This window comes from Stegostoma tigrinum, chromosome 10 (assembly GCF_030684315.1).
Source record: "Stegostoma tigrinum isolate sSteTig4 chromosome 10, sSteTig4.hap1, whole genome shotgun sequence".
NCBI lineage: Eukaryota > Metazoa > Chordata > Chondrichthyes > Orectolobiformes > Stegostomatidae > Stegostoma > Stegostoma tigrinum.
The window spans coordinates 77991000-78135178 of NC_081363.1; the positions used below are offsets into that span (position 1 = coordinate 77991000).

The window sequence follows — 144179 nt, forward strand, 5'->3', positions numbered from 1 at the left end:
CTCCCTGGGTGACATGTACATCCTGGGCCTCCTCCAGTGTCACAATGACGCCACCTGGAAAGTGGAGGAACACCACCTCATTTTCCACCTTGGGAGCCGACAGCCCAATGGCCTAAACATGGAATTCACCAGTTTCAAAATCTCCCACCACCGGCCACAGCCCATGTCCAACCCTTCCTCTCATCCCCTCCTCGTTGACCTGACATATATTGTCCATCTTCTCTCCCTACCTATCCACCCCATCCTTCCCACTGATCAATCTCCGTTTCCCCCTGCCTGCTGTCACCTACCACCATCCCGTCTACTTTCCCCCACCCCCTATTTACTTCTGAGCTCCACCCACCCTCCCCAGTCCTGCTGAAGGGTGTCAACCCGAAATGTTGATTTTCCTGCTCCTTTGATGCTGCCTGGCCTGCTGAGTTCCTCCAGCTCCACACTCTGTTGACTGCTTTTCTGTGATATTGTCTTTGTCTTAAGGTTAAATACTGACCAAGATGGTGGGGAGAACACTCATGCACTACAGAGGTATCCTGACTTAACCTTTCATCTAGATGACCATCACTTCTCACTGTAGAACCCTCTTGCGGTGTAGTTTGGTCTCTGGTTAGCTTCTGATTAGATCCACTGACCTAACAGCATGTTCCTTTGAGTTATTTAAAGAACAGCTACAGTTAAAATAAGAAATGCCACAAAGATAAGGCCATCAATGCCAAGAAACCTGACTGAGTAAAGTAATGGTTGGAGAATGGCAAGTCACAGAATCCCTATAGTGTGAAAGCAGGCCAGTCAGCCCAACAAGAGCACACTGACCCTCTAAAGAGCATACCACTCAGATCTGCCTGCGTAACCCTGCATTTCCCAAGGCCAATCCACCTAACCTGCATACCCTAGGACTGTGGGAGGAAACTGGAGCAAACCCACACAGACACAGGGGAGAATGTCCACACAGACAGTTACCTAAGGGTGGAATCAGACCCTGGTCCCTGGTGCTGTGAAGCAGCAGTGCTAGCGATTGAGCCACCATACCACCTGGCAAGTGAAAAGAATTTTACAGAATACAGAAGCTTTATGGTAAGGAAGGAGGCTATACAGCCCATCATGCAGACACTAGCTCATTAAATTAACATCATTACCCAGTATCAATCTGCTTTATCCCCATTTCTTCACACATTATTTTTATCCAAATAATCACCCAATATCCTTTTGAATGCCTCAGTTAGAAGCAAGGATGAATGTTAAGAAGATATTGTGATACAGCCTTCTAAAGTGCAGCTTGTCTCTGTACACTGTACTCTTTCATTATCTGGGATGGAGTTAAATTGCTCTCTTAATCCATTTGGTTGCGAGCCATTTATTTCGACTTCATTTAATGTTTGTGTCCATCTGTTTGCATCAGAGGAGATTAAGTTCCATCCCATCTTACTTAGAAGCAGATTTTGAAAAGCACTTTAATGGAGAACAGAGGGGCAGAGAGGATAGAGCCCATAGGTAAATGTTGGCACAGCTGCCAAAGATGTAACATTGAAAATGTGTTGGAGGCCAGAGTCGGAGGAGCACAGAGACCGTGCGGAGTTGCATGCTGGGAGGTTGTGGCAATTGGCAAGGAGCTGGATAGGATTTAAAAACAAAATTGAGAATGTTAGAAATGAGGCATTGCTGAAACAGTGAGCAATGTACAGCAGTGAGCAACAGGGGCAAACAGTGAATGGAAACTTGTGCGAGTTAGAATCTGTACAGCTGAAACCTGGTAGAGCTCAGCACAGTAGAGATCGAGTATAGAGATAACAATGGCATGGAGGATATGTTCAGCAGCCATTAAGCTGACGCAGGAGTGGAGGTAGGCAATGATGCAGTATTTGGTCTTGATAGTCAAATGGATAATGGGATCGGAAGCAAATTGAACAAATTGCTTCAACCTCAAACAATGGCTGTTGAAAGGGAGAGCGTCAGGGGCTAGGGATCAGAGTATGTGAAGGAACCTTCACAAAGATTGGAAAGGTAGCTGTGAATTTTAATGTATATTAGGCTGAAAGGGTTAATGCTGAATATTGCCGTAAGCACCACCTCCCACGATGATATAGGAGCCTGTGGGCAGATCAGCTTTGAATCTTGAAGATATGAAATCTAAAACCCACATTCATAGAGCTGTAGAGATGTTCAACATGGAAATAGACCCTTCGGTCCAACTCATCCATGCCGAACAGATATCCTGAATTAATCTAGTCCCATTTGCCAGCATTTGGCCCATATACCCCGAAACCTCTCCTATTCATATACCTCTTAAGTGTTGTAATTGTACCAGCTTCTATCACCTCGTCCAGCAGTTCATTCCATACACACACACCACCCAAGGTGTGGAAAAGTTGCCCCATAGATCCCTTTTAAATCTTTTTCCTCTCACCTTAAACCTATGCTCTTTGGTTGATTGGAGCTCAACATGACTGCCTGGAAAACCTGGAGTTTGAATTTACTTTCAACGGAAGCCTGACACTGAAATCCAGCATCGCCCGACATTTCTGAATGCAATCTTTGGCCACCTGGGGAAGACATCAAAAGAATATGACATCAAAAGTGAAACCAAGCCCCTGGTCTACCATGTGACTAATTTCAGCACCACACTATGAAGGTCGCAACAGGCAATACATTCAGATAGCATCTCAATCCGTACGTACCATCCACACTGCCTTCGGAATATTCTGTAACATCTTATCATATTCATGTAACTGGTAACTTGTGACGAGCATGTAATAAACATGTTTTAGTTAGGCCACAAAGGGGTTTTCCTCTACCACATAAGACCAAGAAGGTCCTGTAGATGATGACGCGAAACATAGCTGATGGCGACGGGCAGAATCGGTTTTAGCTGTACATCCAACAAGCTGAGCAGTGGGAAGGAATCCATTTAGCAGCACTGGCAGCAATGGAGGTCCAAAGGTTTTTCACCGATTCTGTTCGCCTGCTCAAAGCAGCCAGTTAGCCCAGGCCAGAGCAGAACACTTCAGAACTTCACAGAAGAAACCCCTGTGATCACATTCCACAAGGAAGAATCTACAGTCAGTGGTTAAAAACATTTCAGACATGGTAAAGGATGTGCTGTGGCAGGGGAGTTAGGCGTTCCCTGGGGATGGAGAATTAGTTACTTGAAGCAGACTACAGACGGGCTGAGCAAGCAATATGGAATTGGGTTCAGCCTCAGCTTTTTTGGAGCGTCACAATGCTGCATATAATTATAATGTCTGGTCTCTCTCCCAGTCTCCAAACGCCTGGCCTTGGCCCTTTTGGCTTCAGACCTCCCAGCCTTGAAGCTCACTGCCTCCAGCTCGCAGCCTCGGAACTCTCAGCCTCAGAATTTCCTCCCTCAGCACACAACCGACGAGGCGTCCTCTCAGCATGTTATGACACTCTGCCAGCCCAGCACGGCTTTGGTGTGGACTTCTGTCTCAAGGTGATTCCAGAGCATTCTCTTAGCCTCGCGAGACCTGAGCTGAAGCCAGGTGTGGTCTGGAGCCAAGGCTGAGTGCAAACTGGAGGCTAAATGTCAGCATGAACTGGGTAGGAAGACCGTTGTTCTGAACTGTTTTCTCCATTTTATAATTTATCCCTATAATCTGCATTGCTGGACTTTGTTTTTTAATCTCTACTCTTCCAAAGAACTGTAACTGCAAAAGCTGTACTTTGGGACCTTCGTACCTAAGATGGTGCCGTAAGCGGCGATCTCAAGAGAGGCTGAACGACTGGTTAAGAGGAAGAAAGATGCTTATGTAAGGTTTTGGAAACAAGGAACAGAAAATGCTCTAGAGGGATACAAGTTATCCAGGAAGGAGCTGAAGAAAGGTCTTAGGAGAGTTATTAGGGGGCATGAGAAAACCTTGACATGTAGGATCAAAGAAAACTCCAAGGCTTTTTACACGTACGTGAGGAATAAGAGAATGACTAGAGAAAGGGTAGGGCCGATCTTGTAAAGGGAATTTGTGCATGGAACCTAAACAGTTAGGAGAGGTCCTTAATGAATTCTTTTCTTTGGTATTCACAACTGAGAGGAACCTAGTTGTAGAGGAGGATAGTGTGAAACAGACTGGTAGACTAGAGGAGGTCGATGTTAGTAAGGAAGATGTCCTAGGAATTTTGAGGAAGTTGAAGATAGATAAGTCCCCCAGGCCTGATGAGATTTATCCAAGGAAGTGAGGGAAGAAATTGCAGGGCCTTTGGCGATGATATTTTCATCCTCACTGTCCATGTGTATAGTGCTGGAAGATTCGAGAGAGGCAAACATCATTCCCTTGTTCAAAAAAGGGAACAGGGATAACCCTGGAAATTACAGACCAGTTAGTCTTACGCAGTGGTGGGCAAATTATTGGAAAGGACTCTGAGAGGCAGGATTTATGATCACTTGGAAAGGCACAGTTTGATTCGTGATAATCAGCATGGATTTGTGAAGGGTAGATTAAGCCTCACAAACCTTATTGAATTCTTTGAAGAGGTGAGCAAACATGTGGATGAAGGTGGAGCAACGGATGTGGTATACATGGATTTAAGTAAGGCGTTTGATAAGGTTCCCCATGGTAGGCTGATGCAGAAGGTAAGGAAGCATGGGATAGGGGGAAATGTGGCAGATTGGATTCAATATTGGCTGACCCTTAGAAGAATGATGTGGATGAAGGAGTGGAAGGGTGGATTAGCAAGTTCGCGGATGATATGAAGGTGGGTCGTGTTGTGGACAGTGCAGAAGGCTGTTCTAAGTTACAAAGGGACATTGATAGGATGCAGAGCTGGGCTAAGAAGTGGCAGATGGAATTTAACACTGAAAAGTGTGAGGTGATGAATTTTGGAAGGATAAACTTGAAAGCAGAATGCAGGGTTAACAGCAAGATTCTTGGCAATGTGGAGGAGCAGCGGGATCTACAGCAAGGAAAATTAAGGGCTACAAAATAAGTTAGAGGTCACTGACCAAGGGACAGCACAAAGTCAGGATTAGAACTACAAAGAAGAGATTTAGAAGTTTGACCAGGCATGATCCCCTGGAGAAGAAAGTTAGGAGAGTTTATTAAGGCCACAAAACAGCATAGATCCTTCTTTAAAACTCTACTAAATGTAGGAAGTATTTATTTAAAATGCAGGGAGCAGAAACGATTCAGGAATATATCATTAGAGGACTGGGGATCATTGTTAAAGCTGAAGACAATAAAGTTCATCTGGAAAAATGGCTAAAGTTGCAGGATCCATCTGGTAAAGGGGAGGTGAAAGCCTCGTGGTATTGTCGCTGGGCTATTAATCTAGAGAACCAGACAATTCCCTGGGGACCCAGGCGTGAGTCCTGTCACAGCAGATGGTGGAATTTGAATTCAATAAATACCTGCAGTTAGGGGTTTAATGATGACCATGAATCCATTTGTCAATTGTTGGAAAAATCCAGCTGGTTCTCTAATGTCCTTTAGGGAAGGAAACTGACATCCTCACCTAGTCTGGCCTGCATGTGACTCCAGACCCACAGCAATGTGGTTGACTCTTAACTGCTCTCTGGGCAATTAGGAATGGACAGTGAATACTGCCTGGTCAGCAACCCCTCATCCCATGAATGAATTTTTTTTTTAAATTGCAAGTTGTGGAGATCAATTAGTGAAATCATTACTAAAGTTGTTTTGAATTTTCAAGCCATTTGTTGTTTTTCTGCCAACGCCTTAACTCAAACCAGGCCTGTTCAGCAATCACAGACAGTAGGGACTGCAGATGCTGGAGAATCCGAGATAACAAGGCGTAGAGCTGGATGAACACAGCAGGCCAAGCAGCATCTCAGGAGCAGGAAAGCTGACGTTTCGGGCCTCGGCCCTTCATGAGAAAATTGTTCACTGGCTCAAATTGGCATTTGGTCAAGCAACATTTTGGTTTGAAAATTTTTCAAGCTTCCTCTCGAAATGGTCACCTCTCCTTGGCTCTGTTTTCCTCCAGCATCTCTGAGGGATCTGCACTTCTCTAAATCTTGTCTTTTGATGTTAATTACTGCTTCATTGTCTGTTAAACCTGCTCCCCTCTCTGTGCCTCACTGCCCGTCTAGTTCACTTTTCTTCTTACAACTCATGAACTTGACCAAGATTTTTACTCATCTGTCTGTTGCTGTGTCTCTGTGTGTCTAGAAGGGGTGGGGGTGGGGGCTGTGGTTTTAGCTCTGGAGCAGATTGGATCACTGGGGGTGGGGTGGGGTGGTAGTGGCAGTGGAGGAGTGGTGGATGTGAGGGGCAGGGGTTAATGCCAGGTCTGACAGTGGGCGAAGCAGGAGGTTGGACCAGGTGTTAGAGGTGTGGTTTCAGGTCTGGGAGTAGAGAGGACATGTCCCGTTGGGGATCTAGGGGAAGTGCAGCTGAAGGTGTGTGTGAGGTAAGGGAGGATTCAGCTGAATTGTTTCTCGGGAGTTAGACTAGACAATTAATGGTTTAACTTTTCCAAAGTAACTATTTACTTAACTGCAGCAGAACCCATTAGAATTCACTGATTTAAATAGATAGTTTATAGAATTTCTGAGTCAAATCTTCCTTTGGAGCCCTTTACAATGGAGATTCTACAGGATCCTTATGTACAATGCCCATCTATGCTTCAGAAATAATTATCTGACCATTGGAAAATCCGGGCCAATTTTTCACAAATACCAACATCAATACTTAAAATTCTAACTTCAGAATTCCAGGACAATGCCATCTAGATGTGGGCTTCTGAGAATGTAAGTAAGAGCCTATTATAATTGCCTATGAATGTTCATTGTAAGAAGCAATTCTATATTTCATCATAGGAGTGAACACTATTATGGAATGTGCAATGGTCAAAGTCATCCACACCATTTATTTACATACTGACTGCTCTAAGCAAAATAACCAGCCTGTGCTCGATTCTGTTAATACTGAATGGCAGCTATAACTGTTGAATGACAATTCTTTTCGAAAACACACACACACACACACACACACACACACAATCCAATCATAGTAGTCACCGATGTCCCACTCTCAGTAGAAAGACAACTGGTGGTGGATTAACCTAAAGGCCACAATATCTCAGGCAATAGGCAAGTTCAAGAAAGTGGGACCTTCACTTTGACCTCAGCTAGTAGTGAGAATGGAACTTGTCTTACGGGTAGCACTCTTCAGCACAAATCAACCACCCAGCCAAATGAGCAAAAAACTCTTCAAAATGTCTCTGTCTCAGCTTTCAGGGAGGGCTGAGGATTACTTGTGTCCTGAAGTGGTTTCCCTAAGTATCTCTGTATATGTCTGTGCATTGACTTTTGAAAAGCCTCAATTTTTGTCTCTATTGCTACATAGGAGGCTTTCCTTGTTAAGTATATATACACAAAAGCACTTGTGAAATAATTCTTACTATTTTGTTTAAAACTGTGTCTTTGTGACTGCTTGAGATTCACTAGATTTTTTTTGTCTTTTTTTTATAATCTTACAACTGGTTGGCTGCTTTCCAACAGGAAAGCTTCAAGGTTCTGAAAGGTCCTATGCTTTCGTATGTTTCTTTTTAATGAGTTTCCTGGTGCTTAAATAAATCACCTGGTGAACTTCATTTTCATTAATGAACACCACAATTTCTTCATTAAACTGGTCACTTGGGTTGAAGTATTTCTCCTCTGACCCACGTCACCCGTGTGTCCATACATTCTACTGCCTCGGACTCCATGTCTGTCTCCTTCTCTTATCTATCTGTGTGTGTTAACAAGGCTGATATTAATCTCCTGCAGAATTGCACCAGTGAAACAGATCAGGGGCTAGGACAATGTGTTCTATGGGCACGCCAGGTCACTCCACTGTTACAGCTGCCACTCACAATGAGAGTTGTGGTCATCATCCTTTTTTAAGTGTAGGAAACGACAGGGCCTGCTTGGCGTAATGTGGATTTAGAGGTGCCGGTGCTGGAACAGGATGAACAAAGTAAGAAGTCACACGACACCAGGTTATAGACCAATAGATTTACTTGAAATCACAACCTTTCAGACTGCTGCTCCTTTGTTAAGTGAAGTCCTGTCACATTCATGTAAATGGTAATTTGAAATCAAGTGATTTCAAATAAACCTGTTGGAATATAACCCGGTGTCATGAGACTTCGAACTTGGTCTAGTGTCGTAGAGGGAATCTACATCCTGCTGTAATTAGAAGAACAATTTTAAAGTTAACATGATAAGGTTTATTGCATTTTAGCAATCAGTAACAGTTTACTTTGACATGATAGACCTACTCACAAATGACTGGATAAAATAGCAGCAGAAGTAGACCTCTCTAATCCTGGAGCCTTTCCCACCATTCAATAAGACCATAGCTGATCTTTATGTTTCCAATTTCACATTCCCGCCTATCCTCAATAACTCTTCATTCCCTGTCTAACAATACACTATCCATCTCTTTCTTGAAAACACTCAAAGATGGCATGTCTATCACAATCTCAATCCTCCGTGAGAAAAAGAATTCTCTTCATTTTTGTCCTGAAAGAGCTACCCCTAACTTTAAACTCCCACCCTCAGTTCAGGACTGACCCACAAGAGGAAACATGCTTTCCATATCTGCCTTGTCCCAGATTGTTCAGAATCTTACAGCTTCGATCAAGTCACCTCTTACTCTTTTGAAAAAGCTAAAACAAACTTGTCCACACTATCCTCATAAGACAAGCCCCTCATTCCAGGTGTTAATCTTGTAAATCTGTTCCAAGCTGCCTCCAATACCTTTAAATCCTTCCTTAAGTATGGAGACCAAAATTGAACGTAGTATTCAAGACTGATTTAACATTTCAGCCACTTTCAACACTGCAACATTTCCTCAGAACCAAATTGTAGCTAGGATTTTGTAGTCAAGTGAGTACAATGTGATTACTTAGTTCCGCTCATCTCAGTGTATTGCAGGCAAAATTCCACCACCAACCCTGATCTATTGCAGTGAAGGAGCAAGGGAGGTTGGGTGGCATGGTGGCTCAGTGGTCTGTATTACTGTCTCACAACACCAGGGGCTTGGGTTCAATTCTAGCCTTGGGTGACTGTCTGTGTGGAATTTGCATGTTCTCCCTGTGACTGTGAATTTCCTCTGGATGCTCTGGTTTTCTCGCACAGTCCTAAGATGCTGCTTGGCCTGCTGTGTTTTTTCAGCTCTACACTTTGTTATCTCAGGTTAGATGTATTGGCCATGTTGAATACATCATAGTGTCCAGGTGAGGGGAAATGATGGGAATAAAATCAATCTGGGTAGGATGTTCATAGAAGGGGCAAGTTGTCTTGATGGGCCAAATGGCCTGCTTCTACACTGTAGGCATTCTATGTGGTCTCATTAATGCCTTATATAACAGCCTTCTTTTCATGTTGAAATCCTCTCATAACAGATGATAGCATCCCATTAGCCTTCACTTTTTGCCACAATATTTTGCATATGCCAGACTTTTGCTCGCTCAGTCAATCTCTTTATATTTTTCTTGCAACTTCCTTATGACTTCTCTTTCCTACGTATCTGGCTTTCATCTACTCATTTAGCTGCTAAGTCTTTACTCACTTCATCCAAGTCATCAATGTAAACTGTGATAAGCAAAGGTCCAAGCACAGACCCCTGCACAACTCTACTTGTTACATCTTGTCAATCAGATAAAGATCCAGTTATGCATACTCTCTGTTTATTGCCAAACCAGCCAGTTTTCTATTCATGTTAGCTCCCACACCATGAGCTTTTATTTTCCACCAATAATCTTTGATGCAGCTCCTTCTGGAAGTCCAAGATAGTACATCGACAGGGTCCCTTTTATCCACACTGCATGTTACTCCTTCAAAAGAAGTAAAATAAATTGGTTAAACCCAAATAAAGAAAGGTTTGGAGCGATAGGGGCCAAGTGCAGGCAGGTGGGACTAGTTTAGTCCAGGATTATGGTCAGCATGGACTGGCTGGACTGAAGGGTCTGTTATGGTTCCATAATTCTATGATTTCCTTTTGATAAAACCATGCCAACTCTTTCTAATTACCTTGAGCTTTCCTAATTGAGCAACCATAATCTCTTCAATGACTGATTCTAACATTTTCCACACAACAGACGTCAAGTTATCTGGCTGATAGTTTTGCGTTTTCTGCCTCCCTCCCTCCTTGAATAGATTATATTTGCTATTTTGTGGTGAAATGTAACCTTTCCTGAAACTTTACTTAACATAAACACATCTACCACCTCATTTAGCCAGCTTTTTATAAGACCCTAGGATGAAATCTATCGCGACCCAGAGACAACATCATCAGTCTGTTTGGTATCACCTCCATTGTGATTGTCATTTCATTGAGTTCCTCTTATTTCCACTTCCTGACTTACAGCTATTATTGGAATGTTTTTGTATCTTCTGTACTGAAGGCTGAAGTAAAATATTCGTGAATTTCATCTGCCATTTCCCAATTATTCACTATCACCTCCCCATAGCCAGCTTCCTCTCATACTCTATATAAAAAAAATCAAAAGAATTGTGGATGCTGTAAATCAGGAACAAAAATAGAAGTTGCTGGAAAAGCTCAGCAGGTCTTGCAGCATCTGTGAAGAAAAATATCAGAGTTAACATTTCTGTGTTCTGAAGAAGGGTCACTGGACCTGCTCTAACTCGTTGCTCCTGTTCTAACTCGCACTCTAACTCATTCCCCCGATTAACCTTCTAGTCATTCTCTACCATTGTTTATAGTCTCAGCAATCCATCTGAGCCTCTACACATTTTTACACCATTGTAAACTTTCTCCTTAAGTTTGATGTGTTCCCTAATTTCCTTAGTTAACCACAAATGACAGGTCTTCCCTTTAGAATTGTTTTTTATAATAGGATTGTTACAGTACTGTTTTGTTCATGGCAAGGACCAGATGTTTGGTCACAACTCCTACAAGATCCTAAGCTATTCTCTGCGGTAAGTCCATATGATATCCACATAGTGGGTGATGCTCGCAGACACAGCTCGGTATTAACCCTTTCAGTCCCATTCTCTGAAGATTCCTTCGAGCTTCCTCTCTCTTCTCTTCCATCAAGACCTGCAATGTATCCGAGAGTGATGATTTAGTGGCGCAAATTGGTGAAATACGTTTCCACATTAGTACAGTGCAAATGGTAACATCTCATATACTGGTGACACCAATTCAGCATGAGAGAGAGTCAAGAACTAAAACTGTAGAGTTTAGGCTGTATCCGACACTAGGTTTCTGGACTACACCCATTTCTCCATAGCTAATGGCCAGTACGAGTAACACCATGCCAACCTGATCAGCACCCATCCATTATTGCGCTTGGTGACATGGTCCTCCATGGTTCTCAGTCTTTCTTTAGGCTTGAGTTCTGTTCACCTGTGCTAAGAAATGGCAGAGAGTGAGAAAGGTCAGAAGTGACTTATTTTTTGAGACTGTCTGCGAGGAGAAGGGGAACAAAGGCGATAGTCTGACAATGAGTGCAGTTGTTGCCTGGTGAGGAAGAGATTTGGGGGAGGGGGCAGGAGAGAAAGTAATGTGTGTGACAGCAAGGTGAGGCCACCAGAGGACTGCTGTATAGGAGAAAGCTAGTGAGGTGCAAGAGTGATGACTTGTAGGACACTGAGCTTGACAGATCTTATTCGGCTATTACACCTTTCTCACTGCTGGGTTCCTGGGTACCACATGCCAGCTGCTCACCACCTCTCTAACTGGCAGTCACATCTACTTGGTAATGCTGACTGCTATCCTCCTCCAGCTCCCATCCTCAGGGAACAGGGCTTCTCTGTCCTCAAGGCATTCAATATGAGCTCTACAGATGCGTTTGTATGTAGTCTTTCCATGTACATCTTGTGTCAGTCCTGTACCTACTTCCTCCCCCTACCTATAAATTCAATGTCTCACTTACAGCAGCTATATTAAGTCCGACTGGGTTCCCTTTAAATAGAGATTCTTCGCTTATTGCTGGCACGCCATCCCACCCGCCTTACCTCATTGGTTAAACAACCCAGAGGCGAGATATTGATGCCGTAGTTCAGCGAAAGAGAGTGCAGACACGGTGAGCTGGATGACTTCCTGACACAGCAAATTCTTGGCGAAGCCCATCAAAACTGAACAGTCAAGTTCCTTACCTGAAACTGCTCCCAAGATTTCGGCAGTCGCTAAGTTGATAAAATTCTAATCACCTCTGTGTCTGTGTGTCTGCGTGTTTTCCTGTCTCCGTCAATATCTAGAGGTGTTAAGTGTTTGTGTGTGTGTTTGGCTCAGAGCATCTCTGTAAGTGTGGTATCTTTGTGCATATGTCTGTTTCAGCGTATGTCTGTATGTGTGTCCAGCTGTGTGTGTGTCCACCTATCAGTGTTGTGTTTATATGTGTTCATCTATGCATGCATCTATCTCAGTGCATGTCCGTCAATATTGTGTGTGTTTTTCTCTCTGTATGTGTGTGTGTGCTTTTCTATAAGTGTGTGTGTGTCTGTCTGTAAGTATTTGTGTTTTGCTAGAGACAGCAGGAACGGCTGATGCGGGAGTCAGAGGTAACACAGTGTGAAGCTGGAGGAATACAGCAGGCCAGGCAGCATCAGAGGAGCAGGAAAGTTGACGTTTTGGGTTGGGACCCTTCTTCAAAACTGGAGAGGGGGAAGGGTGCTCAGAAATAAATAGAGGGGAGGGGTGCGGCTGGGGAAGGTAGGTGAGATGGTGATAGGTGAGTGCAGATAGGGAGTGGTGGGGATTGGTCAGTGAGGTGTGAGGAGTGGATAGGTGGGAGAGAAGATGGACAGGTTGTGTCAGGTCAACAGGTGGGAATGAGAGGGAGGGTTTGTCTTGGAATGAGGCTGGGTGTGGGGAGATTTTAAAACTGGTAAAATCCACATTTAAGCCATTGGGCTGTTGGCACCCGAGGTCAAATATGAGGTGCTGCTCCTCCAGTTTACGGGTGGCATCACTGTGACACTGGAGGAGGCCCAGGATGGACGTGTCACCCAGGGAGTGGGAGTGGAAGGGGGAGCTGAAATGGTTCATGACTGGAACATGTTGTTATTTGTCGCGAACTAAGCGCAGGTGCTAAACAAAGCGGTCTCTGAGCCTCCGCTTGGTCTCGCCAATGAAGAGGAGGCCACATTGGGAGCAGCAAATGCAATAGATCACATTGGCGGGTGCACAGGTGAACCTCTGTCTAATGTGGCAGGTTTGTTTAGTGCCTTGAATGGGGTTGGGGGGGGTGATGTAGGGGCATGTGTAGCACTTCACACGGTTGCAGGGAACGGTGTCAGGGGTGGTGGGGCTAATGGGGAGTGCAGAGAGGACATGGGTGTCGCGGAGTGAGCAGCCCCTACAAACGGCAGATATGGGTATGGATGGAAATATCTCTTAGGTTGTGGGGTTAGGTGGTGGAAGTGGTGGAGAATGATATGTTGGATACGGAGGTTGGTGGGATGGTATGTGAGGACGGGGGATTCTGTCTTTATTTTTGTTTTGTGTCTTTCTATCTGTGTATGTGTACCTGTAAATGTAGTGCGTGTGCTTTTCTATCTGTATGTGTTTGTCAATGTTGTGCGTGTTTTTACATCTGCGAGTGTGTATCTGTAAATGTGTGTATGTTTTTCTATCTATCTGCGTCTGTCGGTCAATATTGTTTGTGTGTTTCCGTCTAATTGTGTGTGTCTCTGTAAATGTGTGTGTGTGTGTGTGTGTGTGTTTTTCTATCTGTGCCTGTGTATTTTTCTATCTAAGTGTGTGTGTGTGTGTGTGTGTGTGTGTGTGTGTGTTTCTATCTAAGTGTGTGTGTGCTTGTTGCTTCAGTGCATGTCTGTCGGTGCAGTACCTGAGTTTCTGTGTCTCTTTCTCTCTCTTTCTGTTGCAAAACAGCAGAGAGCCCAATCAGCGTTATAACCACATAGTGATGTGTGAACAGCCAGTTACCTGCTTGTACCTCTTTTCATATCCTTGTTTTCCAACCAAAGTTGACCTTGAAAATGAATATTCAATGTGTCATGTAACAAAAGATTCCGTTACAAAATGATTAATGCCCTTGGGGGAAAAACTGGACCAGAAAAAGAGATTTTCTCACAGCTGCCTGCTTAGTTCCGTGGACCAGAGCCATTGAATACAAAGTACAAGAAAAGGGTTCAATGTGAATTAAAGTGTATGCTGAGCACTGCTACCTTTTAGCTATTGAGCTGCGAGAGAAATCCTTCCGACAGGGCTGGTAAGTGCGCCCAAAGACTCAAATGGAAACTTATCCCTACCTTTGCAGCCATGCATTACTACCAGTCTTGCCAATTCAGAGCTGTCCTGGCCAGTCTCCAACCTGCCACCCTCCACAGTCGATCCAGTTTATCTAAAGAGCTGCCGCCTATATTCAAGATTATACATATTCGTGCATCATGACTGTTCTTAAACCAGATCCCAGTCAAGCAATATGTCACAGTGTCGACATTCTCATCCCAGTTTTCACAGATCTCTGCGCCCTCACCCTCTCTGCAATTTTATTCAGCCTCCCACATCTTTACACTCCTCCAGGTCTGCCCTCTAAAGAATCCCCACTTTTCTTCAGCTAGTCATTGCTGATTTGAGGGTTCAGCTGCCTTGGCGCTAGGCTCAAATTCTCTCCACCTCACTATCACTCACCTGTTCCATACAATCGATCTCTTTGACTCTGGTCACCAGATCTCCTGCATCCTTTCATCTACACTGACGAGAAGTGAAGCCGGGTTGGGGGTGGGGGGGAGGGTACTGCTTTCTCTGACGTGCCGTGTTTCGGAAAGCATGTAGACAAAGGTCCTGCTTGGCCTCAAGGGAGGATGTAAAATATCCTGAGGTATTCTTTCAAAGAAGAACACAGGAATTCTTTGATAGCTCCCATAGAAACTTAGCCCTCAACTAACATCAGCTTGTTTTTCAAAACTGATATCTACAGGAGATTGTTGTAGGCAGGTTGAGTGCTGTATTTTCAATATCATAACTGCGCCTCGGGAGGTGTTCATTGGCTGTGGAGAATTGGAACACTCAGCAAGGCGCTGTATAAATGATTCCTTCTTTACACAGATCAGCATCAGTTTCTTTTTGATACCCTCCAGGTGGTTGACTATGTCGGAGGGCTACACAAATGCAGGTAGGGTTGTTGTTGATTCTTGCAATCAGGCGGGCAATTTTGCTTGACATTGAGAGGGCAGCTTGACCTGTAGGATCCTGTACAGCTTATGTTTGGAAAATAATGCGGAAGGGGGTGCGCCTGAATTTCTGGTGCATTCTCTGGACCAGCAGAGTCAGTTCAGAAAGGTGAGCTCTGTAAGAAGAGCACCAGTAGATCCAGGATTGGTTTTGAAGACCCTGTATTTTAAAGATGAGGCAAAATCAGAGTTGCTGGAGAAACTCAGCAGGTCTGGCAGCACCTGGTGGGAAGAAAGTCCAGTGACTCCTCATCAGAACTGATAGCAGCTGGGAAAAGGTGGTATTTATGCTCAAGGCAAAGTGGGGATTTGGGAGGGAGTGCATATGTGTGTGTGCGTGCGTGCGTGCGTGCGTGCGTGCGTGTGTGTGTGTGTGTGTGTGTGTGTGCGTGCGTTGGCAGAGGTGGATGGGGAAGATGGATCTCAGAGAAAAAGAGATATGGAAGGAGTAGGTAAACAAGGAGATTCTGGATAGTTGGCTTTTAGAGAAAAAAAGCAGAATAAGTGAAAATAAGAGCTAAGAGTAGGAGAGAATGGGTGCTCTGTTACTGAATACGCATATAAAGTGATATTAGGCCTGGGGTACACAAGAAAGCATGATTGTGCTAAAAGCAACCTCATGTCATAAAAGGACCAGGTGTGGGCTGGCTAAAATTCATGGCAGGATGGAATCCAACTCTAAAGTTATTGAACTCAATGTTGAGTCCTAGGGACTGCCCAGTTCCCTTTGAGCTTGTGCTGAGGCTTACTGGAACAGTGCAGCCGGCCTGAGAGAGAGAGAGAGAGAGAGAGAGATGTTGGCCAGGGAACACAGTGGTGTGTTCTGCAAAGCAGTCACATAGTCTTGTGTTTTGCCTCCCCAATGTGGAGCAGACCACCTTGTGGACGAGATTGGATGAATTGCTGCTTCTCCTGGAAGTTGGGTCTGTGGCCTGAGGAGGGAAGAAGTAAACGGGCAGATGCTACACTTGCTGCTTTTACAGGGGGAGGTGCCGTGGAAGTGTGGGGCGGTGTAAGGAGTCGAGGAGGAGTGGACCAGGGTGTCCTGGTGAGAACAGTCACTGAGGATAGCTGACAAGAGGGAGGAAGCATGTGTCTGGTGGTGGCATCCCATTGGGTGTTGGATATGGAGGCTGACTCCCTATTGCTGTTGTGGGAAGGAAGGGAAGGGTTGAGGGCAGCCATGTAGGAGATGGGTTGAACATGGCTGAGGTCTGTGTCAACCACAGTGGAGATGAATCCTCAGTTGAGCAAAAAGGTAGACACTCCTGAGGCTACCCAGCTGAAGGTGGCATCATCAGATGGAGCAACTGGGAGAACGGGATGGAGTCTTTACAGGAAGCAGGGTATGAGGATGTATAGTCAAGATAATTATTGGAGTTGGCGGGTTTGTATTGGTGGCCAGCCTATCCCCAGAAATGGAAACAGAGGAAGGGAAGGAAGGAGTCATAGATGGGCCAGGTGAAGGAGAGAGCAGGTTGGAAATTGGAAGCAAAACTGACAAGTTTTTCAAGTTCAGACTGAGAAAGGGATGCAAGACCGTGATGTTACTGATGTACCAGAGAAAGAATTGTGAGGCGGGCCCATGCCCAGCTTTGTTTTATTCAAGATGAAGCCCCAGAACATGACTGGGAGGAAGGCAGAAAAGTATTAGCTACAGAAACAAAAATACGCTGTCTTGAGTGGAATTACATTGAATTTATTGCATATTTTAAAACATTTTAATAGTCCACATTAGCCTCCAACCATTCTCAACCAATCTGCATATTGTGTTTGACCAGTCAAGGTGGTTGAAACTAGGAAGTCATGTGATAGGTAAGAAAAATAGCAACTTGCATTTAAATAGCACCTTTGCTGCAGTAAACCTTCTGATGGAATTCCATAGGAATATAGAATTGTTATAAGCCAGCTGTAGGCCATTCACTCATTGCGTTGGTGCCAGCTCTTTGCTCTAAGAAAGTAAACAATTTGTGAGACCTTGGAGGTTTTGTTTTAATCGTGGGAAAATAGAAGCAGACTGAGAGTGGCCAGCTCTCACAGATCAGAATTTTGAGATTTGTTTTAGTCTTCAGGTTTAGTTTTAAGCAGAAGCCTTTGGGGTCTCAAAAGAGTTGGAAGCTTCAGTGAATGTCTTCTAGCTGCTACCTTCTCTGAATTTTCTCTTTATGTTTTTTGCCTCCTGGATTGGAGAACTACATGTGAGAATCTGTGTCTGAGTTTGCCTTGTCACCAAGGGTTTATGAGATGTTACTATAATGGAACAGTTAATTTGTAATAAGTACTGTATCTATTATTGTTAAGTTTTCCTATAGTTGTCATTGTAAATTTATCTTTCTTTTGTGTGTATTTAACTATAGCGTTTAAATAAATTGTGTTTTGTTTAAAGTTGAGTAGTTTGACCAGTCGCATTGTATCTAGAATGCAGCACTTCACATCTACCTTTAAAATGAGAAAAAACAGTCCATCTATCAGAAGATCCTCCTGGTTTACTGTCCAAGCAGTAGATACGTGCTGCCTGCAGGATTTCCCCAGCAGGGGGCAGATGGGGAGTACTTTGACCTTACCTTCTGGAGCAGGAAGCAATGTGAGCATTAAAAGGTAACATGTGTCAGCATCATCTTGATGATTCGAAGGGCCTGTTCCTGTGTTGTATTAGTTGATGGCATATAAGATATGCCCAGGAATGTAATAGAGCCTCAGTTATTTCCTAGACATCCTTTCTACAGAGAATGGCAATTTTCTGGTCATCCCTTCCTTCCCTCTCTTTCTTGAACACCTTGTATCTTGGAATATTCAGTACCCAGTGCTGCCTTTCCTTAAGATCAAACATCTATTGTGATCACAACATCACACTTTCCACTGATTCGCTGCCTTTTTGTCCCCACACTCCGTGCATTCATTTTTGATCATACTGAATAGGTGCAAGTTCACAGCAATCCTAATTCATATTTTATTCTATCCACTCTTACTCTGATCCTACCTGATACCTTCTTATTGCTTTTCTGTGCTTTCTGCCTCTGGCAACTTTTTCTGCACCTCAGTATTCTGCCTAGTATTACCTCTTGGTATCTACATCCCTGTCTAGTTAGGTTAAAGCCTCTCCCGTAGCACTAGACACAGTTCTGTTTAGGAGCAACCTGCCCAACCTGTGTTAGTCCTATCTATGCTCCGAACAGGTCCCAAAAAACTAAATTTTGACTCCTGTGTCATCTCACCAGTCATTCATTAATCTGCTACATCCTGCTATTTTTATACTCACTTGTGTGTATTGTCAAGAGTAATTTGGAGACACATGTTAATTGATGTTAATTTTAAAAAATTAGTAGAATAGAATTGTTAATTAAAACGTTCCTTCTGTTGCAATCACACACACACACACACACGCACACAGGTTAGACTTAACAGTTGCAACAATAAGGAAGAGACACCTAACTCTAGCATAGGCAGCAGCAGTAGAAAACCCAGAGGTAGGATAAAGATGTATGAGTAGACTAGAACCGCCAGGTTGGCTTACTTTAGTCAGTTATTGGTGATTTATAGTACTGCAGTGAATTGAACTAACCTTTCAACAGAATTAGTTAGCCTGATGTTCGAGAGGGAGGAGCTGTATGGACATTGTGTAGGTATTTTGTGCTGTTTTATTTCACAGAAAGTAAAGGATTGCAAAAAGTAAACATCTCAACAGGTTTCAAGCAGTTAATACTGATCCAAGTGCAAATAACTGTTCAGATCACAGTGACTGAGCAGATATGACACAGTGGAACAGGCCGTTTTGTGACCTGGTCCAATTTAATAGCTACTCTTTTTATTGCAGCAAAGGAGAAATCATAAGAATTGGTTCAATTGTGACATTAACTTCACTGTTTAAATTTGAAGATATTTAATTTTGCAGTTATGCAAGTACAACTAATTAGAACTGTAGGAGGCTAGAATTTTCTGGTGAGACCCTGGGGGTAGGGTGAGGTTCCACCAGCTCCTTGTGAACCTTGTTGCATCTAAAAAATGAAATATTAGAAGATCCTTTCAATGTTTTAGGCAGGAACTTCCACCATTCCTAGAGCAATTTGTGATACCACTTGAGAGAACGGGAGCAGCTGGAAGATTTTCACTGTCGGTGACTCAGAGCGTGGGGACAGTGTAGACAAGAAAGGAAGTTTGAAAATCCACATCAGTGTTTTTTTTTCCCCACATGAATACATTGTCAACAACCTCCATTCAAAGAAAAAGAATGGTGTTTGAGAAGAGGAACCTCAGCCTTTTGAAAGTTAGGGGATCTGACTTCACTAATGTGCAGCTTCAAGTGAAAGCTGAACCAGGAGAATAAACAAATAGACTTCATATCACTGATAATGGGAACTGCAGATGCTGGAGATTCCAAGCTCTCTGATGAAGGGTCTAGGCCCGAAACGTCAGCTTTTGTGCTCCTGAGATGCTGCTTGGCCTGCTGTGTTCATCCAGCCTCACATTTTATTATCTTGGAGACTTCATATCACTGTTGCTTTATATTCACGTACTTCTGCTTTGTGGGAAAAAGAGAATACCACCCCCCCCACCCCACCCCACCACCATATCATTGTGAACGGTTAACTCTGACATGTTTTTGATAGAATGTTTAGGACTTTTGTCATCAGCAAGACAGTCACAATATTTCATGGCAACAGTGATGGTTGAAAAACTGGCCGACTGCATCATCATCTGAGCAAGGGTCTTGAGAGGTGTCCACCATCAGTTGTATCTTGACAAGAAGTGCCATCTATTGGACAGATACCACGTTTTCCGATCTCCCATCAGCCAGGCCCCCAAACAAAGAAGGCAATGAAAGCAAAGTTGCAGTAACATTATTATTGAAAGCAAACAACATCTTTTCAGTCAGTACCTGACTCCCAACCTTACAACTTTCAGTGCGTCCACTGTGCCTCAAGTCCATCACAACAAGCACCTCCGCACAGGTCCATTGTCTGTTTACCAGTATGGTTCAACAAAAATAACAACCAAGACATCCAGCAGATTCATGCATAAAACTTTCCATCACTGGAAACTTCATCACGCCTCAGGAGCAGTTCCACAAGCGGCTGAAGGCAGGAGTACTGTTTAAAACGGGCAACGTAAGAACCAATGGCGGGTGTGGGGGGAAAACAAAACGAGAGGGATCCAACAACTCTCAGACACCAGTGACAAGTGTAGTTTCTTCAGGATTGTTGAGACAACTTATAGCCCAAAGAACTGAGGACAGCAAGCATGGAGGGGAGCTCAACATGGGTAGAAAGGCAGTCAGTGCTCACTGGGTGGAATATGTTGAACAAAGATTCTGTCTTTGATTTGAACTTCTACTCCATTCCACAATCCTTTATATTTCTCAATCCCAGCACTGGCCCAGTTTGATGGAAGTTGAGAAAAAAAATTCTGCAGCTGAAAACAAGGCCTCTGGAGCAAGTGAGACCCCGGTTAAAATTCTGAAACATGCCAAAGAAATACTCCTGGCATGGTTGTATAACCTCATATCCCACATCTGAGGAGTGCATGCCATTGGATCTCAGGGGCTCTGGAATTGAAATCATATTCAAAAAGGCACACGTGTCTGATTGCTGGAACTACACAACTGAGTCTCCTTGATCTTCATCACAGGGGAGATCATTGCAAAGACCATCATCCATTGTTCTGTCCCAGTGATTGAAGAGCTCCTTCTGGTATAATGGACTGTTTTTCATCCCTCAAGAGGCACTGTAGACATGGCCTACAATGCACAGCAAATTCAAGAAAAATACAAGGAATAGCATACCACGTTCCATAGCCTTCTTTGATTTCATGAAAACCTTGGACTCTGTCACCTGCGAAGGTTTATATGGCACCTTTCTCAAATGTGGCAGCCTTCAGAAATTTATCTCCATGCTGCGCCTACTCTTGTGTTGATATGCTAGCTAGGACCCTCAGCACACTGGCGTGAGAATAGGGGGTACTATCACCGGATGAGTGACACAGAGCCTCTGGCTAATGTTCTGGGGACAGGGGCTTGAATCCCGCCATAACAAATTGAATTCACAAAAGTCTGGAATTACAATCGAATCCGATGATGAGTACGCAATTGCTGATGACAGTGATAAAAGCACATCTGGTTCACTAATGTTCTGTAGCATGTGAAAAAACGAGTTTTTCACAAAACATCCAGAGGGCTGAAGTCGATAGAAGTAACCATTGCCTCCAGTGTGGGAGCCCGAGTTCCCTCTGGCGGAAATAAACTCAATGGGAAGGTCATGATTCACTAAGCAGCAGCAGCATACCCTGTGCTCCGACAGGGAACAACCTACAGTGGGTGCCTCAAAGCACAGGAGATGGGTGGCACTGTGGCTCAGTGGTTAACACTGCTGCCTCACAGCACCAGGGACCTGGGTTCGATTCCACCCTTGGGCTGTGTGGCGTCTGCACACTCTCCCCGTCTGCGTGGGTGTTCCCTGGTTTCCTCCGGCATCCTAATGCATATGTGCAGGTTAGGTGGCTTGGTCATTGTAAATTGTCCATAGCATCCAGTGACGTGCACGCTGGGTGGATTAGCCATGCTAACGTGGGGTTACAGGAATGGGGGTGGGTCTAGGTGAGATGCTCTTTGGAGGGTCATTGTGGATTTGGTGGGCCGAATGTTCTCTTTCAAAGGGAATTCGAAGAAGTACCACTAGCAATGCCTTGAAATTTGCTGACAAGAATGGCAATCCAACACACATCCTTCTCCCAAACCAAAATGCCCAGCACTGAGGCACCAATCACTCAACACAAGTGCTGCTGGGCAGCGCATGTTTTGTTGCACTCCAGAAGCAGTTCCTCTACTAGGACTTGGTCACCGTGGGAGACTCTGGCAGGATGGCAGACATGCTTTAAGAATATCCTTAATGAGGAAATCAAACATTGCTCCCTCTCATTATTACATTATCGACTGACTACTGTGGAGGACATACCGCTGTACAGATGAGACACAGCCCTTAGATAATGAGAAAGTTTATTGCACTGACAGCAATGAGTACAACTAAATTTGGTCAAGCGTTAATTAATTAGGGAACTAATACATATACATGTGCTCACCTCAGGGAGCTAAAGTAGAATTTCCAGTCTGCATTGTGTCACACCAGTAGAATGAGTGGAACCAAAGTAACATTAACATTAACATCTTCAGAACCTTAGACAACAGAGGCAAGTCAAACTCAATTCGAATCACTGCCACCATAGATACTGCCTTGGTTTAAGACTTCAGGATGAGTTGCTGAACTGTTGCTCACAAGTGTGTCCTCGAGCACCAACTTGCTGTCAATCGACTGACCGGACAAATCTCGGGTAACCTACTGAGAATGAAACGTTTGTTGGCCTGTATTCACGATCTTTCCAGACCCTCCCCCCCGCCACTGAGTCCCTGCCCTTTAGAAGAGTAGGTTTATTGATCTTATGCAAAACAGCGAGATACAACCGACCCCACGGAAATCTCAGTCTTCCCACAACCTGGGATAAATGGTGGGGCTCTCTTCTCCGTACAACTGCATAATAAACTCCACAATCCCCAGCCCATTATTTGCTGTCAATGCACGCACAAATAACGAAAAGAAGTGGGGCCTTTTTTTTAAATATCACAAACAACTTCTCTGTTCCATGTCAGCGTGCAAGGCTTCACACACGCCTGATATTTTTAACTCTCTCTCCGTGACCTCTGGGGCATCACTGGGTGGAAATGTGGGACTGTAGCTTAGTGCTGCCATTCATCTTACAAATGACTGCACAAGAGACGGCGTTCAGTGTTGGTGGAGAGAGCGGAGGCAGTGTGAGAGAGAGAGAAAGAGGAGGAATGGTTACATAGGCAAAACACTGATCTCAGGCAGTGCAGGGCAGTGTGGCAGTATTTCACACAAAAGCAAATTGGTGATAAATTATGCACATTGAACTGCACAGTGTCAGCTGCAAGCCTCGTTCAGCAGCAGGAACCCAGGGCTGGGCGCCGACAGGGAGAGTGTGGGAGACTTGATCCCAGGCAAGGGGTCACTGCGCCTGGGAAGACAGAACCAGTTTAGGATTCCTCAATATCACGACCCACTCGCTACCCGGGAGAGATCTATCGGAGGGGGCTCCTTCCTCCAGGCGAAGGGGAGCTTACAAACAGCTTCTCATCGCTCGTGCAGTGAGGAATTTGGAAGCTACGCCAGTCTACTGGGTCTCGGGGTAAGAGGAAGCGTGCAATTTTCCTTTCAATCGGTTTGACTTGAAGGGTTTGCATGGTTGCAGAAGCTGGTGCTGACATTCAAATGCCCACTTTGCACAAAAAAACCTAATGCATGTGTGGAACTAAAGTGACTAGCCCGGTTGCCTCTGAAATAACGCTGTCCCTTCAGTTGGCAGACTAGTGCTTAATGCAGTTAAAAAAAATCTAGCCTTTTGCAGAGATCCTTTAAGTATTGAAGGCTGCAGGAATGAATGAATGGAACCTCCCGGGTAATACGGGTAGGTGGGGGAGGGAGGGAACAGTCGCTAGATTTCGGGGACGTTTTGAACTTTGTGCTCCCGGGACAGGGACCCTGTAAAACCCTAGGCTTTCCCTTATGTTGCAGCATGTTCAAAGCAGACAGTGCAGTTTTTGTTATGATGGGGCGGGTTACCCTTAAGTTTAATTTATATATATTTGTGTGTGTGTGTGTGTGTGTATAAAGTCTAATCCAATGGAGATTTTAATAATTTAAAATCAGGTTTGAGGGTATACAGACACACAAATGATGGTGTGGATATGCACAGAAACCCGAGCAGGGAGTGCTTCTGGGGTTAATAGGGAAACTCTCCCAGCCACTTTTATCCCTAAATTGGGGGTGAGCTTGGAGGGGGAAGCGTGAAGTCGATATGAAAAAGTTTTTTTTTTCTTTTTTGCCATCTCTTGCCAGGAAGTGCCGCTTTATTCCAGACGCGCCTGTCCCTCTTCTGAGCGGCCGCCGACCTGGCTCACTCCCGGGGCGGAACGGCCTCCTGGGGGCATTGCCCCTTACCCCCACAGGGCGAGATTCGCATTGGATTCAATCGATAAAGAGGAAAGAAAACTGAGCGCTCCCGCTGCAGAATGTCACAGATCCAACTGAAATCTTTTAATTTTTAGAAAGAAAAAGTTGGGCTGGTTAACATGCACAGCAGGTGGCAGTAGTGAGTCGCTTTGTGCGGGTAGGGGGATAGAGAGAAATGTCGAAGTATTGCAGGTCAGAATAGTTTAAACCTCCCCAAAAATCCATTTAATGCAAATAAATTTGATGCAAAGAAGTTTAATTTAAAAAAATGAACTCCTGTGTAACAGCCGGTGAAAGAGAACAGTTATATGCCAGGAGCAGAGGGCTTGGGGATTGCTAACTGTGCACAGAAACGGTAGTCAGGAATGTGTTACACAGTACTCTGAGAGATGTTCCTGCTGCTTGCTTTTTAAATAGTCCATTACTGCTCACTCTGCAACACTGCCATACGCAGTGTGACTGAGATTTTCCTGTTCGGAGATGTTATTACACCTCTCTGGAGCAGCTACGACTTGAGCCCTTAAGTGCCCATTCCACTGCACAACGTCGGAGCAAGAGTTTAAAATAGCCTCTGCATCGTCAATAAATGCATGTATCATTCAGTTTGAAGAATGTGCAAGTAGTTGTGGGATTCAACATTCGGACAACAAAACACTACTAAACTACATCTACCGAATAAAATATCAACCTGTTTGCCTCTGGCTGGTTTCAAGGGGTGAAGATTTATTGGTGCTGAGCTTGACTGTGACGCACTTTGATCAGTACACAATCAGATCAATACTTCTTCCCATTCCTGAAAGCTAGATCTGATGGTGTATTGGGAGGGGTTAGTGATAGAGAGCAACATTAACACACGGGCGGGGGGAGCGTACTGAGCGACCTGTAAGATTGTGCCAGGTTATCGGTAGAAATTCAGTCCCTAAATCTGCCAGCATTTAGTCAATAATGTAATTTAAACAGTGTTCGATAGTTCGCCCCAGCGTGAAGTGTTTCTGAATCGTGGCAAAGGATTTTTTTTAGTATTAATCGGCCGTTTTCTAATAGCTATTTATTTTTCAGAAGTGGTATTGATGGTCAGACCCAGGATCCTCATGGTATAATTGCTTGTTTTTAGATGGTTGCTGAAAGTGAGTTCCCTTCCTCAAGGCTGGTAGTCATATACAGGCTTACACAGTAGCATGTTGGCTGATTGGCTGTGGATGAAGAAGGCTGTGTGTTGAGCTATCTTGTGGCGTGGTGGTAACGTCCGTACCCCTGGAGCAGAAGGTCCAGGTTCAAGTCGCAGTTGGTGTGGAGTTGCCATAACCTGCCCAAACAGGGGGATTACAAATTTGGATGCCCTCTCTTGAGAAGGCACTAACAGTACAATGTACCCTTCAAAATCCAACCCTCTATACCAAGCTCCTTACTGAAGCGTATTTTATATGCAGACAGCCTCTTGCCCTTTAGATGTACTATAGATTGCAACATGGTCGCAGTCTAGTAATATTGTATCCTCTCCTATGCTGCAGAAGAAGTCATGTCTGACGAAAGTAAAACTATTCCTGTTTTTCCTGTTCTGAGATTGCCTTCCTTTTTGGAATAGTACAATAACAAGGTCCTATCAAAGATCAACTTTGATCCCTGTGGCAAATGTGGGAAAGTAGGATTATTAGCTTTATATTGTTAGAAACATCCTTTTGCTGGGTGGCAAAAGACTAAGGTACATCTAGCTCACCCTGAAGAATCCTGGTAATCAGGTTCCTACACAAGACTTGGAATTGTTGATGTGTTATAGAATCAAATGCCATTGGTTAATCTGCCACAAAACCTGACATAACGTAATGAAAATCCCAGTGGTTGAAAATGCTGGAATTGATAGTTCCAAAGTCTTCTGCTCCTCTCAAGCATGTTAGGCCTTATAGTTCTACTTTTTTTTGCATCTTACCAGGATGTTACTGGGAATGGAGTTTTGAGTTATAAGGAGAGACTGGATAGGCTGGGATATACTTTTTTCACTGGAGTGTAGGAGGCTGAGGGGGTGACCTTATAGACGTGTATAAAATCATGATGGGTATAGTTAAGGTGAATGCTGGTGACTTTTCCCTAAGGTGGGGGGAACATTAAGACCAGTGGGCTTATTTTTAAGGTGACAGGAGAAAGATTTAACATAGGCATTGGGCAGTTTTACTTTACGCAGAATGGTTCGTGTGTGGAATGAGTGTCCAGAGAAACTGGTGGATGTGGGTACAGTTACAACGTTAAAAAGGCATTTAGATAAGTACATGCATAGGAAAGATTGGAGGGACATGGAGTGGGCAGATGGAACTAGTTTAATTTGGGATTATGGTCAGCATGGACTGGTTGGACTGAAGGCTCTGTTTCCGTGCTGCCTGATTCTATGACTCTACACATACCACATGTCTCAAATCACTTGGATGCTTCGTCGCAAAATACTGGCCTGGATTTTCCAATGGCCAGAAAGTTGTTACTCCATTATAGATAGGAGATGCTCATGGGGACTCTGGTGGATCCTGAAAAAGCTATAACTATAACTAAGTTGCCCAGGCAACTTCTCCCTTCATTTATAAAGACGAGGGGCTGGAGTGACTATCTGTGTGGGATTGCCACCCTTCGGAAAATTCATCCCACTTATTTTCTTGAAGAGGTGTAGGATTTATTTGGCTGAATCAATATTACCTGGCTCTGCTTTCTCCCAGGGAAGATCTCCCATAGATTTGCTACTCTCTTATTCAACTAATCTGTCCAGCATTGAACAACTCCTCCTTCAGAAAGGGGAAGTTGAGGCAGCTGTGACCTTTTTGAACAGCGCAGCAAGCTCTAAAAGCCAAATGTTCTGCAGCACCTCCGTATTTCTGATGTTGTTTCGTTCTGCTGTGCTGGGCAAACTGAAATAGCTTGTTATGGTTGACATTTTCTATCCTTTATTGAATTCCATAAACAGCAATGATATTGCCTCCTTTTGCAGTGACAATGTGCCCAATTTAAATAATCACTTAGCGTACTCCCATCGCTCAGTTGTCCTGGTTGCTCTCCTCTGCACCCTTTCTCCAGCATTGATATTTTTGTTTGTAGAGTGGCAGGCAGAACTGTGCAAAGAATTCCAAGTGCTGTCACACCAATAATAGCGACAGGATTACCAGGCTTTCTTCATTCAGTATTGATCTCTGAGCACATTCTGACATCTGACTTGCTTCACTCACTACTGCCGAGCATCGCTACGCAAAGTTCAATTTACAGCCGTCAGGATCCAATAGATTTTGTTCTGCTCCCATGTGAAGCTCTTTGCATTTCTCTGCAGGGAGGTTCATGTGTGTCCTCCTGTGCAGGTCACAAATATATTGAAATCTTCTCTTTGCCTACCCTGCTCAACTTTGACTGGTGCTACCTTCAAACCACAGAGTCGCAGATTTGTTAAGGCCCTCGTGTCTGCATGTGCTGTTTCAGCATTTTGACTTAGCGCCAAACTCCTACCTTTTCCCCCCCATAACCCAGGACATTGCTTCTATTTGAATAATCTTCTAATAACCTCTCGAGTGCCTCAATCAAACCTGTTCCCGTCGCGCTTCCAGGCAACGGATTGCAGATCCACATCTTCATTTGCTTAGCATCAATTCCATCAGTTTAAAAGCTGTTTGTTACTTCCAACACTGGAGGTGAAGATATTAAGTGAAAGGACACCCCAAAATAGACAGTTTCGTGGGAGGCCCTGGGCTCATGTTCTCCCATGCTGATGACAATCCCTTTGCAACCAACCCATCCCCTGAATTCTGTTGGTCAGTCAATTTCAGATCCATGTATTAGTCCTGCTGGCTCCCACCTTATTATTCGTATCAACGTCTCTTTGATACAAAGGTCTTATTGCACCCACTGACTTTCCTTTACTAATGTCTTTCTGTCACAGTTCCCAAGGAACTAGAGGGTATAGGTTTATGGTGAGAGGGGAAAGATTTAAAAGGGACCTAAGAGGCAACTTTCTCACTCAGAGGCTGGTACATGTATGCAATAACTGACAGACGAAATGGTGAGGCTGGTACAATTGCAACATTTAAAAGAAATCTGGATGGGTACATGAATAGGAAGGGTTTAGAGGAATATGGGCCAAATACTGGCAGATGAGACTAGATTCATTTAGGATATCTGTTTGGTATGGATGAGTTGGACTGAAGGGTCTGTGTCTGTGCTGCGCAACTCTATGACTCAAAAAGCAAAATGCTGCAGAAGCTGGGTATCAGAAATAAAAACAGGGACCATCTGAAATACTCAGCAGATTGGAGAGAAAGGGGAATGGAGTTAATGTTGCAGATTGATGCGTCTCATCGGAACTGAGAGAAGTTGGAGATGCAATCTGCTTGAAGCAAGTAAAAGTGGGAGGGTGAGAAAAAGTATGAAAATGAAGGTCTGTCATAGGATAGAAAGCAGGAGAGATGAGATAAAAGTTCAAGAAGAGTGGGAGCAGTGCATGTAAGAGACTCACAGGATGTGCTTCGGGGAGGTGTGAATGGTAGAATCAGCTGCCATCCAAAATCAAACAGGAAAGAAACAAACACAGTCCAAAGCAAAAGAGAAAACAAAATTGAAAGGTTTTGGGAAGGAATTGCCTTAAATTATTGTCTTAAATTAAATTATTGGTATTGAGTCCTGAAGGTGTTGGGCCATTTATTGAAAGTTGAGGTGCTATGCCTTGAAATGATGTTCAACTTCATTGCAATATTGCAGGAGGTTGTGAGCAGAGAGGTTAGAGCGCAGGCAAGGCGGACAATGAAAATGGCAGGAAACCAATATGTTTGATAACGTCAGTTTCATCACACTGCTCTCTTGGGTGAATGTAAATGAATTCACAGCAGTATTTTCACAGAGTTCTCTCTGGTGTTGTGGCCGATATTTATCTTTCAAGCGACAACATACACATAGGTTGTCTCATCATTACACATTGCTGTTTCTGGGATCTCACTTTGCGCAATTTGGCCGCTGCATATCCTACAACAACTACACGTCAAAGACAACTGCATTCGACGTTTTGAGATGCCTTCAGGATGTGCAAGTGTTCTATTAAAGCAGTTATTTTTTCTGACTGTGTTCAGGGGAACTCGACAATCTCAAACGGAATCTCTTGCCGACATGTCTAATGGCTCTTTGGGCTTTGGATATACCTACCTGGATATATCCACTTTGTTTCCTCATGCCCATTCCAAACTGTGGTTATCCTCTCGTAACTTATTCCGAGGGGTCACTGAGAGTGGATTCCACAGCCGTCTTTCTTCCCAGATCTTCCAGCACCTCGGTCCTGCTTTGGATCATTCACAGTCACTTAGCACTAGCCTGCTTGTGTGGCAGGCTTTAACAGAATAAGTGAGGGAGGAGTGTTGAAGATTAAGGGGGCAATCAGATTGACGTGTCTGACATGATAGAGTGGATAGGCGGACACAATTTCCGTCGTTGGTGTCCAGAACAAGGGAGCGGGAACGTAACCTTAAACTTCAAACCTGTTTGTTTCAGGAGAACACCTCTTCACACAGAGTATTGGAATCCTCTTCATTAAAAGGAGATGAATCGAACATAGTAAAACTGAGGTTATTGTTGTTCAAGATTCGTTAAGGATAGGGAGCCCAACAGGGTAAACTGGGATTGAGGTACAAATTAGCTGTATTCCAGTTGAAATGGTGGAACAGGTTTTAATGTTTGATTGTCAACTCCGGCTCCAGAGCAATAGGTGAACTGCAAATTTGTTTCCATTCCCTTGAACTGCTGGGTAATCCTTACGTTGTTCCTGTGGCCCAGTTCTCCTCTTGCACATCTCGTGCTGGCGGTGGTAAATGTGTGGGAAAAAAAAGCTCACCTCATTAGTTAAAAGTGACAGCGAGAAGGATTCTTGCTGCTGTTGTTTCCCTGTTTGTCCTGTTGTATCTGGCCGCAGAACAGCGGGCTGAACCTGACCGTTATTAAAATAACAGCAAAAAGGCCCTTGAGTAATTGAGAATGCCACCTTGAGAACTGGAGGATTGTTTGGGGTGAAGCCAGGTGCGGTGCATCATACAAAGCGTAGCTGAAACCTGGAATTCTCTCCTCTCCTTTTTAAAGGGCTGTTGAGATGGGGTCAACTGCAAGTGTCAAGCTAAGATTGATAGACTTTTGTTGAGTCTGGGTATTGTGTGTCACAGAACCAAGACAAGTAGCCGGTGTTAGGATTCAGATAAGCCATGACTAAGTTGGCTGAGTGTATGAATGACCTCCTCCTAAAAGAAGATTTAAACTTCACATAATTCACCCAGTGACTCACACCTTAGTGAATACAGTATCTGTTTATTTTTTGAACCCTTCCAGTATTATGCCATTCACTTCAATGCTGTTATTGCAAGCTGCTGCATCTACAAAATAAGTCACTTAAGTTGTTTTTCTAATGTTTACACTGACTTTCCCCCAGAGTAATGGTGGAAGAGACCAGCGCATTCATTGATCTAAAAATAAGTGTGCTGTTTGGAAGCCTGATGGGCAATGATGATTCACACCGGATATGTTGTTGAATCGGCTCAAGGACCAATTTTCAATGAGCCTCAGGTTCCTGTGTTTGACCTGACAAAGGGCTCAGCTTAATTCCTGATCTCATCTGAAATGATTGTAAAGCCATAATTGTATCAGAATTAAGAGCAGGAGTAGACCATTCAGCCCCTTGAGCCTGCTGTGCCATTTAATATGGTCGTGGCTGATCTCATCTCGGCCTCAACTCCACTCTCCTGCCTAGTACCCATGACCCTTCAATCCATTACTAATTAAAAATCTGTCTGTCTCCTCCTTCAATGTATTCAGTGCCCCAGCATCCACTGTACTCTGTGCAACAAATTCCACAGATTTATGACCTTTGAGAGATTCAATTCCTCCTCATCTTTGTTTTAAATCTGCCGCCTCTTTGGTCAAAACTATCATGCCTTGTTCTAAACTTCCAACAAGGAGAAACAACTTTTCCGTGTCAACTTTGTCAGTCCTGTTTAGCATCTTAAATGCTTCAAGTAGATCTCCTCTCATCCTTCTAAACTCTAGTGAACAAATACTTAAACTGCCCAGTCTCTCCACCTAAAACGATCCTTTAATCTCTGAGTTAATCCGGCAAACGTTCTCTGAAATATTTTAATCATTTCCTAATTCTTGGTTTAGGGAGTTTTTTTTTCAAAAACAGGCTAAGTTTCTTGACATTCCAAAAATATGGACTAATACTTGCCAAATTTGAACACTACATTTAACTGGAATGGCAGAAAGAACAAGCAAGGTGCTCTTTAACACAAGAATCAAATGCCTTTGATATAATCTAGAAACCTTCATAAATCCTGGACACTTACCATATCATAGCAATGTTGAATTTGTACTGAACCATATTTGGAGCACAGGACATACCTCTGACCTCCATGTTTTAGAATGGTGTTGTGTTAAAGGTGCAAAACATTAAAGAGGTGAAATCAGAACTGACTGGAAAGGTGCAGCGTGCTTATGGGTGCATTAACCACTTCAGTTAAATAGCCTGGCTCAGTGATGTAAATTTTTTGCAATATTTCTTGGATCAATGTCTGCCTAGCGTAGTATCACAGGTAGTAGGGAATACCAGGATGAACAAAAGTATTGCCCAAAGGAGCCAGGACCAATACACTTTGAAATCTCAAATGGAAGAAGCCACATTAGCTGAGTGTTTGCTGTGACAATGTCATAGTTCTGAGACCATGGAGACACTTAGATTCATACAGCGCTGAAAAGGCCCTTCACCCCATCGAGTCTGTACTGACATAACTATCACTAAAAATGCGCTAATTCCAACTCCCTGCACTTGTCCCATTTCCTTGAATTTTGTGATACTTTGAGTGCTCATCCAAATATCTTTTAAAGGTTGTAAAGTTTCTAGCCACCACTGCCCTCCCAGGCTGAGCATCCCAGCTTCCCACCACCCGCTGAGTGAAAGCATTTTTTTTCCAAAGGCCTCCTGAAACTCCTGCCCCTTATCCTAAAACTATGCCCTCTCGGGATTGACCCCTCAACCAAGGGGAACACCTGCTCTCTATTCGCCGTGCCCATACCCCTCAGAATATTACACACCTGGATCATGTTCCCCCCCTCCACAACCTCGGTCTTCTCAGCTCTAAAGAAAACAATCTAAGCCTATATAATAAAATGTGAGGCTGGATGAACACAGCAGGCCCAGCATCATCTCAGGAGCTTTTGTGCTCCTGAGATGCTGCTGGGCCTGCTGTGTTCATCCAGCCTCACATTTTATTATCTTGGATTCTCCAGCATCTGCAGTTCCCATTATCACTGATACAATCTAAGCCTATCTAGTCTCTCCTTATGGCTCAATTTCTGTGTTCCAGGCAATGTCCTGGGTGAAAACAACAAATGCTGGAGATCACAGCAGGTCAGACAGCATCCATGTAGAGAGAGCAAGCTGATGTTTTGAGTCTCGATGACTCTTCATTAGAGCTGAAGTGAAGTGTGGAGGAGGCCAGCATTTATGCTCACTATCCAAGCATTGAACAATCTGTCCAGGTGAAGCAGCATTTCACCTGTAGCCCCTCCACCTTGTGTATTCTCTGCACCCAGTGTGGCTCACTGTATATTGGAGAATGCAGACAGGATGACCGCTTTGCAGAACACCTCCTGTCTGTGCACAAGCATGACCTTAACCTTCCTGTAGCCAGTCAGTTTAACACAGAGCCCTGCTCACGTACCCACCAGTCTGTACTCAGTGTGCTTCCAGTGAATCACAGCACAAATTGGAGGAACAACATCTCATTTTCAAATTAGGCACTTTACAATCATCTGGACTTAATATTGAGTTCAACACCTTCAAATTGTGAATCCTTTCCTATTATTTCTTTAAGTTTTGCTTGTTATGTTCTCTGTCACCACATCCTCTCTCCTGACCCACACACCATTGTTCTGCCATTCTCACATTCCCATCACTTAACCTGAACTATCAACATCCTTTCTCCCCCAGCCAACCCCCACCAACGCTGCCCCTTCCACACTTCACTTCAGCTCTGATGAAGAGGCACCTCAACTCGAAGAGTTAGCTTGCTCTGTCTCCATGGATGCTGCCTGGCCTGCTGTGATGTCCAGCATTTTTTTGTTTTTAGTACAGATGCCAACATCTGCAGTAATTTTCTCCACTATCCTGGCCAACTTCCTCTGAAGCCCCTCTAGTGTAATCACATTCTTCCTGTAGTGAAGTAACCAGAAATGCACGCAGTACTCCAGCCGCGGCGTGACCAGTGCTCTGCAAACACTAACTTGCATCTTATACTCTATGCCACGACAGATGAAAGCAAGTGCCCCATATACCTTCTTAACTATCCTATTCCTTAACTATCCTCTGCCGAGTTCAGGGATCTGTGAATAATTACCCCAAGATCCCTGTGCTCCTCTAAGCTACTCAGTGTCCTGCTGTTCACTATGAACTCCCTCATCTTGTTTCTTCTTCCAAAGTGCATCCCTTGCATGGATGTTAACTGGATAAAGAGGTTAAAAGAGGTAGAGAGGGGCCAGACAGCTGAGATTAAGGGGACACAAGTGCTAAGATAAAACAGAATAATCGAACAGATTCGTAAACCCCATGGCTACCTTCTGACCTTAAATAAGTCGTGCTGTCTTGCCAACAGCACCACAATGTTTTGGGTAGCATTCCTGTTGGAGACCCTCCCAATTTCTTGTTGAAACCTCATTAGTGACACCCTCTGGCTCCTGTCAATTTTCAGCCAAAGTTACAACTCGAGAGCAGGAAAGGTTCTGTTGAAATTTCTGTCCAGTTATTCCCTTCCCTGCAAGGCGTTTTGTAACAAAATTCCGTTCTTGCATGAACTGTCAAGCGAACTTGGCAGAATGTCCACTTTAATATTTCAGTCCCATTGATTTAATAATAAAAATCAATACCTCTCTTACTTTATAAAGAGGGCACTGTTCTCACATTCGGCAATGTAATTTGTCATAAGATGTGCTTACAACAGCTGAACGTGAAGCAGAAACTGTGACAAAAATCTATTGAAGTCCCAGGCAGCAGAGTTCTTCTGTTGCTTAAAGTATACATTTAAAATAAAGGATTATGGGAAAGGTTAGACAACTAGAGGCCAGGATCCACTTAGTTGGCCTTCTATCGTTCTGGTAATTGGTTGATGCAAGGATGATGAAGTTGTTTTCCTAATAATGGTCAATCATTAATCTGTAAAAGACCCAGACATAAAGCAAGGAAAAAGCAAGCAAAGAGACCTGGAGCGCAGATTCATAGTTTCTTGAAAGCAGAGTTACAGTTAGATAGGGTAGGGAAGAAGGCGTTTGGTGTGTTTGCCTTTATTGGGTCGGTGCATTGAGTTGGGAGGACATGTTTGCGACTGTACAGGAGATTAGTCAGACCACTTTTGGAATACTGCATTCAATTCTGGTCGCCCTTGGAAAGGGTTCAGAAAAGAGAGGAAGGCAATGGTTTAATGGTATTATTGCTGGAAAGTTAATCCACAGACCACAATAATGTTCTGGGACCTGGGCTGAAATCCCACCACGGCAGATGGTGGAATTTGAATTCAACAGATATCTGGAATTAAGAGTCTAATGATGACCATGAGTCCATCGTCAATTGTGGGATACACCCACCTGGTTCACTAATGTCCTTTGGGGAAGGAAACTGCTATCCTTACCAGGTCTGGTGTACATGTGACTCCAGACCTGCAGCAATGTGGTTGACTCCGAACTGCCCTCTGGGCAATCAGGGACAGGCGATAAATGTTGCCCAGCCAGCGATGCCCTCAGCCCCTGAATGAAAAAGTAAAGATTTACAGGGATGTTGCGGGGGTTGGAGGGTTTGAGCTATAGGGAGGGGCTGAATAGACTGGGGCTATTTTCCTAGCAGTGTTGGAGGCTGATGAGGTTTTTAAAGTCATGAGGTGCATGGATAGGATGAATAGTCAAGGTCTTTTTCCCAGGGTAGGGGAATCCAAACCTGAAGGGCGTAGGTTTAAGGTGAGAGAGGAAAGATTTAAAAGGGACCTAAGGGGCAACTTTTTCACGCAGAGGATGGTTTATGTATGGAATGAGCTACCAGAGGAATTGGTGGAGGCTGGTACAATTACAACATATAAAAAGTATCTGGATGGGTGTATCAATAGGAAGGGTTTAGAGGGATATGGGCCAAGGACTGGCAAATGGGACTACATTAATTTAGGGTATCTGGTTAGTACGAACGAGTTGGACTGAAGGGTCGGTTTCCATGCTGTATATGTCTATGACTATATGATTTAGTTGGTCAGAGCTCATAGAATCATATGTCCAAAGACTTCAATTTGTACCAAGCATTAAGCTTTATAGTTATGGCCCAAGTGTAGTGTATTAATGGTCAATCTTAATGCCTTATTCAAGCAGGAGGGATGTGTTTTGAAGCAATTAAGAGGTTCAGTAGTCAAATGATAGATGTGCTCTTTTGCATACCACTAATGGATCCTAAGTTAAATCCCATCACTCAAAGCATATATCCCAAGTGAGGGTGGGATGAGCTGGGAGTTGTTAGTTTTGCATTATGGTGCAAGGGCAATTTTCCAATGAATTCAGGAAGTTGTGGATGTTCTGACAAAGATTTTTAAATTGATTACCTTCTAAACCTATTATGTCCTTTATCCAGAAAATGAACTACTTTGTCTGTTGGGGAAATGTGGGAAAAAAAGAGAGAATTCTCTTATAAACTTAGGAGTGAGATCAAAAAGCACCTATTCTTGCAGAAAGTTAAAGTTTTTGAGAAGATTTGTGGCTCGCATTGTGGACGAAATTGTAAACAGTCTCACCAAGGTGGTGTGAGTGATAATGGGAACTGCAGATGCTGGAGAATCCAAGATAACAAAGTGTGAAGCTGGATGAACACAGCAGGCCCAGCAGCATCTCAGGAGCTGAGATGCTGCTGGGCCTGCTGTGTTCATCCAGCTTCACACTTTATTATCACCAAGGTGGTGTGTTTGATTTGTGGATGCTTTGTTACCCTGTGAGGTAACATCGTCACAGCGCTTTCAGTGAAGCGTTAGTGTTCTGTTCCATTTGTTATTTATATGCCTCAGTTTGCTGGGGTGGTTGGCATTACTTCCGGTTCTGTTTTTCTGTGATTTGTATATCGGGTCCAGTTTGGTGTGCCTTTTGATGGAGTTCCGGTTGGAATGCTGGGTCTCCAGGAATTCCCTGGCATGTCTCTGTTTGGTTTGTGCTATTACGGATGCGTTGTCCCAGTTGAATTTGTGTCCCTCCCTGTCTGTGTGTACTAAGACCAATGAGAACTGGTATTGTCTCTTGGTGGCTAATTGGTGTTTGTGTATCCTCATTGTCAGCTTACTTCGACTTTGGCCTCTGTGATGCTTCTCGTAGTCCTTGCGTGGTATTTTGTATATTACGTTAGTTTTATTGGTTAGGGGAATGGGATCCTTTACATTCATCAGTAGCTGTCATAGGGTGGGTGTTGGTTAGTGGGCTACTCTAATACCTAGGGGTCTGAGTAGTCTTGTGGTCATCTCTGATGTGTCTGTGGTGTACGTTAGGGTGACTAGTGTGTCTGGCTGTGTTGTGTCATCTTGTGGGTCGTGCTTTTTGGGTACCCATTCCTTTTAAAAACTCCATATAGGTGCTCCTGTTCTGCTTTGTGCAGTTCTGGGTTACCACAGGGTGTTGTGGCTCATTTGAATAATGTCCTGATGCGGCTCCGTTTAGGGGTGTTGGGGTGGTTGCTGCTGTATTAATTATCTAGTCCTTGCGTGTGGTCTTTCTGTATACCCTAGCCTGGGGTTCCCTGTTTTTCTTATGTTCCACAATTATGTCTAGGGAGGGCAGTCAGTTATTGTTCTCCTTTTGTGAATTTTATTCCGGTGAGCATGTTGTTTATGCGTCGGCGAGTTTCTCCTAGTCTTGTGCCTTTGATAACCACGAAGATGCCATCTATGTAGCGGACCCGGAGTTTGGTTTGTGCGGTGGGGAGCACTGTACGTCCTAATCTCGGCACTACCGCTTCTGCTAAGCATTCTGATATCGGGGATCCCCCGGTGTTCCGTGGATTTGGTTGACTGTATGGTCGTTGAAGGTGAAGTGGGCACAGATCCAGCTGTTTCAGGGTGCAGCCCTTGTTGATGCTGTTGGTGTCGTGGGGTGCCTACCAGCAGTGTGGCAATTGTCTCTTTGGCTGGGTGATGTTTATGGATGTACAGTGCTGTTACGTCGAAGGATACCATTATCTCATCCACTTCTATTCTGGCGTCCTTGATGCTTTTGAGGAATTCTTACAGACCCCATACAGTCAGATACTTAATTGCTCCTGCAACCACCCTATGACAGCTACTGACAAATGTAAAGGATCCCATACCCAAACCAATAAAATTAACGTAATAAACAAAATACCACACAAGGACTGTGAGGAATGTCACATAGGCCAAAGTGGAAGAAAACTGACAATAAGGATAGTTGAACACCAATTAGCCACCAAGAGACATGACCAATTCTCATCGGTCTCAGTACACACGGAGAAAGAGGGAGACGAATTCAACTGGGATAACAGATCCATAACAGCACAAGCCAGAGACATGCCAGGGAATTCCTGGAGGCCTGATGTTCCAACCAGAATTCCATCAACAAACTCACTGAACTGGAAGTGATGCCAACCACTCCAGCAAACCGAGGCATATAAATAACAGGCAGGACAGAACACCAGCACTTCACCGGAAGTGCACTAAAGATGTTACCTAGCAAGGTGACGAAACATCTGCAGTCAAACACACCAGCTCAGCGAGCAAGTCACAACCTCTTGCGGAAAGCGGTAGAAAACTGGACACATCCCCCATAGTGATGCGGATGTTGGGGAAGCCCACAGTAGTGTTCATGACTGAAATCTGTAAGTTTTGGTTAGATTAGGGTAATGGGGCATGGCGAGCAAAGGCAGGAAAATGGAGATAGGGTGAAGATCAGCCATTATTTAACTGAACTGTGCAATGGGCAATCGCCAACTCTTTTACCTAATGAACAAACCTGAATGTGATTCTTCTTAAAAAAATCTCTGTGCAATCTTAAGCTACTGCTCAATGTGTAGTCCTGTAGAGGCAATGATTGATGCTTAGAAAATGTTCCTAGTTGGAAGTGACATACAGACACACTCTTGTTACTGGTCCCATAAGACAATAATGGTAAGATGTAGGAGCAGTAGGCCCTTCTGCCCATCAAATCTGTTCTGCCATTCAGTGAGATCATGGCCAATTTGATAATCCTCAACTTTTACCTACCTTTTCCCATAATCCTTGATTCCCTCATACTGATTTTAAAAACTGTTGTCCTGGGCCTTGAATATACTTAACAAACCAAACGCTACAGCCCTTGTTTGGTAAGAATTTCACGGATTCACTGTCACCTGAGAGAAAAAAAAATCCTCCTGATCTCTGTCTGAACTGGGTGTCTCTTCTTGTATGATCGTGCTTCCTAGTTTTAAACTATCTGATAGGGGCAGAGATAACTGTTCAGCATCTCCCAGTCAACGCCCCAAAGAACCTTGGATGTTTCAATAGGGTCTCTTGTTCAAAACTTTAATGAGTACAGGCCCTCAAACTGTCCTCATATATAAATCCCACCATACCCAGGTCAATCTAGTGAACATCTCCTGACTGCACCGAACATTGGTACACCTTTCCTTCGATAAGGTGACCAAAGTGACTCACATTATTCCAGCTGTTGTCTGACTCGTGCCTTATATATCTTTGGCAAGGCTTCCTTACTTTCCCTTTGAAATAAAAGCCAACGTACCATTTGATTTCCCCCTTACCCATTTAATTTCTGTTCCTGATTTCTGGGATACGAATCCCCATATCCCTTTTTGCTACAATTTTCTGCAATCTACATCCATTGAAATAACTTCCAGCTTCTCAATTCTTCTTGCATAACCTGGCATTTTCCCACAGTATATGTAATCTGCCAAGTTTTTGCACATACCCACTCACTTAACCTGTCCGTATTCCTCTTCAGATGCTTTGTTTCATCCTCACCACATGCCTTCCCACCTACTTTAGTGACATCTATCCAAGTCATGTAAGTGAGAGTGATGCCAACACCGACCCCTATGGCACTGCTTACTCTCTATCTTCTATTAGTTAGACAATCCCCCATCCATATTAATGTACTACCTTCAAAACCATGGACTCTTCCCTTATTAAGCAATCCAACCCTTATCAAACACCTTTTGGAAAACCAAATGCAAAACCGTCTACTACCTCCTCTTTATCTAACCCATTAGTTACCTCCTTAAACAATATGAATGAATTTGTCAGGTGCGATTTCCCTTTCATGAAGTTTGCTGGTTCTGCTTAATTATAATTTACTTTTCTACTGCTATGCTGTGATATTCTTTCTAATAGACTCTAACACTTTCCCAATAATAGACAATAAGCTAATTGGCCTCTGGTTTTCTGTGTTTTTTTAATATCTCCCTTCTTTTGTGAATAAGGGTGTTACATTGGCAGTTTTCCAGTTGCTTGGCACATTTCCAGATTTCTTGGAAGAATTCTTAGACGATTACTACCAGTATATCCTATTATCTCTGTAGCTACTTTCTTCAAAATCCTACAATGCATCCGATCAGGCCCAGGGGATTTATCGGTCTTTAGCTCCTTAGTTTCCCTAGTACTTTTGCTCTTATGAGAGTTATTATATTTATTTCTTCCACAACGTTTGTTCCTTAACTCTTTAGTATTTTTAGTAGGTGGTTGTGTTTAATGCCGTGAAAATTTTCACAAAGTATTATTCAGCTCCTGTGTCATTTCCTGCTTCCCCATTATTATTTCCCCTGCCTCATCATTTATGGGTCTATTTTCACTCTGGACTCTCTTCTCTTCTATTTTAAAGAAGCTTTTGCTGTCCTTCTTGATATTACTTGCAAGCACACCCTCAAAGTTTATTATTTCCTTTTTTATTTTCTTGGCCATCTTTTGTGTTTATTTCTTAAACTTTGCCAGTTCTCTGGCTCACCACTAATGCTTGCCACTTTTTGCTTTCTTTCAATTTGATTCTACACTTATCTTCCTGAGTTAGCCATAGTTCATTTTAACCTTCCTGGAATCCTTTTTCCTCACTAAGATGTATATTTGCTGAGAGTCACAAACTATTTTCTTAAACATCTGCCATATGCCTCAGCTGTCTTTTCTGCTGAGCTGTTGTCTCAGTCCAGTCCAGCCCACTCTTCCGTCATTGGGTTTTAATTACCCGTGTTTCAGTTTAGCACAATTGTTTTTGTACTCGCAAACTGAATACTAAATTCTACCCTGTTACGGCCACTGTTTTCAAAGGGATAATTTGCTGTGAGACTATTTACTAAATCTGCCTCCTGACACGCTATCAGATCCAAAATAGCTTTATGTCTGGCTCAGGGAAATTTCTGAGCATCGTTTCTGAATTCCTCCTCATGGCTACATCAGCCCATATGACTCTCTCAATCTGCATGAAGATTGAAGTCCCCCATAATTAACATACTGTCTTTACTGCATCCCTCATTATCCTGATTCATTCCATAGAGCTAGGGGATCTATAGAGTTCTACCAGTATTCTCATCCCCTTTTTATTTCTTTCCACCACCTTTATGGATTCTACATCTACTAACCCAAGATGGCTCACTCCGTCTGTCCCACACTGACAATGTTTCCCTTTCGTTTCTACCTGGCCTTTTGAAAAGTTGCACACCCCTGAATATTTAGTTCCTAGCTTTGAGCTCTTTGTATCTGTCTCTGTAATGGCTCTCGAATCATTAGCCTGTATCTGTGTCATGGATTCATTTATTTTGTTCTGAATACTGCACACTTTCAAGTAAATAATGCTGCTTTCCCACCATTTTTTCCCCCTTTGACCTTGTTTGCTATTGTTTATGTTTTGTATTCGCATTCGCTCTGCATTTCAGTCTTTCTGTGGTTATCGTTATCCAAATAGCTTCCCTCTAAATGCTGCCATATCCTTTTGTGTTGTAGTTCTAACTCTTCACAAATTCCACTTTCCCCCCACCCCACACTTCCTTGATATAACAAGATGTAGAGCTGGATGACCACAGCAGGCCAAGCAGCATCGGGGGTGCAGGAAGACTGACGTTTCTAAAAGCCGCATTCTACCCTCCCCACTAGTGCCAGTGCCCCACAAATTGAAACCGATTCCATCTACATCCATCTTTAAGCCATGCATTTAACCCTCTAACATTAATTACCTCCGGTTCAGGTAAAAATTCAAAAATTTTATACCTGATTTAGCTCCTAACTGTTCAGAATCTCTAAGCAAAACCTCCTTTCTAGTTGCTGGTGCTAATGTGGATAAACACTACTGGACCCCTCCTTTCACACTCTGTGCTCCTTTCTAACCCCAAGGAGATGGGGCTGCAGGGAGCAGTCTCTATTTCCCCTAATTTTATAGTCTTCTACCCAAATCTACATTCCTATTTCCTCCGTCCACTTGAATGGCTCCCAGTACCTCAGTAGTGTTTGTACAACTGAATGGCTTGCTGCACCATTTCAGAGGGCACTTGAGAGCCAACCACATTGCTGTGGGTCTGGAGTCATTTGTAGGCCAGACCAGGTAAAGATGGCAGATTTCCTTCCCTGAAGGACATCTTTGAACCAGATGGGGTTTTCCAACAATCAGCAATGGTTTCACGATCATCAGTAGATTCTTAATTCCAGATTTTTTTCTTGTTGAATTCAAATTCCACCATTGGACCTGGGTCCCCAGAGCATTAGCTGAGTTTTTGGATTAATAGTCTAGCAGTAATACTTCTAGGCCGTGGCTTCTCACAGTACTGTGGTCAGTTTGTTTGTTCTACCCGTAGTCCCACTCTCATCCACTTAGCTTGATGTTGGACATTGCAGGGGTTGATGCTACCTCCAGGTCCCCATAAATGCCTTAACGACAGCCACATTCTCTTGTCCCTGATCACAGGCTGAATTTTAATGGAGTAATCTGAGGGGTGTGCTTGCTCACTAGAGTAAAGTGTGCAGGTAACTTTTCCCCTTTCTTGATGTGGCACAACATCTGCAGCTGGGACTCTAGCTCCCCAATTGGGATCCAAAAAAGCCTCTAGAGCTGCAAATGCTTGCTATCGATGTTTTCTCCCTGAAGAAACTTGGCATCCAGCAGCTCCCACAATGCCGCAGCAGCAACACATCACCGCCCTTTCATTGCTACCATCTGTCAAAATTAATAATTAACTATTCCAATCTTCCTGCTTTTTACAGTTGAGTAATCTTTGATCTTTAGAATTTATTTTAATTAACTTTCTACACCAGAATCATCTTTACGCTTAAAAAGTTATTTTAATGAAAATGATATTTAAAAAAATGAAACGGGAGACCTGAACACACATTTTTACTTGAACCTTAAAGATTAGAAATACTTTTCAATGCTTTCAGTGCATTGACGTCCCATTGTGAACCCACTCTGCCACTGCTCTCACTGCGGGGTCAGCCTTTCAATCTGCAAATTTTATCCTCCCTTGCTCATCTCTTATTACGAGTATGAGCCTGAGGAATGGAATAAACCTTTACTATTGACCAGATAGTCAGCGGTTAACCAGCTTCTTTTGACATTAATACACACATACAGCTCTATTCCCTGTTGAAGGCTTATCATGTTGCAAGATCCCCAGATGAGGAAAAGACATTGAGAAGAAACATGAAGCACAGCCTATTGAGAATGTGGAGCTTGCTGCCGTGTGGTGTAGTTAATGAGAGTGATATGATGTATTTTATTGAGAAGCTAATTAAGTACAAGAGAGAAATGAATGTAAGGATCTGTTGAAAGGGTTAAATCAAATAGGGGTGGGAGGAGGCTGTTGTGGAGAATTAGAATTCGATTTTATTTTCATATGTACTCAAGTTCAGGGGCACAGTGAAAAGCGTACAGTGGCACATTCTAAGGCGTCATCTTAAAATACAAGATCAAAATTTTTAAAGCATGAGCAAGAGAAGAAATAAGAAAAACAGAGCCAAAAGGAAAAGAAAAAATCAAGATCGTAGAGTTCTTATCCAAAAGAAACAGAGAAAAGTCCGCATTTTAAACTCTTGTCTCTTTGGGCCTACCCTAGCCTGGAGGTTCAGTCAGCCTCCTCCTGGGGCATGCTCCACTGATTGGCTTTGCTGATGCCAGTGCCATTTCTGATCACCGGGGGCGCTGCCTGCATTACCATCTCTGCCACGCTTTCTGGGGAAACTGGGCCTGTTCTCGTCCTGCCGAGGATACTTGGAAAGACTTCGAAAGAGAGGAAAAATAGAAAAGAGCAAAGAAAAGATCCAAAGTGGTTAGCACTACTGCCTGAAAGCACGAGGGACCTAGGTTCAGTTTCAGCCTTGGGTGACTGTTTGGAGTTGGACATACTTCTTGTGTCTGTGTGGGGTTTCCTCTGGGTGCTCCATTTTCCTCCCACAATCCAAAGATGGGCAGCTTAGGTGGATTGGCCAGGGGAAATTATCCCATAGTGACCAGGGATGTGTACATTAGGTCTGTTAATGCAGGGTTACAAGAACAGGGTCAGTCTGGGTGGGATGCTGTTTGGAGGATCGGCGTGGACTTCTTGGGCTGAACGGCCTGATTCCACGCTGGAGGGATTCTACGGTACTATGATATAAAAAAAGAAATAAAGAAAGCAGATGCAACTGGATGAGCCCCAGGCCAGGAATCCAAACACAGTGCTGCTGCTCTGCCACCATTTTATACTAGTGCCCGTTGCAGAAATACTAGCGTGGTCAGTGCGGCTGAATGTTTCTCAATGTAAATTCTGTATAATTCTACTTAATGCAAAACTGAGAGTAAAAGGGAGTAAACACAATGGAGAAATGTAGTTTGAGAAAGTGCTCATGGTGAAGTTATTCCTTTTAAAATGCATGCTGAAGGTGAGCCTTTCATTAAGTGTTCAAATAGAGGAACATCGTAGAAGGAAAGAAAAACACGTGTTGATGGTGAGGATAATTCCCCTTCAATTTGGTGCTGGTTACAGACCTCTGAGGTTAAATTGTTGGCTTGAAAAGTCGCTGTTTGGCAGGTATGCTTGTTCTTACAGTTTAGCATCGCAAGAGGCAAAATCCTTTCCTAACGTTAATTTCAGAGCTTCCTCTTTTTCATTGCTACTGTGAAGGGTAGTAGCAGCAGTTTTGTTCTTTAGACTGATCTGCCTGCCCCATTCCTCTGAGACAGACCACATCTATCATTACTTAATTATATAATAGGGCCATTGAATTCAACAAGGTGCTGAATTTAATTACTATTTCGCTTCTGAATTTTTTTTGGCAGCAGGTGTTTCTTTTTCCTTTTCTTTCTGTTTCGCCTTTATTTTTTGTTTCTCCTTTAATTTTTTCATTAAATACACCTACACTGTTGCCACACAGAACTAGTGCTTATATTTCCCAGCATCGGTGTTAAGTGTGTGTAGGTGCAGGATTAGATGTTTCTTCCTAGTGAATTGTAACTTTAAAATGGATTCTCAGGACAATCTCAAGACTCTCATTACCACAATGCATTGACCCCTCTGGACCAGGAAAATCCAAGATAAAGTTCAGATTCTAAATACCTGCTTCAGACTCTTGGACGTCTTCAGAGTCAAAACTTACGCTGTGTACACCAATGAACAAATTAATATTCATTTTGATTTGTACTTTTGTATAGTGCACTTAGCTGCAAATACCTCAGTTTTCAGAATGGATACTGAAGCCTAACTACAGGGCACTGGATGCCAGGAGGCCTTGTAACAAAACTGGATATGTCCCTTCCAGTCCTGTTCAGGCTTAAGAAGGTGCATTCTCAGTGCAGCCCAATAGGTTGAATATCAGTGTGTTAGTCCTTCCAACATACAACAATGGTAGACAGGTTTGAGGGAGATTCCTGGTCAACCATGAGGCAGAAAGAAACAGTCACTGTCTGTAGCTCCGAGCATGTAAAAGTCTTTGTTGCCACAGCAGCTCAGACTCCTCATGGTGCCCAGTTGGCTTAATTGCTTGGTGCCATCAGCGTTGGGGTCGACCCCGTTTTCACCTGGCATGGACTCAGGTAAAAGCAAAAAGCTGCAGATGCTAGAAACCTGAAGCAAACACAGAGAATGCTGGAGAAACTCGGCAGGTCTGACAACATCAGGGGAGAGAGAAAGAGTTAATGTTTTGAATCTGGCATGACCCTTCCTCAGAACTGGGACTCAGGATCTTACCGAATGGCAAAGCAGCCTCTTAGGAGCAAATGGCCTATTTGAGTGCCTTGTATTTGTATTGCTCTTGTGTAGAAGGTAAACATTTTGGATCACAGTACAATGCTCACTCAAAATGACCTTTACTCCTTTACAGTGGTAGCGTCATGGTTTGCAGCCAAGGTCCATTAACACAGTGAACTACCAGACTCTCAGAAGCAATCAGGGATTGTTGTGTAAGTTGTTAGGAGCAATAAGGGTTAATGCTGAGGATGGCATTAAGCACTACCCAGCATAATGATGGTCTTCTGGGAAAACCACTCTGTATCCTGAAGGAGATTGATCTATCTTACTAACAATATTTATTAGACCATTGTAACTTGTACCTACTTGCTGTCCTGCAATAACCAACATCTTGTTTAGGCAAGCAGCCTCTTTTGTTAAACTGCCAAACCACTAAAATGCTTTAGTATAACAGTGGTTTGCAGACGCTTGGCTGAGGTATGGCTTCAGCTAGGAGAGACAGGATTGAGAGAGTTTACAAGGCAATGAACCAGAAATGCATGGGCCAGAAGCTGCAGACAAGTACAGGACCAATGTGAATTCCTACAGCTTCTACCTGCCTGTACTGTAGCATTCTTACATACATTTCAGTGCTCTCCTGGTCTGTATCCTATCTTGCATAAATGTGTCCTCCACCTCCCTTCCCTGTGTAAAACCCAACTCGTTGGCCAAAGACCTTGTCAACCCTTTTAATTCCATTTCTTCTTCCATTTCACATTCATTGTCAGCAGTTTACATGTTGATGAAATACACTACGTACTTCTGCCACCCTAAAAGCACAAAATAAAATCATCTTATTATTGTAAAGAGTAAAGGGATAAAAACAAGCTTAGAGTGGAAGGGGAGTAAAATAAATGCATGAGAAATTTCCGTGGGAATTCAATTGACTGGGAGGATCTTGACTTCCAAACTGTGTGGGATTTTGATAATGTTAATTGAGTCACAAATTGGATTTCAGTTTCATTCACAGGTTATGGGATATCTTCCGCGTGGCTGTCAAGAACGGTGTTTATTGTCCTTCCCCAGTTGCCTTTAAAAAAGGTGATGGTGAGCTGCTTTCTGGCAACTGACTTGAATTCACGAAAGGCTGCTTGGCATCCCACTGTGTGAAATATGGCCTTGATGTCAAGGGCTGCTCGCAAGGCAGTTGCAGCATTTTGACAGAGTGACATTGTAGGAGCAATCACACAGTTCCACATCAAGAAAGTGTCTCTCCTTGAGGCGGTGGTATTCCAATGCATCAGCAGCCCTTGAACTTTTCAGTGAGCAAGACGATGGATTTGGAAAGTGCAGCCAAATGAGACTTCAGGGAGTTACTGCCAGGTATGTTGTTCTGCATTTGGCAGCCCTTTTGGAGTGAGAGCGATGCTTGGACCAGAGGAAAACCTGCTAGTGGAGTCTTCTTTCAAATGTGGGGATGTTGTTACGCTGCAGTAACCACATGGTTCTTGCTGACCAGAAAAAAAGCCTGACTCTTACCGTGTATCGTAGGTGTGTAGGAAAGATGTGCAGATTCAAAATGATACATCTTGTTAAAGATACAAACTGCAGCCATCTGTGCCAGTGGTGGAAGGATTAAATAATAAAATGGTAAATTGGGTGTCCATCTCTTATGGATGAGACCAAACCTGTTCAAAATGTATGCAGAAGATAGCCTCGACCCTAATTTTTTCTTATTTTAAGGGCAAGTGTCGGACATTGTATTCTGGATGCAATTCAGTTGGTCAAACTACCAGATTTGAAGCAAAATACACTTTATTCATACACTATAGATAAAATGCAACAAAAGAAAGATGAAATTGGAATAACAACTCAATTGGAAGACTTAATGGAATAACATTGTTTAACTACTAAACAGTAACTGTTCCGATATAGTAACGTTCCATAAACACGCCCCTGGCAAAAGCACATTCATTAAAATAGATTGTCTCACATGTAATTCTGGCAGCAGGAAAAAAAACCCCAGCTTTTAGCTGTAATAAAAAGAGGAGAAACAGTTTCTACATCCAGCTTCAAGGCCCCAGCAGCAACTGCTACTAAAAAAACTAAAACGAAAAATCCTGGTTCTGTGGGAGCTTGACATTGAACCCATCCATTCAGACTACTTCTACTCTTCCAAATTGTTGAAAAAAAAACCTCACAAACAGTTTACTGTGTTGGACTCAAATAGACAGCTTGATACCTCTGTCTTAAGACCTCTCTTCATAATTAAAACAGGATACTGTATACCACTTAAAGCCATAGTCATTGTCACAGATCAAGCAGACTGCTTTTTCTCGGATGGTTTCAGGTTTCTTGAGTGTTTTTGGAACTAGACTCATTCAGGCCAGTGCAAAGCATTCCATCACACTCCTGACATGTGGACAGTCCTTGGGGAGTCAGGAGCTGAGTTACTCGCTGCAGAATTCCCAGCTTTAGACTATCTCTTGCAGCCACAGTATTTATGGAGCCGGCCCGTTCAGCGTTGGGTCACTGGAAACCCCCAGGATGTTGACGGTGGGAAATTCAGTGTTGGCAAAGCCACTGAATTGCAAGGGAAGGCAGCGTTATGTCAGATCTGTTAAAGATGGTCATTCCCCACACTTGTATGAGTCGATTTTTACTTGCTACTTATTAAACTAAACCTGCGTTCTGTCCAAGTATTGCTGCGAGTGAGCGAGGCCTGTTTAATGAATAGAACACTATGCAATCATCAGCAAGCATTCCACTGCTGAACTTCTATTGGAGGGAAAGTAGCTGTACACATAGTTGGGCTGAGGGCACTGGCCTGAGGAGCAATGGTGTGAGGCAGGATGGTTAGCCTCAAGGAGTTGATTGCGAACATAGGAGGTATGGTTGGTAAGTTTGCAAATGACACCAAAATTGGAGATGCAGTGGACAACGAAGAAGGTTACCAGAGCACAATGAGACGTTGATCAGATTGGCCAATGGGCTGAGGAGTGGCAGATGGAGTTTAGTTCAAATAAATGCATATCGGGCAGGTCGGGGCAGGACTTATACACTTAATGGTAAGGTCCTGGGTAACATTGCTGAATAAGGAGACCTTGTTGTGCAGCTTCATGGTTCCTTGAAAGTGGAGTCGCAGCTATATAGATAGTGAAAAAGGCGTTTGGGATGTTTGCTCTATTGGTCAGTGCATTGAGTACAGGAGTTGGTTGGACAAGTTGCAACTGTACAGGACATAGGTTAGGCCACAGTTGGAATACTGCATACAGTTCTGACCTCCCTACCACGGGAAAGGTGTTGTGAAACTTGAAAGGATTCATAAAAGATTTAAAAGGATGTTGCCAGGGTTGGAAGGTTTGAGATATTGGGAGAGGCTGGATAGGCTGGGGCTGTTTTTCCTGGAGTGTCGGAGGCTGAGCGGTGACCTTTGCAGAAGTTTATAAAATCACAAGGGGCATGGATAGGATAAATAGACAAGGTCTTTTCCTTGGGGTAAGGGAGTTCAAAACTAGAGGGGCATAGGTTTAAGGTGAGAGGGGAAAGACTTTAAATGGACCTAAGGGGCAACTTTTTCCACAAAGCGGGTGGTGCGTGTATGGAATGAGCTGCCAGAGGCTGGTACAGTTACAGCATTTAAAAGGCTTGTAGCTGGGTATATGAATAGAAAAGGTTTAGAGGGATATGGGCAAAATGCTGGAAAATGGGACTAGATTAATTTTAACATATATTGCTTCTTGATATGAGTGGCAGGAGTGATGAGAGTGCAAGCCGGGAAGTGAACTACTATACTTGGGCATTGTCTAAACCCGAAATACTACATGTCTAGTGTCTCCCACCCATCCATGTGGAGGGTCAGTAAGGTAGAGGTTTTGCTTTTGGTAATCTAGAGTAGAGGGAATTTTTTTTCCCTTTTTTGTTGCTCTTTTTATCGATGGTGAGCTGTTGGAGGGAGGAAAGTATCAACAAATTTAATTAACTCATTATAATAAATTATGTAAATGAATAAATTAAATAGCTAAGTAGAAATGGTTGGACAGGTGATGTGTTGTAGCTGTAGGATGTGGGAGCCAGCGGATCCCATTGCGAACTGCAGTGATCACATCTGCAGTAAGTGTTGGTTGCTCGAAGAACTTTGGCTCAGAGCTGATGAGCTGGACTAGGAGCTTCGAGCATTGCAGCACATCCAGGGTGGGGAGAAATACCTGGATGCTGTGTTTCAGGAGGCAGCCACATCTGGTAGATTAAGTAATTCAAATTTGGTCAGTGGCCAGGGACAGCAGGGTGTGACTGTACGCAAGGCAGGTAGAGGGATTCCTGCAGTCAGGAGCAGAGGAGCCTCAGCTCTTGACCTTGTCCAGCAGGTACGAGGTCCCTGCTCCCTGTGTGGATGAGGAAAAGGGCTGCAGGGAGGATGAGCCAACTGACTCCTGCACCATGGTACGGGAGGCCATTCAAGAGGGGGGAGCAAAAAGTCAGATGGTAGTTGTAGAGTATTCTATAATCAGGGGCTTCGATGGTATCTTTTGTAAGCAGGATCGAGAGCCCCGCATGGTGTGTTACCTGCCTGGTGCCAGGGTAAGGGATATCTCTGACTGACTTGGAAGGATATTAGAGCAGGAGGGGGAGGATCCAGTTGTTGTGGTCCAAGCCAGAACAAACAACATAGGCAAGACGAGGAAAGATGTCCTGTTCAGGGATTATCAGGAGCTAGGAACCAAATTAAAGAACAGGTCCCCAAGGGTTATAGCCTCCGAATTACTGCCCCTACCTTACTGACCCTCCACACTGTCTTTTTTTGGTTAAAGGAGGAGGATGGGTGGGAGACACTAGACATGTAGTATTTCGGGTTTAGACAATGCCCAAATATAGTAGTTCACTTCCTGGCTTGCACTCTCATCACCCCTGCCACTCATATCAAGAAGCAACATATTAAAATTAATCTAGTCCCATTTTCCAGCATTTTGCCCATATCCCAGCTAATTGGCATAGTAAACATGTGGCTAAAAGTGTGGTGCGGGAACTCATGGGGCACTGGCATCAGTATTTGAGCAGGAGGGATCTGTACCAAAGGGATGGTCTCCACCTGAATCAAGGTAGTACCAATGTTGTAGCGAAAAGAGTAAATAGGCTGGTCAACAGGACTTTAAACTGGAAAGTTGGTGGGTGAAGGGAATGGTGAAACTTGCCCTGGAGGGAAAGAAAGCAGCAGGTTAACAACTAAGTGTAAAAAAGAAATGTCAGGGAACGAAAACACAGGCGAGGTTATTAAAGTCTCTCGCACAGACACAAATAGGGGAGGTGTTTGGAAAGGGCTGACAATCAAACACTGGAAAACCAAATGAAAATGAGAAGAGGGAGGCTTAATACAGGACTGAATGTGTTATATCCGAATGCATGCAGGTTAGGGAATAAGGTAAATGAGCTTGTGGCGCAGATGGAAACTGACAGGTATGATGTGGTGGGCATCATGGAGATGTGGCCGCAAGGGGATCAGGATTGGGAACTGAATATCCAAGGATATATGTCCTGTCAAAAAGATAGGCAGTTGGGCCGAGGGGTTGGGATTGCCTTGTTAGTGAGAAATGAAATTAAATCAGTAGGAAGAAATGAAGTAGGGTCAGATGGTGTAGAATCTGTGTGGGTAGAATTGAGGAACTGCAACATTAAAAAAAAACCATAGTTGGGGATGTGTACAGGCCTCCAAACAGTATTCGGGAGCTGGAGTGCAAGGTACACCAGGAGATAGAAAAGGTATGTAAGAATGGCAAAGTCACAGTGATCATAGGGGATTTCAATATGCAGGTTGCCTGGGAAAATCGTGTTGGTAGTGGATTGCAAGAAAAGGAGTTTATGGAATGCCTGCGAGATGGCTTTTTGGAGCAACTCATGGTGGAGCCCACAAGGGAACAGGCAATACTGGATTTAGTGTTGTGCAACGAGGCAGGCTTGATAAGGGAGCTTAAAGTAAAGGAACCCTTAGGAGGCAGTGATCATAAGATGATAGAATTTACTCTGCAATTTGAGAGGGAGAAGAGAGAATCAGAGGTAACAGTATTACAGCTGAATAAAGGCGACTATGGAGGTATGAAGGAGGAGCTGGGCGGAATTGACTGGAAGAGGAGTCTAGCAGGAGCAATAATGGAACAGCAATGGCAGGAGTTTCTGGGAGTAATTCAGGAGATGCAGCAAAAATTCATCCCTAGGAAAAATAAACATGGTACCAGGAGGATGAGGCGACCATGGCTGACTAAGGAAGTCAGGGATAGCATAGAAGCAAAAGAGAAAGCATATGATGTGACAAAGGGCAGTGGGAAACCAGAAGACTGGGAAGCTTACAAAATCCAACAGAGGGCAACAAAAAAAGAAGAAATAAGGAGGGAGAAGATTAAATATGAGGGTAAGCTAGCTAGTAATATAAATGAGGACTGTAAGAGTATCTTTAGGTATATAAAGGGCAAAAGAGAGGCAAAAGTGGACATTGGACCACAAGAAAGTGACAGGTTGGAGTGAAGGGCCTGTTTCCAAGCTGTATATTTCTATGACTGTAGCTACAGTCCTCTTCCTTTCTGCTAGGTCTGACTCCAGTCAGTGCAGAATTTGTTCCTGCATTCCACTGACCTCAGTTTTATTGAGACTCCTTCAGCCAAATTACATTTGTTCACATGCAGCCTTGATGTCAAGGACGGTGACACTCTCCTCAGCTTTGGAATAATCAATGGTTTATTTTAAAAGGAACATCTAGATTGAATTGGTCCAAAATGAAACCTTATCAAATAAAATCTTCTGCTCCAAAGCATTTTCTCATTGCAGATTGGCATTTGAGTCAGATAACAGGGAGAATTGAATCAGGTAGACGCAAATGCCTAAACTCTGCCTCGACTTGATTTAATGTTTTGTGTGATGCATAGACAATGACAGCTGTTCCATTACAGGTAACTCCAATGCTGTTGAATTCTAATCAGTGTCTTGTTATTTTCCCACCAGTGTAAATAAGTTGAGTTTAGTATGCTGAAGACTTCAAATTTACCTCATCAGGGAAGCTGCTGCTGACGAACAATCTCATCTCCAGCACTGTAAGCTATTTATAAACCATTTATGAACAGAATTTGTGAGTTAGAACGTCATGGCTCTGAGTCCGATTCCAGGAATCTGAGCCCTGATTACATGCTACCTGCCTGGTCCAGTAGTTGGGAGAGTGCTATGCTGTCAAAGGTTCTACATTTTGGATCAGACATCAAACCGAGGTGCTGCCTGATTCTTGTCATTGTGAAAGATCCCATGGCACTGTTTGAAGTGCGGAGAAGTTAGCCCCTTTACCACCAGAACTGGTAATTTAGCCCGGTGCTCTAGTTGTCTCCTAGACCCTAAAGACGTGCGGGTTACATGGATTGGGAACTTGACTATTGCATTAGATAAATTGCAACAGCGATTACTCTTCTTAAAAGTTCAAAATATTAGCATCAAAGCATGATGAGTTGTCCTGTGGTCATGAAAGGTACTATTCAAATGCAGGTCTCTCTACTTCCTTTGAGAAACAGCAAATATAAACTGTACTCTGCCTCTGAGGCACAGGTTTTCATTCAGGGATTGGGAACTAGAGAGTAGGAGCTTGTTGCAAATCCCAACACGCTGCTGGCATTAGGGAACACGTTGAGGAAGTGGAGAGATGGAGAATAGAAAATACTAGAAGTACTCAGCAGGCCATGCAGGGAGAAACAGAGCGAACATTTCAGATTTGCTTACCTTCCATCAAAGTTTAGAGTTTGTGTACGACTCAATAAGTGGTGAGTTTTGGAAGATGTGAGGTAGAGTGTGGCAGCACTCCCCACACAGGTAGTTCTAGCACTGGTTGACTCAGTGGCCCAGTGCAAATCTGGATATCAGTCAATGACGGTATACTGGCTGCTTGAAGAAGTGAAGTGAACCTGGCTAGGGGTTGGGAAATCCTGGCTTGAGTGTGACTTGGACCCATCAAAGTGAATGCAAGTGCACTAAATCGTAGTGCCGCAATATCCCCATCGTGGAAAAGTTTGAGTTGGTAGTGAGTAGGATTGGATTGGTGCCTAGTGGGTTGGTGGGTGTTATACTCAGTGGCCTCCAGGGAGTGGCAGCAAACCTGTCACCACTCAATTGGCGGTGACCCGTCACTCACTTTGTTGAATTGGACGGTGGTGCAGGTGTGTGTGTGTGTGTGTGTGTGTGTGTGTGTGTGTGTGTGTGGATATAAACATGATTTATTTTTCCACTGTTGTTTCCCTTTGTTTCCTAATATCCTTCTAGTTTTTCAGCTTCGTTGTTCAGTCCAGTGGAGCAACACTGTCCTATGCCATTTTTGCAGCTTCTGGTTGTATACGGCTCCTACCTGTGGCCCTGGTTCTATGTTGGACATCCACACATCAGCACTACTCACTGGGGATTGCTGTAGAATCACCACAGGGTCTTCCTCACAGCGCCAGGGATCTGGGTTCAATTCCATTCTTGGGCGACTGTCTGTATCAAACACACGCAGACGTTCTCGCCATGGGAAATACAGGGTTACAAATATGGCATAAGTCTGTGTGGGATGCTCTTTGGAAGGTCAGTGTGGATTCTTTGGGCTGAATGGTCTGCTGGAGGATTGGAACATATCTCAGTAAATGCACCAAGCCTTGCCTTGCAGTCTGCATCCCAGCACTACTCGGCCTTTGATCAGTTTAAGCAGAATGCTGAGATAATTTGCAGTCACTTCAGTGATCTGCTTGTCCAGAGCACAATCAATCTTATTTCAGCAAAAAGGACGAGAGAAACCAATTCTTTACAACAGGCACAATCGGGGCAGACTTGTTCAAAACTAAAAAACATTTTGATAAAGGAGGTGGGCAGAAACTGGTCTCACTGATATAAGCATTGGGAAGAAAGACAAACATAAAGATAGTGAGTGGCCAAAAGGAATAGTGAGTGGGTGAATTGAAATTCTGTGGAGTTCTGGAGTACATTGCGTAAATGGTGGAAGCAGATTTCAAAAGCTTCGGAGAGTTACCTGAAAAGGTGTCAGAAATAGCTGAAAAGGAGATATTTGTGTGACAAGTGGAATGGATCCAATTAAAACAAGTACAGTAGAGGTATGGCAGGTTGAATTGAGCTGTAATTTAATTAACACTGGCTGGAATGCACTGCAGAACTGAGAGTTTTGTAAAGTGACAGCATGGCAGGGGGCTGGGAACTGACACTGTTATCTGATGCTGGGCAGAATTCAGATCTCTGAGAACCACAGTGAACAACATCCACGTGTGTAAAAGCCAATGATGTACCCATACACATGACCTGAAATCACAAGCACAGTGTTGGCCTGAGATAACAAGGTGTAGAGCTGGATGAACACAGCAGGCCAAGCAGCAGGAAGGCTGATGTTTCGGGGGTCTAGGCCCGAAACATCAGACCCCGGAAATGTCAGCCTTCCTGCTCCTCTGATGCTGCTTCAAAATCCCAGTATGTCTCCCTGATTTATCATCAGCAATCTCTTTATTTTCCTATCCATTTTATCCTCTCTATGTGTGTGTCTCTCAGCACTGTCCCCTATTCTCAACCCAACCTTACTCCCTCCATCAGCATTAATACCACGCTTTACCAGCTATTTCCAATTCTGATGAAGAATCACTAGACTTAAAGCAATAACTCTTTTTTTCCTCTCCCTACAGATGCTGCCAGAGCTGCTGAGTTTTTCCAGCACTTTGCTTTAATTCCTAAGTTAGAGTCATAGAGATGTACAGAACGGAAACAGATCCTTCTGTCCAACTTGTCCATGCCGACCAGATATTCAACATTTTATATAGTCATATTTGCCAGCATTTGGCCCATGTCCCCCTTTATCCTTCCCCTTCATATCCCCATCTAGATGCCTTTTAAATGTTGTAATTGTACCAGCCTCCACCACTTCCTCTGGCAGCTCATTCCATACATGTGCCACCCTCTGCATGAAGAAGCCCCTTCCTTAGGTCCCTTTTAAATCTTTGCCCTCTCACCTTAAACCTGTGCCGTCTAGTTTTGGACTCTCTCACCCTGGGGAAAAGACCTCGGCTTGTCACCCTATCCATGCCCCCCGTGATTTCATTGTTCTAATTTCTAAACAGTTGGATATCACCATTACTCATTGATAAATTCTGGAGGCAGCCACACCATTGGGAAACCTCCGAACAACAGCAAATTGAGCCTCACTCCTGAATGTTGATTGTAAAATGCCCTTCCAGTGTGGTTATCCAGAAGAAGATTTGGCTATGTCTGCTTCCTGAGCTGGATCGAACATCCCACCCTGCATTTATATAGCGCCGTTAAAGCACCATCAGATTTCCAAGACATTCTGACAATACAACAAAATGTGACTGCCGGCCAGATATTAGGGCAGCTAGTCAAAAGCTTAAAGAGCTACATTTTAAGAAGTATCTTTAAGGAGAAAGGGGGGTCACCGGACCGGAAGCGTTAACTCTGTTTTCCCCATCACTGATGCTGCCAGACCTGCTGAGCTTTTCCAGCGATTTCTGTTTTTGTTCCTGATTTACAGCATCCGCAGTTCTTTCGGATTTTATGAGAGGGATGCCTTTTGACCTACTTGTGCACTGCAATTCAATTGGCCCACGACTGCCATGCACCTCAGACCCCACCAGAAATTACCCTCTGTGCAGAAAGTTGTACAGATGTTACCCGGTGGTGATCAGGAGCAAAGGGAGAGTGATCGGTTTGTCATTTTCTTTTGCCTTATGCGGGCATTGAACGTGCCTGAAATCAGCTGATCTGACTGTATGCCTCGATTCTGCATCAGCCATCAAATCGAAAGCAGGCTAGTGAGCTGCAGTGCCACACTCTTAAATGTTGAGGGGCACACGGGGCGCCAGATAAGATTTATTGCTGGTTGTCAGAAGGCTGTAACAGAGGTTTGATGTTAGTCATTGGAATTCAAATAACACACTGACACCCGTGTTTATTGAGTTATTCTCAGGGGAGCCTTTCCCTGTCGCTTGGGCTCGCTCAGATGGGAAAGGCAAGCATTGGAGCTGCAGGCTGTGTTTACTAATTCATTGTCTGGTGAATTGTGTATTCCGAGGACTGTATCAAGGACTCCCAAGGCATGTTTGATAACACAGTTTCACTTTCTCCTTCTCAGACAACAAGCAAGATTTTTAACTCCTCCAAAATTGTGTGGAGTTAAAATGGGGCATGTTGCGTCTCACCCCTCTGCCAGCTGGTGTAGCATTTTCCTTCTTTATTCATGGAGTGGTGACAATTATTTACATCTATTTGTCTGAGCGGGTAGAGGGGATTCAGCTTCAAGTGTCAGCGCAGAGGAATTTAAGCACGTAATCCAAGCTGAATCTACCAGAGCAGCACTGAAAGAGCTATTGAGTCATAGAGATATATGGCACAGGAAACAGACCCTTTGGTCCAACTCATCCATGCCAACCTGATATTCTAAATTAATCTAGTCCCGTTTGCCAGTATTTGGCCCATATCCATGTAAGTCCTTCCTATTCACAGACCCATCCAGGTGCCTTTTAAATGGTGTAATTGTACCAGCCTCCACCACTTCCTCTGGCAGCTCATCCCATCCCCGCACCACCCTCTGCGTGAGAAAGTTACCCCTTAGGTCCTTTTTAAATCTTTCCCCTCTCACCTTAAACGTATGCCCTCTGGTTTTGGACTCCCCTGCCGCAGGGAAAACAGGGCTATTCTCCCTATCCATACCCTTCATGATTTTATAGATCTCTATAAGGTCACTCCTCAGTCTCCAACATGCCAGGGAAAACAGTACCAGTCTATTCGGCCTCTCCCTGTAGCTCAAACCCTCCCACCCTGGCAATATCCTTGTAAATCTTTTCTGAACCCTTTCGAGTTCAACAACATTCTTCCTATAGCAGGAGACCAGAACTGAATGCAGTATTCCAAAAATGGCCTAACCTATGTCCTGTACAGCTGCAACATGACCTCCCAACTCCTGTACTCAATGCACTGACCAATAAAGGCAAGCATACCAAATGCGTTCTTCGCTATCCTGTCTACTTTTGAGTCCACTTTCAAGGAGCTATGAACCAGTCCTTTTCTGACAAAACATCAAACCAAAGCCTGACCGATCTCAGGTGGAAGATCCCACTTTAGTGTTTTCAAGAAGAACATCTTTGACAGCACAGTATCTCCTCAGTTCCCCATTGGTATATTAGTTTTTAGTGTGTGCTGAAGGCTCGGGAGTGGGGCTCGAAACTTCCCCTGAGTTATCTGACCGTGATATGATGTTTACCACTGAAAGTCAGCTAGCATGAAGAATGAAAAACTATTGACTCCCACGGAGGTGGCTGATGTGAAGATTTGGTGCTCAGGAACTGTGTATCTTTGCAAAACAGAAACAGTTGGACAAATGGCTGTAAACACTAGGACATGTCTATTAGCTAGCTCAACATTGATCACTTATTCCAGTTTGAATTATGCAAGTAGTATGATGTGGTAAATGTTGGAGACTTACAAGATGCTTCATGTGATTAGAACTACACCTCAATGATGAACAGATTAAGAGATGGCACTCAGGTTATGGATAATGACATTAAGTCCTGGCTTTCAAAGATATAGTGGGTGGAAGGATAGAGGAGACAGCAGATACCAGAAATGTCAGAGAAAGCAAGATTTAGCGAGAGGCAAGAAATGAGGGAGATCAATATTAGTAGAGAAATGGTGCTGGGAAAATTGATGGGACTGAAGGTGGATAAATCCCCAGGGCCTGATAATTTACATCCCAGAGTTGTTAAGGAAGTGGCTCAGAAATAGTGGATGCATTGGTGATTATCTTCCAGGAATCTGTAGACTCTGGAACAGTTCATGCAGATTGAGGGGTAGCTAATGTCACTCCAATATTCAAAAAGGGAGGTAGAGAGAAAACAGGGAATTATAGACCAGTAAGCCCAACATCGGTAGTGAGGAAAATTCTTGAATCTGTTACCAAGGACTTTATAGCAGAGCATTTAGAAAACAATGGCAGGATCAGACAGAGTCATCATGAATTTATGAAGAGGAAATCATGCCTTGACAAATCTGTTGGAATTCTATGAAGGTGCAACCAGAAGAGTTGACAAGGGGGAGTTAGCCGATCTGGTATATTTGGACTTTAAGAAAGCATTTGACAGAGTCTTGCATTAGAGATTGTTGTGCAAGGTTAAAATACATGAGATTTAGGAAAGTGTATTGAGATAGATAGGAAACTGGTCAGCAGAGAGGAAACAAATTGACAGTAACTAGTGGGGTACCACGGGAATTGGTGCTGGTACCCCAAGTATTCAAAATGTATATTAATGATTTGGATGAGGGAGCAAAATATAACATCTCCAAGTTTGCAAATGATACCAAGTTGGGTGGAGGGCGAACTGTGATGAGGATGCAGAGATCCTTCAGCATGATCTCAACAAGGTTGGGTGAGTGGGCAAATCAAAGGCAGATAAGGTATAAGTTGGATAACTGTGAGGTTAATCGCTTCAGAAGCAAAAGCAAGAAGGCAGATTACTACCTGAATGGCTGTACATTGGGAGAGAGGAATGTGCAGCGGGACCTGGATGTCCTTGTACACTAGTTGCTGAAGGTAAGCATGCAGGTGCAGCAGGCGGTAAAGAAGGCAAATGGCCTTCATGGCGAGAGGTTTTGAGTAGAAGCAGAGATGAGTTGTTGCAGCTGTACAGGGCCTTGGTGAGGTCTCATCTAGAATATTGTGTGCAGTTTTGGTCTCCTTTTCTGAGGAAGGATTCTGTTGCTCTCGAGGGAGTGCAGCGAAGGTTTACCAGGCTGATTCCGGGGATGGCAGGTCTGATGTCTGAGGAGAGATTTGACTAATTTGGGGTTGTTTTCACTCGAGTTCAGATGAATGTGTGGGGATCTCACAGAGACTAACAGGATTGGACAGGGTAGATACAGGGAGGATGTTCCTGATGGTGGGTGTGTCCAGAACCAGTGGTCGCGGTATAAAGATTCGGGATAGACCATTTAGACCGGAGATGAAGAGACATTTCTTCACTCAAAGAGTGATGAGCCTGTGGAATTCATCACTGCAGGGAGTAGTTGATTCCAAAACATTCAATGAGGTTCTAAATAAATGGGTCCATGCTCTCCGGTGAGGTATGGAACAGCAACACATAAAATAATTGTGTAGTGGGAGCACATACTCATCTCTCGGGTATTATTGACGCTGTACTACTATAAAAATATAGCTTGCATTTATATCATCCATTTTACAAATTCACTGTGCCCCACTATGCTGTCAAAGCAAATTAGCTATGTATTTTGTATGTAGTCACTGTTATAATGCAGAAAATAGGCAGCCAATTTACACACAGCAAGTTCCCACAAATATCAATGATAAATGCTATGTCATCTGTTAATTATTGGATGTTACTTGAAAAATAAATATTGCCGAGGACATTGAGGATCGTTCTCTACTTATCTTGAAAACAGCCCACTGGAATCTTCTACATTCATCCAAGAGGTCAGACAGGGCTTTAGTTCAATGTTTTGTCCAAAAGGTTGTCCGTCCCATTGAGCAGCACTACCCATTTCAGCAACTCTCGGTCCCCACTATCACCTATCTTTTCTTTTACAATCCCTTTATCTGCCTAGCTTTCTCTCTCTGAACTCTGTCTCACCTATCCTTTCACTTCTTTTCCTCCACACCGCATTTTATGAAGATAAATACCATGTTTTCCTAGATGCTGTTAGTTCTGAACAACTCATTGGACTCAATGTTAACTTTTGCTTTCTCTCCATGGATGGTGGCAGACCTGCTTAGTTTCGCCAGCAATTTCAGTTTTCGTTTCGCACAACTCTGCAGTGTTACAGTGGGAGTGTCAGCCTGGATTATATGTGTTGTGTAAGAATCAGAGGTAAAAGTACGATACCTTTGCTTTAAGAGGGGTATTTTGACCTTCTCTTTTGAAGAGAGCTCTTAAGACAGAGGTACTGAACTGTCTATTTGAACCAATAAAGTAAACTGCTTGTGAGGCCTTGGGTTTTTTTTTGATGTTGGAACAATAGAAACAGCCTGAATGGTTGAGGCAAGCTCCCACAGATTTGCTGCGTCTTGAAGCTGTGTTTGGATGCTGCACTACATCTATTCTTCTGAGTTTTCTCTAGATGTATTTTCACCTGAACTGGAGAACTTCCTGTGAGACAATTTATTTTATGGAGTTTGCCTTCGCCAACGAGTTTTTGTGGGATGTTAATATATTGGAGCTGTTACTGTTTAGTAGTGTAATAATAATCTATTATTCTGCTAAAGTTATTCCAATTTCTTCTTTCCCTTGTTGTATTTTAATTATAGTGTATGAATAAAGTGTGTTTTGCTTCAAGACTGGTAGTTTGACCAATGGAATTGCATCCTGAACAACAACTCCTGGCAGTCAGCTTTGAAGTATGAAAACCTTAGGGTCGAGGTTATCTTCTTAATGTATTTTGAGGGAGTTTAGTCTGGTTCATAACAAGATGTCCAGATATCATTTTAACTAATCTACTACAGAAATATTATCCACCTCTGGAGCAAGTGAGACTTGAACGTGGGTCTCCTGACTCAGAGGCAGCGATACTACCACTGTACCACAAGAGCTGCTTTAAGCAAGAGGTCTGCTCCCATCCTAAATGTATGGGTCTGATTTGTTATTGACAACAGACGGATTGAGGTGTGAAGTGTGAAGGTTCCTATCCCTGCAGTTATTTATTGATGAGCTGATGCTTTGAAGTTGAAAAGTACTCCAAGTGAATTTGCTGTTTGTAGTTGTTACAAAGGACCTCTGTTCCTCCCAGGGGAATTTGTGCTTTCAATTATTTATCTTCAGATAAGCCCGAAACTCTGGCAGACGCAGCCTAAAGTGCATTAAGTTCCATATAGTCACTATGCTTGCTGGCTACATTGACCCCTAATTTGGCAATACCGCAGCTTGAAATCCTGATCCTACTTCTTAGTCTCCTCCGTGGCCTTCCCCACTCCATCTCCCTAGTTTCTGCCAGTTTTACAAGATCCCTGTGCTTCTCCAATTCTTCAACTTCACGCAGTTTTTTTTTCTAATTTATTACTGTGATTTTGTACATTTGAAGGTCTGTAATGCTATGCAAGAAGCTGTATCTAGTTACCTTTGTACCTAATTTATTCATTCGTTGATTCATTCATTCACCCTGAAGTTAAACTGCTCCGTTATTGGTGTGTGTGCTGTTGGTCAGGCACGCCCTAGGTCTGGAATTCCTACAGTAAACCTCTCCAGTTTTTCACATCGAAAGTCATTATTAAATTCATGAATGTTGAAACTCAAATAAAGGAATACATTTAGAGGGCAGACACATAGATGTTAATACCAGTCTCCCCCTCACTTCTCTTTTTTAAAGGAGGGAGAACGCATAGAAAGTTGATCTAAGAAAGACAATACTGGAAGGAGATCATAGCAAGGGTGGACACCATCCCTGATGTGGTAACAGCAACAGGCTTCACAGAAAACAGAAAGGAAGAAAACAAAGCAATTGAAAGAGCTAGCCAGCAGGTGATTTAGGAAACAATATTCTAAATCAACAGAAGGATAAAACTTCGATAGAATTAGAAGAGTACAGGGTATAAAGCTCTAAAGTGAGATGGAAGCTCTTAAAAAGCAAACATTAAGCCTGAAAAAGACTTGAAACGCTCAAAACAGTTCGAGAAATAAGATACATCAATGGCTGATCTGGAACAAGACTTGGATATTATCCCTCAGTATAACTTAGATCTGGAACAGTAATTGCATTCCTTGATAGAGAAAAAAAAACAACCTGACAGCACCTCCAGACAAAATCCCCCTCCTGAGATCTGGCTGTATCAGCAAATTGCAGACAATATGAAGACTCAAACCTTCATTTGTTATTATAAATACTGGTATTTTCTGTTGGAAGGGTGAGGTATGTTGTATGAGGTACAATGCCTTTAAAAGAATTCACTTTTAAGGACTGGCAAGGGCACAAAATTTACTCTGGTAGCGGATTTGAATGTCCATCACAAAGAGTGCTTCAGCAAATGCACTACTGACTGAATTTTATTAATTCGTTCATGGGATGAGGGCATCGCTGGCCAGACCGGCATTTATTGCCCATCCCTAATTGTTCAGAGGGCAGTTAAGAGTCATCCACATTGCTATGTGCCTGCAGTCACATGTAGGCCAGACCAGATAAGGACAGTAGTTTCCTTCCCTAAAGGACATTAGTGAACCTGAAATGTTTTCAACATTGGATTCATGGTCACTATTAGACTCTGAATTCAGTTTTAAAATTTTGGAATTAAAATTCCCCATCTGCCATGGCAGGATTTAGACTCCTAGAGCCATAGAGATATACAGCATGTGAACAGACCCTTCAGTCTGACTTGTCCAGGCTGACCAGATACCCTAAATTAATCTAGTCCCATTTGCCAGTATTTGGCCCAGATCCCTCCAAACCTTTCCTGTTCATATACCCATCCAGATGCCTTTTAAATGTTGTAATTATACCAGCCTCCACCAATTCCTCTGGCAGTTCATTCTACGCATGCACCACCCTCTGCGTGAAAAAGTTGCCCCTTCCCCTTTTATACCTTTCCCCTCTCATCTTAAACCTATGCCGTATAGTTTTGGACTCCCCCACCGCAGGGTAAAGACTTTATCCATTTACCCCCTCCATGCACCTCATGATTTTATAAACCTCTATAATGCCACCCCTCAGCCTCCGATGCTCCACGAAAAATAGACCCAGGCTCTTCAGCATCTCCCTATAGCTCAAATCTTTCAACACTGGCAACATCTTAGTAAATCCTTTCTGAACTCTTTCAAATTTCCCAATGTCCTTTCTTATAACAGGTGGGCCAGAATTAAATACAGTATTCCAAAAGTGGCCTAACCATTGTCCTATACAGTGTAACATGACCTCCCAACTCCTATATTCAATGCAGTGACTGATAAAGGCAAGCATACCAAATGCCTTATTTGCTAACCTTTCTACCTGTGGCTCTACTTTCAAGGAACCATGAATCTGCACTCCAAGATCTCTTTGTTCAACAACACTCCCCACGAATTTACCATTAAGTGTATAAGCCCTTCCCTGGTTTGTCTTTCCAAAATGTAGCACCTCCCATTTATTTAAATTGAGCTCCATTGAAACTGAGTCTCTGGATAATACCAGCAATAATACCACAAGGCTGTCGCCTCCCGAGTGTTCAGTTTGTCTTGTCCTAAAGGACATAGCTGCAAGACACGAGGTGGTAACATCCAGGCTTGAGCTGAAAAGTGATAAGTAACATTCACATCACACAAATGCTGACCATTTCCAATAAGTGAGAATCCAACCAGTGCCCCTTGACATTTAATGTCATCACATTCAATCAATTCCCACCTATCGAAACCTTGGGGGTTACCATTGACCAGAACGGGAGCTGGATAAGCCATACAAATAAAGTGGCTACTAGAAGCAGGTCAGGGGCTATGAATGCTGCAGCAAGTAACTCCTCTCCTGACTCTCCGAAGCCTGCCCATCATCTACAAGGCACAAGTCTAGAGTGTGATGGAATACTCCCCCGTTCCATGGACGAATGCAGCTCCAACAACACTCAAGAATATCATCAAGGACAAACCACCTTATGCACAAACATACACTGCACTCAGTTTCTGCGGTGTGTATGATCCACAAGATGCACTGCAGAAATTCACCGATGATCCGTGGACAGCGCTTCCATTTAGAAAAAGGGCAGCAGATACATCAGAACACCACCACGTGCAAGCCTGCATCCAAACCACTTACCATCCTGACCAGAAAATATGTCGCCCCCTTCCTTCAGTCAAAATCCTGGCGTCCCTCCCTATTAACAGCATTGTGGTTCAGCATGCAGCACATGGACTGAAGTGGTTCAAGAAGGCAGTTCACCGCCACCTTCTGAAGGGCAACTAAGAATAGGCAATAAATGTAGACAAGTAGGCAGTTAGGAAATGGCAATAAATGGCTGCCCAGCCAGCAATGCTCATACCAAATGAATGACTAAATAATCCAATTCTGCCTGTTAGCCTGCTGTGAGTTTACAAGCTGTGCGTGCAGAACTCAGCTAGCTGTGGTGATGCCTGCTTCATAATTTATGTTTTTATTTCTTAATGAATTAATCCATTAACTTATTTAATCCCTGTTGAGCGATAGTTTATTAGACTATTAACATCAACACCGGGGGGAGAGGAACAGAAGTAGGTATTTTTAATCCCTCCCACCAATTAGGTCATAACTGCCTTGTTTCTGTAACACCTAATACCCCCTTGTTAGAAATATATGGCAGTCGCTGTTTTAAAGTTTTCAATTGATCTTCAACATCCACAGATTTTGGGGGAAAGGGTGAACAGATTTTCACTCCTCTTTTGAGTGAAGAATTGCTTCTAGACAACACTCCTGAAATGCTCTAAGTTTTAAGTTTTATTCCACTGTTATTCCGGACACCCCAACCAAAAGAAATTGCTTCTCTTTATTAAACTAATCAGCTCTGTTGTCAATTACAGCTCACCTTCATTTTGAGCATACTTAGAGTCATGAGTTTATACTGTGGGTCTTCAGGTAACTGAACAGACTTATGCTTAAACCTATTCTTCAGTATTCCAAAGCATATCACTTCATCTCAAAGAAATGCAAGCTTAGTCAATGTCCTCATAATTTAACCATGTATCATTCTGATGAATGTTCACTGCAACCCCTCCCAGGCCAATATATCCTTTCTGAGATGCAGGACTCAAAAGCAACCAGAGTACTCCAGATGGGGTTCTAACCAGAGCTCCGTACAGTTTTAACATAACCCTATGTATCGCCGCCTTTGAGATGAAGGACAGCTTTTCATTAGCCCTTTCATTTATATTTGTGCACCATCTGATCAGCTTTTAGTAATCTCTGTACTTGGACACTCGATACTTTCTGTTCTCACCTAACCCCTAGTTTGTTGCCATTTAGAAAGTATTCTGATTTATCTGTTCTTAGATCCTAAGTGGATAACCACCAATGTTTACCACATTGAACTCCATCTACCACATCATTAGCTGCTCACTTAATCTATCAATGTCTCTTTGCAACTTTCTACTCTTGCCTACACTTTCACGAACACTTAATATCCTCTACTGATAAACATACAGATCTCTATTCCTTTATCCAAGTCACTTATAAATGTACAGTTAGGTCCCTTTTGGAGGGGAGAGGCTTTGATCTACTTTAATTTCTAAATAAATTTAACTTTTGATGAGTAACTGTCAAACTGCAAGTTGACAGATGGCAGAAAGGTAAATTTAACTTTCAGCAAATTGCTTATTTTAAGCATTTGCTCTCCTAAAGACACAGCAAGAACTTCACGTTAATGTAGATTTCTGCAAACAACAACTTTTCATTGCAGGGCAAAATATTTGTACGCTCATCACTGTTAGATCATTCAGCATTTATTGCAATTCGTGGTCGTATAACAGGACGAGACCATACAGATCCGAAAGTCTCTTCCACCATGCATTCATATTTAGCCAGGGGCAATGAGAGGGCCGCAGAAATCTCTACCCTGAGCAACACCATGCACTGCTGCTGTTCTTCTTTCTGGTCCAGTTTCTGATAGTTCTATAATCCTTAACCTGGTATGCTTTCTTTCCTGATAGTTACCTTCTTTAGTTGCCCCTGAGGAAGAGTTATCAGACTGGAAACGTTAACTCTGTTTTTGCCTTCACAGATGCTGCCAAACCTGCTCAGCTTTTCTAGCAACTGTTTTTGTACCTGATTCTCAAACCGTTTTTCCATCATTCTACTCCTAGTTTCTGTTTTTTTTTCAGTTCAGCTAAAAGCCCATAAGATGTTGAGATGTTTTTCATTTGTCCATGAAAAGTTTCTTGCTTTCTTGCTCGATCCAGCTGATTCTAAGCACCCTTCTCTGGAGTTTCTCTGAAGCTGTTCTGATCAACCTTATTGGCGGCGGGTGGGGGGGGCAGCTCTTAAACTTGTTCGGTACAGCGTTTCATATCAAGGGTTTTTCAAGTAAAAGCAATGTTAGAGGCACTCCACACTTCAATCAGCTGATGAGTTGTCGGGTAGTCCTGATTTCGGTGTGGCTATCCTATTTACGATAACCTTCAATCCCAGAAATTTATGCGTTCCTAATGTTTGATGACTGAAATGTTGCACCGCTCTCACTATGAATGGTCATTGAGTGCATCTTGTTGTTGACACTCGATGGGCAACACAGTGGCTCAGTGGTTAGCACTGCTGCTTCACAGCACCGGGAACCCCTGTTGAACTCCACCTTCGCGCGACTGTCTGTGTGGAGTTTGCACTTTGTCCCCATGTCTGTGTGGGCTTCCTCCGGGTGCTCTGGTTTCCTCCCACAGTCCAAAGATGTGCGGGTTAGGTGGATTAGCCGTGCTAAATTGTCCATGGTGTTCAGGGATGTGTAGGTTATCCATGAGAAATGCAGGTTTACAGGGATAGGCTAGGGGTTGGGTCTGGGTGGGATGCTCTTCAGAGGGTCAATGTGGACTCAACGGGCTGAAAGGCCTGCTTCCACACTGTCGGGATTCGATTCTATGAAAGATGATTTGCAAAGTTGTTAAACTTCAGACTTAATGTTCTTAGCTGTTGACTGAATCTAAGGACTTTGCATACTAAGGACCTTCCACTCATACCAAAATTCTTTTTCATCTCGTGTTTGGATGTACTTCTCAGTTTTGCAGTGAAATGATATCTGATTCTCTTAATACTTTAAAGATTTGGCTATGGTGTAACCAACTCTCCCTCTGCCTTTTTTTTGTGGCCTGAATACACACAAGAGCCTTACTCTAATCATTTCTAGAAACACTTTTGAGGCTTGGCCTGTGCAATTAATCGTTCTGTGCATTAAAACAGTTTCAAGCTTTTGGCAATGTCACCAAATTAAAATTGGCCAAACATCTGGCCAAATTCCAAATCCAGTCAATGATTTCTGTTCATTAATTTTGGATGGCATTGCTTTTGTAAACCTTTAAAGATTAACATAACAAGAATACATCAGTCTCAGATTTTAAATTAACAGTTGATCTAGCATCACTCGCTGTTTGCAGAACAGCATTCAAAACTTTGACTTCCCTCTGTGAGTAGGAGTATTTGATAATTTCACTCTTGATAGGTCTGACTGTAATTTTTAGACACCGCTCCGCTCATCCTCGACTCCTCAATCTAAGAATCTTCCCTTTGTCTGTTTCCCTTAATACCTTAAAAATTTGGATCAAATCACCCCTTAACCTTCTATACCCAAAAATTACAAACCTAGTTTGTGTAATCTCTTATAATGTAACCCTTGGAATCCAAGGATCACTGTAAAGCAGTACCGAGTTTCTCCCAGGTTGGTACATGTTTCTGAAGCAGTGGTGGTAGGAACTGCACACAGTACTCCCAATGTGGTCTACCCAGGATATTTGTACAGCTGAAATATGATTTCTATACCCATTAGCTCAAGATGGCTAAGTACAATGGATTTCATATTCCATTACTCATTTCATTTGATTTCTGTAGTTAATAATATCATTTTAATAGTTTATGGACCTGGACAGCCAACACTATTTGGACATTTACAAGGTTTAGCTTTTCAACATGTGCAAAGTATCCTGCTGTAATTTTTTTTAACATCTAAAGTGGATGAACTCATATTTTCCAACATTGAGGTCAGTTTTCCAGCTTTGCCAGTTTACTTAATCTGCGCGGTAATTCTGGGTGTTGCCATCTACACTACTTACAATGCTCTTGTTTTTGTGCCTAGAGACACAAGTGGATGTGTGCTTTCTATCCTGTCATCTAAGGTGTGACTAAATACCATGAATAGTTGAGAACCTGGCATAGATTCTTGCAGGTCATTGCTAACCACCTTCTGCCAGTTGGAATGCTGGGCTAACATCCAGACTTCCTGTACCTTGGCAATTCAGTACTTTCCTCACCAGATCAATCATGTGTCCCAAGTTTATAGCCAAAAGTCTCTTCAGAGATACATGATCAAATGCCATCTGGAAATCCACGTAAATAACACCAAAGATATTCTTTAGCCTTAATAACATTGGTTACCTTTATAAACACCTCCAGAATTGAACCTATTCTAATTCATAAATCTGCCCACACTGCCTGCTCACCAATTTTAAGCCCTGTCTTATAACTGAATTGGTCCCATTATCTCAGACTACTTCCTCTGCTGCATTTTCCCTATTTTTCTTGTAGATCTTTGAAGAAATATGTTTACTTCCCAGTTCTTCCTATCTTACGGCTACGTCTCATCAACGGATAACATAACACACATGCTTCCACGTTGAATTTCTACCTACAGTTTAGTCAGTTTATTCTGTTTATCCTAACTCACACTTCAGTTTGAACATATTCTCAAAAGATTTCTTATTTCCCTCTCTTGGCAGAATTACTTTGCATCTTTTCATCCAAAGTAATAACAATTTCTCTAACTCTTACTCCCTTCCGTTTTATGTTTGCCTTTGAACAGTGAATTCATGCTGGCTTTTTCATCAAGGGCTCCCCTCCCGATTCACTAGTTAAAGACCTCATGACCAACCTGTTTTTATCCTTCCCACCGAAACCCTGGACCCATTCAGTTCACTTGGAGCCCATCCCAATGGCATAGATTCTCCTTAAACCAGAACTGATTTTGAGGTTCCAAGGGAAGAGAGCCCCACTTTCCTGCAACACTGCTCCAGCTGTGCATTCAACTCTCAAATCTGCATATATCCATCCAATTTGCATTTAGCTGAAGTAATGGTTGAGATCCCGTTCTTCAATTTAATTTAGCTCTTGTTTCCGCTGTTTCCTAAATACATTATTTGTTTAGTCCTATGGTGTTGGTTCCAGCACGGACCTCAATGACCAGATACTCCCTCTCCATCTCTAAGAACTTTTCAAGCCATTTGAGGTATCTTAAAACTTGGCGCCAGGTAAATTGTATACGTGTTGCTGACAAAAGGTGTTGTCTTAGCTCCTGGTTGTTGAACTCCCTGCAATGATCACGTTATACCTTCCTACCTTCCTTCCCATTCTGGAGGGCCTCCTGCTCCAAAGTACAATGCTCTGCATTCTGGCAGGAGCTTTCATAGGCTTTATCCTTGTCAACAAGAGAAGTGAATAAATTGTGCCTGCCAAATGGAATCAGTTTCTGTGGATGCTAACTGTCCATTTCATCTGGATTCCACTTGACCTGTGCACTACAGGTGCTAAAACCCTACAGTATGGAGGCAGGCCGTTCGGCCCATCGAGTGCATGCTGACCCTCCAAACAGCACGCCGCTCAGACAGCTCCCCGCCCCATCCCTATAACACTGCATTTCCAAATCAATCTAACATACACATCTTTAGACGGTGGGAGGAAACCAAAGGAAATCCATTACAGACTTGGGGAGAGTGGGAAAATGGCACACAGACAGTTGCCCGAGAGTGGAATCGAACGCAGGCTCCTGATGCTTTGAGGCAGCTGTGCTATCCACTGAATCGCCATGCCACCTGTCATTGCCAGCCTTGTTCTGATCCTGCTCCTCCACAATTTCTGGACCACATTGTCCGGATAAAACTCCAATCTCTTATGCACCAGGATGTCTCCATAGGCCCAACCCTGACTGAGCGAGAGAGTTTCAAAATGGAGAAATTGACTTCAGCTTTGCCCACTTGGAGCAGTCTCACTATCCACAGACATAATCTATCCTGCCATCTCATCGTCTAGACTATTTATATGCACTTTTTTTGGCTTATTATACACTTTTAGTTTTATTTTCACGTACAATATTATGCATCCGGCCTTAAAATGTTGGACAGAAATATTCAACATGCTTACATGAAGCATTAACCTCAAGGACGGGGATCATTCCCTTTCCACTCTGCGCCAAATTTCCACTCTTCCCAAAATCTCAACTTTTTTACTGTCCTTGATGAATTCTGTTTCTGAACACATTTCCAGATTTAGAGATAGCAGTGCTGGAGTCAGAGATAACACAGTGTGGAGCTGGAGGATCACAGCAGGCCAGGCAGCGTCAGAGGGGCAGAAAAGCTGATGTTTCAGGTCGGGACCCTTCTTCAGAAATGGGTCCCGACCTGAAACATCATCTTTTCTGCCCCTCTGAGGCTGCCTGGCCTGCTGTGTTCCTCCAGCTCTGCGCTGCATTATCACATTTTCCTGATTTCTGTCCTTACAGCAATTAGTTCTTTGAACCACTGATTAAGTAAATCCTCTTAAGGTACTTTGCATGCAAGAAAATATTCCAAGTTTTGACATCGAGGCAGATATGAAACAGACATGTTAAGGGAAAGGAGACAGAGAACCAGAGAGAGTAACAAAAGGGATTTCAGACCCCAAGTCACTGTTGAAGGTAAGTTTACAAATGATGAGGTGAGGGAAGTGGGGAAGCACAAGGATCAGAATTAGTGGAGCAGGGAGCTCATGGGATCAAAGGAGGTTATTGAAAATATGAGGCTGCAGAGGGATTGAATTAGAATTTATAATGGAGGCACAGAGCCTCTGTTGTAATCAAAAACAAGGTAAATGGAATTTGTGGTGTGAAATAAATCTGGGTTAAAAATAACAATTTAGCAGAAAAATAATTCAGAACTCAACGATCTGTGAATGTTTACCCTTGATGTATGCCAACTGAATGGAATAGTCAGCAGACCCTGAAGCTAAAATCGGCCTTTGACGATGAAAGTGTGTTGGAGTGATTTAGAGCTGGAAGAATGCAGCATTCTCAGAGAGCCAAAGGTTCTACCTGGCTTAGTAAATCTCAACAGCATGATAGTGCACCAATAGCGGTTGTTTCCTGCGTTGCCTTGCTTACAGAAATATTAATAGATTCAGTGGCTGATAATCTAGGGTCAGAGAGCCTTCCCTTTACAGTGGGAGCAGAAAATTGCATGCAAGTGAAATGAGATGAGGTGAGAAGACATTTCTTCACTCAAAGGGTAGTGAATCTTTGCAATTCTTCGGTCCCAGAGGATTATGGAGTCTCCAGCATTGAATACGATCAAGATTAGTGTAGTGATTGGAACGAGGTCAGCCTGGTTGGACCTCTTAGAGTATGAGTTCCCAGATTGAGACTGTGAATCTGGCACAGTCATGGGGTCCTGGCTGACAAACATAAATGGGAGTATCAGGGGTTCTCCTCAATGTAGGAGCTCGCTGTGAGCTAACGGGATCTATGTTTAGGGGTGGGACGGTGGCTCAATGGTTAGCTCTGCAGCCTCACAGTGCCAGGGACCCAGGTTTGATTCCAGCCTCGGGTGATGTCTGTGTGGAGTTTGCACATTCTCCCTGTGTCTGCGTGGGTTTCCTCCAGGTGCTCCGATTTCCTCCCACAGTCCAAAGATGTGCAGGCTAGGTGGATCGGCCATGCTAAATTGTCCGTAGTGTTCAGGGGTGTTTGGGTTATAGGGGAATGGGTCTGGGCGGGATGCTCCAAGGAGCAAAGTGGCCTTGTTGGGCCAAAGGGTCTGTTTCCACACTGCAGGGAATCTCGTCTAATCATGTACAAGGCATATATAAATAAAGGGCGACTTGGTGATGGGATACCGCCTTTCGGGGAGTTGATTCAGCTGGGATGGAGAGTGTTTTAATCCCTCAGGGAATCAAGGGGCATGGAGTAGGGAGTTGATGCCCCAGGTCAGCCATGATGAAGTGAAATGGCAGAGACTCGATGGGCCGAATGGCTTACTCCTCCTGATTTCCTGTGTTTTTGTGATAAAGGAATGAAACATTTTACACAGAGAGGGGGGACAAATGCTGTTCATGCCAGTAGTTCTAAAGTTAGCTTGGCTTATTAATAATGAGGTACTTGGAAAACTGAGCATTTGGCATGACTAGGAAGTAGAGAAGCCATCCCATATCACAAGTGGTATCTTTTGGCTGTGTTGTCATTTAACTGGGCTTAGTCCCTTGAATGTGTAAACCAGAATTGAGCAGTGGTTGGTAGAGTGGGTCAGCCTGGTTTTTACCTCAGGTTTCCCACTGATGCCCAAAGGAATTGAAGCCTCCTTTCTTCAGTGAGGTTTGATCTCCTAATCTCTGGTGGGCAAGGAGGGAGGGGATGTAAGAGGAGTATTTATCAGTGCCTTTGGCTTGGGAAGGATGTGGGGGGGTGTGTCTGACCTGGGGGCTCTCGCTGGAGGGAGGGGGGGTAGGGAGTTCGCCAGTACATTGCTCACTGCTACTTATATAGGCAGGATAGCTGTGTTAATGGGTGATTCAGCTCAAAATACTGTGACAGTCCTCATTGTTGAGAAACCACCCCTGTAGATTGTGCAGCAGGTTAATGTCAATGCGAGGCTGCACCCGTGGAAAACTATCATACAGAGCGTTCAAAGCTCTTTGTTTATGTAATGGCTGAGTTTTTACCTCAGTAGTTGCTCAGGAAAAATAGGATCAGGAATAGACCATTTAGCCACGCAAACCAGTTCCACTAGACTATTTAAGAGAACAAAGTGTGGAGCTGGATGAATGCAGCAGGCCAAGCAGCATCTCAGGAGCACAAAAGCTGATGTTTCGGGCCTAGACCCTTCATCAGAGAGCTGATGAAGGGTTTAGGCCCGAAACATCAGCTTTTGTGCTCCTGAGATGCTGCTTGGCCTGCTGTCTTCATCCAGTTCCACACTTTGTTATCTTAGATTCTCCAGCATTTGCAGTTCCCATTATCACGGTCTCAGTCTTCTCTTCAGTTGAGATCCAGCATCCATAACATTTAGGATACTTAGTGGGATTTCAGTTCTGAATCAACTAGCACTAATTCAACCCTGTGCTCCTCGGTTCTCGATTCCTGCAGCAGAGGTTTTTCAGCTATTACCCTGCAGGATCCTTGCAGCATTTGCAACACCTCAATCAGATTACATCTCAAACATCAGGAAACTGGCGAGGCCCTCATTACAGGAGGGCACAAGCTAGGAGAAGGGGGAACAGCAACATTTCAGAATCGAGTTAGAACGAGATCAGTTTTCCCTGTTGCTGTTCTTTGCTGTTGTGTCATATGTTAACTACTTGTGTTTTTTATTTAAATATCAATGTCACGAAGCATTTATCTTTCACGCTGCATCTCAGTTAATGGCTGGGGAGAGTGACACCACAAATCTTAGCCACAAAAGAGGATGATTCAGCCATTGATGTGAGCAACAATAGTTTTGCCAACTTGTACATAGTGTGGTTCTACAAGTCAATCAGTTAAGCAGAAAATCTGTCTTTGGATGTTGACTGATTCATTGGTATTGTTGGAAGCAAAAAAAATCAAATTCCAGTAAATCAAATATCCTGGGCAAAAGTTGTCATGTTCGTTCATGGGCCTCCTGGAGGCTGCCCGTGAATTTTTTTACTGAAGCCGGCTTTGTGCTCCCCAATTTGGTGAGGAGCTCTGCAATCCCTTCCTGGGCAGAGCATCAACAGTAGCAGCTCTTTCTTGTCCTGCTGTTTGAGACGAAGGCCTGCCCCTGCTGGAAATCTGAAACCGAAAACGCTGCAGAAACTCAGCAGGCCTGGCTGCAGCACTCTGTGCAGAGAGAAACATGGTTAACACTTCAAGCCCAACGACGACTCCTCAGTTCCATTTGGTTTGTCGTACTTCGTCCAAACACTGCGTCCCCATTTGCCAAGTCTGAGGGCAACTTCGGGTAAATCTTCACCACTGTCCAAAATTGCCTTTCAGTTTTGATTTGTGTTGCTGGTAGATTGGTCAAGTCGCTCTCCATTGACATGTCTGTTTCTTTGTTGCACTTCGAAAGATTTAAATCATATTCTGTGGCGACTGCATATTTGTGGTGTTAGCTGATTGATGGATATAGGCTTTTATATTTTAAAAAAAATTAAGGAAACGTAGGAACATGGTAGGTCACTCAGTCACTGGAGTCCGATCAGTTCAGTAATGGCTGACCCATATTTCAACTCCATTTAACTGCCTATGCTCTCTCCTCCTTGAAGTGCTTACTTCACAAAAATGTATTTACAAACTCCAGTAGACTTTAAGCCCTTTGAGGAACCAAGTTCCAGAGTTATGCAAGCCTTTTAGTGAAAAATGGGTCAAAAAATGGTCAGAAAGATTTGTTTCAAAGTGAATGTGTATTACAGAAAGTGACCGGCTGAGAAAGAAATTCTCCAGAACTAAAACAGACAGTTCTTCTTACACTCCCTGTACACATATGCTGCTTCAGCTTTCCTACAGAAGTCACAACCAGTGAGGAATCTTGTAAAATATTTATGTAAATTCACCGCCGGCCTGGAGTGAGAGCTTTGAGGACCCGCGCCTCAAAATCTTTAGGATATAAAAAGAAACGAGAAGACATCAAAATGAGAAGGAACCATCAGATTCTGCTAACGCCCAGATTCCTTTCTGGAAATCCTGCCAAGCCTGAGTCCTTCAAATGAAACCTTTTTTTTAATGTAAGTACCAAAAGACGCAGGATGAAATGGATGCAACTAATTGTGTTAGTTTGAGGTGCAACCATTCTTAAACGTACTTATTTTGAAAATTGATAACTGTTATTTAGAGGAAAAACAGCAATTCAAATGAAAACTGACCAATCTGCTCGCCAATGCTGGGTGCACCAAGAAACTGCATAGTCACTAGCTCTTGCGTGAATGGCAAAACCCTAACGAAAATATAACGGGATCAAGGTAACCCATGTTAAAATAGAAAGATGGATAGACATTATGGAGAGAGACTTTTTACAACAACAGCTTCCATTTATACTCACAAATCTAGCGTATTCCAAAGTGCTTCACAACTAATGAAGTACTTTAGATGTATAGTCACTGATGACAAGTTTTGCGATGGCCTGGGGGCATTACTACTGGACAGTCAATCCAGAGACCCAGGTAATGTCCTTGGGACCTGGGTTTGAATCCCACCCCTGCAGATGGCGGAATTTGAATTTGTTTAAGAATTTGGAATTAAGAAACGAATGATGACCACAGCTCCATTGTCAGAAAAGCCCATCTGGTTCACTAATGTTCTTGAGGGTCTGGCCTACATGTGACTCCAGAAACACAATGATGTGGTTGACTCAAATGCCCTGTGAGCAATTAGGAATGGTTAATAAATGCTGGCCTAGCCAGCGACGCCCTCATCCCATGAACGACTATAAAAGTGCTGCAAGCATCTGCTTTGGCATGTCAAGTTCCCATCAACGGGAATGAAATCACGACCAGATTATCGTTTTCTCGGCAATGTTGTTGGAAGGATACATATTTTCCAGGATACTGTTTTGCAAGCCCTCTGTTTGTTCTGCATGTTGCTGTGGAAATTTGTGTGCCCACTTGAGAGGGCAGATGGAGCCTCCAACTAACATCTCCTGAAGAGAAAGAACACTAGCGTAAACATTGGAGGTAATGCATTCTGTTTTGTAAGTAATATGGTGATGTACATGCTTCTTGTCTTTATTAGCACAGCTCGAGCTGTGTTTAACTGACTGTACTGCTCACTCCTTAATGAGGTTCTCTGCAAGAGAAAAGTCACTGCAGGTTTATCGTTTGGCCTTTTCGCGTCTGATTTCTCAAAATCTGTGCCCCAGCAGTTTTTCCTAAACCAGCATTCCTTTGGAATTTCATTTTGGAGTGGAAGGTCAGGATGGAAAATTCTGTCGTCGCTGATCTCATTAGTTTTCAGATTGGCAGAGCCTGGATTTAAAAATTTGCAAGCCTTGATATACACCATTATTTTCCTTCATGTATTTCCTATACTGTGACCTCATATATCCTGTGTATGCTACTGTTTCCAGTACTGTGTACACTGTATATACAGGCATGTATCTATATACCGGCTGTTTTAATATGTGTTGCGCGTGACCCGCCATTGCAAGACAATGCAGTAAACAATGCCGGTAATATTTGATAATATTTCTGAAATCTCCCCATAGCCCGATGGCACCTTCCCCTGTAGCTGGTGAAGGTACAATACCTGCCCATTTACCTCCTCCCTCCCCAGAATCCAAGGGCCCAAACATACCTTCTAGGTGAAGCAACACATCACCTGCCCTTCCCAGAATCTAGTCTGCTGCATTCAATGCTCACAACGTGGTCTCCTGTACATTGGGGAAACAAAGCGTAGACTTGGCGACCGCTTTGCAGAACATCTATGTTCTGCTCGCCATAAAGACCCTGAACTACCTGTTGCCTGCTACTTTAACACACCACCCTGCTCCCTGGCCAACGTCTCTGCCTCCGGCTTGCTGCAGTGTTCCACTGAAACCCAACGCAAGCTGAAGGAACAACACCTCATTTTCCACTTGGGGACCCTACAAAGCCCTCTGGACTCATTACTGAGTTCAATCATTTTAGGGCCTAAACTCTCCCATGTCCCAGCCCCCTACCCCACACACCAGGCCTTGTTACCACATAGCCTGCCATTACACATGCCCTGTTGTTAGTCACTAACAGTCCCCATTAACAACTATTTATCCTCCCAGCCTGATCATTAGCAACTGCTTTGTCTGTCCAACTGTCTTTCACTCTCTTTGAGCTCTATCCTATCATTTACTCCCTACACCACCCACCTCCCTATTTTCTGCATATAAACTGACGTTTTTCCAACCACCATCAGTTCCAAGGAAGGGTCACCGGACCTGAAACGTTAACTCTGTTTTCGCCTTCACAGATGCTGTCAGACCTGCTGAGCTTTTCCAGCAACTTTGTTTTTGTTCCTGAAAAATTGTCTGGGGACACTTTACTAGGTTAAAGCTATTATGTATACACTTGTGGGAAAATGCAAGTTATGTATATACCTGAACATTGATGAATAAAGAAGCCTCACATGCAGGATCAAGGGTCGGGAGGGGCGGTTGGTCTTTAAGGATTAGAAAAACCTAGCGAATTTAGGAAGGAAATTCAGATGCTCAGGCCCAAAACATTGCTGCTGTGAACTATATTGACTTAACGTTGATGGGTTTAAAAGGCCAAAGTAATTACTTCTATCCATTGTCTCCCAGTATATATTCCCTTCTGTAAATCCTATCTTTAGATTAGATTCCCTATAGTGTGGAAACAGGCCCTTTGGCCCAACGTATCCACGCTGACCGTCAGGGCATGCCACTCAGACACATCCCACGAAACCCCACCTTAACTTGCACATCCCTGGACACTCATTGCAATTTGGCATGGCCAATCCACCTCACTCCACATCTTTAGACTGAGGGAGGAAACCGGAGCACCCAGAGGAATCCTACGCAGACACAGGAAGGATGTGCAAACTCCACACAGCCAGTTGCCCAAGGCTGGAATAGACCCCAGTTCCCTGCTGCTGTGAGGTAGCAATGCTAACTATTGAGCCACCATGCCACCCTGATACGCCCCGACCTGATATGATTGCTTGATTCCTCTGTATACTCCAGTCTAAGCTGATATATAGTGTCCATATGATTCATTAATTCACAGTGTTTTATGTAAACAGCTAAAGTGCTTTCTTGCATTACATTCACCAAATCTAAAATGTGCAGCTGTCACTCTTATTTGAGCTATATATTGATGTTCTCCAGTGTACATGCTCCATAGCTTCCAAAGCTCCCCAGGGCCTATTATCTGCTTTCTCAGTGTACTCGCTGTATTCATCAGTTCCTGATTGGATGCATAAATGTTTCCAAAGCCTCAGTATTTGCAATTTAGCACATCAGGCCTCTGCACTCCATCTCCTCAATCTCACCTTTGAATATCGGTAATCGGAGTCTGGATGGAAATGTCTGATATCAATGCAGAGGCATCAAGTTGCAATATGTATAAATCTTTAACTCTGAAATGATTCAGCTTTGCAGTGCCCACCTCTGTGTGCTAGGAACCATTCCAGCAATAGATTAGTCATTTACTAGAAGTAAATGACTGTCTCAAACTCTAAACCTGGATCCAAGTTGAGGGTGATGTAACGGTACACAACGCGCAGCACCTTGAACATGGTAAAGCGTCCCTGGATGTTTCACTAGGGAAGACACAAGCAATCTCCCAGATGCAGTAGTGGCTGAAGGACCGAGGGTAATGGACGAACTGAAGGGAATTTATATTAGGCAGGAAATGGTGTTGGATAGACTGTTGGGTTTGAAGGCTGATAAGTCCCTGGGACCTGATGGTCTACATCCCACAGTACTTAAGGAGGTGGCTCCAGAAACCGTGGACGCATTGGTAATTATTTTCTAATGTTCTATAGATTCAGGATCAGTTCCTGCGGATTGCTAAAGTTGTCCCACTTTTCAAGAAAGGAGGGAGAGAGAAAACAGGAAATTGTAGATCAGTTAGCCTAACGTCAGTGGTGGGAAAGATGCTGGAGTCAATTATAAAAGATGAAATTACGACTCATTTGGATAGCAGTAACAGGATAGGTCAGAGTCAGCATAGATTTACGAAGGGGAAATCGTGCTTGACTAATCTTCTGGAATTTTTTGAGGATGTATCTATGAAGATGGACAAGGGAGTACCAGTGGATGTAGTGTACCTGGATTTTAAGAAAGCCTTTGATAAAGTCCCGCTTAGGAGATTTGGTGAGCAAAATTAGGGCACATGGTATCGGGGGCAAAATACTGACTTGGATTGAAAATTGGCTGGCTGACAAGAAGCAAAGAGTAGTGATAAACGGGTCCCTTTCGGAATGGCAGGCAGTGACCAGTGGGGTACCATAAGGTTCGGTGCTGGGACCACGGATGTTTACAATATACATTAATGATATAGATGAAAGCATTAGAAGTAATATTAGCAAATTTGCTGATGACACAAAGCTGGGTGGCAGGGTGAAATGTGAAGAAGATGTTATGAGAATACAGGGTGACTTGGACAGGCTAGGTGAGTGGACGGATGCATGGCAGATGCAGTTTAATGTGGATAAATGTGAGGTTATCCACTTTGGTGGCAAGAACAGGAAGGTAAATTACTATCTCAATGGAGTCAAGTTAGGTAAAGGGGAAGTACAAGGAGATCTGGGTGTTCTTGTACATCAGTCAATGAAAGCAAGCATGCAGGTACAGCAGGCAGTGAAGAAAGCTAATAGCATGCTGGCCTTCATAACAAGCGGAATTGAGTATAGGAGCAAAGAGGTCCTTCTGCAGCTGTACAGGGCCCTGGTGAGACCGCACCTGGAGTATTGTGTGCAGTTTTGGTCTCCCAGTTTGAGGAAGGACATTCTTGCTATTGAGGGAGTGCAGCGTAGGTTCACGAGGTCAGTTCCCGGAGTGGCGGGACTATCATATGCTGAAAGACTGGAGCGACTGGGCTTGTATACGCTTGAGTTCAGAAGGATGAGAGGGGATCTGATTGAGACCTATAAGATTGTTAAGGGATTGGACACTCTGGAGACAGGAAGTATGATGAGTGAGTCCAGAACCAGAGGACACCGTTTCAAAATAAGGGGTAGGCCATTTAGAACAGAGTTGAGGAGAATCTTCCTCACCCAGAGAGTGGTGGATATATGGAATGCTCTGCCCCAGAAGGCAGTGGAGGCCAAGTCTCTGGATACTTTCAAGAAAGAGATGGATAGAACTCTTAAAGATAGTGGAATCAAGGGTTAAGGAGATAAGGCAGGAACAGGATACTGATTGTGGATGATCAGCCATGATCATAATGAATGGTGGTGCTGGCTCAAAGAACCGAATGGCCTACTCCAGCACCTATTGTCTATTGATGCAGTCATGGGTCGTTGTGAAAGTATACAAGGGATGAAAAGAGTTTGGAGAAGAATCGCCTAAGCTCAGGGTCTAGAGGGATGAAGAGACAAGCGCCACATTTTTACTGCACCGAACGACATCTACACCATGGGGCTTTATTTTTATTATTGAACAGAAATGAGACCAGCTTTTAACAGCACGTTTTCTCATTCTCAGAGTAACAGTGGGAAAAAGCAACATAATTAAGGAGCAACATAAAAACATCACCCTGTGTGTAACCTAGCTCTGAATCCATGATTTGAATCATAGAGAGCAATGAATCTGTTCAGTGCTAGCACCTCATATTTACTGCTGTTTATAAATCCTCACTGCAAGCTCACCAAGGCTGCCTCATTGATACTGATTAAATTTCTTTAAAAAAATGAACCAAATAGATAATAAATACACGAGGACAGGAGTTGAAAGTAATGAGGATGTAATAAACAGAAGGAACGCGAGTCAAAAATCACATTCTGAGAACACCCATATATTCCCAACAAAATGTCAACTTTGGTTTGCTGGCTGTCAGACCAGCCAATTTCCTCGCAGCAAAATCCCTACATCAGCAAATGCAAAAACGACTACTTAATCTGTATTTGAAGCTGTGTGTTGAATGGCAAATATTGGCGAGGGTGCTGGGAGAATTCCTTGTTCTTAGCGAGACTCCACGGATGGTGCACTAGAATGATACCACATAAAGACATGGTGATTCCTTGCATAGTGAGGACAACTTAATTTGTTCACTGGGATTGCAACCTCATGTAATTCTGCACAGATTTCACAGGGAAAGGCAGACGTATGCCATGTTTCATGCCAACTCCTTTTGGCCATGACGTTTGTTGGATTGTCATTCAGGCAAAAAGGTGCCAATAGATTTGCCAGCCACAGTTCAATAGGAAGCCCTCTCACCTCTGAGTCTGATGGCTGAGTTCGAGTCTCACTCCAGAGCCCTCAGTTCAGAAGCGAGGTGGCCATTCCAGTTTGCATGTGCTGAGAGAGCAGTGCACACTCAGAGTAGCAGACTTTCGGAATGAAATGTTGAATTTCAGTCCTGTGGGCTCTCCCAGGTAACAGAAAGAATCCAGGAGCTGTACTCTGAAGAAGAGAAGGGAGGTTCTTCCTCGTGACAGTATTCACTCTAGAAAACGACAATGTTGTCGAGGAGAATACTGAGATACAGGCTACTAGACTAGGTGGGATTGAGGTTCACATGGAAGAGGTATTAGAAATCCTTCAGAAGGTGAAGATAGATAAGTCCCCTGGGCCGGATGGGATTTATCCTCGGATCCTCTGGGAAGCCAGGGAGGAGATTGCCAAGCCTTTGGCATTGATCTTTAACTCGTCATTGTCTACAGGAATAGTGCCAGATGACTGGAGGATAGCAAATGTGGTTCCCCTGTTCAAGAACGGGAGTAGAGACAACCCTGGTCATTATAGACCAGTGAGCCTCACCTCAGTTGTTGGTAAGGTGTTGGAAAAGGTTAAAAGGGATAGGATTTATAATCATCTAGAAAAGAATAAATTGATTAGGGATAGTCAGCACGGTTTTGTGAAGGGAAGGTCATGCCTCACAAAGCTTATTGAGTTCTTTAAGAAGGTGACCAAACAGGTAGATGAGAGTAAACCGGTTGATGTGGTGTATATGGATTTCAGCAAGGCGTTCGATAAGGTTCCCCACAGTAGGCTATTGTACAAAATGCGGAGGAATGGAATTGTGGGTGGTATAGCAGTTTGGATTGGAAATTGGCTTGCTGAAAGAAGACAGAGGGTGGTAGTTGATGGGAAATGTTCATCCTGGAGACCAGTTACTAGTGGTGTACCGCAAGGGTCGGTGTTGGGTCCACTGCTGTTTGTCATTTTTATAAATGACCTGGATGAGGGCGTAGAAGGATGGGTTAGTAAATTTGCAGACGACACTAAGGTCGGTGAAGTTGTGGATAGTGACGAAGGATGCTGTAGGTTGCAGAGAGACATAGGTAAGCTGCAGAGCTGGGCTGAGAGGTGGCAAATGGAGGTTAATGTGGACAAGTGTGAGGTGATGCACTTTGGTAGGAGTAACCGGAAGGCAAAGTACAGGGCTAATGGTAAAATTCTTAGCAGTGTAGATGAGCACAGAGATCTCGGTGTCCATGTACACAGATCCTTGAAAGTTGCCACCCAGGTTGACAGGGCTGTTAAGAAGACATACAGTGTTTTAGCTTTTATTAATAGAGGGATCGAGTTCCGGAACCAAGAGGTTATGGTGAAACTGTACAAAACTCTGGTGCGGCTGCACTTGGAGTATTGTGTACAGTTCTGGTCACCGCATTATAAGAAGGATGTGGAAGCTTTGGAAAGGGTGCAGAGGAGATTTACTAGGATGCTGCCTGGTATGGAGGGAAGGTCTTACGAGGAAAGGCTGAGGGACTTGAGGCTGTTTTCATTAGAGAGAAGAAGGTTGAAAGGTGACTTAATTGAAACATATAAAATAATCAGAGGGTTAGATAGGGTGGATAGGGAGAGCCTTTTTCCTAGGATGGTGACGGCGAGCACGAGGGGGCATAGCTTTAAATTGAGGAGTGAAAGATATAGGACAGATGTCAGAGGTAGTTTCTTTACTCAGAGAGTAGTAAGGGAATGGAACGCTTTGCCTGCAACGGTAGTAGATTCGCCAACTTTAGGTACATTTAAGTCGTCATTGGACAAGCATACGGATGTACATGGAATAGTGTAGGTTAGATGGGCTTGAGATCGGTATGACAGGTCGGCACAACATTGAGGGCCAAAGGGCCTGTACTGTGCTGTAATGTTCTATGTATGTTCTATGTGACTCAGCCAATATTTATCCTTCAATGAGCTTCACCAAAACAAAACCTGATCGGGCTGTAATCAGTTTGACATTATGGGATCTTGCTGTGTGCAAATTGCCGTTCGCATGCTCTGGACACTTTTGGGTTGGAACAGCTAGTTTGTGATGCAGAGTGATGCCAACAGCTTGGGTTCAATCTCTGCACCAGCTGAGATTAACATGAAAGATCCTCCTCCGCAATCTCTCACCTTGCCTAAGGCAGAATGACCCTCACATTAAACTACCACCGGCTATTCCTGTCTAATGAGAGAGCAGCTCTATGATCGGTCAAACTGCAGTGAATTGACCTTTGTTGCATCAATGATTGCATTTCAAAAGTATTCATTAACTGAGGAGTACATGGGATACCCTGAAGCCTTGAGAGATGTTCTGTAAATCCAATCCTTTTCATTATGTAGCACGCACGATGAAAAATAATGCTTTCTAGCAGTCTGTGCTCTAACTGTGTTTTCTTTCCCCTTTATTTTCTCGTGGGATGTAGGTGTCATAGGCAATGCTAGCAATTGTTGTCCCACCCAACCCTGAAATGAGTAGCTTCTTACATCATTTCAGAGGGCAGTTAAGAACCAACCACATAGAGTCATACAGCATGGAAACAGACCCTTCAGTCCATCTCATCCATGCCGACCCAAGTTTCCCAAACCAGTCCCATTTGTCTGTATTTGGCCCATATCACTTGAAACCTTTCTACTCATATACCCTTGACCATGTCTCCCGCATTTTCCGCAACTCATCCCTCACACCCCATCCCCGCAATAACAACCAAAGAGAATCCCCCTCCTCCTCACATACTACCCCATCAACTTCCAGATCCAACGTATCATCCTCCGACACTTCTGTCATCTGCAATCCGACCCCACCACCAAAGACATTTTTCCCTCCCCACCCTTGTCTGCTTTCTGGAAGGACCACTCTCTCTGGGACTGCCTTGTCTGCTCCACACTCCCCTCCAGCCCCACCACACCCGACACTTATCCCTGCAACCGCAGGAATTGCTACACTTGCCCCCACACCTCCTCGCTCACCCCCATCCCAGGCCCCAAGAAGACATTCCACATCAAGCAGATGTTCACCTGCACATCTGCCAGTGTGGTATACTGTTCCCGTTGTGGCCTCTTCTACATTGGGGAAACCAAGCGGAGGTTTGGGGACCGCTTTGCAGAACACCTACGCTCGGTTCACAATAAGCAACTGTACTTCCCAGTCGCAAACCATTTCAACTCCCCCTCCCGTTCCTTAGATGATATGTCCATCCTGGGCCTCAGTGGTGCCACAATGACGCCACCCGAAGGTTGTAGGAACAGCAACTCATATTCCACTTGGGAACACTGCAGCCCAATGGCATCAATGTGGATTTCACAAGCTTCAAAATCTCCCCTCCCCCCCACCGCATCCCAAAACTAGCCTAGCTCGTCCCTGCCTTCCTAACCTGTTCTTCCTCTCACCTATCCCCTCCTCCCACCTCAAGCTGCACCCCCATTTCCTACCTACTAACCTCATCCCGCCCCCTTGACCTGTCCATGCTCCCTGGACTGACTTATCTCCTTCCTAACCCCCCCAACTACACTCACCTTTACTGGCTCCATCCCCGCCTCTTTAACTTGTCTGTCTCCTCTCCACCTGTCTTCTCCTCTATCCACCTTCAATCCACCAACCCCTCTCTCCCTATTTATTTCAGAACCCTCTTCCCCTCCCCCATATCTGATGAAGGGTCTAGGGCCGAAACGTCAGCTTTTGTGCTCCTGAGATGCTGCTTGGCCTGCTGTGTTCATCCAGCTCCACACTTTGTTATCTCAGATTCTCCAGCATCTGCAGTTCCTATTGTCTCTCATACCCGTCCAAATGTCTTATAAACATTGTAATTGTATCTGCATCTACTACTTCCTCTGGCAGCTCATTCCACAGATGAACCGCCCTCTGTGTCAAAGCTGCCCCCCCAGGTCCCTTTCAAATCTTCCTCCTCTGAAAAGAAAGACGTCAGGGAATCTCTCTCCCACTGCAACCCACTGGTCATTCTTTGGCCCTGGAACTGCTCGACCATATACTGAAGCAAACCAGGTACTACAGCCCTGCCTGGCCTGCTGTGTTCCTCCGGCTCCGTACTGTGTTATCTCTGACTCCAATGTCAGCAGTTCTTATTATTTGAGCACCTTGCATGGAACGGATCCAGTTCGCTGAGGATTGGCATGTATTGCTGGGGACCACAGGAAGAGGCCAAGATGGATCATCTGCTGAGCACTTTGGGCTGAAAATTGCTGAGAATGCTTCAGCCTTATATTTCGCAGTGAAGTGTTGGTCTCTCCCATCGTTGAAAATGGGGATATTTGTGGGGCCTCCTTCTCTAACTCATTGTTTAATTGTCCATCATCAGTCAGGGTAACATTGCAGTGGGTTTGGACTGACATGTCAGCCAGACCAGGTAAGGATGATAGATTTCCTTCCCTGACAACACTGACAGTGAACCGCACGGGCTTTATAATCCCACAAGAATAAACAGTGATCATTTTATGGTCACAGTAACTGAGACTAGTTTTCAATTCCAGTTTTTATAAACTGGATTTAAACTCCACAAGCTATCGTGGTGATTTGAAACCAAGCGTGTACAGCATTAGTCTGAGTCTCTAGATTACTAACCCAGTGATGTTAACACTGCCACAATCTCCTGCTGCATAAATCCTTCCTCTAGAATGTGCTGTTGCAATTACTGTTAGATAGTGAGTATGCATGTGTTATGAACTATTGAATTTCTGCTGACTGCAAACTGCTTCCCCAAGTCACCCCCATCCCTTCACTCTGTTAGGTTTTCAAAGAATTAGCTTTAACATTTAAATGTAGTACAGTGTATACATATTAATATCAATTGGTGCTTCTTACAAGGTGCAATGTCCACGAAGGGCTAATTTCCTGCCAGCAAACCTCGCTTATCAGGAAACAGGGAGCTCAGCAATTGTTGTTATTGATGTCTACTGCAAGCTGTGTGTGAACCCTTAATGTACTCATCACATTGAGTGCCACGCAGTGGGCAGTTAGTCTCCAGCAGCTGCCATTTAGTGCAGATGGTTGCTGTCCACTTCTAGCTAAATTCCCAATCGTGAGCTGTTAAACAGACATGTTCCCACACAAAACACCCGGATTATCTGTGAGCATCCACTTTTGCTGAAGGTATGGAGAGGCGCTGTGGAACTGTCTGGCACAAAGCAGTGCCCAAGGGTGATAACAAGGTGTAGAGCTGGATGAACACAGCAGGCCAAGCAGCATCTTAGGAGCAGGAAAGCTGATGTTTCGGGCCTAGACCCCCGAAATGTCAGCTTTCCTGCTCCTAAGATGCTGCTTGGCCTGCTGTGTACATCCAGCTCTACACCTTGTTATCTCGGATTCTCCAGCATCTGCAGAACTTATTATCTCAAGTGCCCAAAGGTGGCCCACTGGCTTGAAAGATGGACAAGTTCTCTGGTACACAATGTAAGAAATCCTGTTTAAAAAAATCTGGAGGAATCTTTTATGTATACTAAAGGCTGAGATAGATCCTTGATCAGTATTGGAATCCAGGATTCCAGGGAAAGGATGTGAGGAATATCAAATCAGCTATGATCCTATTGAATGAATGAGCAGGCTTGAATCATAGAATCCTTACAATGTGGAGTGAGGCCGTTTGGCCCATTGCATCCACAGTGACCCTCCAAAGGGCATCCACCCAGACCCACCACCCCTTACCCTATCCCTGCATTTCCCATGGCCAGACCACCTAACCTGCACATCTTTGGACTGTGGGTGGAAACCAGAGCACCCACAGGAAACTCACGCAGACATGGGGAGAATGTCTGTATGGGGTTTGTACAGTTGCCTGAAGGTGGAATCGAACCTGGGTCCCAGGCAGCAGTGCTAACCACAGGGCCACATTACTGCATGCCCCATATGCCCCTGCCAAGGCCCAAGGGGCCACATAGCCTCCTTCCGTTCCTATTTCTTATTTTTTCTAAGCCTCAGGATGTGGGCATCTCTGGCTAGGCCAGTAGTTATTGCTGGTGTTACCACAGAAGGTAGATAGGGTGGCAACTTTGCTCAATGCCTCCATTTACCCGATTGCCTGTCAGTTTAATTCCTGAGCTAATGGGAACTGCAGATGCTGGGGAATCCGAGATAACAAGGTGTGGAGATGGATGAACACAGCAGGCCAAACAGCATCTTCAAAATCTCCCCAACCCCTTGCACATCCCAAAACCAGACCAACTCATCCCCGCCTCCCTAACCTATTCTTCGTCTCCCCTGTCCCCTCCTCCCACCTCAAGCCGCACCTCCATTTCCTACCTAACCTCATCCCGACCCCTTGACCTGTCCATCCTCCTTGGACTGACCTATCCCCTCCCTACCTCCCCACCTATACTCACCTCTACAAGCTCTCTTTAACTTGTCTGTCTCCTCTCCACCTATCTTCTCCTCTATCCATCTTCGATCCACCTCCCCCTCTCTCCCTATTTATTTCAGAACCCTCTTCCCCTCCCCCATTTCTGACGAAGGCCCGAAATGTCAGCTTTCCTGCTCCGAATGTGCTGCTTGGCCTGGTGTGTTCATCCTGCTCCACGCTTAGTTTAGTTCCTGACCTTGCTGATTTCTCTTCCTTTGACACCCTGCTGAGTTTCAACAAAGCTCAAGCAACGACACCTCAAATTTTGATTTGCAACTTCAAACCTTTCGATCTCGGTATTGGGTTGAACAGTCACAGTTGGTAATCTTCACCTCCATTTTGCTTCTGTCTATTACTTTGCAGGCCTTCTTTGGTATTTCTCGCGCTTTTGCTTCCAGAAGTAGTTATTTGCCATTCACACCACCTCGATCACCACTTGAATTTTTCCCATTACCATTCAGCTGGCCCTGTATGAGCACCATGTTTGCCATCGTACTTCTCCCACCTTCCATCCGATCACAAACTTTTTCTAATGTTCCTTTCCACAGCACCACTCATTCGAATCCTAACACACCTCTAAGTTCTGATGAAAGGTCACCAGTCTGATTCTCCCTTTGCAGACGCAGCCTGATCCACAAAATTTCTGCTCTTACCTCAGATTTCCAGCATCTGTAGTATTTTGCCCTTGTAGAGAGGGTTGGTGTTGACCAGGGGAATACATTGGGCACGGAGAGGATAGATTTCTGTCATGTGCCCGGCAGGTCAGGGGAGGTGTTAATATGCCGGCTTGCTGGAAAACTAGGTATGACGTGGTTCAAACTGGCCAAGGTAAGTACCATGTTCAATTCCCCGTGAGGCTGGGAAGAAACCCCGCCTAATCACTGACCCCTACCCCCTGTCCTTGTCACAGTTCCTTCGCATGGCGCTGGTTTTTGGTAAGGACTTTCACCAACGTTTACAGATGCACCATAGAAAGCATTCTATCCAGATGCATCACGGCTTGGAATGGCAACTGCTGTGCCCAGGACCGTAAGAAATCAGAGAGTTGTGACGCAGCGCAGTCCATTACACAAGCCAACCTTCCATCCATGGACTCCATCCACACTTCTCGCTGCCTCAGAAAGGCAGACAACATCATCACAGAGCCCTCCCACCATGGCTATAATCTCTTCTGTCAGTCAGAAGATACAAATTCTTAAACACACATACCAACATGTTCATGACAGCTTCTTGCCTGCTGTGACTAATGTCAAACCTAATGTTGATCTTCACTCTTGTGCACCGTTCTTTGCAGCCGTAACTTTATATTAAAGTTTTTTTTTCCGTCACCCTGTGATCTTTGTATGTTATGATCAGCCTGTAATGCACGCAAAACAAACTACTTCACTGTACCTAGGTGCATGTGACAGTAATAAATCAAATCAAACCAGGTGTTAGAATGAAGCCAACCCATTCAACATTACGAGCATTGCAGTCTTTCTGACTTGCCGGAGCAACGTGCCCTCTCAACTCTCCTCTGTGTGCCCACCGTGCCAGCCCAGGAACAAGTTCAAATTGACCTGCCGTGTCAGCGTCAACTATTTTCAAGTCAGGAACGATACAGGTCAAGTGATTCAACCCTCCAGTGCTGCCCTGCCATTCAGTTAGCTCATGGCTATTGTAGACCTCGTCACTGTTCACTCACCTTAACTCCGTATTCCATAATAATCTTATCCAACAAAAATGGACTACTTTCAGACTTGACTTATTCAGTTGACATTGCTGCCCCTTCTCTGGCACCTGCTTGTTGCATTCCTTCGTTGCAACATGCCAAATGAACAGTTTGCTAGAACAAAACTCACTCCAGGCAAACAGAATAAGCAATGACAATAATTCCTGACAGCTGGAACTGCAGACTCTGGAGAATCTGAGATAACAAGGTGTAGAGCTGGATGAACACAGCAGGCCAAGCAGCATCAGAGGAGCAGGAAGGCTGATGTTTCGGGCCCAGACCTTTCTTCAGAAAATCCGAAATCATTTCTGAAGAAGGGTCTAAGCTCAAAACGTCAGCCGAACTGCTCCTCTGATGCTGCTTGGCCTGCTGTGTTCATCCAACTGTACACCTTGTTATTCCTGCATCTGAACCTGGCTACTCTGCTCCTGGGAGTCGATGCATATTACAGTTAATTAAACAGAATGCCGTGAAGGGAAACTGTCCTTTCATTGCAGCTTTAGGCAGAACTTCCCGGCCGCTGAAATTTCTTACTGTTATCTATTCATGAATTGCGGATGTGATTGGCTATTTCCTGCCTGCCTCAAGTAGAGCTGAGGGCATTTAACAGTCAATCACATTGCCGTGGGTCTGAAGTCGCATGGGGGCCAGACCCAGGGATGGAATGCAGATTTCCTTCCCTAAGCACACAAACTGGATGGGTCGTCATGATGAACGATGATGATTAACAATTTTTTATAAATTTGATTCAAACGTTACCAGCTGCCATGGTGGCCCGAAGATTTCATTCTGGATTACTAGCCCAATGGAACTGCTACAGTGCCACCGCCTTCTCCCAATTTGCAGGTGCCTTTTGATTCGGAGCTTTTGAAATGTGTGGGCCTAGATGGAAAAGAACTGTTCTGGAACCCACGGATTCGCAAAGGTTGCCATATGTTTCAAAAGTAAGGAATTTGATGCCTGTTGCGAATGCTTTTTTATTTGTGTAGCTGTTTAGCTCCAACAGTGTGCAGCCAAAATGGAGCCAAGGGGCTGTTAACAACGAGAGCTGTGTGCCAGGGACCAATTAATAATGACAAAGGTACTCTGCCTGCTAGCAACCATGTGTGTGGTTGTTAGATAGGTAACCAACTCAGGCTGCGGAAGAAAAAGACCGAGTGAAGTTTTGACAGCTCAGAAGAGAAACCAGCAGTTCTGCAGCAGCAACAAACACACACGCGCTCTCTTTCTACCTCTCTGTTCTCTGCAGTAAGCTACTTGAAGGATTTTTGACTGATTTCCGGCCCACTGCTACAATGAATTTTGACAACGGGCTCCTGACAATGCATAAAGCCTCACCCTAAAGCAGTCAGAGTTGGGAACTCATTGGCAAAGTGGTCCACACATTCCTTCAGATATCTGCAGCTCCTGCCTCTTTAACCCAAGCCCAAGAGGCTGGAGAAGAGCCCCGTTCCCCCCAGTAATAAGTAGGCCTGCTGAGGCTTTCCCATCAAGCCTGCTATCTCACACAGTCAGATTACGGCCAATTTATATCTTAACACTGTCTTAGCCCCTGGGTTCCATTGCCCTTAATTTATTTCGTTATTAACAATCTACTTGAACTCAGATTGGAAATTTTCAATTGATGCTTGGCCTCAAAAGTTTTCTTAAAGGTAGGTTTTCCAGATTTTCACTAAGTGAACATCACTGCAGAGTGGCATATCTCCACGTTGTACTCTCTTTTCTGCAATCTGCCATCAGAGATGAGAGTTTCTATCTATCTATGCTACCTACTCCTTTACCGTAGCGTCATAGAATCATACAGCATGGAAACAGACCCTTCAGTCCAACCAGCCCATGCTGGCCATAATCTCAAACAGAACTTGTGCCACCTTCCTGTCCTTGACCAATATCCCTCCAGACCTTTCTTATCCATATATTTATCCACTTGTCTTTTAAACATTGTAACTATCTACATCCACCATTTCCCCTGGAAGTTCATTCTGCGCACAAATCACTCTCTCTGTTAAAAATAAAAGTTGCCCCAATTTTGTTTTTTAAATATTTCTCCCCTCACCTTTAAAATATTCTTTGACAGGATGTGCACATTACTGGATAGTAACCCATTGCAGATAGTAGACCCATTGCTGTGGGTCTACAGTTACATATTGGCTAGAACCAGGTGAGGATGGCAATTTACTTCCCTAAGGGACATTAGTGAACCAGATGGATTTTTCATGACAGTTGTCATCATTAAACACTTAATTCCCAATTTTTATTCATTTCAAGTTCTGCTATCCACTATGGTGGGATTTGAACCTGAATCCTCAGAACATTACCTGGGTCTCTGGATTAACGGTCCAGCGATAATACCACTGGGCCATTGCCTCCTCATTGTTGAAATATGCCTCAAAAAAACCCCACTGCTTGAGCTGCAGGCCATTGGGGGACTGATTAGACCAAATCTTGGAAGAGGGGGTTTGCAAAAATACAGCACAAAGATATCCCTGCCTTATTTTCAAACTTCCTGTGCCACAATTTTCCCAGCAGCAAGTTACTGTGTCTCATCAGGGACTTTAACAGGGGATGCTCATTTGCCAGCTGAAAAAATACATCAAACAGGCAACAACGTGAAAAGCAGGCAGCTTTACTTCCTACACAAGGAAATATGGCATCTTGGTCCAAATATCCGCAGATCTTACTCAGCTGTCTTTGTACTAATGTGTTCTTTTGTCTTGAGAAACAATTCTGGTTCAATAGCTTAACTGAATTAAGCTGCTATCAGAAAAGGACCACGGGAATAGCGGTATTAGGCAATCATTAATCATCAGTTAGAGTTGATTGTAGCTCCTACAGGTCGCAGATCTTTAAGATTCTGTCACTAATGAGGCCTACGTGAAGACATTGCAGGACCGAGGCTACCTTTCTGTGTATCTCTGTAACTACACAGAGCGTCTTCCTTTGAAAACAGAATTGGGAAGTTGGGACTGTTCTGTTCAGAGTGAGAGGGTTCAGTAGGGATTGAGTGGAGATGTTCAGAATTATGAGGCTTTGATAGAGTAGACGGGGAGGAACTAGTTCTTCTGACAGCAGACTAGATAAGCCGGAGAACACACAAGTCTGTGATAATTGGCCAAAGAGGCAGAGAGGAAATTGGGGCATTTTTTATAAAAAATGCAATGGTTTGTTAAAATCGGGAATGTGCTGCCTGAAAGGGCAATGGATGAGTAACTTTCAAAAGGGAATTGAGTAAATAAGCAAGAAGGAAAGTATAGCAAAGAAATCGGCATGTCTTGAGGTTGTGATAGATGCCATACAAATGCAAGAAATGTATTTTCCAGGAAAATACAGAAAGAAAGGTTGTTTTGTTGAGTACCCTCACCCCCCCCGCCACCGCCATGAGGTAGGTCTAATCTGTCTTCTGTCTCCAGCTGGGGGGAGAATCCCAAGTCTTCAAATTGGAAACTGTTGACAGAAAAACAGTGAAACCAAGCATTCAACCTTTTTTGGATTGACTCCTGAAGGTTTCAACGCATGCAAACAACTCTGCTGTCATACGTCACCGCTGGCCAATCAGACATGCCCATCTGCCAAAACCATGCCTTCTTATGTGCATCAGAGAGTGCCCAAACTTTTTGTTACCCAATTGATTGGAGCCCAAACAATCCAATTCCCAGCCACCATCAGTTCTGAGGAAGGGTCACCGACCCGAAACGTTAACTCTGTTTTCTCCTCCACAGATGCTGCCAGACCTGCTGAGCTTTTCCAGCAACTTTGTTCTTGTTCCTGATTTACAGCATCTGCAGTTCTTTTGGTTTTTAATCCAGATTTCCGGTATTTGGATAACTGAGGATGTGCATCTTTTTTTAAAGTCAGGTATGAGAAACGTTACTGTAAACAGTGTGGATGGTGGGGTGAGGGAGTGCAGTTTTCACTCGCAGATCTAGCACGACAGCATCTCCAGTTCATGGACGTTCGTTTCGGGGTCAGGCAAGAAGGTTTCCTGGCTTCAGGAATCTGAGTCTTCAAAACGTCATTGGATTTACAGGCTGGATTAGAATTTGTTGTGGGAGGACCCTGGCACAATTAAAGAGACAGCCAGATGCAGAGGTATCTGGGGTGTGGCAGTGTGTCCGTAGCTGAAAAAATACAATGTGGATTTTTCTCTCCAGCCCCTCACTCTCCGTATGTAGTCCTATATCACAGCTTCATCAGAGTGACATCTCAAATTTTATCTATTCCTTGTGCTGGCTCCTAGTATGTGATCCTGCACCCTTCATTGAACCAGAGTTGATCACCCTGTTAACGGTATTGGTATTTGTAGGGGTCGCTGATTTTGGTTGAATATTATTCTGCTGCTGTTGATGGCCCACAGCATCTTACAGATGTTTGGTTCTGAGGGGCTAAATTTGTTTGAAAGGTCTCTCATTTAACATGGTGGCCGTATTACACAACACAGTGAAGGGTATCTTCAGACCGAAGGCATGACTTTGTCTCCACAAGGACTGTGCAGTGGTTGCTACTACCCATACTGTCATGGATTGACAGCTAGGTTAGTATGGATGAGGGTAAATGGGTTTTTCTGTCTTGGCTCTCTCTCACATTTATCACTGACCCAGTCTAGCCATTACATCCTCTGGGACTTGGCCAGATCATCAGTAATGGTGTGACTGAGCCATTCTTGGTGATTGACACTGAAGTCCCCCACCCAGAGTACCCTCTTTACACCCTCTTTACATTGTCGCCCTCGGTCCTTTATTGGTGGTCAACATGGAGGAATACTGATTCATTCACTGAGGAGGGGTCGTACGTGGCAATCAGCAGGAAGGTTCCTTGTCCATGTTTGACTTCATGCCATGGAATGTCATGGAGTCCAGAGTCAATATTGAGGGCTGCCAGGACAATTCGCTCACAATTGCATCCCTCTGTGCCTCTACCTCCGCGGGCACTGTCTTGCTGGTGAGACAGAACATACCAAGAATGGTGATGATGTCTGAAACATTTTAAGGTATGGTTCCATGAGAAGCACTGTATCAGGCTTGACTAGGCAATGGGCCAGCTCTCATAATTTTGGCAGGGAGGATATTGTAACAATCGGCAGGGCAGGCTTGGCTGCTGTTGCTTCCAATGTTTAGGTCAATGCCATGTGATCCATCCAGTTTCATTCCTCTCAGGCATTATAGCAGTTTGGTCCAACTCGGTTACATGCTATGCTACATGGGTATCTAGCTAGTCCCTCCTGTTGGTCCAGATGAGAAATGGGAGGAGGACATAAGGTCAGATAGAGCAGCACCAGCTGTTGCAGTAGAGGGGCACAGAAGAACACAGGGACATTCTTCCTCTTTATTCCAAATACAGACTACAGGGCATCCATTTAATAAGATCATAGGAGGAGGCGAGGGGTTAGTGGTAATTCTGATGGACAGTAATGTTCTGGGAACCCGGGTTTGAATCCTGCCACAGCCAATGATGAAATTTGAATTCAATTCAAAAAAATCTGGAATTAAGAGTCTAATGATGACCATTGTCGATTGTTGGAAAAACCCATCTGGCTCACTAATGCCCTTTAGGGAAGGAAACTGCCATCCTCACCTGATCGGCCTGTATGTGAGCCCAGACCCACAGTAATGTTGTTGACTCTTAACTGCTGTCTGGGCAGTTAGGGATGGGTAATAAATGCTGGCCTAGCCAGCGATGCTCACACCCTGTGAATGAATAAACAGTAAGCAGAGTGAAGGGAAAAGAACAGGTGCTGCATCTTCTGCATTCTTGCAGAAATGTACCGTGGGAAGGGATTTCTGGGAATAGTTGAGGAGTGTACCTGGTTGTGATGAGAGTGGTCCCTTCTAGAAGAGAAGAGGGCATGGTTGAAGGTGCCCCTGACATTACCTGTTCAAATTCTGTCCATGTCTGGAACTGCAGTGGTTGGGGACCTCAGCTGATTTTGTCTCTCCCCTGCCAAAGGTGCTGAGACTAATTATTACACCCTACCTTCACCTCCTCCTTACAGTCGTAGCATTTGTTACCCATCCCTAAGGAGGCAGTTAAGAGTCAACAACATTACTGTGGGTCTGGGCTGACATACAGGCCGATCAGGTGAGGATGGCAGATTCCTTCCCTAAAGGACATTAGTGCGCCAGATGGGTTTTTCCAACAATTGACAAATGAAGGTAAACACATACTAGGCACAGACATTGTTCACCGTTGTTAGAAATAACGAATGCCATGAGGGTCAATTTGGAATGAAAGAAACCTTAAAAGTGATACCAGGGATTGGGATTCTGTGATTCAGTACTGATGATGTCTGTCTATTCTATTCTGGTTAATTGGATTTTTTTGTGCTCAGCACATGGAGTCGTCTCCAGTAGAAAGCTGTGGAGCTAACCAGCCTAATCATTAGGTAAACAGATGACACCTTGGAGGATATATAGGGCCTTTTGGTATGGATGAAGTAAGCTGGACAAATGTCATCTCGTGACCTGTTTTCAGTGGAGGATCACGAATGGGATGTTTATTTAACTGCACTTATTTGTTCCTGGACCTCAGACAATTTGTTGTGAGATAAATGCAACCATTTCTATCCTGCTTTCTTGGCTCCTGATCTCTAACAACCTGTTTATCTTGTTCAGGTTTGTTTTGCAGTGTCTGTTTCAGTCTGTAAGGAGCTGCACTAGAGTTCCTCAGGCAAAAATGTATGTAGTTTGTCAGTGGCTTTAGAATTATAAAGATACATGCACAAGTGATCAAATACAGTATGATTCAGCAGCCGTGCTAATAGCAGCAGGATAATGTACTGGTCTGAAACCTCATCATATTGGGAAACTTAATGGTTAAGGGAAATGGTATTCCATTTAGCAATTAAAGATTTATAAAGGATAACGTTTGGAAACTTTGAAGGGTGTGAGCCTGGTGTGCTGAATGCTGTGTATGTTCTTTGATACCAGGCTGGTGAGGAAAATGCTCACAGGGCATGCCGTCATAACAGTGTCCATTCATCATGATCCACTGACATTGCCCAGCACTGCATGACCAAACTATCCACAGCCCTGTAAATAGATGACACCTTGGAGGATGTATAGGGTCTTTTGGGATAGATGAAGTGACACAGCCTAACACTGGATCAAGAACCAGTAGTCGAAGTGATACCCTACCCATCCTCCTATTTTCAGCCCAGGTTCATATAGGGCAGTTTCCGAGTCCTTTCCAGCCTTTGCCTGTGACTCTGTTGCATCAAGAGGTTAATAATGTTACCAGTCTTTGTGTCCCAACTGAATGTGAGTGTGCCATCAATCTCTTATTCTTCCCGATTGTAAATTTGATTGGTCACTTTTGAAGTGTTTAAGCAACAGTTGAGGGAATGAATGATACCCTTGTCCTTCTGAATTGTGCATAATTCTACATTTCCCACCACTTCACATTAGTGGATCCTAGCACTGCCACATCAGATGTAGAACTGCCTTGGCCATCCTGTATGTAAGACTCTAAAAGCTCCTCTTAAATCTTACCGGCTCCACGTTCCACAGGCTGCATGACAGAAGATTAGATGTCACCTCAAGGGCCAGGGACATCTAAATCTGTGTTTTATTTGTAAAGGCTGTACCTAGCCATTTTGTGGTTCTCTGCTGAACTAGCAGTAGATGAGTCTACCATCATGAGCACGAGCTAATACAATCTTTTGACACTGACTCGTCTCTCTCTCTCTCTCTCCTTTCTCTCTCCACCCCAACCCTATTTCTCTTAGAGCTCATCGATGGTATCAGATCAGTGCAGAGATGGCTTTGAAGAGGAAAGGAGGATCGAGATTTCAGGGAGGAGGTCTTCGGTCCAGTGGTGAATGGTGATTGGCACAAAGGCACAATGGCCAGACAGCAGAGTGGAAGGCCCAAACGCTGCACACCCAGCCTACAAATTGATGATCGATCAACGCAGAATGCATCTCAGGCTGCTTCCACTCGCACAGCACTGAACGGGCACGCCATCTCCCGGATTAAACATTCCAGGTTGCTGATCTTAGCTTGTGTCCACAGGTCGGATGTATAATGCTTTCACGGGTACTCGGTTGCCCTGGTGATATGTTTACCTCTTCCCTCTCAACTTGTGCACTGCTTTGCCTTTGAAGTGTGCAGCACCTCAATGAAGAAGCAGACACTGCACACAGGAGGATTGCGGATAAGTAGAAGTTGCTCCTTAATGTGGCTGAATCTTTGAAGGACCAGAAATACTCGCGTCCCCCCCCCCACCCCTTTCGGAGCACGGAATCAGAAGCTATTGGCTTCATGCAAGCCATCCCAGCGTGTAGGAGCCGCAGTGCCTTGGCTGAGCTGTCTAGTTGATTAGTTTGCCGGGACCCTAGTGGGGCGGCGTGAGCTCCTTGACAGACCGACATGGTGCTGCCAGCACCAGACAGGCGCCATGTGTGCCTCTCCACCATCGTCATCATGAGCAGCATGGCCTTCATGGATGCCTACCTGGTGGAGCAGAACCAGGGGCCCCGGAAGATTGGCGTCTGCATCATCGTCCTGGTCGGAGACGTCTGCTTCCTGATCGTGTTGCGGTACGTAGCCGTCTGGGTTGGAGCTGAGGTGAAGACCGCCAAGCGTGGCTACGCCATGATCCTCTGGTTCCTGTACATATTTGTCCTCGAGATTAAGCTCTATTTTATATTTCAGAACTATAAGGCAGAAAAGAAGAACACAGACACTGTTGCGCGCAAGGCATTGACATTACTCCTCTCCATCTGCGTGCCTGGCCTGTACCTCATCTTAATCGCCCTGGACAGCATGGACTATGTTAGGACTTTCAGGAAGAAGGAAGACCTGCGAGGACGCCTCTTCTGGGTAGCCTTAGACTTGCTGGATATTTTGGACATCCAAGCCAATCTATGGGAGCCCCATAAGTCTGGCCTTCCGATGTGGGCAGAAGGCCTCATGTTTTTCTACTGCTATATCCTCTTGCTCATTCTGCCATGTGTTTCTCTCAGCGAGATCAGCATGCAAGGTGAGTATATAGCCCCTCAAAAGATGATGCTGTACCCTGTTTTAAGTCTGGTAACCATCAACGTCGTCACAATATTCATCCGGGCAATTAACATGGTCTTGTTTCGAGACAGCCGGGTTTCCACTATATTTATTGGTAAGAACATCATTGCGATCGCGACCAAGACCTGCACTTTTGTAGAGTACCAGAAGCAGGTCAAGAATTTCCCAGAGAACGCGATAGCCCTTGAGCTGCAGCAGAACTCCATTCCCCACAGTCAGACAATCCACGAAACGCAGGCCATTCCTCAGCACCAAACGCCAACAAGGGAAAGCGTGGACACATGACAGCAATGTGGCAAAGCAGCACATATAGCAACACAGGTACTTTCCAACAGTGGCCTGGGCACAGGAGCTGGTGAGCCAACTGGAAGGACACATTGCCTGCCCAATTGGATTGCGTGGATGGGCAACCAGTGATCATCCTGTCTCTCGCTTCCCCCTCCTTCTTTTGGTCTCCAATCACCAGCCTCTTACTACATCTCAGGTACAATGTGGAAAAACAAGAGTGTGAACGGAATTGTGGGGATGCTACCATCAAGTTATAAGCCAAGATCTCGACGAGACCTCCAGCTCGAACCCACCAAGAGAGGCTGCGACGCAAGGCATTTTTTTTTCCTCCCCACAGCACGTTGGTTTGTCGTTCTGAAGACGCGAGACTTCTCACATATCTAATGTACAAATTAACATGTTTGAGTGACTGTTTTACAGACATATTTTGAGGTCTAACTGTATTTTCAGAGCAGAATATTTAAATTATTTCATAAGCCACGTTTGTCAAATTTTAAAGGCAGAAAGAAGGTGGAAAAGGCAAATAACGAAACGTGTTTTGTGCGTGACAGATCACTCTTGGATCGTCATTTCTTTCTGTTGCGGTTGGTAATGCTTCATGTGGTGTCCTTCACTACCTTTGCATTTGCAACTCATGATTGTAATTAAATCTAGACTGCTGCAATTCTAGTGAAAATCTCTTAGTACTTCTGGAACGTTGATTTAGGTCATTCTTGATGGAAGCTGCTGTCCCATCCTCTTGTCCCTTTACATTTCCAAAACATTGAAGTTAGGCTCCAGCTTACGTCATGAGTAAACAATGAATTGTAAATCTTGAAAGCAGTGGGTCACTTTTTTAAAAAATGATAAACAGAGGGAGTTCTCAGTCAATGTGAAGGAAGCTGCTTTGAGCCCGACATGACCTCTTTTTTTCTTTCATGAAGGTCTGGCACATCCTTGCTTATCAAGGATCCCGAGCACAGAAATCTGAACTACCAAGGGCTGCTGGTCAGTGATACCCCATTCATGTCCCAGTATAGATCCCAGACTGGAATTGTGGCAGGCAGGGAGTTGCAAAGATCTTTATATTGGGATAATTGGGAACAAACTCAGCAGCAAGGGCAGAAGGTGATTCCCCAGCCACTGCTCTCCCTCCCCCCAGTACTGGGAACCTTGATCGACCCCTTTGAAAAAATAAATCAGCTCACCCCACCACCAAACCTAACCCTCTCCCACAGACCAGAGCTGGAACACAGTGAAACAGTTTTGAGTTACTTGTCTGGAGAAAGATGGATTGACATTGGAGGCAATCCGCAGAAGCTTGATCCTGGGTACGGATGGACTGTACTCATTGAAATTCAGACGAATGTGAGGCACCCTCATTGAAACATGGAAAATTCTTGGGGAACTTAGACAGGGAAGATATGGGGAGATTGTTTTCCCTTGTGGGAGAGTTTAGAGGAGGGTAAAAGTCCAAGGAAAATGAGTCACCCAGTTAGGATAGAGAGGAAGATTTTGTTTTTCCCCTTCTGAGGCTAGCAAATCTGAGGAATTCTAAACTGCAAAGGGCTGTAGAAGCTGGGTCATTATATTCAAGGCTGAGGTAGGCAGAATTGTAAAATCAGGAAGGGAATCAAGGGTTATGGTGAAAAGGCAGGAAAGTGGAGTTGAGGATCATCAGATCAACCATGAAATCACTGAATGGCAGAATTGACTTTTGGCCTAGTTCTTCCCCTATGATTTTATGGCTTGGGAAACTTCAGAAACAATCATTTGGAACAGAATTAAAGAAACACATGGAAAAATGTGGATTGTTTCAAAGAGTCGTCATGGATTTAAGAAAGGAAAAGCGTGCCTAACAAACTTGCAGGAGCTTTTAGCAGAGGCAATAGAGTGGGCTGCTGAGGGGAAGGCTGTTGATGAGATGTACAGATTTCAATGCCACCCAACAGACTGACGGTTTTATCTTATTTTTCAAAAGATCAAGACCTTTGGGTGCATCAGATAATTTCAAAGTTTGCAAATGAGACCGTACTTAGGAGAACTGCAAACTACAGGGTGGCATGTTAGAATTGCTGCCTCATAGCATGAGGGACCTGGGTTTGATTCCATCCTTAGGTGACTGTGTGGAGTTTGCACATTCTCCCTGTGTCTGCATGGGTTTTCTCCAGGTGCTTCGGTTTCCTCCCACAGTCCAAAGATGTGCAGGTTAGGTGGATTGGCCGTGGTAAATTGCCCATAGTGCCCAGGGATGTGCAGGCTAGGTGGATTAGCCATGGGAAAGGCAGGGTTAGAGGGATGGGGTACAGAGGTGAATCTGAGAAGGAGATAATAAAGTGTGAAGCTGGATGAACACAACAGGCCAAGCAGCATCTCAGGAGTACAAAAGCTGACGTTTCGGGCCTAGACCCTTCATCAGAGAGCTGAGAATCTGAGAAGGATGCTGTTTAGAGGGTCACTGTGGACTTGATGGGCCGAACTGCCTTCTTCCACCCTTTAGGAGTTCTTTGAGGAGGACTGCATAGAACTTCAAAAGGATATTGACACATTGATGAGTAGGTGGACAGGTGAAAGACAAAGTGCTAAGTGGTACATTTTGGTATAAATATAATGGATATAATATAATGAAATGAAAGGGGTCTATTCTGATGGGTGTGCTGGAGTAGAGAAAACTAAATATACACTTGTGTAAGTCATTAAATGTAACAGGACAAGTAGAGAGAGATATTTGTAAAGAATACAGTATTCTAGTCTGCATTAAGGGGGCTGTAGAGTACAGGAGCAGGGAGGTTATGCTGAAATGAGAGAAGACACTGGATAGATCTCAGCTGGAGTGTTGTGCAGAGTTCTGCATGCCATGCTGTGGGATTATGTGAATGCATTGGACAGAGTGCAGAAGATATTTACCAGAATTGATCCAAGGCTAGGGGTAGGTTAGAGAGGTGAGACTGTTTTTGTTGGAGAGGAGAAGACCAAGAAGAGACTTGATAGAGTCTTCAAAGTCAGGAAGGGTCAGGACAAAGTGGATAGGAAGAAACTGTTCACACCCAAACAGATCTAAAACTGTTGCCTTTGGTTCTGAAGCACTTTGAAAATTGCAGGGTTAGAAAAAGTCCCTTTCTCATGGACCAAGCCATTCGTGTCTGGAGTATACTGCCAGGAAGTGTGGTGGAAGTAGTTCAAGTGAGGTATTCAAGAGGGGTATTGAATAATTGTTTCTTTTTAAACAATGTGCAGGGGCTAGGGGGAATAAAGGCAGAAATTGGCACGAGGTTAAAATGCTCCAAGAGCCATTGCAGACATGTTGGGCTGAACGGCTTCCTTCTGCATCAGCCCAATTCTGTGATCCTATGATTTGACAGGGGTGAGGAGACGTCATTGGTCAAAGATGTGAAATTGTGGAAAGAGTTAAAGAATGGACTGCTGCTTTTAATTATCAGCCACCAGTTGTTGTGGTTTATGAAGCATGTTGTTAGGCTAATGTTTGTGAAGGACGAACATTGAAGCAGAGCAAAGCACTTACTTAATCTTCAACCTGGGAGGCTCATGTTTTGAAAGTCCTGTGCTGGCTTGTTTTAATGTTCTCGGACTGTCCTTGGCAGAACAGGTAACCCTGACAGTCTGCCTGTTACTCTAACCCTGTCACTCTCTCAACTGCAAGACCCATTTTGCGTTATTTTGGCTGTCCATTATTCATCTAAAGGGGAGATTAGTGGAAAACGAGGCTGATTTGCTGAAAGCAAAATTAACCCAATTTGTCTGACAAATACTGCAGGCTTGATACTGAAGTAATCAGAGGATAAATAAGATATGTCAGACTGTGTAGCTAAAGAATGCTATGTGTTATGGTTTAGATGATGATCATTAACCCAACCAATGCTATTAAAACTCTGCATTTCATTTTCGCACATGTTGTCTGCATAAAGATGGGGTTGTCAGCTCGTTGTTTGCATCTTGCCATCGATTCACAATAAAAAATTGGGTCACCTGGTCACAATTTTACATGTTTCAAACAAATGAGATTCAGCCAGGCATGCTGTTGCCTCAGTGTTGGAAAGATGAGGCAGGGGTATCAAACCCCACTGCGCATCCCGGTTCAGTTTTGGGACCAAGTAACCTGTTCTGAAATCCCACAGCCCCGCGGAGAGATAAACGCTGAGGTTGCCACAACATGTTAAGAAGTGGGAACTTCTCACAGCTTCCCCCCGCAGAGAGAGCAGGTCCTGCACTAGTGAGCGGCTGGTCAATGAGATTAGAACCAGCAATCAGTCAGAGGCCTGGCACGACAAGATGTCTGACCACCAAGTGCCGTGGACCCTCTAATTCAGCCAATCCATTGGACAACACAGGGGCTCAGTGGTTAGCACTGCTGCCTCACTGGGCCACTGGTTCGATTCTGCCCTTGGGTGACTGTCTGTGTGGAGTTTGCGCATTCTCCCCGCGTCTTCCAGGGATGGGTAGAATAGCCATAGGAAATGCAGGGTTACAGGGATCAGGATGGATCTCGGTGGCATGCCCTTTGGAAAGTTGGTGTGAACACTCCAGTCCATCACCAGCACCTCCACGTCATAATGTGAACAGACACAATCCCAGGTTCAAGGGGAAAATTACTGCAGATGCTGGAATCTTTACTGAAAACAACAAATGCTGGAGATCACAGCAGGTCAGGCAGCATCCTTGGAGTGAGAGCATGCTATTGCTCTGCTGAAGAGTCATCTTAACTCGAAACATCAGCTTTCTCTCTCCATGTGTTGCTGCCTGACCCGTTGTGATCACCAGCACTTTTAGATTCTTAGGTTCTACTGGGTGGCACGGTAGCTCAGTGGTTAGCTCTGCTGCCTCACAGCACCAGGGACCCGGGTTTGATTCCTCCCTCAAGTGACTGTGTAGAGTTTGCACGTTCCCCCCATGTCTACGTGACTTTCCTCTGGGTGCTCTGGTTTCCCCCCATGCTCCAAAGATGTGCAGGTTTGGTGGATTGGCCGTGCTGAATTGCCTGTAGTGTCCAGGCAGAGTGGATTATCCATGGTGAATGCAGGGTTACGGGGAGGGAGATGTCTGGGTGGGTGCTTTTTGGAGGGTTTGTGTGGACCAAATGGCCTGCTTCCACACATTAGGGATTCCATGGCTACAGATTTTGGACCGCCCCGCTTGGCATACCCCAGAGTCAGTGTATGGTTGGACTTGCATACCTCGAAATGGAGCTCCTGTCTGATAAGTACATTCACTTCCAGGTTTTACTGACTTTCCACTTTCTGGTGCACCCTCACCACCCTTCCTCTTAAGGGGCAGGTGGGCTACACAATGCCTTTACTGATCCCCACAATACTGTGGGTGGGGGGTGTTGAGAGGGTAGTGTCAGTGGGAAGGGTAGGGTTCAGGTTGGAAGGGAGGGTGGAGGGACAGTCACCCAGTTTACATTTTATGGGCCATCCCTGCCTTCTTTCCTGTGTAGCGGGCAGGAGCAAAACACAGTTCTTGAGCTCGTAACCCCAGATCGATGCACCATGGTACGGATGGAGTGCCATGCTGCTGAAGGTGCTATTTCTTTGAGATTCCCCCTCAGGTAGAGGTGGAAGATCCTATTGCAGTTTGAAGACAACTTGGGGACAGTATGGGTTGGGAGAGAGACTCTAGAGCAACCCCAGTCAAAATCATTCTGGGTCATTGCCACTTTGCTGTTTGTAGGAGGCTGCGCTGCTCAATAAGACGCAAAGAATGAAGCAAATTACAGCACAGGAACAGGCCCTTCTGCCCTCCAAGCCTACACCGATCCAGATCCTCTATCTAAACCTTCACCTATTTTCCAAGGATCTGTATACCTCTGCTCCCTGCTCACGCATGTAACTGTTTATTTACATTTTAAATGACGCTATCGTGCCCGCCTCTACCACCTCCGCTGGCAACATGTTCCAGGCACCCAGCACCATCTGCGTAAAGAACTTGCCACGCATATCTCCCTCAAACTTTTCCCCTCTCACCTTGAAATCGCGACCCCTAGTAATTGATAAGATACTGCATTTCCCTACGCTGCAAAAATGCAGACACTTCCCTTCCAGCATCTGCAGTAATTTGCCCCCAGAACTTGGGATTGTGTCTGTTCACCTTATGATGTGGAAGTCTCACAAGCACTGGCACATCCTGATGTGCTTAATAGAAGTATGCACTTTGCCTTTACCATGTCCTGCTATTATAACAATCTCATTACATTTCCTTGCTTGATTTCAATAGTTTGGTCTGCCATAAATATGAAGGTGCTTGTTGGTATCCTTATACAGGCATCAATGTTTTCAGCTGGGTCAGAATGAAAGTTGGAGATTTTAACCTGGCAGGGCAAAGGCAATAATATAACTCACTGTCGCAGACACGTTCGCATTTCTTCCTTTTAGGCTTTCTGTCACTGTGAATACTATTAGAAGTACGTATCATTATCTGTACCAGCAGGTAACCTTATGCCAACAGCTGGTAACAAATGAAGGTACCCACCATGTCTAATTATGTGAACACTGTCAATGCCTCACAAGATAGAGTTTAGATTTTATCAGCACTGATTTGAGTGACATGGCGTCCGACTGGCATTCCTATTAGAATTACATTGAACCAACATCACAAAAATAGTTTCCAACATCTCTATGGTGATATTTATGCTCGTCTGCTGGGACTTATCCTTGTGTACATCATTTATCCTTCATATACCTGCCTAGCTTCCTCTTACGTGGAGGCCACAGAGAAAGAACAAATGTCAGCAGAATCTAACAGGCCTTCAGCGCAGTGAGAATTAATATTCATGCAATGGCAGTGCTCCAGGCGTCACATGTCCACTGTGGGAAACTAACTTGAATATACCTGAAACCGCATGCTGCTGAACACTTAGACAAGCCCTACAGCGTGAAAGCAGGCCATTCAGCCTATCGAGTCCACACTTGTGCTCCAAAGAGCATCCTACCCCCCACCACCCTATCCCTGTAACCCTGCATTTCCCACGGTTAATCCGCCCTGCCTGCGCACATTTGGACTGTGAGAGGAAGTTGGAGCGCGCCGAGGGAACTCACACAAACACAGGTAGAACATGCAAACACTGGGCAGTCACCCAAGATGAATCAAACCCGGGCCCCTGTTGCTGTGAGCCAGCAGTGCTAAGCACTGTGCCACCCTAGTTTATGACCCCTCTACTCACTAAGTTTATTATGGTCACCATTTTCCCACCTTTAGAGAAACGTAATTACTTCTGATTTTTGTTCTTTTTTAAGAAAGTGCATTGTATTCATAGAAATTAATCAAAAAGCCACAGATGCCAATGAACAAATTTAGTGTTAACTTTCCCCAGGGAATGCAAGCAATAAGTTCAAAATTAACTGGTCTCTGTAATCAATAAACTTCTAACATCAATGGTGCTTGGGTATCTGTGGTTCCCCTAGGTCACTTAACAGCCTTTGCTTACTGTTGCAAAGAAAATAATGTTAAAAAGGTACAAGACATTCAAGGAGTTAAGTCATTGAAGCTTTTAGTTTTCACTCATTGGGAGTAGGATGTGAGAAATCAAGTTGAGAAAAAGGGGAAAGCAATTCAATTCCTACAGCATGAGAACAGGGCACCAATTGGTTGGATATTGTTGGTCATGGAGATGCAGCAGGAACAGTTAACTGTCAATCCTGGTTCTCAGATCGGGCAGGTTCTCTGTGATTGGTCTAGGTATTGCCATGGAAATGCAGCAGAAATTAGTAGTCTCTATGACTCGCCCCCCCCCCCCCCCACACTTTCTTTCCCAATGAGAAAGTTGTGAATTATGTGCAAGAGATAACACACAGTGTGGAGCTGGAGAAACGCAGCAGGCCAGGCAGCATCAGAGGGGCAGGAAAGTTGACATTTTGGGTCGGGGCCCTGCTTCCAGGCCCTTTTCTGACCCGAAACATCAACTTTCCTGCCGCTCTGATGCTGCCTGGCCTGCTGCATTCCTCCAACTCCACACTGTTGTTTCTGACTCCAGCGTCTGCAGTTCTTACTATCTCTGAGTGAATTATGTGCATATTCCCTTTGTATACTCAAAATATGGTCCTATTGTTAATACATGCATCACAATACATGAGAATCCTACTTTATTTTCCTATTTATTTCTTAGCACAGTCGGGATTATTTAATAAATGATGGCCAGTAGGAGAATCATACCTAATGGCAAACAGGGAATATTCTGAGGCTTGCAAGAACAAGCTTGAGCGGGATTGGCACACTGCCAACTGTGACTGGTCAAATGGATATCTTTGATAAAGTCCACCATTTGTTGGGGCACCTACACTTCTGGCATCAGCCTGAAACTAAAACTTGTATCAATTTGTATGGTAGGCAAAATATCTTTTTGACTTGATGGTGACATCCTGTTAGTAAGGCAAAAAAAAAAATCACCATTATTGCAAAGTAGCAGTGTGAGACAGCTAGCTTCACCTGTAGTTCTGGAGAGATCCATCCACCTTTCGGGATGACCTGAGGACTCTGTTTTAGGTAGACAAAAGGAATTTGTACATACATTGTACTTGTTTGTCAAAAAGTGGGTTCAAGAAAGCTGCCAGTCACTCCCACTCCCCATGGCAACACTTGGACCACTCATAGTCTATTTGCCTGGTCAGAAGAAATAAGATTGACAGTTAACCTCTGCATCTTGGTGCCAATTATGGCTCAACCAATTAGCACCCTCTTCTCATGCTGTATAAATTGGCAATCCCTTTCTACAAGTCCGGTCCTTGCATTTGAGTCATGATGCATACAAGACCGAAATGCTCAACTTCATGTCTCGCTTTAGCAATGTTTAAATTGTCCAATACCACATCGTTATTTAAAGATACCAGAAAATCAGTTGGCACTCCTAGCCAAATTTTGAATACAAGAAGATAATTGGGACTTTAAAGCAAGTAAGGTCAAGTGTCCTTATTTCTGGAATTTCTGCAGCAATGTCCAGTCTGTCAAGTTTGCTGATCTAACTGTGCCAACAAATGTGAAAAGGGTGAATATTATAATTATCCACAGTGTGGAATAATTATCTCTCAAAGATATTTAGTTCCAAAACAGATTTGAACATATGGACTACTGTTTTAGCTGGTAATCACTTTATTAACAAATAATACTATCAATTGCCTACAATTCAATTGATTTATAAATCAAATCATTTAATGTCTTTATCCATACATTCCTGCTGCTAGTACATTAATACGTATTCCAGATTTAAAGGGGAGTCACATGTTCGGCGATAATATTTCATTCAAGACACACTGCCCAATAAGATATTCTTTACTGCCTTACAACAGAACTTTTAGAGAGTCCTTCACCTGCCCAGGTACACAAGGGGACAACGGAATTGCCACTGAAACGTTAGTAGAGATCAAAGCCTCAAATGGGGATCAGTTGGGTTAATTAACTGAATGGCTGGGTTTGCAAAGCAGAGTGAGAGCAACAGTGTGGGTTCAGTTCCTGCACTGGCTGAGACATGCTGACACATCCTCCTACCATCACATACCTCCAATGGACAATCTAAAGGCAGCAGCAATCACCTTCTAATAATCTGGAAGAGGGAAGCGGGGAGCCCTGGCTCTGAAAGGTGGGTATTCCACGCACCCCCCCCCCCCCCAATAAAGAAGGATGAAGTAGAGCCATTGCTGGTTTTCCCGTTGTCTTCCCCCAATTTTCTTGACCTCTGTCCTGGACCAGCTTTGATATTATAAAGTTATGCTCACGTTTCTGATGACCCCAGCAGAGGAAATGGTCTAGCGTTTTAAACATCTTGATTAAACCACCCATCAATCTTCTGGACTCAAGGCAATGCAAGCTACAAACTTGTTATCAGGACTCGAACGAGGTTGGCCTAGTGGATCTCATTGAGTATGAGTTCCCTGATTGGGGTTATTAATCAGGGCCAGACAGGGAGCCCTGGCTGACAGATATAAACAGGAGTCTCAGGGCTTCTCCTCACTCTACGGATTGGCTCTGAGCTAGCTGGTCAGATTCCATGTTCAGTGCAGGTGCAAACAAATGGTGACTTGGTGAAAGGATACCAGCCTATATGGGAGTTATTTCACCTGTCCTTGTAATCTGAGCCTCTGGGTGATTGTACAGCTACTGCCTGCACTTGTCTGAAGTGAAAAACTCTCTTGAAACAGGGCACAGTTATTGTTGCCCAAGTAGAGACAGCAGAGCCAGCCTGGAAAGTCAAAGAGCAAAACAGAACATATGCTTTATATAAGTCAATTTTATAAGTGTGCAATTTTTTCTTTGTGTCAATGAGGGGATGATTTAGATCAGTTTAAGGATTTCCTTCCCTCAAACCCTTTAAAATACGTTTCACACACATTCATTTATTGTGATTAGCCTAGATTATTACACTTGTAGGTGAATATTAAACATCGACAATGATGGGTGAAATTAACCAACTAATCCCTGTTGATCGCAAAGAGAAAAAATTAATGCTTAGTGTTTACACTCTATAATACTAAAATACTTTGATTTCTTAGATGTGATTTGGTAGCTAATGAGAAATTTAGGAGGAGCACAGTGACAGAGGGAGGCTCACACAATGCTGGCTAGTTTAATTTCGTATTGCTTAACACTTCTGCATATGAACATATTGAGATTAGATAAAGATTTTTCTTAGAATCATAGAATCACTAATATGGAAGCAGGCCATTTGGCCCATCGAGTTCACACTGACTCTCCAAAGAGCAGCGCACCCAGACCCACCCCCTTACTTTATCCCTATAACCATGCATATCCTGTGGCTAACCTACCTAGCCTGCACGTCTCTGGATACTAAGGGCAATTTATTATGGTCAATCCACGTAACCTGCACATCTTTGGACTCTGGGAAGAAACCAGAGCACCCAGAGGAAACTCACGCAGACAGAGGGAGAATGTGCAAACTCCACCCAGACAGTCACCAGAGGCTGGAATCAAACCTGGGTCCCCGGCGCTGTGACACAGCAGAGTTAACCACTGAGCCACCGTGCTTGAACAGCAATCTGTTACATGACTGAAAAATTTCAAGATACGTACAGCATAACTACAAGGAAGGCAATTTTGCCGTGTTAACCTTGAGGTCAGTTTTCTGTATCTTGTTCACTTTTCTCAAGCAGCATTGTGAGATTCTCTCCAGGCACAGGGAAGCAACTCATCAATGCTTATCATTGCTTGTTAAACACGTGACAGCCGAGTGGTATTATTGCTGGACTGTTAATCCAGAAATGCAGGTAACGTTCTGGGGACCTGGGTTCAAATCCTGCCACAGCGGATGGTAGGATTTGAATTCAGTAAATATCTGGAATTAAGAGTCTAATATCCATTACCAATTGTTGGGAAAATCCATCTGGTTCACTAATGTCCTTTAGGGAAGGAAACTGCCTACTGGTCTGGTCTGGCCGACATGTGACTCCAGACCCACAGCAAGGTGGTTGACCCTTAACTGCCCTCTGGGCAATAAATGCTGCCTAGCCAGCAATGCCCTTATCCAATGAATGAATAAACAAATCTTTGTTAACTGCCCAGTTGCCTTGAGTTGTTATCGTGACTTATATCTCCAAACATTGGGAAAACCTGACATGGAAAAGAGAGCAGCGAGCAGGTTCACGGTACCGCTAACTCTGAAAGATGCCCATGTTGGACATCAGGTACTTCTGTGCACTGACTGCATGACCCTACATTCATGACCATTGACATCCAACACCTGCCAACCTCTATGAACTCTCATCATCGATCTACTTAAAAGTACACTTCTACATTTCAATAGTGCACCAGCAACTCACTGTAGCTCTGCAGCAAGAGCACTGCACGCTCAGGGACATGTACCCAGCTCATGGACTGGAGAAGGCTGTTCACTGGCTGTCTTGGCACACCCTCACTCTGAGCCTGTCTGGAATCTCACAGCATCCCTACCTTGCATTGCCTCTTTGTGTATTACCCCCTCAGCCAGGGATACCGGGCTCCTATTACTGTCTTGCTGTGCCATTTAGCACAGAAGCAACACCAGGAAACAAGCCAAGATTGTCAGTCAGCTTCAGTCCAGTCAGTGGGGGATAGCCTTCGCTCAGGGGATCCCTGTATAATAAGTCCATCCTCAGAAACCAGTCCAAGCCCTGCACGACTCAGGATCCTATGCTGATAAGGGATGGGGAGCTGAAGGAGGGGCAGCACACCAAATGTCGTCAATCTTTCTGCCCTGTTGGGGGCATGTTTTCCTCCTAGAATGTGAGAAAGGCAGGTTTAATGAGAGATGAAAGTGGGTGGCAACTGCTAGTGCAGGTGGGGAGCTTCCCCGAGCAAGCGAGCAGGCAGCTGGCATGCAGGGGTAGTCGTGTCAGGGGGTTGTTCGGGTGAGGCTGAGGGCAAAGTGTTACTGGCAATGGTGAGATCGGTAGAACAAGAACCTTGTTGGGAGGTGGGGGCAAAGTGTGGGGTGTCAGAGAGAAGATGGTGGCATCTAAATTGGCTGCGTGGAGAAGAGCACTGACCTTCTCTGTGCAGCTGACTGTGACTGCTCTAACCCGGGTGGCAACGTTGGGCCAGGCTAGCATGGTCTGGTGTCGTGGCCTCCACTGCTGGTCATGAAAGGGAAGATGAGGGAGTCCCGTCTGTGCATCACCCCGTCCAATGGGAACTTCAAGCAAGCTATTTGTCTGACATGTCCAAATGTCAGTAACTGTGCGGGGCACCTCCAGACTGTCCTGGTTCACAATAGCCCTTTAAAAACAATGACACTGGCACCAGGGTTGCCAGTCAATTCCAGGATCTCTGGTGAGTAGCAAATTGCTTTGGGAACAACATGTGGTTAAGAAAAGGTGTAAAATTGGACGTGACACTCGCTGTGAACGATGACGGCCCGATTAATGTGGCCAGTCTGTTACAATGAGTCAGAAATCACAGATTCCCTGCAGTGTGGATAGATGCCATTCAGTCCATCGAGTCTGCACCGACCCTCCGAAGAGCATTCCACCTAGGCCTACCATATCCCCGTAACTCTGCATTTACCATGGTGAACCAGCCTAGCCTGCACACCCCTGGGCCAATTTCCCATGGGCTAACATGCACATCTTTGGACTGTGAGAGGAAACAAGACCTCCTGGTGTAAACTCATCCAGACGTGGGGAGAAGGTACAAACTCCACACAGTCACCCGAGGGTGGGAATCGAACCTGAATCCCTGGGCACTGTGAGGCAGTAGTGCTAAGCACTGAGCTACTGTGCATCCCCTTGCATCCCTACCTTGCTCAGCCTCACAGGGAGAATCATTCCGCCAAACTGTACATGATTTGCACTTCGCCAAAACAAGCCATAAGATTCAGCCCCATGTAAGCCATCCTTCCACTGAACCCTACGACCTTGTCATCAAAGCTCCTCACAACCAGCATAAAAGTACTTTGGAGAGTAATAGTGCAAAAACAGTATAGATTTACTGCCAACCTACTCACACACATTGTTCGATTCATTGCTTCTTTATTTTTTGTGGCTATCAATCAAAAATCTCATGAAACGCCAGTAGCATGGAGAACGGGAAGGCAATAAATCAAGATGGAATTGGAGGGGGCAATACAGCATTGTACCTCCTGCTTTTCTTACGTAAAGGGCAAATTATCACTTCAACACTGATTTGCAGTCAGCCGTCATTAATTTTTGCATACTGCCTTGCTTAGTGAATAAATCAAACTAGCATTTCCCTCCACCTGACCAAATTGTTGCTGGCTTTCCTACAAACACTTCGCCTGCCCTTCTGCCTCTCTTGAAAATTCACAATTTCTTTTTGTGCGCTGTTGTCTTTACCTCTTGCTGAAATTCATTTGATCTCAATAAGTCAATTTTTGCCTCATAATCGTGCCTGATAAATTGGGTTTGACAGAAAACTTTATCCTATTTCCATCATAAGAATGAAAATAGAAATGTGCCCATGGCCTGAGAGTGTTTTTTTTCACGCTTATTTGTAAATAATTTGCAAATGTCACGGTAAAGTTTTTCACAATGGATTGGAGGCCAGATATGGATCTCTTTGGCAAACCGACATAAAAACTCAGTAAAAACCAAAAGAGCTGCGGATGCAGTAAATCAGGAACAAAAACAAAGTTGCTGGAAAAGCTCAGCGGGTCTGGCAGCATCTGTGAAGGAGAAATCAGAGTTAAAGTTTCGGGTCCGGTGACCCTTCCTCAGAACTCCATAAAATCTCGGTAGTGGTGGATAGTGGTGAGTGTTGGGTATCGAGGATTTGCTTAAATCTGAAGTTTGCTAACTACACATTCCTGTAGGTGACATCACATTGTCTCATCACTTCTGACCATTCAGTCCCCAATATCCTTCCAACCTCATGGAACCCTCTACGTCATACCAAATAAACAGCGATCCTTGGGGATCTTTGAACCCCACCAGGACAGTCAGAGAGGATCAAGTAAATTATTAAAAATGGGAAACCAGATGTCAATGCCTACAGCCATACAGCACAGAAGAGGTTCATTGGATTTGTACCTACCAATCTACACTAGTCCCATTTTCTAACACTGGGCTCATAGCTTTGAATTCAAGTGCTCGTCGAAGTATTTTTTAAAAGATTGTGAGGTCGCAAACAGCGCATTCCAAAATTCCTGTCACCCTCTTGGTCAAATAGGTTTCTCCGCAAATCTGCTCTAAATCTCTTACCATTCGTCATCATTTATGCTGTCTCATTATTGACCCTTCAACTAAGGGGGACTGCTGCTTCCTATCCACTCTGTCCTCATAATCTTACACACCTCAATCAGGTCCCCTCTCTGCTCCAAAGAAAAAAAGCCAAGAAACAGCTTATTGAGCCTCTCTTCAAAGCTAATCTGCACCAACCCAGGCCACATCCTGGTGAATCCTCTCTGCATCCCCTCCAGTGCAATCACATCTTTCCTGTTGTGAGACAACCAGAACTGCATACGGTACTCCAGGTAAGGCCAAACCAACATTTTATACAGCTTTTATTCCAACATATCCAGTCTGCTTTTATAATCTACGCTATGATAAGGGTAAGTGTTCTGTATGCCTTCTTCCTACCCGATTACACTTTCCTACCAACTTGAGGGATCTGTGCACAAGCATCCCAAGATCCCTATGTTCCTGTGAGCTTCCCAGTGTCCTGCCCTTCAATCAGTACTCGCTTCATTGTGTTCTGATTACCACAGTGCATCACCACACAATTCCCAGGGTTAAATTCCGCCTGCCACTGATCTATCCCATTTGACCAACCTATCCCATAACCTAAGACCTTCTTCCTCACTTTCAGCTAACCGACTGTTTGTAGTATCCACAAACACACTTATTACCTCCTCCCCTGCATTCTCACCCACATCGTTTTTATATATTTTGAACAGTTAAGGACCCAGTGGTACTCCACTAGATACTCTTGCCTGAAGATGCTGTGCTTTGGAATGTTGAGATGCCAGTCTTGCCCCTCCCTCAGCCACAATCTCTGTGATGGCAACATCATTGTAATTCCACATGTCAATCCATACCCTTAACGTATCTGTCTTATCTGTAATGCTCCTAACATTGAAGCTGACATCATCCAGCTTCACCTTTACTCCCTTGAATCGCAGCAGGTTTGAACTCTGTCTGTTCTGGTCCCTTTACTATATTATGCCGTGATCATGTTGTACCAATGTTTTGTATCTCCTCTCCTGGCCGCACTAGCTTGAAGACCTCCCAACAGCACTAGCAAATCCTGGAAACAGGCCCTTCAGCCCAAACTGGTCCATGCTGACCATGGTGCCCACTCGCCTAGTTCCAATTGCCCACATTTGGTCCACATTCCTCTAAACCCTTCTTATCCATGTGCCTATTCAATTTTTTTTAAAATGTAGCTACATACTTGCCTCAACCAATTTCTCCAGCAACCAATTCTATATACGCACCACTCTCTGTGTGAAGAAGTTGCCCCTCATGTCTTTCTTAAATCTATCCCCTCTCACCTTAAATATATGCCCTCCAGTTTTCAATTCCCCATCCCTGAGGAAAAGACTATGCAATCATCCTATCCATGCCCCTCATGATTTTTAACCTCAATAAGGTTACCCCTCATTCTCCTCTTCCAAGGAATAAAGCCGTATCCTGGCCAATCTCTCCCTACAACTCAGGCTTACTAGTACTGGCAACATCCTTGTAAATCTTCCTTGCGCACTTTCCAGTTTAACTATATCTTTGCCATAACAGGGTGACCAACGCTGTACACAATACTCCAAGTGTAGCCTCACCAACAATTTATACAACTATAACATAATGTCCCAACTCCTATATACTTAATGGCTAGACCAATGAAGGCCAGCATGCCAAATGCCTTATTCACCACCCTGTCCACCCGTGATGCTGCTTTCAACAAACTATGTACTTGTACTCCGAGGACCCTTTGTTCCACAGCACTCCTCAGGGCCTTGCCAATTACTTTATTAGCCTGACCTTGGCTTGACTTTCCAAAATGCAATGCCTCACACTTCTCTGTATTGAATTGCATCTGCCCATCCTCAGCCCACTTCCCCTTCTGATCAAATCCCTCAGTAATTCTCGATAACCTTCTTCACTATTAGCAATACCTCTTAATTTTATATCATCCGCAAACTTACTAATCATGCCATGTACATCCGCGGCATTTATTTAGATAGAAATAACAAAGGTCCCAGCACTGACCCCTGTGGCACACCACAAGTCACAGGCCTCCAGTGAAAGAAATTGTAACCTTTGGAGTCTTTTTAATCCATTGGTTAGCTTCCTAAATTCTTGATGTAAGACCTCATTCTATCTATATGATTGTACCACAATCTCTGACGTATCATGCCTTTCCTTCAGGATGTACTGCAGCCATTCATAAGACCATAAGATATAGGAGCAGAATTAGGCCTTTCAGCCCATCGAGTCTGCTTTGCCATTCAATCATGGCTGATATATTTCTCAATACTGTTCTCCTGCCTTCTTCCTGTAATCTTTGACACCTTGCTAATCAGGAACAGTAACATTGTCATCCCTGACCCTGGCCCAAGGCAGGCAGCATCCTGAAGTCAGGCCTGTGGCCATCTGAATCCTTCACTATTGAGCCACCACGCCATTTCCCCTGAACTCCAGCTTCTCCCACCTTGTGCAGCCAGGTAGTCTCTGCTAATGCTTTTCCCTGTGTTTCCCACACCTTCACCAGTTTCCAATGCAGAGAAATGGTGATTGATTGGGATAACCACTGGGACTTTTCTGTCATCCTCATCCCTTGCCTCTGTTTGGTGATCACCCATTCCCTCTCTGCTCGCATCTCCTTAGTCTGTAGGGTGTCCACCTCAGAAAACATGCTAGCCATGCAGCCGTCAGTCTTGCGGATGCATCTCTGTGCCTCTAGCTACACTCAAGGTACAGGACTTGAGGCTGTTTGAATTGATGGCACTTCCTACAGATATGACCATTGGCCAGGAAGACCTAGGTATTCCCACATAACACGCTGCTCTGCCATATTCAGTTCAATTTAAAGAACCTTACACTTAAGACCACTAGAAAGACAATTAAATTCTTACCCTGTTAACATTTTGTGTAAAATGCTTAAAAGAAAGGCCTTTGAAAGTTGTCTAAACTAGTAAGGAAACAGTATAGAATATTATACAGTATTTCAGAATGGTAGAAAAGTCAGAAAAGGTAGAAGAGAGAAATATTCAAGTTCCAGTCCCTTATCTGAGATGTCACACTAGCAAGTTCACTCAATGTTGTAGATTGCTGTGGCTGATCTCCCAGGTCTGTTCCCCGTAATGGAGGATGTGCCAATTCCTACAGGATGAGATGGGCAAAAGTGTATGGGCAAAAGCAAATGAAAAAGTAAAAAGCATCTGCATCCTCACTGACCCAACTCCAGGGTCTTGCATTCGATATACCTCTGCACAAAAGCTGCCCCAATAGTAAGCTGACAAAATGTGAGGCTGGATGAACACAGCAGGCCAAGCAGCATCTCAGGAGCACGATGCTCCTGAGATGCTGCTTGGCCTGCTGTGTTCATCCAGCCTCACATTTTATTATCTTGGAATCTCCAGCATCTGCAGTTCCCATTATCTCCAATAGTAAGCTGGTCAGTTTCTACTGTTTAATACTGATCTGTTTCTACTGGTCTGTTTAATCCAGTCAGCTCGCTAGCTCTTGTGTTTACACAGTAGAGGGTGCAGTCACTGTGCCAAACCTGAACTTCAATAAACCAAAGAAAAGAAACTTACTGAGTTAAGATGCTGCTTGACCTGCTGTGTTCATCCAGCTCTATATCTTACTATCTCGGATTCTCCAGCATCTGCAGTTCTTACTATCTCCATTACTGAGTTCATTGGTACTTTTCAATGCCTTTGATTACTAACCACTTTACATTTAAGTGCAAAACTCTCACTTTGCCTCCCCTCTGACCAACTCCAGAGGCTTGCACTTGATGTTCAACTGCACTTATTTCTTCATGAGCAAGCTTTCTCCTGCTTGAATGGAGAATAGGGCATTTTTAAAAATTATTAGCTCCTGGGCTCTGGATGCCATGGGCATTGCTCATCCGCAATTGTCCTTGAACCATTTCAGAAGGCAGTTAAGGGTCAAGCTTATTGACACGGATTTAGAGTCACGGATAGGCCAGACCAGGTTAGGATGGCAGATTTCCTTCCCTGGAGGATATTAGTGAATCAGATGGGCTGTTACAACAGTCGACAGTCACTCTGAAACGATTGTTACTGAACGCAAATTTCACCATCTGCAGCAGTGGGATCGCCTCAGAAGATTCATGAAGACTCTGAAAGCCCAGTCTTGATAAAGACCTTTAGGACTGCGAACCCTGAAGAGATCAAATATCTACACAGGCTCACTGGAGACTCAGTCCTGTGACTGGGCAAATTGAAGATAGTTCAAACAGAAAGGCGCCAATATATCTCAGGAGATTCCATCAGGAACATGCAGAAGCCAAGTTGAGGTGGTGGATCGACACAAACCTCCCGGCAGCATGTGCCCTACCTGGGGCAGAGGCTGCAGACCATGCCTTGTCAGCCATTTCACAACTGATTGAACCAGAGTGGAAGTAAATTACCCCTGGTCCCAAGACTCTGCCTGAGGTGAGGTAATAATTGTAGTAAAGTGAGGCTCCACACTATTCATAGTTCTCTACGCCCTGGTCCCATCCCTCAAGCAAACCCGCTGTAATCTGCCTCCATGATCTGTAGTCATGTTCCCTCATGATCTCAGACCCCACAATCTATCTCCTCTTGCTTGCCTCCTGGAATCTCTCCCTTAAGCGCCTGTTTCCTCATGTCTTGTGATTGCAGGCTCTTGGCTGCAATACCTTGTTTGCTGTGATTACTTTCTTCCCGACCGACAATCTATTCTTGTGATCTGTTATCTTTCGTTCCCCAGGAGGCTCCTGCCCATGATCTAATAATGATGGATTGTAGCCTGGCTGCCTGGGAAAATGTTGATTGACACCCTCCACTCAATAAGGGTGAGTCAAAGGCACCACAAAATCTCAAAGCAGCGAAACTCTTGAGATAATGAGCAATTTGAAGATGATATCATCCCCCTTCTCCCAAACAAACAGGCAAGGCAGCAAAGGCCAGATTACATCACATTGGTGAAATTACATTACAATACAGATCCTGGCTTTGTAACTCAATAATGCTGTGTGTGTACATCTCTGATGAACCTCTGATTCTAGCATGCAACATGACTTGTACAAAGTTGTAGCAGTTAACCCATTGGGGCTATTGGCATTGCCCATTCAGTACAAACCAGTGAAAGAAAGATATGCATTTATATAGCACTCTCACAGTACCTTGAAAGTATAGTCATTGCTGTACAGCTGGAAATGTAACAAATTGCATTTTTTTTCAGCTTTTAGCCCACAGTCCTGTAGGCTATGGCAATCTGAGTGGATATGTAAATACAGTCACACCTCACGGCAGTGGGAATCGAACTCCACTATTCCTGGAGACATCACTAAAGTTAAAGATTTTAAAATGAGTACACAAATTCACCAATTTACCTCATTTCCGAACCCATGTTAACATTAAGCATGGACCGGGTTTCGGTACTTGACAAGGATTATTATTTATTACAATGTGATTAGACTGTAGCTAAAGGTAAACAATTATATACCAAGAACATGTGATACAACACCTTAAAACTCTAACCTCCTTATAAACACTGCTTACACACACACACACACACACACACACACACACACACACACACACACACACACACACACACATGCACACAGGCACAGAGATAGACAAACAGACAGGGAAAAATAAGTTATCGATGGAGGAAAACTGGGAAGTCAGTTCAGTGCTTTCTATTCACAGGTGGCTGAGATAATCCTTAGGATCCTTATGCTGTTCCGAATGTTGCTTTTCAGTTATCTTTCTCGGGATGCTCCCACTGGCTTGCGAGACACATAGGGTAGCCGATTTGCTTATAAAAGGCCTCGGATATATCAGATGAAAGTTGCAGCTTGCGAAAACTGCAGAAGGAAAGGTTTAGAGTGGGTTTTGACTACAAAGAACAACGAAGCAGCTCCTGAGCTAGTGGAGATCAAAACATTTCCCCTGCATCTTGTTGCCAGTCACAGGCTGTTCAGTTACCTGAGAATTAATCGTACAGTTGTTGGTTGTCAAAGGACTAATTGTGCAACAAACAGCACAAGCAGCAAGTGATAGACAGGACAAAGCGAGCTCACAACTGACAGAACAGAGCTAAACTCTGCAGGCCTGCCACATCCTACCATGATGGTTATGGACTATTAAATAACTCATCTGATGAAGAAGCTCCGCAAATACCTCCCATTCTCAAAGATGGTAGAATTCAGCACATCGGTGCAATCACATTCACTGCAAGGCGTGCCAAAAGGATGAACAATCTCAGCCTTCTCCAGTGGTCACTTGCATCACAGATACCAGTCTTCAGCTGATTCGATTCACTCCGTGTGGTATAAAGAAATGGCTGGAGACACTGGATTCTGCAAAACCTATGGGCCCTGACAACATTCCAGCAATTGTACTGAACCCGTGCGCTCCAGAACTTGCCGCTCCCCTAGCTAATCTCTTCTCGTACAGTTACAACACACACATCTAGCCATCAGTGTGGAAAATTGCCCAGATATGTCCTCATCTCAAAAAGCATGACAAATCTAACCTGGTCAATTACCACCCCATCAGTCTACTCTCGACCATCAGTAAAGTGATGGAAAGTATCATTAATACTGCTATCAAGCAGCAGCAGCTCAGAGGTCTGAAAACTCCCCATCCACTACCACTCTCCTGTGCCTGGCTAAACTTTTTCCCTCACTGAACGATTTCTCCTTTAATTCATCTCACATCTGCCAAATCAGAGGGGTTGCTAAGGGCACTCATGTGGGTCCCAGTTATGCCTGCCTCTTTATGGGGTATGTGGAGCATCCTGTGTTCCAGTCTTACGCTGGCCCGCTCCCACAACTCTTTGTCGGTACATCGATGACTGTTGCGGTGTGTCTTCATGCTTCTGCCAGCCCCTGGAAAACATCATTCAATTTGCCTCCAATTTCCATCCCTTTTACACTGTCAATTTTCGACACTTCTCTTCCTTCTCTTGACATGTCTTTCTCCATTTTGGGGAATAAATTCCCCATTGCCATCCACTACAAAGCCGCTGACTCCCATAACTACCTTCACTACTGCTCTTTACACGCTACATCTTGCAAGGACTCCATCCCATTTTCCCAGTTCCTTCTCCTATGTCACATCTGTTTGGATGATGTGCTGCTGACCTGGATTGCTTTTTGCATGACCGAGGTTTCCCACCCTCTGTGGTCGACAGGGACACCAAACGCATCTGACCTATCACCCATGCTCCCCCCCTTGCAGCTTCCCATCACTCACAGCAGCGTGACTGGGTCCCCCTTTATCTTCACTTTTCATCCCACCAGCCCCCGCATTCAAATGATCATTCTCCGCCATTTCAGACAACTTCAGCAAGTCACCATCACCAAACACACCTCCCTCTCACTCGCCCTGTTTGCATTTTGCAGGGTCCTTTCCCTCCAGGGAGCCCTAGAACAATCACCAACACCAGCACCCCCCTCCCCGTGGCACCTTCCCAAGTGACCACAGAAGATGCAACACCAGCCCCTTCACTTCCTCCCTGCTCACCATCCAAGGGCCTAAACAATCTTTCTAGGTGAAGCAGGGTTTCACCTGTACCTCCTGCAACCTTGTGTATTGTACTTGCTGCACCCAATGTGGCCAATTCTTCAATGGAAATAGCAAATGCAGGCTGGGTGCCCACTTTGCGGAATACCTCCGGTTTGGGTATAAGTCAGGACCCTGACCTTCCTGTAACCAATCAGTTTAACACGGAGTCCTGCTTGCATGCCCACTTGTCTGTCCTCAGCATGCTGAAATGTTCCAGTGAATCACAGTGCAAACAGGAGGAACAACATCTCATCTTCAGACTAGGCACTTTACAACCTTCTGGGCGTAATATTGAGTTCAACACTTTTGAATTGTGAACCATTTCTTTCCTTTCTTTTAGCCTGTTATCATGTCCTCCCCTCCATCTATCCCAGTCTGGCAGCTAGATACTCCATTGCTTTGCTATTCTCACACTCCGGTCACTTAATCTGAACTATCAACATCTTTTGTTCACCAGCACCCTACACCTACTAGCACCATGCCACACCACACCCCTCCCACAAACTATAACATAAATGCAATCCGCTCCACACTTCACTTCAGGTCTGATGAAGAGTCATCTAGATTTTAAAAGTTAGCTTGCTCTCTCCATGGATGCTGCCTGACCTGCTGAGATCTCCACCATTGGTTGTTTGCAGCTCAGCAATAACTTGCTCAGTAGTGCCTAGCGTGGGTTCTGCCAGGGCCACTCAGCTCCTGACCTGGGCAGCACAGTGGCTCAGTGGTCAGCACTGCAGCCTCACAGCGCCAGGGAAGAGGGTTCGATTCCAGCCTTGGGTAACTGTCTATGTGGAGTTTGAACATTCTCCCCGTGGGTTTCCTCCAGGTGTTCTGGTTTCCTCCTACAGTCCAGAGATGTGCAGGCTAGGTGGATTGGCCGTGCTAAATTGCCCGTAGTGTTCAGGGTTTTGTGAGTTATAGGGGAATGGGTCTGGGCGTGATGCTACAAGGGGCGGTGTAAACTTGTTGGGCCGAAGGGCCAGATTCCACACTGTAGGGAATCTAATCTAAAATGACCTCATTACAGCCTTGGTTGAATCATGGACCAAAGAGCTGAATTCCAGAGGTGAGGTGAGAGTGTTAGCCTTTAACATCAAAACTATATTTGACTACATTTGAGTATGGCATCAAGAAGCTGCAACAAAACTGGAATCAATGGGTTTCGGGGGCAAACTCTCTGCTGGTTGGAGTCATACCTGGCTGTTGTTGGAGGTCAGTCATTCCAACACCAGGACATCTCTGCAGGGCTTCCTCAGGATAATGTCCTGGGCCCAACCATCTTCAGCTGCTTCATCAATGACTTTCTCACCATCGTAAAATCAGAAGGGGGCATGTTCACAGATGACTGTACGATGTTCGGCACCATTCATGACTCCTCGGATAATAAAGCAGTCAACAAGATCTGGACAATATCTAGGCTTGGGCTGACAAGTGGCAAGTAACATTTGTGTAATGCGAATGTCAGGCAATGACCATCTGCCATAAGAGACACTGCCACCACTGCCTCTTAATATTCAATGGTTTAACATCATTCATCCGCTATCAACATCCTATGGGGGTTACCAATGACCCAGAGACTTAACTAGCTTCATCAGATAAATATAGTAGCTACAAGAACAGGTCAGATTCACTTGGAATCCTGCAGTGTGTAACTCAACTTCTGTCTCCCCAAAGCCAAGCCGCCAACTACAAGACGCAAGTCAGGAGTGTGATGGAACACGCCCCACTTGCCCTGGATGAGTGCAGCTCCGATATCACTCCAATAAGCTTAACATAGTCCAGGACAAAATATCCTGCTTGATTGACACCACATCCACAAATATCCACTCCCTCCACCACCGACGCTCAGTAGCAGCAGTGTGTGCTATCTACAGGGTGCACTGCAGAAATTCACCAAAACTCCTCAGACAGCGCATTCCAAACCCACGATAATAAAATGTGAGGCTGGATGAACACAGCAGGTCAAGCAGCATCTCAGGAGCACAAAAGCTGACGTTTCGGGCCTAGACCCTTCATCAGAGCAACCCACGACCACTTCCATCTAGATGGACAAGGGCAGCAGATACATGGGAACGTCACCACCTCCAAGTTCCCCTCCGAGCCAGTCACCATCCTGACTTGGAAATGTATCACCGTCCCTTCGCTATCACTGAGTCAAAATCCCAGACTTCCCTCCGAGCATATTGCGGGTCAATGCACAGCCCCCTGGAGCAGGTCAAGAAGGCAGGTCACCACCACCTTGTCAAGGGCTACTGGGGATGGGTCATAAATGTTGGCCCAGACAATGACATCTACTTCCCACCAGCAATTTAAAAGAAATTGTCAATCATTTCTACGCACGAGTTTTAAAAATCATAAAAATAAAAAGGCCTTTAAACACTTCTTAAATGTTACATGATTTTCTGACTCAACCATCCTTTCAAGCAGTGAGCCATAGATTCCTACCAGCCTGTCTGTGAAAAACTTCTCCCCATCTCTCCTATTAGCCTTCTACCTCTTACCTTGTATCCGTGCTCCTGGTTATTGACCAGATGGCTAATAAAAAAGTGCCTTCCTAACTATCTTATTTACCCCTGTCATGATCTTTTACACCTCTATCAGGTTCTCTCTCATCCTTTGCTGCCCCAAGTATCTATCCAATCATTCTTCAAAGTTCAGAGCATCCAGTCCGGGCAGCATCCTGGTAAATTTTCGCTGCGCCATCTCCACTAAAATCACAACCTTCTTATAAATGTGAGCAGAACTGCGTGCAGTATTCCAGTTGGGGCATAACCACCATTTAACACAATTCCAGCTTACCCTCCCTGTTCATGTATTCTATCCCTCAGCTAATAAAGGTAAAGTATCCCAAATTTTGCCCTAACCTTCTTATCTACTTGTCAGCCCTCCCCAAATATATTCCCCCAAACATTTCTGGTTGAATTCCATTTGCCACTGCTCTGTCCAATCAACCAGGCCATTGATATCCTCCTGCAGTTTGCAGCAATGGTCCTGATTATTTATTACCCTGCTAATTGCCATGGTATCTACAAACCTCTTGGCTGTAAGCCCACATGTTTAGGTCCAATTCATTAACGTGTACAACAGGCAGCGAGGGGTCCCATCATCAAGCTCTGCAGAACCCCACGAGAAATCAACTTCCAGTCATGGGAACATCCCTGTACCATCAACTTCAGCTTTCTGCCTCTCAGGCAAATTTTGTGCCAGTTTGCCTTGCATCATACAGGCTTTTACTTTCTTGGTCAGTCCGTCATGGAGAGCCTGATCAAAAGCCTTGTTTAAGTCTGTGTATGTCACACCAAATGCATGACAGGCATTAGAATTTCTGGTTACATCGTCAGAAACAGACTGGAACAGTTCACCTGAAATACAGCAGAGTTCAGCATAAATACTAACAGAAGAAAGCAACAGCTTCTTAAAGGTATGTAGAGGACAATCAGACAATTGGACCTATCCCAAATTTGATGAAAGCTCATGATTTTGTAAATTTTGCTCAATTCAGATGGCTCATGCCCAGTGGAATCTTTCAAATTCTCCTCTGCATTAGCTCTGGTTTATGAATCACCGTCACATTCACACCCACTGTTCTGATTCTCAAGGACAGGATCATGTTTTTTATTCATTCACAGGATGGAGGCATCACTGGCTAGGCCAGCATTTATTGGCCATCCCTAATTGCCCAGAGGACAACTGAGAGTCAACTGCATTGCTGTGGGTCTGGAGTTACATATAGAAACAGGCCTGGTAAGGATGGCAGTTTCCTTCCCCAAAATGAGCATTAATGAACCAGATGGGCTCCCCCCCACCAACAAATGACAATGGATTCACGGTCATCATTAGTCTGTCAATTCCAGGTATTAATTGAATTCTAATTCCACCATCTGCTATGGTGGGATTTGAACTCGGGTCTCTGGAGTAACAGACTTATGATAATGCCACTAGGCCATCATCTCCCCGTAGATCACACACAATGTCCCAGAATTTGTCATCAGCATCCCTGGGTATGCCCTGTCCCACTAGCAGAGCAGGTCAACAGATTTTCTGCCCAGTCGCATACTGCCACTTCCCAGCTGCTTTGGGAATCCTCAACATTTGCTCCCGATACAATGAGGTCTCATGGCATTAGGTCAAACCTGGGGTTAGGAAACCTCCCACTGATTACCATGTACTACTCACCTCATGCAAGCACTTCGGCTGATGAACCCATATTCCTCCATATTGAACATCACTTAGGGGGAGCATTGGGTGACAAGAACACAGTATGTTCCCTGAATGGACAATATCTGAGAGCAGCTCAGCAGTAGCACTACTGATCAAGTGCTACTGGTCAGGTCCTAAAGGACATAGCTGCTAGACTTGGTCTGTGGCAAGTGGTGAGGGAATCAATGACAGGGGAAAAACATACTTGACCTCATCCTTACCAAACTGCCAGCTGCAGTTGCATCTGTGCATCAGTAAGAATAATCACCATACATTCCTTGTGGAAATGAAGTCCTGCCTTTAAATTGAGAATACTATCCCCACCCCCTAAATTATGTTGCGTGGCACTATCACCGTGCTAAATGGGACAGACTTCAAACAAATCCAGCATCCATGGATCTGAGCATCCAATGAGGCACTGTGGGGCATCAATAGCAGCAGAACTGTACTCCAACTCAATCTGTAACCTCATGGCCTGACATGTCTCCTACTCAACCATTACCATCAGGTCAGGGGATCAACCCTGGTTCAATGGAGAGTGCAGGAGGGCACATGCCAGGAGCAGCACCAGGCAGACCTGAAGATGAGGTATTAGCCTGGTGAAGCCACCGTACAGGGCTACTTACACACCAAACAGCAAAAGCAGCAAGTGATAGACAGAGCTAAGTGATACCATAACCAACAGATCAGATCGAAGCTCTGCAATCCTACCATGTCCAGTTGTCAATGACGGTGGACAATTTAACAGCTGTGTGGAGGAGGAAGTTCTACAAATATCTACATTCTCAAATGGTGGGGGAGCCTAGCACATCAGTGCAAAAGATAAGGCTGAAGTGCTCGTATTAATCTTGAGCTGGAAGTGCCATCCTAGCCTCTTCCAGAGGTCCCCAGCATTATATGCTAGTCTTCAGCCAATCTGATTCACCCTCAAATGATATCAAGAAAAGGCAATGAGCCCTGACAACATTCAGAATCAGTCTTTTAAACACGGTCCAAGATAACACAGTGTTCAGAAAGAAGGGTCCCAAGCCGAAATGTCAACTTTCCTGTTCCTCTGATGCTGTCTGAGCCTGCTGTGTTCCTCCAGCTCCACACTGTATTATCTTAGGCTTGAGCATCGGAGTTCTTACTATCTCTAAGGAGGGTCCAAGTTTGATATAACATGATGTGAAGCTGGATAAACACAGCAGGCCAAGCAGCATCAGAGGAGCAGGAAAGTTGACATTTTGGGTCAAGACCCTTCTTCAGAAAGGTTATTTCCGAAGAAGGGTCTCAACCCGAAACGGCAACTTTCCTGCTTCTCTGATGCTGCTTGGCCTGCTGTGTTCATCTAGCTTCGCACTGTGTTATCTCAGATTCTCCAGCATCGGCAGTTAAAGGGTTAAAACGAAATGTACTGAATATAAGCTTATTTCACAACTGTGCAGACCTGGAGGAGACGTGAGCTGATTAGCTACACAAAACCACATAACCATTATTATGTATGCTGTGTAGAAACTCATTTAATGTTACAGAGAGGTAATGGCTGTAAATAGAAACCTTTTTGCATTTTCAAAGGGACAATGGGCACTGGGCATTGGCATAACAGGAGCTTGATTGGAATAAATGCTTTCCATTGTAAGGTCAAACAAGGACTGGACCAGCTTTCTAAAGAAACATCGATAGTGTAATTGCAAAGTGTTATTTATCATGTGACAAATTGTATTCCTGACTAACAAGCATAATTATACAGTACATAAAATTGTAAAGAAACCTTTGTTAAACAGTCTCAATGGACCTATATTCCCAAATGTAGACTGGCAAGGGAAGTTGTTTGGGCCCTTAACCATCTCAATGACAGGTGTCAGAGATAATGGGAACTGCAGATGCTGGAGAATTCCAAGATAATAAAATGTGAGGCTGGATGAACACAGCAGGCCAAGCAGCATCTCAGGAGCACAAAAGCTGACGTTTCGGGCCTAGACCCTTCATCAGAGAGGGGGATGGGGAGAGGGAACTGGAATAAATAGGGAGAGAGGGGGAGGCGGACCGAAGATGGAGAGTGAAGAAGATAGGTGGAGAGAGTATAGGTGGGGAGGTAGGGAGGGGATAGGTCAGTCCAGGGAAGATGGACAGGTCAAGGAGGTGGGATGAGGTTAGTAGGTAGGAAATGGAGGTGCGGCTTGGGGTGGGAGGAAGGGATGGGTGAGAGGAAGAACCGGTTAGGGAGGCAGAGACAGGTTGGACTAGTTTTGGGATGCAGTGGGTGGAGGGGAAGAGCTGGGCTGGTTGTGTGGTGCAGTGGGGGGAGGGGACGAACTGGGCTGGTTTAGGGATGCAGTTGGGGAAGGGGAGATTTTGAAACTGGTGAAGTCCACATTGATACCATATGGCTGCAGGGTTCCCAGGCGGAATATGAGTTGCTGTTCCTGCAACCTTCGGGTGGCATCATTGTGGCAGTGCAGGAGGCCCATGATGGACATGTCATCTAGAGAATGGGAGGGGGAGTGGAAATGGTTTGCGACTGGGAGGTGCAGTTGTTTGTTGCGAACTGAGCGGAGGTGTTCTGCAAAGCGGTCCCCAAGCCTCCGCTTGGTTTCCCCAATGTAGAGGAAGCCGCACCGGGTACAGTGGATGCAGTATACCACATTGGCAGATGTGCAGGTGAACCTCTACTTAATGTGGAATGTCATCTTGGAGCCTGGGATAGGGGTGAGGGAGGAGGTGTGGGGGCAAGTGTAGCATTTCCTGCGGTTGCAGGGGAAGGTGCCGGGTGTGGTGGGGTTGGAGGGCAGTGTGGAGCGAACAAGGGAGTCATGGAGAGAGTGGTCTCTCCGGAAAGCAGACAGGGGTGGGGATGGAAAAATGTCTTGGGTGGTGGGGTCGGATTGTAAATGGTGGAAGTGTCGGAGGATGATGCGTTGTATCCGGAGGTTGGTAGGGTGGTGTGTGAGAACGAGGGGGATCCTCTTAGGGCGGTTGTGGCGGGGGCGGGGTGTGAGGGATGTGTTGCGGGAAATGCGGGAGACGCGGTCAAGGGCGTTCTCGATCACTGCGGAGGGAAAGTTGCGGTCCTTAAAGAACTTGGACATCTGGGATGTGCGGGAGTGGAATGTCTTATCGTGGGAGCAGATGCGGCGGAGGCGGAGGAATTGGGAATAGGGGATGGAATTTTTGCAGGAGGGTGGGTGGGAGGAGGTGTATTCTAGGTAGCTGTGGGAGTCGGTGGGCTTCAAATGGACATCACTTACAAGCTGGTTGCCTGAGATGGAGACTGAGAGGTCCAGGAAGGTGAGGGATGTGTTGGAGATGGCCCAGGTGAACTGAAGGTTGGGGTGGAAGGTGTTGGTGAAGTGGATGAACTGTTCGAGCTCCTCTGGGGAGCAAGAGGCGGCGCCGATACAGTCATCAATGTACCGGAGGAAGAGGTGGGGTTTGGGGCCTGTGTAGGTGCGGAAGAGGGACTGTTCCATGTAACCTACAAAGAGGCAGGCATAGCTGGGGCCCATGCGGGTGCCCATGGCCACCCCCTTAGTCTGTAGGAAGTGGGAGGAGTCAAAAGAGAAATTGTTGAGTGTGAGGACGCCTCTTGCTCCCCAGAGGAGCTCGAACAGTTCACCCACTTCACCAACACCTTCCACCCCAACCTTCAGTTCACCTGGGCCATCTCCAGCACATCCCTCACCTTCCTGGACCTCTCAGTCTCCATCTCAGGCAACCAGCTTGTAACTGATGTCCATTTCAAGCCCACCGACTCCCACAGCTACCTAGAATACACCTCCTCCCACCCACCCTCCTGCAAAAATTCCATCCCCTATTCCCAATTCCTCCGCCTCCGCCGCATCTGCTCCCACGATAAGACATTCCACAACCCGCACATCCCAGATGTCCAAGTTCTTTAAGGACCGCAACTTTCCCCCCACAGTGATTGAGAACGCCCTTGACCGCGTCTCCCGTATTTCCCGCAACACATCCCTCACACCCCGCCCCCACCACAACCGCCCAAAGAGGATCCCCCTCGTTCTCACACATCACCCTACCAACCTCCGGATACAACGCATCATCCTCCAACACTTCCGCCATTTACAATCCGACCCCACCACCCAAGACATTTTTCCATCCCCACCCCTGTCTGCTTTCCGGAGAGACCACTCTCTCCGTGACTTCCTTGTTCGCTCCACACTGCCCTCCATCCCCACCACACCCGGCACCTTCCCCTGCAACCGCAGGAAATGCTACACTTGCCCCCACACCTCCTCCCTCACCCCTATCCCAGGCCCCAAGATGACATTCCACATTAAGCAGAGGTTCACCTGCACATCTGCCAATGTGGTATACTGCATCCACTGTACCCGGTGCGGCTTCCTCTACATTGGGGAAACCAAGCGGAGGCTTGGGGACCGCTTTGCAGAACACCTCCGCTCAGTTCGCAACAAACAACTGCACCTCCCAGTCGCAAACCATTTCCACTCCCCCTCCCATTCTCTAGATGACATGTCCATCATGGGCCTCCTGCACTGCCACAATGATGCCACCCGAAGGTTGCAGGAACAGCAACTCATATTCCGCCTGGGAACCCTGCAGCCATATGGTATCAATGTGGACTTCACCAGTTTCAAAATCTCCCCTTCCCCAACTGCATCCCTAAACCAGCCCAGTTCGTCCCCTCCCCCCACTGCACCACACAACCAGCCCAGCTCTTCCCCCCCACCCACTGCATCCCAAAACCAGTCCAACCTGTCTCTGCCTCCCTAACCGGTTCTTCCTCTCACCCATCCCTTCCTCCCACCCCAAGCCGCACCTCCATTTCCTACCTACTAACCTCATCCCACCTCCTTGACCTGTCCGTCTTCCCCGGACTGACCTATCCCCTCCTTACCTCCCCACCTATACTCTCTCCACCTATCTTCTTCACTCTCCATCTTCGGTCCGCCTCCCCCTCTCTCCCTATTTATTCCAGTTCCCTCTCCCCATCCCCCTCTCTGATGAAGGGTCTAGGCCCGAAACGTCAGCTTTTGTGCTCCTGAGATGCTGCTTCGCCTGCTGTGTTCATCCAGCCTCACATTTTATTATCAATGACAGGTGTCTTTTGAAACACTGCAGCCACTGGCCCTGTGATCAGGGAGCCAGTCATCAGACACAGAGATTGGATGAGCACCTTTAAGTACCATCGATGAACAAGGGTTTAGCTTGGACTACAAAGCTCAAATTTTGAGACCGGGTGGGGGGAGCGAACAAGATAAAGGGATAGGAGGCAGAGCTGCTGTCTTAGGTTACAGCCATCAATTAACAGGTTGACCAGAATCTGAGAGAAAGTGGATCAAAAGCCATTGATTAACCAGGGCAAGAATCACCTTAGGACAGAGGCCAAATGCAGCCACCAAAATAGGAAGAAGAAACGCAAGGCTGTGATCGCTAGGAATGTAGCGACTTGTCAGGAAATGGCACCTTTAGTTGCGAACCCTACGAAGCATTAACTACGTTTCTCGTGGAAAATAAAAAATCAGGGGTAAAATGAAGAAGAAGGGTTAGAATCCAGAGGACCCAGTGGAGAAGCAAAAGATCTGGTGGGAACCCGGCAAAGGGACAAGGCACAAAAGAGCAGGGCAGCTTCGGAATGCCACAGTTTGCCCGGGTACACTGCAGCCTTTCAAATATGGCACAGGGCTGCCAAGCTATTGGCGCCTATGAACTGTGTGGCAAGCTGCTCTGGGGACCAATGCTTGGTAAGATGGAATGGAAATTGGACATGATTGACGCCATGGGGATAGAGAGGGTAGTAAATGAGATGCATTCGGCAAGGCAAGGTGAGAAAACTTACCAGGCCTGGGCAGAAATCCTTCCCAAATAAAAACTGACGCAACTCGGGGTTAGCCAAACATTTTAAGATTCTGCCCACAGAAAACATCATGACCAAATTCAAAATGTGTATCAAAAATAAGCAATACTAAATACATATCAATTACACATCCTATATTGAGCATTATGGTGTATTAACAATGCTATGAGTTCAACTGGAATATTACATTCAATTCTGGGCAAGGCATTTTAGGAAAGATGTAAAGACATGAGATAAGAGTACAGAACAGAATATGTTCGAGAATGAAGAGCTTCAATTGCACAGATGGATTGGAGAAGCTGGGACTGTTGTTCTTGGAGTTGAGAGGATTGACAGGAGATTAGATAGAAGCATTCAAAATCATGAAGAGTCTGGACAGAGTGGATAGGGAGAAATTGTCCTCATTGATGAAAGAATTACGAAGCAGAGAACACCAGTTCAAACTGATTGGCAACACTTATATGAGGGAAGGCTTGCTATGTGCAGAGTGGCCAGGATTTGGAATGTATTGCCAGAGAGTAGGGTCGAGCCAGAGTCAATTACAGATTTCAAAAAGGAATTGGATCATTATCTGAAGGAGAAGTATTTTCAGCACTATGGGGAAAAGTCAGCGAATGACATTAAGTGAGTTCCTCTTGTACAAAGCTGTCATGGGCACAATGCGGTTAATGGCCTCCTTTGTAACTAACCATTCCAACATTGCGCGATTCCGTGATTCACTTACTCCCAATCCTCATGGCAGGTAGTTGTATAAAACTTAAAATGCATATTTATATGTATGTATACTTTGGTTCTGTCTTCACAAAAGAGGACATGAACCAGATACTAGAATTGTTAGAGGATGCAAGATTTAGTGAGAAGAAATGAGGAAAATCAATATTAGAGAAATAGTGCTGGGAAAATTGATGGAATTGAAGGCAGATATTTCCCCAGAGCCTGATAATCGACATCTCAGAGTATTTATGGAAGGAGCTCTAGAAATAATGGATGCATTGGTGGTCATCTTCCAGGATTCTATAGACTCTGGAACAGTCGCTGCAGATTGGAAGGTGGCTAATGCCACTCCAATATTCAAAAAGGGAGATAGAGAGAAAACAGGGAATTACAGACCGAAGAGCCTATCATCGTTAGTGAGGAAAATTCTTGAATCCATTGTCAAGGATTTTATAGCAGAGCACTTAGAAAGCAGTGGCAGGATCAGACAGAGCCAGACAGAGCGTGGATTTATGAAGGGGAAATCATGCCTTGACAAATCTGTTGCAATTTTGTGAAGTTTAACTGGTAGAGTTGACAAGAGGGAGCTAGTCGTCGTAGTATATTTGGACTCTCAGAAAACATTTGACAAATCCCACATAAGAAATTGTTGCGCAAGATTAAAGCATATGGGATTGGGCGAAGTGCATTGAGATAGATAGGAAACTGGTTGGCAGAGAGGGACCAAATTGACAGACAGTAAATAATGGGGTGCGATAGGGATCAGTGCTGGGACCTCAGGTATTCGCAATATGTATTAATGATTTGGATGAGGGAACAAATTGCACATTTCCAAGTTTGCAGATGATACCAAGTTGGGTGGGAGGGTGAACTGAGACGAGGATGCAGACATCCTTCAGCATGATCTTGACAGGATGGGTGAGTGGGAAAATCGAAGGCAGATGCAGAATAAGTTGGATAAATGTGAGGTTATTCACTTTGGAAGCAAAAGCAAGAAAGCATACTACCATCTGAATGGCCGTACACTGGGAAAGGGGAGTATGCTGTGGGACTGGTGCACAGTGTTGTGCAACAGATGCTGAAGGTAAGCATGCAGGTACAGCTGATGGTAAAGAAGGCAAATGGTATCTTGGCCATCATTGCGAGAGGTTTGAGTACAGGAGCAGAGATGTGTTGTTGCACTTATACAGGGCCTTGGTGAGGCTATGCCTGGAATATTGTGTGCAGTTTTGGCTTCCTTTTCAGAGGAAGAATACTCTTGCTCTTGAGGCAGTGCAGCGAAGGTTTACCAGGCTGATTCCAGGGATGGCGGGACTGATGTATAAGGAGAGACTAACTAGGTAAGGATTGCTTTCGCTAGAGTTCAGACAAATAAGGAGGGGGGATGGCGGGTGGTTCTCATAGAGACTTATTAAATTCTAACAGGACTGGACAGGGTAGATACAGGGAGGACGTTCCTGATGCTGGGTGTGTCCAGAACTAGAGGTCACGCTATGAGGATTCAGGGTAGATGATTTAGGGTGGAGATGAGGAGGCATTTGTTCACCCAAAGAGGTGGTGAGCCTGTGGAATTAATTACCACAGGAAGTAATTGATACCAAAATATCGAATGTATTCAAGAGGCGACTAGACACTTGGGGTGAATGGGATCATTGATTTTTGGGGAGAAAGCAGGATTAGGCTATTGAGTTGGACAGTCAGTCATGATCGTGAAGAACGGTGGAGCAGGCTCGAAGGGCTGAATGGCAGCTTCCTACTCCTATCTTCTTTGTATCTTTGCTTCTATATTTTCACATAAGGATAATTTAATTATCTTGTCCCACAGCAATCGTTTTTATTCCTCAAAGTTAATGAGCTCCACTTCCATCAAGCTAATATGACTGGTATAATTCCCATACTGTTATCTTATCATTCTTTTGTTCTTGTTATCTGTCCTCGCTCACCTATCAGAGATACTTTTATTAGATGTCAGATTTTCTGACTCATTTGTGCCAATTTAGAGGAATGATCAATTTACACACGTTTATTTGCAAAACTAACATTCATCGCAAAATGACTAAATTTCTCTGAAACTTCTGAATCTGTATGTAAAGGCATTTCTTTTAAGTAAGTTTCCTAAAGGAACTAAACCAATGGTTGCTAACAGGTCAATCTTAATTCATCAGCTCAGTTGTCACTGCTACAAAATTGACTTACACTTCAATAACTTAAGACAGCAAAGCCCAAAGCCCAATATTAAAAAAAACTGAAATCAACCATGATATAACTGAAGAAGATTTCAAAACAGCCTGATTAATTCTTCCCTGACAGCAGAGAAGAGATCTAAACTTTCCTTATCGAAGGAAGAGCTGCGAGGTTTCCCTAGGGTTCCAGGCGATATTTATGCCTCAGCTGACATCAGAAGGAGGAATAAAGAAAAAGGGACTTGCATTCCCACAACTCAACACTGTGTGGTAGGGTGAGGGCTAAGAACCAGAGCAGTGGGAGAGCAACTAAAATGCCCAAAGCGGTGTTAGTGACCAAGAACAGTGAGGCTAAAAGGAAAGGGAGAGGTTACTGAATGCAGCAAGACAGCCGGTCTGAAGTGTATTTGTTCTAATGTCAAAATATGACAGGTAAGGCATATTACAGAGAGCCAGTTGAGAGAGGGCAAGACTGATGACTTAATGTTCTGACATTTAGATGTTTAAAGTGAGATAGAGAAGGGTGTAAAAGAAGTGGGGAAGTTGCATTATCAGTAAGGGAGTACATCACAGCTGGACTATGGGAGAACTCTTTGGAGGGCTCATTCAGCAAGGCCTTTTGGGTAGAGGCTCGGGAACAGGAAGTGTGCAATCACTGCGATGGATTGTGCTTACAGGCCTCCTAACAGCTAGGTGGTGATAGGGGAACAAGTATGTGAATATATTGTGGGAACATGTGAAAATGGGGTTGTTGTGGTAGGTGACTTTTAACTTCCCCTATACTGACTGGGACTTGCTTAGTGCCTTTGGATGGGGGAACATTTTTTAGCTGTGTCCAGGATAGTTTTTTGAAACAATATATGAATAGTCCAATTAGGGAACTGGCCATACGAGAACTGATATTGGGGAATGAGCCCGGCCAGGTGATCAAAATTTCAGTGGAAGAAGGCATTTGGGGAACATTGACCATAATTCAATAAGTTTTATGTTAATGATAGATAAAAATAAGCATCAACCTTGGGTGAAAGTATTAAACTGGGAGAAGGCTAATTACCATAATATTAGGCAGGAACTGAAGAATTATAGAGGCTGTTGGAGGTCAAATCTACATTTGGCACATGGGAATCTTTTACCGGCCAGTTGCTTAGAGTTCAGGACCAGCATATTCATGTGAAAATGAAGGGTAAGGATGTTAGGAAAACCTTGAATGATAAGAGAAGTTGTGAGCTTAATTAGAAAGAAAGAAGTGTCATACACAGGGTAGAGGAAACACAAGACAAACAGAGCCTTGAAAGAATATAAAGAAAACAGGAAAGAGTCTAAATAAGGAGTTAGGAGGGCTTAAAGTGGCCATGAAATTATCTTGGCAAACAGGAGTAGGGAAAATCCCAAGGCTTTTTATACATATTTAACAGCCAAGAAAGTAGCTGGGGAGAAGGTAGATGCATTCAGGGACACTGGGGGGAATTTATGCATGGAGCCAGGCAATGTGGATGAGGTCCTTAATGACTACTTTGAATTGGTATTCACAAGGGACATAGTGGATGTTGAGCCTAGAGAGGCTTATGTTGATATTGGAGGGCATGTTAATGTTAACAAGATGGTATGCTGAGCATTTTGAAAAGCATTGAGTTAGACTAGTCCCCAGAACCTAGGATCTATCCTGAGGGAGGTGAAAGGAAACTTCTAGGGCTTTGTATGAAATTTTGGTATTCTCGTTAGTCACAAGCAAGGGCTCAGAGGACTGGAGAACAGCCAACGTCGTTCCTTAGTTTAAAAAGAGCAATAGGGATAATCTGGGAAATTACAGGCTGGTGACCCTTACATCAGTGGTAGGCAAATCATTGAAGATTTTTCGGGTAGGATTTAGTCATATTAGGAAAAGTATAGAGTTACTAGTGACTAGGCAGCGTGGCTAGGTCATGTCTCATAAACTTGGTTGAATTTTTTAAGGAAGTGATGAGGATGATGGATGAGGGCAATTTAGTAGATGTTATCTATTTGGGCTTTACTAAGGCCTTTGACAAGGTCCCACATGGCAGGTTGATACAAAAGGTGAAGTCACATGGGATCTGCGGAGAGTTGGAAAGATGTATACAGAACAGGTTTAGTCGTAGATGACAAGGAGTAGCTGTGGAAGCTTGCTTTCCTGGCAAGAGATCTGCGATCAGTGGTGTTCCACAGGGATCAGTGTTCAGACCCACGTTGTTTATAGTAAATATGAATGATTTGGAAGAGAATGTAGGTGGTCTGATTAGTAAGTTTGCTGAGGTCCCAAAGATTGGGGGAGCTGCAAAACAGTGAGGAGGGTTGCCAGTGGATGCAGTGGGATATAGATGGGCAGGAGACTTGGGCGGATCAATGGCAGATAATACTTAATCCAGAAAAGTGTGAGGCGATGTGTTTTGGAAGGTCTCATGCAAGAAGAAATATGCAGCAAATAGCAGAACTCTTAGTAGAATCAACTTACAAAGGGATGTAGGCGTACAGATCCACGGTTCCCTGAAAGTGGCAACACAAGTGGATGAGGTGGTGAAGAAGGCATATGACATGCCTGCCTTCATTGATCAGGGCATAGTGTGTAAAAATTGTCAAAGACTTATTGCAGCTACATAGAATTTTAGTTAGGCCACAGTTGTAACATTGTGTGCAGTCTTGGTCACCATACAAGGGCGGCACGGTGGCTCAGTGGTTCGCACTGCAGCCTCACAGCACCATGGACCCAGGTTCGATTCCGCCCTCGGGTGGCTGTCTGTGTGGAGTTTGCTCATTCTCCCTGTGTCTGTGTGGGTTTCCTCTGGGTGCCCCAGTTTCCTCCCACAGTCTAAAGATGTGCGGGTTAGGTGGATTGGCCATGGGAAATGCAGTGTTACAGGGATAGGGTGGGTCTGGGTGAGATGCTGTTCAGAGGGTTGGTGCGAACTTGATGGGTTGAATGGCCTGTTTCCACACTTTAAGGATTGTACAATTCAGTCACTTTCTATGAAGAAGATACAGAGGCTTTGGCACAGAAATGGCTGCCCAGGATTTTGCCTGGTTTACAGGGTATTAGCCACGAGGAGAGATTGGACAAACGTGGTTTGTTTTCAACTGGATGTTGAAGGCTAAGGGACAACCTGATAAAGGTTTAGAAAATTATGAGCGGCATGGGTGGAATGAATAGTCAGAGTCTCTCTCCCTGGCACAAATGGCAATTAGTAGAGTACATAGGATTAAGATAAAAGGACTAAGTTTAAGGGAAATGTGAAAGGCAAGTTTTTTTTTTACACAGAGGGTGGTAAGTGCCTGGAATGCACTGCTGCAGGTAATGATGGAGATGGATACAAAAGCAGTATTTAAGACAGATAAATGAAAAAGTAGTGAATCGATTCGAAGGATTGCGTAAAGGGAGAAGACTTTAGTTTAGAAAGGTGTCATGCACCTGCAGAGACTTGGTGGGCCGAAGGGTCTGCATCTCGGTTGTACTGTCCTTTGGTGTTTTCTGTGGGACATCAGAGAACATATCTTGCAGCTCCTGGCCCCCACCTGGCAACTGAAATGAAAATAAGCTGCAAATGCTGGGCCTCTCCTGACCTGGTCCCATTCCTCACTGGGTTGTACAATCTCCCAGTGTCTGCATGGGTTTCCTCCGGGTGCTCAGGTTCTCCTCCCACCACAGTCCAAAGATGTGCAGGTTAGATGGATTGGCCATGCTAAATTGTCCGTAGTGTTAGGGATGTGCAGGCTGGGTGGACTAGCTATGTGGAATGCAGTGTTACAGGGATGGGGTGGGTCTGGGTGGGATACTGTTCATGTCTGACAAGAATCCACCCTCCACCAGCCCCCACCCATCCCGTGCCTCCCATTCAGGATCAACCCGGAGATCATGTTGACAATAGAAATCTCCTCAGCCAGACATCAGCCCCTGAATGGGCAGATAAATGGCAGATGGAGTTCAATCCGGGCAAATGCGAGGTGATATATTTTGGAAGATCTAATTCAAGGGCGAACTATACAGTAAATGGAAAAGTCCTAGGGAAAATTGATGAACAGAGAGATCTGGGTGTTCAGGTCCATTGTTCCCTGAATGTGACAATGCAGGTCAATAGGGTGGTCAAGAAGGCATACGGCATGCTTTCCTTCATCGGACGGGGTATTGAGTACAAGAGTTGGCAGGTCATGTTACAGTTGTATAAGACTTTGGTTCGGCCACATTTGGAATACTGTGTACAGTTCTGGCCGCCACATTGCCAAAAGGATGTGGACGCTTTGGAGAGGGTGCAGAGGAGGTTCACCAGGATGTTGCCTGGTATGTAGGGTGCTAGCTATGAAGAGAGGTTGAATAGATTAGGATTATTTTCATTAGAAAGACGAAGATTGAGGGGGGACATGATTGAGGTCTACAAAATCATGAGAGGTATAGACAGGGTGGATTGCAAGAAGCTTTTTCCCAGAGTGGGGGACTCAATTACGAGGGGTCATGAGTTCAAAGTGAGAGGAGGAAAGTTTAAGGGAGATATACCAGGGAAGTTCTTTACGCAGATGCTGGTGGGTGCCTGGAATGCGTTGCCAGCGGAGGTGGTAGACGCAGACACGTTAGTGTCTTTTAAGATATATTTGTATGGGTACATGGATGGGCAGGGAGCAAATGGACACAGACCCTTAGAAAATAGATGACAGGTTAGACAGAGGATCTCGATCGGCGCAGGCTTAGAGGGCCGAAGGGCCTGTTCCTGTGCTGTGGGTTTCTTTGTTCTTTGTTCTTTGTAAATCCATCCCTCAGCAGATCACGGAGTGCAAAATGAGAAGGTTGGGCCACACAACCAGAATAATGCAAAGCAACCAAGATTAACTTTAATCAATAACCCTATTGTTGAGGTTTTCCTCAAGTGGAGCTTCTGAGGATAGATGGCCTTGTTTGATTGGCTTCAAGACAGTTGCTTAGAAGCACTCACCCAATCAATCCTTCATAATGCTGAGGGAGGGCAGTTCATCCTTCACTGAAAGTGGCGTTTGCCTTGTTCGTTTATTCAAAGAAAACTAATCAATGTGAAAGAGCTGAGGGTGGAAATGACTTAATGTCCTGGGGGAGGCAATAGACATTGCTGACCAATTGCCAAAAACCAGCTCAATCCATCCTAAGAAGTGGGAGCGATGGAGACTAAGACTCCTTCTACCGGGCCAAAAATTGAGAAAGGCATTGAGAGCTTCGAACAGAAACAGTCGACGTTGTCACTACAATTCTTCTAAAGAAAAAGCTTTGCTTTATTATAGCACCTTTCCGAACCTCGTGATGAACCAAATCATCCATCTTCAGCTGCTTCAGCAATGACCTTCATGAGATCAGCAGTGGGCTGTTCACTGGTAGTTGCACAATCTTTAACACCATTCATGACTCTTCAGATACCGAAGCAGTCCACTTTCAACTGCAACAAGATCTGGACAATACCCAGACTCGGGCTGAAAAGTAGCCAGTAACATTTGTGCCACAGAAATGCCAGGCAATGACCCATTGTTGTGGACCAGGCAGGACCCCTCAACATGTTTTAAGAAGGTTGCCTTAGACCCTAAGTTTTTCTTATTATAAAGGTGGATGTGAAGCAGACGTTTCAGGTGTGATTAAACTGGTCAAACTACTCAGCTTTCAGCAAAGTACAATTTATTTAAACGCCACAGTCTAGACACAAACAAAAGAAAGTGGAATTTACAATAACTTAACTATTGGAAAACATAACTGAATACTCGATACAGTAAATTAACTAATTGACTGTTCCAACACATCCCTTGGCAAAATGATACTTTCAATCACTGATTCTTACAGGTCGCAGGGAACAGCATCCAGAGACATTCCAGACAAAGTCCGTTAGGAACCATTGACCGAAGCTTAACCGTCCTTCTGGATTCAAAAATCTTGTGGAGTTCCATAGCTAAAGTAACTAGAATGACTGAAGTGGGAGAACAGGCTACTCACCTTCCATTGTATGTCTGTTTTTTTATTAAAAAAAACCCAAGGGCCACCTCTGTTTGTTGACTTAGGCAGACTCTTATAGCCATTTCATACCCCTCTGTCCTTCTCAACCTCTCTTAAATAAAAGAACCAGGAGAAATAGCATTTTCAAAGTGATGGCATCGTCACACCTGCCCCCCTTATTAAAACAATGAACCATCAACAAAGGTGACTTCATTTTAAAACCTTATATTATAACTACAGTACAGATACATTGCATTGACTTAACGTTCACTACTACATTCTAGTTCAGTTTATTTACTCTGCCATCAAATGCCTATGTCAATCTTTCTTCACCTAAGTTGTGGCGAGTCAGCAATTATGTTCTCTTGTCTTGCCACGTGCATAACTTTCAAATTGAATGGCTGCAATAATAAACTCCATCTAAACAGCCTGGAATTTTTGCCCTTAAATTTTTCTAAAATACTTTAAAGGGTTATGATCGGCACGTACAATTATCTCAGACATATTGCTGGCACTAATATATGTTGACATATTGTAACGCCAGCACCAAGCTCAATCGTGGAATATTTTTCTGTATTTAACTCCCTGGAAAAAATACCCAATGGGCTTTTCTATCTTCTCATCATCTTCTTGTAAGAGCGCAGCACTGACAACCACATCACTCTCATCGATAGTCATCTTGAATGGCTTTTTGTAATTAGGTGTGGCTAACACAGTGGCAGTGGTTAGTGTCGTTTTAAGGCTGTTAAATGCTTTCCGACAGTCTGTCATCACTGAAATGTTCTGCACTTCTTCAATAAGTTCGTCATGGAACAACCATGCTGCTGAAGATTGGTATGAACTTCTGTCAAAACCCACTGAATGCCAGGAATCATAGTACTGCTCTCTTTGTCGATGGTATGGGAAACTCCCCAATAATCTTTGTTTCCACATTCTGTTGGGCCATCTGTCTATGTCCAATGACATGGTCCAGGAATGTGATTTGAGCTTCGGTGAATTCACACTTAGCCAGGTTTATCACAATGCCTTCCTCCGAAGGTCCATCGAATATTTCTGATATATGCCGCAATGTTCCTTCCATGTGTGACTAAAAATCACCAGGTTAGTGATGTACGCCACACAATTGGGTAATCCAGAAATGACTTTACTGGTTAGTCTTTGAAATGTGGCTGACACAATTTTCACACAGAATGACATGACTTTAAATTGGTATAGTCCATTCGGCATTCTTGAAGCCAAATTGTCTTCACTCTTTCAGATAGATGTGCCTGCCAGTATCCTCTGAGCAAGTCTAACTTAGAAATATAAGTTGCTTTTCCCACCTTCTCAACACAGTCTTCCAAACGTGGAATCAGATTTGAATCAGACATTGTAGCTGCATTGACCTTGTGATAGTTTACACATAATTGTTGGGCACCGTCTGGTTTTAGCACCATTTCTGTGCGTGAGCTCCAGTAACTGCAAGTCACTTTGATTATGTTGTCTTGGAGCATGTGTTCAATCTCTTTTTGAAACTGTTCCAATTTTAGAGGGTTAAGTCTATAAGGATGTTGCTTAATTGGTACAGCATTTCCTATATCTACAGCATGCAAAATTGGATTAGTACTTCCCAGCTTATTCTCACATATCTCCCCATGTGATAGTAATAACTCTTTCAGATCATTTCAATTTTCCTCTGGAAGGTAACTCAATATTTTATCCCAATTTTTGAGAACTTCCTCATTGTCCAATTTAATATGAAGAATGTCCAATACAGAATCCTCTGAACTTGGTTCTTCACTTTGTGTTGTAACCAGTGAGACAGTCTCCATTTGCTTTCCTTCCCTATCAAAATACCTTTTGAGCATATTCTCATGACACACTGTGTGAAGTTTCTTTCTATCTGGAGTCCTTATCAAATAATTTACCTTACCTCAATCTCCTTTGGATTTGATAAGGTCCACTAAGCCTTGCTTTAAAAGGTTCATCTGTCACTGGAAGTAACACTAACATTTAATTAATTTTGCTAATGGAGATACTTTTCAATTCTTGTTTGTTTCCTGTTTCATTACGTGCTGTGATTCTTTTAAATGCTGTCTAGCCAGCATCCCTGCTCTATTTAATCACTCCTAAAATTTGACACACGGTCCAAATATGTGGCGTCTGAACTCTGGGTCACCAATTTCTCCTTAAATAATTTCTGTGGTCCTCTCACACCCTACCCCAAAACAAATTCAAATGGGCTGAATTTGGTAGATTCATTTGGTGCATCCCTAATGGCAAAGTGTACAAACAGAATTCCTTTATCCCAATCACCTGGATAATCTTGACTATAAGCTTTTAATGCAACATTTAAAGTTTGATATCACCTTTCCAATGCTCCCTACAATTCTAGATGGTACGCAGTAAATTTGAATTATTTTATTCCTAAGATTATCCAAAAATTCCCTGAATAATTTTGATGCAAAATCTGACCGTTGATCTGATTGTATTTCTGTGAGTGTCTGTATCTAGTGAAAAATTTGAGTAACTCTTCTACAATCCTTTTAGTTGTGATATTGCACAATGGAATGGACTCTAGAAATGTAGTGAACGCGTCCATTATTGTCAACAAACACTAATTCCTCCTCCCTCCAGACCAACCTCAGGGAATCTCTCTCCCACTGCAACCCTCTTGTCCTACCTACCACCTCATCCCGCCTCCTTGACCTGTCCGTCTTCCCTGGACTGATCTATCCCCTCCCTACCTCCTCACCTATACTCTCCTCGCTACCTATCTTCTTTTCTCTCCATCTTCGGTCCACCTCCCCCTCTCTCCCTATTTATTCCAGAACCGTCTCCCTATCCCCCTCTCTGATGAAGGGTCTAGGCCCGAAACGTCAGCTTTTGTGCTCCTGAGGTGCTGCTTGGCCTGCTGTGTTCATCCAGCTCCACACTTTGTTATCTTGGATTCTACAGCATCTGCAGTTTCCATTATCACTGATACAATTTTAACCTCACTGCGAAGCCTCTTCCAGGGATGCCTAACCTGAAGAAGTTACCTTCCTCCCTTCGGACCAACCTCAGGGAATCTGTCTCCCACTGCAACTCTCTTGTCCTACCTACCACCTCATCCCGCCTCCTTGGCCTGTCCGTCTTCCCTGGACTGACCTATCCCCTCCCTACCTCCCCACCTATACTCTCCTCTCCACTATCTTCTTTTCTCTCCATCTTCGGTCCGCCTCCCCCTCTCTCCCTATTTATTCCAGTTCTCTCTCCCCATCCCCCTCTCTGATGAAGGGTCTAGGCCTGAAACGTCAGCTTTTGTGCTCCTGAGATGCTGCTTGGCCTGCTGTGTTCATCTAGCTCCACACTTTGTTATCTAATTCCCACTTTTTGCTTTAGGTAGGGGCCCGACATAATCAATTAAGACCCTGGTAAAAGGTTCCTCAAATGCAGGAGTGGGTATTAAAGGTGCTGGTTTTATCACTGCCTGAGCTTTTCCAACTTCCTGACAGCTATATCTTTATGCAGCCCAAGCTGGTAAAAATGCTTTTGCTTTTTGGCTTGAATTTTTCTTACCCCTAAATGACCTCCTACTGGTAATTGTTGCACTACTCACAACACCTTCTTCCTATGACCCACTGGTAATACAACTTGAGATGAACTCTGTCCTTTTCTCATCTGTCTGAATATGTGATGGTCTTCATTTCCTCATTAAGGTATAATTTTCAAGTCAGTAACATTCGGGCATACACTCAGATTCTTTTGTGTATGCTTTTTGATACAATTGCTTCAGTTTTTCATCTTTCTGTTGCAACTCAGTTAATTTGTCTGGACTAAAACTGTTCACTTTATCTCTCACCTGTTCTTGTTCTTTTCTCAACCATTTGATCAAACTTGGTCCCTGATAATTCTACTTCAACTTCTTTATCTGTATTCCCTCATTTCTCCTCTTGCTTCATCCAGTGGCTTTGTGACCTTGTTATCCCACAGTCAGGAAAAATCACCCCAGTTGCCTAATTTTCCATTAGCTTTTCAACCACAGGGGGCAGCTCTCCTACCTGTGGTATTGTCACCAAGGGTAAATTGTATTCCTGGAGTTTAGAGTGTCTCCAGTACTCCTACCACCACTTCTCCGCATCTCACCGGACACTCCAACAGCACTCTACATAATAGAAAACTTCTCATCTCACCATAAGTTCCATGTAGTAGCACTGTTTCTCGCAATAGTCCTTCTGAATTACATATGTCTTCATATCTCAACATTGAAGATGGACACGATCCCATATCTCTTAATACTGTAACGTCTTTACCTGCTGCATTTGGCCAATGCGAATACGCCTTACCTTTGTAAGCAAATGGTTTAAGAAGATTTGGCATTCTTCCTCAACCAATCTCTGACCAGGTTGCACATTCTGGGGCAGCTTTTTTGCCTCCATTGCGCTTTAACAAAATTTGATGGCTGAGGGATGATGAAGATTACAGGCTGGAGTGGGACAGAGATGGAAAGGGTCAGAGGGAAATTGGAGGCCATAACCAGAGGGTCAGGGGAAAGTGTCTCAGTTCATCTTTCACAGTGAGCGTGGAGATTGGACGACACGGAGCAGGGATGTAGCAGAGATGTTGGACAGAAGGGTTCTGATAAGAGAGGGTTCCTTCACTGGGGCAGCGGCCTATTTTGCTTTTGCTCAGGAAGACTGGCTAATGGAGTGGGAAAGCAGCCCTCCTTCCTCCTGGTTCACAAACTTGGCTAGAAAGACATTCACTTTTCTCATACATCTGTCCATGTCTCCCTTTAGCCGCTAGGATTCCCAAAACCTGAGAGCCCAAACTAAAATAACACAATTAAATGCAGAAAGTCGCCTCTACAGGTTTATTCATCCATCCTGTCTGTTCAAAAGGAGGTGGGTAGATTTGCCTTCCAAATTTCTAACATTTGCACATCCCTTACTTCCTCAAGACCCTAAACCCAGCCACT

At 44.4% G+C, this 144179-nt stretch overlaps 1 protein-coding gene across 1 annotated transcript; it reads left to right on the forward strand.

The window, feature by feature from the left end:
• The first annotated feature begins 22886 nt into the window (after positions 1-22886).
• On the forward strand, positions 22887-102137 carry LOC125455673 (transmembrane protein 121). Its single transcript, XM_048537966.2, has 2 exons — positions 22887-23308; positions 96629-102137. The coding sequence occupies exon 2, from the start codon at positions 97272-97274 to the stop codon at positions 98208-98210; it is 939 nt and encodes a 312-aa protein (XP_048393923.1). The 5' UTR covers positions 22887-23308; positions 96629-97271; the 3' UTR covers positions 98211-102137.
• Positions 102138-144179: the final 42042 nt, after the last annotated feature.

Bases quoted from the DNA above. Each gene is read 5' to 3' on its own strand.
- LOC125455673 (XM_048537966.2), top strand. From the start codon at position 97,272: ATGGTGCTGCCAGCACCAGACAGGCGCCATGTGTGCCTCTCCACCATC.